The sequence below is a fragment of the Gossypium arboreum genome, chromosome 6 (genome assembly GCF_025698485.1).
Source record: "Gossypium arboreum isolate Shixiya-1 chromosome 6, ASM2569848v2, whole genome shotgun sequence".
In the NCBI taxonomy this organism is placed as follows: Eukaryota; Viridiplantae; Streptophyta; class Magnoliopsida; order Malvales; family Malvaceae; genus Gossypium; species Gossypium arboreum.
Genome location: NC_069075.1, coordinates 134,681,379 through 134,825,557, shown reverse-complemented (window position 1 = coordinate 134,825,557; position 144,179 = coordinate 134,681,379). Strand labels below are relative to the sequence as shown.

Here is a 144,179-nt window from a genome sequence, read left to right as displayed (position 1 = left end):
TCTAGAACTGAACCACATATAGTGAACCTTAAGAGCTATCCTAGGGTAGAGCCGCATCAAGCCTTAGTATTTTCCCATATGTGTGTTATAATTATCTTTGTTGTGCTTGTATTTTACCACTTATATTTGATACTAACTTTTGTTTTGTTTTGATTGTGTTTTGCATGACATTGCATACTAAAGGAGGTGTTGATTCGTATTCGATTACTAAGTTAGAAAGTTTGACATGGAGAATGAATTTCTTAATAAGGTTGAGGACAATGCAGCCGTCCGCGCATGGTCAAAGAAGTTACAATCAGAGAAATGGGATAGCTTGGCAGAAGGATATACATCAGAGTTGCAGGAATTCACTCGCCTCAATGTAGCACAGAATGAGTTGCAAGAGTTGAGAGATATATGGGCTCGTTGGGACGAAGGAACAAAACAGTTGTTCTATCAAAGCTATGGTGATATATCCTACTTGCTAGATATTAGGGTGGACAAGCATCTGTTCCAAGTTATGGTTCAATTTTGGAATTCTACTTACAAGTGTCTCAATTTTGAAGAAGTGGATTTAGTGCCTACCGTGGAAGAATATACTACCCTGCTCAGGTGTCCAAAAGTTCAAGTTAGAAAAGCTTATGCCAAGGTTTTCAATGGTCAGACTTTCGCGAAGAAATTGATGAATATTTTAGGGATAAGCAAGCATTGGGTCACTGCTCGGATTCAACAAAAGGGAGATAGTAAATATATACCTTGAAAGAGTTGGTTTTAATACATCCGGATGAAAGAAAGAGGGTCGATATATTCGCCTTAAGCATCTATGGATTGGTAATTTTTCCTAAGGCTTTAAGGCACGTGGATGAGGCGGTCACTAACTTATTCAATCATCTCGAGAAGGGAATCACACATGTACCTGCAATATTGGCTGAGACATTCAGATCCTTGAGCATGTGTCGGAAGATAGGCGAGGGACGGTTTATTGGGTGCGCACAGCTGTTGGTGGTGTGGTTCCATGGAAACTTTTGGAAGGTGAACAAGGTTTCTTACCAGGTTTTTTCTGAAGGTTATTCCCTGTTAAGCAAGGAGGCAGCCATACAAAGGAGTGAGGATATTTCAGAAGAGAAGTGGACAGAAATCCTTCAAAACCTCAATGAGGGGGATATAAAGTGGAGAGTTTATTGGATGGTTTCTGATGAGATCCTGTATCGATGTGGGAACTTTGATTGGGTACCGTTGCTAGGAATTTGGGGAGCTACTGGGTATACTCCGTTTCTTATATTAAGACAGTATAAATCAAGGCAGTTTGTACCCACGACTTACGGGCTGGCTCAGTGTGATTTCTCATATAAAGGTGATCACTATAAGAAGAAAGTTCGGGAACTATCGGATGCTTGGAAGCAAACTCGCTGGATGAAGAGGTTGGCTGTTGGTCCCATGGTGACGCCTGAATATAATGGATGATTTAGGAAGAGGGTCAATGATAATGTTCCTAGGCTAAGTTTAGAAGATACTCGACCTACGGTGGAACAATTACAAATCGCCCCGTCAGAATTGGAAATTATAAAGCAAGACTTCGAGAAGAAGAGTTCTGAGCTTGGGAAAAAGATCGAACAATTGGAGGAAGAAAAGATGCATTTGAGATTAGACGTTGATGTTCAGAGGTTAGAGGCTGAGAAGTGGAGAAAAGGGAAAAGTAAGGCTGAAGAAGATCTAGACAGTTTGAAGATAGATTATAAGAAGTTACGCCTGTCTATGAGGACTGTGGGGTTAGGTAAAACTTCAGAGCAATGGCGCCATGAAATTTGAGAGGAAAAGACCAAGACCGATGGGAAAGGAAATTCTAAAAAGCTCAGGCACGAAATAAGGATTTAAAGAAGAGTCTATCAGAAAGTGAAAACGAACGAGGTGAATTAAGGGCTAGAGTGGCAGAGCTCAAGAAGTCTTTTCATCAATACCGAAGCCGTAATACCGCAATGGAGTTGAGAGAAAGCTTGAGTAAGATTGAATAAATGAAAGGAAAAATAGAAGAATTAGAAGCGTCACTACAAAGCTGTGAGATGCGGATTCACTACAGAGCAAATGATGGAATCCCAAAGAGAGATGATGAGTCAGTTGTCCCAATTGCTGATGGGAAGAATGGATAAGGGAAAGGGTCCTATGGACAACATTGGGGAAAACAATGAAGACCCTCAATATCCTCCTGGCTTCGCTCTAACACATGTACTGACACAACCTGAGATTAATCTGCAAAGACCATCTGTTACGATCATGCCTCAACAGATTCAAACCGGAGCTGCCATACCAATGAATTTCCAAGCCGGCTCAGGCTCTAACCCTGTTAATAACTCAAATTATCCACTCGTTCCTGATTTGGATGAAATCGCAGAAGAGGAAAAGGCAATGATAGAATCACAAAAACAATTGGAAGAACGATGTAAATGGCTGAAGGAAAAATTCAATGCTATGGAAAACGCTAATAGTCATCACGGAATTGATGCTAAGGAACTGAGTTTGGTCCCAAACTTAGTCCTTCCCCCCAAGTTCAAAATGCCTGAATTTGAGAAGTACAATGGAATGAGCTACCCCGAAGCTCATATTATTATGTTTTGCAGGCGAATGACTGGATACGTCAACAATGACCAGCTATTGATTCACTACTTCCAGGATAGTCTGGTTGGTGCGGCATCCAAATGGTATAACCAATTGAGCCGTGCTAAGATTAACTCATGGAAAAACCTAGCTTAAGCCTTTATGAAATAGTATAGTCATGTGACGTATATGACTCCTGACAGGATTACTTTCCAGAATATTGAGAAGAAACCAAATGAAAGTTTCAGACAGTATGCGCAAAGATGGAGAGAAGTTGCCATACAAGTTCAGCCGCTGCTTCTACAAAAAGAAACCACGATGCTCTTTATCAACACTTTGAAGGCCCCTTTTATCACTCGTATGTTGGGGAGTGCCACCAAAAGCTTCTCAGACATAAAGATGACAGGTGAAATGATTGAAAATGCTATGAGGAGCGGCAAAATAGAAATAAGGGAAAGTACCAAAAGATCGGCCTCGATGAAAAGAGATAATGAAGTTAACAACACGAGCACACTTAGTAAGGGCCAGTCCAAGTCACTCACTGTAAACCAACCAAAGACGGTGACCATCAATCAACATAGCATTGTGAGACAAGAATTCAACACGAAGGTGAACACAAAAAGGCTACAGTTCACACCTATACCCATAACGTATAGGGAGCTGTACCAAAACCTATTCAACGCTCATGTAGTGTCCCCTTTCTACCTGAAGCCACTGCAACCCCCGTTTCCCAAATGGTATGACACAAACGCCCAATGCGAATACCATGCGAGAATCACCGGGCATTCGATCAAAAACTACACTGTGTTCAAGAAGCTAGTCGAAAGATTTATTAAAATGGGCATTGTAAGATTTGACGACCCAGGGTACCCAATGTAGTAAGAAATTCGCTCCCCAGTCATACCAACCAAGGAGTAAACGGGATAAGCGAAGGCAGAAGCAAGAAGATCAAATATGAGGTTGCAGAGGTCAGGACCCTATTGATACGGGTGTGGAAGGAGATGGTCCAGAGAGGATTAATCGTGTTGGATTCGAGAGAAGAATCTGAAGAAGAGAGGAACTACTGTGAGTTTCACAATGAGGTGGGGCATGACATTCAAGACTGCATGGAGTTTAGGGCCCTGGTACAGGACATGATAAACAATAGAGAAATGAAGTTTTATGAAGCAGCCGAAAACCCCAGAGAGAGAGACATATGCGCGTCAGAGGGAGAATCGACAGCATGGAACCAAACAGTTAACTACCCCGTGGTCATCATATCACGACCCAAAAATAATGAAGCTGGAGTACAAATGCCACCGAGAGTCATAATCTAAAGACCTGCAGTTTTCCCCTATAAAGACAGTAAGAGGGTCCCATGGAATTACGACTGTAACGTGACGATCCCAGGAAAAGAGAACCTGGTTGACACTTCAAAAGAGGACCAAGATAGGGGCTCCTATACACGTAGTGGGAGACGCTACGATTCAGCAAGCGAGAAAATAGGACCCGTAAAAGGAAAGCCATAGTGGTCGAACAGATGAAGGAGAAAGCGGCCAAATCTGAACTTTTTGTTAATGAGCCGGTCAACGAAGAGGAGGCTAAGGAGTTTTTAAAATTTCTAAAGCACAGCGAGTACAGTGTGGTAGAACAGCTACGTAAACAACCAGCTCGTATCTCGGTGCTGGCCTTACTCTTAAGTTTGGAAGTCCATCGCAGCGCACTGATGAAAGTTTTGAATGAAACGTATGTTGCTAATGATATCTCCATCAACAAGTTAGATGATAAACCGAAAATTATACATATTTTTACCCCATGTTTAATGTATTTTATGGATGATTTCTCTTTAGAATTGGTGAATTCGATGCTCCTAATACTTTAATTTCATGTTTTATACTTAGAAGAGTATAGGAGAGCGAAAAGAGCCAAAAACGAGGCAAAAAGGGACAAAACGGACCAAATCAAAAAGATGACACGGCCTAAGCCTTGCCATACGGGTTGTGCACATGCCCGTGTCTTTCGAGGGTGTCGACCAAGGCTTTCACGATTTACACAGCTTGGCCATTGACCCACACGGCCGTGTGCAATTTAACGGATCGAACACAGCCTGGCAATCACGTCACACGGCCGTGGCACACGGGCGTGTCCCTGCCGAGCCCAAGTTAAGTCCAATTCGAAAAAGGCCACTTTTGAGGGCTTCTAGGCATTCCAAAACCTATAAATACACTATAGAGGAGAAAGAAAAGGGACACGGAGAATAGGGGGTAAGGAATTACCCCAAGGAAGCTGATTGATCCATCTCAGAAGCCGGATTCATCATCAAGACTGATGATCTCTCCTCAATTTCCCTTCAGGAGTTTTGGGTTTTCTTTATATTTTGTATTCTTTATTCTTCTGAGATGTTTTCTTATTTAGTTATAAACTAAATCCCCTAAATACCTAAAGGGAATGAAACCTAAGACGAATCTTGTTATTATTTTCTGAATCGTATGATAAATATTTAACTTGTTCTTAATTATGTGTTCTTTATTCTTGTTTTGATATCTCAAGATACTGATTCAAGAAAAAGCTCTTATTCAGAGGAGGAATAGACCATGTCTAAGAGTACATTTGTCATAATTAAGCGGAGTTGATTGCGCGCCTAGACATAGGGTGACAAGATTTTGCCGGATTAGGGTGAAACCTAATAAGGGGATCCATAGATCGAGTTAATGCAACCCTAGAGTATTAATTAGAGAAACTCTCGGTTATTCAGTCTAGGGATTAGACGTTATTAGTCTTGAATAGGGATAATAACATAACTTAGGAATCTCTACGGAACAAGTTGAATGAATAAATCGTCAGGTTCGGAGCCAGAATAACAAGTAAAGTCTAGGTGGATTTTTCCTTAGGTATTGTCTCAAGTCAATCGATTTTCCCAAAAGCAATTCCCTAATTCTTTTCTCTGTGCGTTCTTAGTTTAAATAATTAGTTAATTAAAACAACAACCGCTTTTTATTCCTAGGTTAAATAATAAAAAGATAGTTATTACTAGTACTTTTGGTTCCTTGGATACGATATCCCGGTCTTCCCAATACTATACTATTGTTCGATAGGTGCACTTGCCTTTTTGTCGTGATAATAGTTAGTCTAGGTTTGATCTTCATTATAAATATTTATTACTTGTTACGAATCACGCGATCACCAGACTGCTTAGTTAGCAACATAAGTGCCGATAACTTTATCTTCTTTAAAAACGATAAGATACCACCTGGTGCCATGGGGTCAACTAAAGCTTTACACATCACCGCGCGTTGTAAGGAGTATATGCTACCAGGAGTACTGATCGACAATGGGTCAGCCTTGAATGTCCTACCATTGTCCACACTAAACAGATTACCTGTAGATATCTCTCACATGAAAGAATGCCAGAATATAGTGAGGGCATTCGATGGTACGGAGAGAAGGGTGATGGGCATAATTGAAATACCTCTTTTGATCGGGCCAAACACATATGAGGTGGATTTCCTTGTGATGGATATCAAGCCTTTATACAACTGCCTCTTGGGGAGGCCTTGGATACATTCAACTGGGGCAGTGCCTTCATCGTTGCATCAGAAGTTGAAGTTAGTATCAGAGGGGCGGTTGATAATGATAAATGCTGAAGAAATATCATTGCAGTTGTAAGCAGTGATGCACCCTATTTGGAGACAGATGACGAAGCAATCAAATGCTCATTTAGGTCTTTGGAATTTGTTAATGCAACATACTGAGGGGAGCAAGATTCTGACGTCGAAATTATCTAAAACTACAAGGATGAGTCTGCAGTTGATGGTCGAAAAAGGAGCTCTACCAGGAAGAGGGCTTGGGAGACATCTCTAAGGAAGGGTTGAAACGCTAGTATTAAAGGACAAGAGAGACCGCTTCGGCTTAGGATTTAATCCGGATGCGAGACAGAGGAAAAAAGAGCTGGAAAAGAAATAAGAAAGAAAGAAATCAAATGGGAGCCAATGATATTCCCCAATATATCGAAAACTTTTGTGTCCAGAGGTATCATTCATCCCGAGCGGGGCATGCCAAGAAACTAAGCCATAGAAGAAAAGTTGGAAAGCTTAGACATCAATGCCACATACGAAGAAGGGGCTGGAGGAGAAAATTTATCGGGCATTTGACCTTACATACCCAGAAGTGTTTTGGATAACTGGACTATGGAACAGATTCTTGTAGTTTTTAGAGCTGACTCAGAGTAATGTCCAAAACACACTTATTGCTCTAAGCCTAGGAGTAATAAGAATCTTTTGTGAAATAGGCTTATGTTCAAAAACGTTACTTCAATAAAGTGCATAGTTATTATCATTTTGAGCAGATATTCTTTCATTCTTTCCACTTTATTCATAATCATATTATACAAATAATTACTTTCGAATTCTGTTGTCCTTCGGACATTCTTCTAAATATTCTTTCATTCTTCATTCATAATCATACCATACAGATAAGTATTTTTAAATTCTTTTGGTTCTTTGTATCTTCCTTCATCCTCATAATAGATCCCCAGATATCAATGATATGAGTGACACTGCTAGTAGCTCAGAGTCTCCTTTTGAGTGAGATATGTGTATGGAGGATTCGCAGGATTTCAATGTTGACCAAGGCTGTAACCTATCTCCTAATCTATTAAGGATAGTAAAACAAGACGAGAAACAAATCCTACCTCACAAAGAATCAGTAGAAATTGTAAGCTTAGGAGAGGGACAATAGGTGAAGATCGGAACTTGTATCACCATGGAGATGAAGCGAGACCTTCTCGAATTACTTCAAGAATTCAAAGATGTTTTCGCATCGTCATACCAAGATATGCCCGAGTTGAACACTGATATCGTGGTGCACCGACTCCCCATAAAGGAAAAATATAAGCCAATTCAGCAAAAACTCTGAAAAATGAGCCCCGACGTCTTGCTAAAAATAAAAGAAGAGGTTAGAAAGCAGTTTGACGCTGGATTTTTAAAGGTGGTAAAGTACTCAGAATGGGTAGCCAACATCGTCCCTGTCCCTAAAAAGGATGGAAAAGTACGAATGTGTGTAGACTACAGAGATTTGATTAAAGCCAGCCCGAAAGATAATTTCCCACTGCCACATATCGACACCTTAGTGGATAACACGGTAGGACACTCACTGTTTTCCTTAATAGACAGTTTCTCCGGATATAACCAGATCAAGATGCATCCTGAAGACAGGGAGAAGACCACATTTGTAACCATATGGGGCACGTTCTGCTACAAGGTGATACCGTTCGGACTAAAAAATGCGGGGGCAACATATCAAAAGGCCATGGTAACCCTGTTTCGCGACATGATGCACAAAGAAATTGAAGTTTACGTCGATGATTGGATCGCAAAGTCCCGAACAGAGAAGGAGCACGTACAAGTCCTGAGGAAGTTGTTCTTAAGGTTGAGGAAGTTTCAGCTAAAACTCAATCCAGCCAAATGTACCTTCGGAGCTAAGTCTGGAAAGCTTCTCAAATTCGTGGTTAGTGAAAAAGGGATTGAGATCGATCCAGACAAAGTCAAAGCCATACAAGAGCTATCTCCGCCACGTACCCAGAAAGAGGTTTGAGGCTTTCTAGAAAGATTAAATTACATCACTCGATTTATTTCACAACTAATCGAGAAATGTGACCCTGTTTTCCACCTCCTCAAGAAACACAACCAAGGTGTATGGGATAAAGAATGCCAAAGGGCTTTCGACAAGGTCAAGCAGTACTTATCCAACGCTCCGGTGTTGATGCCACCTAACCCCGATAAGCCATTGATATTGTATTTGGCTGTATTTGAGAAATCCATGGGATGCGTACTGGATCAGCATGATGAGTCAGGAAGGAAAGAAAAAGCTATTTACTATCTTAGTAAAAAGTTCACTGAATGTGAGACAAGATATCCGCCGATAGAAAAGTTATGTTGTGCCCTAGTTTGGACAACCCGAAGGTTGAGGCAATATATGTTGTATCACACTATTTGGCTCATCTCAAAACTGGACCCTCTAAAGTACATGATAGAGTCAACAACTTTGAATGGAAGGATGGCCCGATGGTAAATTCTGCTCTCCGAATTCGACATAGTCTATGTGAATCAGAAAGCAGTAAAAGGGAGTGTAATAGAAGATTTTCTAGCCAGTAGAGCTTTAGAATATTACGAGCCCTTGAACTTCTATTTCCTGAATAAAGACCGAATGTGTGTTGCAACCATTGAAGAAGGTGCTTTGGAAAAAATTCCCTGGAAATTAAACTTTGATAGGGCGTCAAATGCTGTGGGTAATAGAATCGGGGCAGTCCTAGTATCCTCAAAGGGAGATCATTATCCATTTACTAGTAAATTGGATTTTGATTGAACGAATAATATCGCAGAATACGAAGCGTGCATCATTGGTATCCGTGCAGCCATAGAACGTAAGATTAAAGTGCTAGAGGTGTATGGAGATTCTGCGTTAGTGATTTATCAACTCAAGGGAGAATGGGAGACCAGAGATCCCAAGTTGATCAATTATCGAAAACTGGTCCTTGAATTGGTTAAAGAGTTCAATGACATTACCTTCTGCTACCTTCCACAGGAAGAAAATCAGATGGCCGATGCTTTGGCCACCTTAGCTTCCATGATCAAGGTAAACAAACAAGAAGATGTCAAACCCATCCGGATGAGCATTTATGAAACTCCAGCTCACTGTTACAATATTGAAGAAGATGAAGAAATAGATGATCACCCTTGGTATCACGATATATTGCAATACGTGATGAATCGTGAGTACCCGGACCAGGCAAGTTAGAATGTCAAAAGGACGCTAAGAAGATTGGCCATTGACTATGTCTTAGATGGGGAGATCCTATACAAAAGAAGAAAGGATCAAGTGCTATTAAGATGCGTAGATGCTGTAGAGGCTAAGAAAATCTTGGAAGAAGTCCATGAGGGTGTATGTGGGGCACACGCTAATGGCTTTACAATGGCCAGACAAATTATGAGATTCGGGTATTATTGGTCCACTATGGAAAGAGACTGTGTCAATTACGCCAAGAGATGTCATAAATGCCAAATCTATGGAGACAAAATTCATGTGCCTCATTCACCGCTGCATGTTATGACTTCCCCATGGCCTTTCTCTATGTGGGGTATGGATGTGATTGGACCAATATCGCCGAAAGCCTCCAATGGGCATCGGTTCATCTTTTTGGTTATCGACTACTTCACCAAATGGGTAGAAGCCACTTCATATGCCAATGTTACAAAGTCGGCAATGAGCAAATTCTTAAAAAAGGAGATCATATGTCAATATGGAATACCGGAGATGATCATATCTGACAATGTATTAAACTTGAACGATAGTATGATAACAGAAGTCTGCAGTCAATTCAAGATCAGATACCACAACTCGTCACCATATCGCCCGAAAATGAATGGGGCAGTGGAAGCGGCCAATAAAAACATTAAGAAGATTGTGAGGAAAATGACTGAGACCTACAAAGATTGGCATGAGAAGTTACCATTTGCCCTCTTTGCTTATCGAACATCAGTCAAAACCTCTACTGAAGCAACGCCTTTCTCTTTGGTCTACGGAATGGAAGCAGTTTTGCCAATCGAAGTCTAGATCCCATCCATTCGAGTGTTGTTGGAGCTAAAGTTAGATGAAGCAGAGTGGATCCAGTCTCGATACGATTAGTTGAACTTGATTGAAGAAAAGAAGCTAAGAGCTATCCATCGTGGTCAGATGTACCAAAAAAACGAATGATGCGGGCTTATGACAAAAAGATTCACCCAAGAGAGTTTCATCAGGGAGATCTAGTCCTGAAAAATATTCTTCCTATATAGAAGAATTTTAGAGGAAAATGGATGCCTAATTGGGAGGGGCCTTACGTGGTGAAGAAAGCTTTCTCTGGAGGAGCACTAATTCTAGCCGAAATGGATGGGAAAAACTTGCCCAATCCTGTGAATTCGGATTCCGTCAAGAAGTACTACACTTAAAAAGGGAAAGAGGCCAAAGTGAAAACCCACATAGGGCGCTTTGAGACCTTCCTAAGAAAAATGGAGAGGCTAAAGTGAAAACCCGCAAAGGGCACTTTAAGAGCAAAGGGGTTTATGAATTGAGAACCTGAAAACGGGTAGCTCAAATTTTGAATATGGGGCATGTGGTAGTCTTATCTTCCCAAATTAACGAGAGGGAAGAATACTACATCTTGGAGTATCAACAAAATATGAGGGATCTCCTGAACACATATTTAGCTCGAAATGGCCTTAGAGAAGTTGGAATAGTGAAGCTCGTGCTACGATATCCGGGGCACCGTTTTCTCATCTTATTTTGTACCTTAGCAGATTTGCTGTCCTGTTTAATTTATCCACTTTGAGTTTTGTTCTCAATAAAATTCCATCTCATCTATTATGATAATCTCTTTCGAGCATTTTTCGTTGAAATCACGATTTTTGGACTTATAATATTCACACAAAAGAAGTTATGCATATTACTCTGGAAGGTCTCTAAATAGTACAAGGACCTGAAACAGGGCCACTAGTCAGAACTAACCAGATTCAAAAGTTGGAAACATTAGAAAAAGAATAGTCCAAATTGTGACTATTTCTTCAAATTTTCTGTCAAAGATACCGGCTAAACAAGAAGACACGATGGCATCAATGATAGAACCTTGATGAACTATGAGCAATGACACCTTAAGCATTTAAAAGGGAATCATTCTCCTGACATTTCTGTATTCATAATCATTCATATGGTAAGAGCATTTGATTCATTTTGATCATGGCATTCTAATTATTTGGCATAAGCATAGGTGCATGAAACCTGTTCTATAGATCATGTCCCTAGAGGACAGTGTAGCAATATCGGTAAATTCACAGATCTTATCTCCCTAAGCAGTAGTGGAGCGGATCGCCTTAACCCCCTAAGCAGTAGGGTAACAGGTTGAAGATTGTAGATCTTGTCTCTCTAAGCAGTAGTGGAGCAAATCGAAGACAGTGAGTTTTAACCCCCTAAGCAGTAGGGTAACAGGCTAAAAATTACAAGTCTTATCTCCCTAAAGTTGCAGTGGAGCAGATTGAAGATAGCATATCTTATCTTCCTGAAGTTGCAGTGGAGCAGATCGGAGCCGCGATCCTTATCTCTCTAAAGGTGCAGTAGAGCAGGATAAAAGATACACAAACTTTATCTTCCTGAAGTTGCAGTGGAGCAGGATAAAAATACTCAGACCTTATTTCCCTGAAGTTGTAGTGGAGAAGTCATGGCGGAGCAGATTAAGAGCTACAAGGCTAGTCTCTCTAGAGTTACAGTGAAGTAGATTGGAGCAACAATTCCTATACCCCTGAAGATGCAGTGGGATGGAATAAGGCTATCTGAAGAAGAAAGGAACCAAAGAAATTGAGACTCGACGAGACCGGGCAAAATTGGTCTTCCTTAAAAGTCTTTGCCCTGTTCTCGTTACACGACAACGAGCAAAGAGGGGTAGCTATAGAAAGCCCGATTTACTCGGGGCCCAACAACCAAAATAAAGACCAAATAAATAAACAAAAATCCAATAGTCCATCATCAAAGTCCAAATTACAAACCCAAAATTAATACTAACCCTAGCCCAAGATTATACGGCCTAGCAGGCCCAAAAAAATTAAAACAACAGAAACCCTAGGGTTCTCTCCCTTGCGCCGCAGCCAAGCCCCAGCCTTCAGCACCGTACGACCACCACGCGCACCTCTGTACGCCTTACGCCAAGTGCCAACACACGCCCTGTACCCAATACTGGCAAACGAACAAGAGAACGACAGCAAAAAAGCAAGAAAAATATTGTATTTTTATTTTTTTCTTTTAGATTTCGGCTATAAAGCCACAAAAGAATGTATTGATCTTTTTTTTAAGCACAGAGAATAGAGAAAAAAAGCAATCAAAATAGCAGAGGTGATTTCTTTGTTCTCCGAATCACTTTAACTTTCTGTGAACTGTTTCGTTTTCTCCTTGAGTCATTCGTTATTGTTTTTGTTAAGAAATAAAAAGTGAAAAGGAGAGGGCTTAACTTCGTATGCGAGCCGTCGAAGTCTTCATCTCCTTCGTTGAAATCGAAGTTGGAGATAGGATTTTAGGGCTAAAATCGACGGAATAGGATTTTAGGGCTAAAATCGACAGCCTTGAGGCTTAATTCTAAACGGAAGACAATAGGATGCCATTGCGCACCATCATCCACCAATATAGTGGTGGAATGGTGGGTGAACGGCGGACCAAATGAGAGTAGGGGGGAGATCTTAAGTCTGTTTTGTTGTCTTTTCAAATGGCTAAGTATCAGCTTCGGGTTTTTTTAAATTTTGGTTTTTATAAAACGTAGGAAATGACGTCGTTTTAGGCCAATTCCTATGGCTTCAAAACGGGACTGTTTAAGAACCGTGACCCGGTGACCCGACCCTGATGCGTCCGGATCCGCGCGTCTTAAGCCTGTGAGGGTTATTTGCGCTATTAATCTTTCCTCTTCGCACGGGTGTTCAATTGCCCTCTGTTTGTTTTTTTTTTGTTTTTAAATTTGGTACTGTAATTTGCGCGTGTTTGCAATTTGGCCCTCGTTTTAAGACTGCGCTTTGGGAGCTGGTATATTTCCAGTCTAGGTCCCTCTGCATTCGCGCGCATTGCATGTTGGCCCCTTTTTCTCATTAACATTTTATTTTCAAATTATCCCTTTTGTTTTAATTTAATTCTAATTAAGTCTCTCTATTTTATAGTTTTTTTTTTACTCTTGTTAACTTATTTTTACATTTTCAATTACCTTGGTGAAATTTTTTATTATTATTGCAGATTTGTTTATGTCCTATCATTTTCACATTTTGTAAACTTTTGTTTTATATACATAAATGTTTTTTACATTGGTATATATATAATATTGGTACTAAAGTTAATTTTAGTCCATGTATATTATTAATGTTATGTTATTTCATACATGTAATGGTTTTGACTCTATCCTTATATTTTAACATATATTTTTGTTATTTTAATATGTTTTGTATACATGTTTAAAATATTTTTATACTTATATATATATTGGTACATATATTTGATCTATATACATTACTAAATCCATATATTTTAAACATAAGTATGTTCTTAAATCTACTATATATAATTTCTAATAAAATTAATTTAATTTTAAATGCATTATTAAGTGCATGTTCTTTTTACAAATAATTATTTCTAAATTTATTTATGCATATGTATGTTTTTGTAAACCTATTATATGTGTTTCTTAAGATTATATTTGATTATGTATTTTTGTTATCCTTCTATATCCTATACGTTATTTAAATTTTCCTTTATATATTTTAACAAATATCTTTTAGCCCTAGTATATTATTTGATTTAAAATATCATAATACTTATTTAAATGATTACCTATATATATTTAGTTTTTTAATCCATCAATTCATATATTATATATTACGTATTTATCATTATTTTAAACTCGTTCTATACCATATTGTTCTTTTAATTTTCATTTTGTTTTGTACATCTTGTATTGATTATATCATATTAGGCTTTGTATATTATTGTGGCATATTATTGTGTGTATGGTTTTGTTTTGTTTTGTTTTGTTGTGATGTATTGTTATATTATTATTTCCGTTTTGGTATTGTTACGTCAATTATGCTCCATACATGATTGAAATTGGGTTATATTTTTAGGTTAGTTATAGTTAATTGTTTATTTTGTTAGTTGATTAAATAAGGCTATATTATCTTCATTCACCTATCATTGTATTTTATGCATACATATTATCCCATGCTTTAATTTTTCTTTTGGTTTACGAAATGTTGTTTTATAAGGTCCAATTCTTTAAAACTAATTATTTCATTCTATTTCAAGTGCAATTAATGCGTTTTAAGCTAGTTTTACAATTATTCGTTTGAAAATTCTTTAAAACCAAGGTAATATTTGATGTTTGGAAATTCGGGGAATAGTGCCCTATCGTGCTGAGTTTCGATTTCCTGTTTGTTCAAAATAATTGAATATTCCTTTAGAATTTTACTCGTGTTTTCTAAACCCTAAAACAAGACAATGTTTGATATTTAGAAATTCAGGGAATCGTGCCCTATCTTGCTAGGTTTTGATTTCCCGTTTGTTCAAAATAATCGAATATTCCTTTAAAATTTTACTCGTGTTTTCTAAACCCTAAAATAAGGCAATGTTTGATATTTGGAAATTCGGGGAATCGTGCCCTACCGTGCTGGGTTTCGGTTTTTTGTTGGACTAAATAATTGGGCATCCTTTTGTAGTTTTCAAAGTATAAACTTTTGGAAGTCGAAATTTATCGTGTTTCCGAGGGTATAAAGGATCGTGTCCTATCGTGCTGGATGCGATGCTGAATTCCTCTGAAACAAGAGAATTTTGACGACCAACTTGGGCTATTCAAATGTTTATAAAAGGAACCACCACTACAGGAAAACAGACTTTTAGCAGCGCTTTTTTTAGCCTTTAGCAGCGCTTTTAGGCACCACTAAAACTTTTAGCGGCACTTCCTAAAACGCCGCAAAAAATGCTGCTATAGGTAACGCCACAAAAATTTGTGGCGTTTATTGGAAAAAAACGCCGCTAAAGGTCAAGTCTTTTAGCGGCGTTTGTTGGAAAAGCGCCGCTAAAGGTCAAGTCTTTTAGCGGCGTTTGTGGGAAAAGCGCCGCTAAAGGTCAAGCCTTTTAGTGCCTCTTTTTTTACAAACGCTGCTAATTTTGGCAGATTTGTAATATTTTTTTTCACCAATATCCAGCCCTTCCTGCATTAAAATCCAACCAAATACAACAAATATAATATAAAATGCAGCCAAAAACAGTAAATTTAACATAAAAAATACAACCAAAAACATTAATTCTAAATGATACTTCAAAATTAACTAAAGATATATGATATAATTAATAAATAAAGTATAATTTAAAATATTTTTACAATAATGTTAAACGTGACAAAACTTAAAAAATTCTTACAATGAGAAAACTAATGTCTAAGACGGCGGCTTTTGCGATTGTTGAAACATATGCATCATCTGCTAAAGTCAGAGTGGAGGTCATCGTACTTTTTGCTCGCTCGCTACCATCGCTCATGCCTCGCCTCTCTCATTGCAGCCGCCTCCTCTCTCTTGCCTCCGCCTAAGTTGTTCTGGAGTTCTTCATATTTTCGTTGAACCTCGGCAATTTGCTCAACTGTGTTCGCTTGCATCCGAGCTATCTTGTCTCTTAACCTCTGAACTTGACTTGAGCTTGACTTAGGAAGGCATGTATTCTTGGGAGCCGGATCCAAAATATTGGGTCGGGTAACACCAGATCCTTGAAATCGAACCCGATCGTACTTTCAGACCCAAAACTTCAAAGGATAATTACATTATCAATGTTCTCAAGATTAACAGAACTATCACTCGAAGCAATCGCTTCATATTCGCCTTCTTCTCCTTTAGTTTCTCCTAAAAATCAATTAAAGAGTTAGAAACGAAATATATAATAAAAAGAAATGCAACATAACTTAACATTCTTTAAAACTACTAATGATGAATTGAATTAAACAATTATAATTAAAGATTATAAATATTTAGAATAAATCAAATATTATTAAGTGAATATACCATAATTTCTCCAACTTGGATGTCATAGGAGATCCATCTTTCTTCCTATCGTAATCTCAAAAAGTCAAGGCGTCTAACTTTTGTCCGGATTTGACTTCCTACAATATAGTAGTAAGAATATTATTCAATAATAGAAAGTTATTAATATTTGAAAGAATTAATAAATTCATAATACCTCGGCCTCATTCTGAAGCAAAACTTCTCGACCTCGCTGTAATGCGTGAATTTTTGTTTTTGCTGCTTGCTTGTTCCAACTCGCTCACGGTCCTACATAATAAAATTATTATTACGTATATAGTAAACACTATATATAAGAGTTTGGAAATACGCAATACCTCTCCTTTCTTTGAATTCCAAAATCTAACCGCATCTTCCCATTGATACCTCGGCATTCTGGCGTAACATTTCTCGCTTTTTCCTCGAGGCTTATGTCTTTCTTAAAATATTGTTTCTTTAAAGTGCTTTTATTGTCTCTCCATCTTTTACCTAATGCCTTCTTGATATAATCATCGGAGACTTCTAAAGCAAATCTCTCCTAAAAAACATAAGTTTAGAATGTAAATATAAATGAAACTTAAACCAAAGTATTATAAATTGCATTCACATTTTGTTACCTTAATATTAGCGAGAGCCCGGTTTTTGTTGCTATCGGGCATGTGATGCCATGATTCGTAGTTGATGGGCAACATATTTGCATTTCGTGCTAAAATGCCCAAATAGCTCGCTAAAAGTCGAGCTTGAGATCCAACAAATGACCATGAGTATTTCTACTTACTTTAACACGCTCGACAGGATCTAAGTCGATAAATCTCTAAGTAGCGTCGTCCTCGAACTCTGCAAGGTCCCACCACTTTCAAATTGAAAAATGATATACTATTATTATATTAAAATTGACAAATAATTCAATAATAAAAGTAACACATGTAAAATGAACATAATATTACTTTGAAATTCTTGAGCTCATCAAGTGTCTCCGCACATTCAAAGATCCAACAACCTGCTGCTGTTCACTATTTCTTTCTTCCGAATTTGGAGTATTCGGACAATACTTAAATCTCATACTCTTCTTCTACACATTTTTCCTGCAATACACATAAAATAATTAAAGTTTTAGTAACAAATTACAACAATAGTAGTACATATAAAATAGTTAAATTATATAACATGACAAAGATTAAAATTATAATATTACATATAATTAAAAATTGTAAAATCTTACTACATCATTATTCAGTAAATATCTTCATCCACATCATGTCGAACCCATTGATGTTGTGTATTAGTACTAGGATATTTTCATCTAAGTTTTGTTCGGAAAAGGTAATGTTTCGATCTTTCGACGATGTCATCTCTACTTCCATTACCCATTTCAAACAAGTCTCTAGGAGTGTTCCGGAGTACAACATACCAACCCTCATCGCTTGGATCTTTCGAATAAAAACTTGTTTCACTTGAGAGGAAAATACATATGGCTCGTCCATCAATTGTTGTCCATGTGAATCAAGCGAGAGAAATTCAACATTGTAAAACCAAATTGATCTTCTTTAATTCCTCGAGCAAGATTAACATCACCCAATCACACCAAATAAGTCAACTTTCCATCCGCCATAGTAATCCAACTCAATAATGTCTTAATAAGTCCGTAATACTCCACATTACCCTCAACCGGATTCTTCGTCCCTAGCACTAGCATAACTTGTAATTGAAGAATTAACAACAACTCCACAATTTTGAGTTCTCCTCATTCTCTCACGATACTTTGTATGAAATCTGTATCCATTGATGAGGAAGGCACTATATCTTTTTATTATTCTGTTCGGACCTTGGGAAAGCCATTTAACTTCGTCATTGACATCCTTTCCACTCTAAACCTATTGAATCGAAAGTAAATTGAATAATTAACTAAATTTCGGGATTATATGTAACTTATTAACTTTAGTTACATACCGTTTGACTTAACCATTCATGAAAAGATTTTGTGAATAACTTATTAATCTCTCGATGTTGCAATCTTCGAGAGCGTGCACGAGATCTCAAAATTTGTTTGTACTCACTATGTTAAAAACAAGTGTATTTGGTTAGAAGATAAACAAATCAAAACGACAAATATGTGAGGAAATTTTAGAACTTACTTGCGTAACGGTTCAACTAAATCGTGGTGAAAAAGTACATATCGATGTGCTTGTATCCACGATATATCATCTAATTCTGCAATTTCAACTTTGCCGATTGGTTCTCTATAACTTTGGAATAAATAAGTTTCGGCCAAGTTATGATCATTGAGCCCAGCATTTCTATTTGGTCTATTCAATCGTGTTTCAACATCTTCTAAATATCTAGAACAGAATGTCATGCACTCCTCTGCCAAGTAGCCTTCAGCAATTGATCCTTCTGGATAACGCTTATTGCGACAATAAGATTTCAATTTGCTTAGGAACCTAAACACGATATACAATATTTATCAAAAGTTGTAACTAAATGTATAGACGCGAATAAATAATTACTTGACAAATAAATTAGCACCTTTCTATTGGATACATCCATCAATAAAAAACTGGTCCACCAAGTATTGCTTCGTGAGGGAGATGGATTACCAAGTGCACCATAATAGTGAAGAAGGAAGGTGGAAAGATCTTCTCCAAATTGCATAAAGTCAAAGCAGCTCGATCCTGTACTTTCTTAAGTTCTTCAACATCCAAAACTTTGCCACAAATAGCTTTCATTATATTGGATAGTTCAATTATACAGGACGCCACATTTTTTGACATGCAGCACCGTAAAACAACTGGGAGTAAATCTTGCATCAAGATGTGGTAATCATGTGATTTTAATGAATATAATCTTCGATCTTTAAGACTCACACATCGAGATATATTTGACGCATACGCATCTGGGACCTTTATATCCTTCAACACCATACAAAACACCTCTTTCTCTTCCTTTGACATTGAAAAAATAGAAGGCGGCAACCGATATTTCCCATTCGGAAGTACATGAGGATGAAGATCACGCCGAATTCTCATGTCAACTAAATCAAGTCGACTCTGAAGATTGTCTTATGATTTTCCATCGACATTCAAAATTGTCCCAATTATGTTCTCACAGACATTCTTCTCAATATGCATGACATCAAGATTGTGACGTAAAATATTATGCTCCCAATAAGGTAACTCAAAAAAAATATTTCTTTTTTTCCACAAGTCTGCCTCATTAGGATCATCCTCTTCGTCAGATTCATCATCAGATTCATCCCTCGATATTCTCTTTGATCTTGTGTTAGGTGGTTGATTCATCTTCCCATAACTAAAGTTGATATCTTTTAACATAAACAAGATTTCAGATCCAACGGCTCTTTGAGGAGCTCCTCTGTACTCTTGATGCAGATCAAATAGAGTCCTCTGAAATTTAAATTTATGATTTCCATCTAACCACCGACGATGGCCCATGTAAGAGAACTTCTTCCCATTGTACAACCACTTCGAACAAGTTTGCATAGCACAACAAGGACAAGCATAACGTCCTTTAGTACTCCAACCCGATAAATTAGCATAAGCCGGGAAATCATTAATTGTCCACAATAAAGCTGCACGTAAATAAAAGTTCTCTTTTCTTAATACATCATATGTCTCAACACCCAACCATAATTGTTTTAACTCTTCAATAAGTGGCTGCAAATAGATGTCAATATCATTTCCGGGACCTTTCTCTCCAGGAATAATCATTGATAAAATATACGAAGATTGCTTCATGCAAATCCATGGAGGCAAATTGTAAGGAACAAGCACCACAGGCCAAGTACTGTACGAAGTGCTCATGATTTTAAATGGATTAAAGCCGTCAGCTGCTAGCCCAAGCCTCACATTTCGAGGATCGCTTGCAAAGCTTGAAAATTTCAAGTCAAATAATTTCCAAGCTAAAGAATCTGCAGGATGTCTTAATAATCCATCATCGGTCCGTTGATCATTATGCCACCTCATAGATTCGGCCGTCTTTGACGACATGAAAAGCCTTTGAAGTCTTGGTATTAGGGGAAAGTATCGCAAAACCTTGACTGGCTTCTTTCTTAACTGTGCCCCATCTTCATCCACATTCACATCTTCTGTATTCCCATTTATCCAACGAGACTTGCCGCAAACATTACAACACCGTTGGTTCTTCTGATCACCCTAGTACAACATGCAGTCATTTGGGCAACTATGAATTTTATCGTACCCAAGGCCCAAATCTTTTATTAGTCTCTTCATATCTTGACAAGATTCGGGGATTTTTGCAAAAAGAAACATCTCTCTCGAAATCAGCAGACATTGTAAAAGAATTTCCAATCCACCCTCCCAAACATTTTAAGTGAAATAAACGAATGCAGAAGGACAATTTCGAAGATTTTGATCCCTCGTAAAGTTCTTCGTTCATTTCATTAAGTAAATTGTAGAACTTCGCCGCTTCTTCATTTGGCTCCTCATAAGGTGCACTTGTTCCCGTTTCACCAAAAACATTTCCACCAATATTATAATCATCGGATGCAATAAAGTCAGGTGGAAATGATTGCTCACCATGACTGTGCATATTAAATGCATCCCGCAACATACCTTCCATGTCATCTTGTCTAACATACTGATGGTAATCAGTATCAGGATAAGTCGGATTAATCGTTGAAGAAGTTCCACTAGATGTACACTCTCCATGGAAAATCCATTTTTTATACCTCCGAATAAAGCCATCAACAATTAGATGTTCGTAGACAACTTCACAAGTATGCCAATTGATGTTGCCACACTTCTTACACGGGCAAAGAATCATATTCTCTTGGCTTGCATTTTGAAATGCAAAATTCATAAAAGTTTGTACACCATTTCGATAGGCGTTGCTTACCCTTGACAATTTCATCCAACTCCTATCCATTTCGTAGTTCTTAAATTCTAAAGTTGACAATAAATTACACAAGTAAGCTGTTTATTATGTAAGTCTTGATATGATATATCTTTATGTTTTATGTAAGTTATGTAGATTATGTAAGTTATGAAATTTAAACTTTAAACTATATGCTTTTAAGGAAATTATTAGATTACACTACATGTATTAGTTAAGTTATGTAAGTTGTTATGTACGTTATGTAAGGTATGTAAATTATGTAAGTTATGTGAGTTATGTAAGTGGTTATGTAAATTATGTAAGTTATATGAGTTATGTAAGTTATGTAATTTATTTAAGTAATGATCAATATTAATACTATTTTGATAAAAATTAGTTATAACTTTTAAAGACATTTAAAATTATTAAATGTTAAAATCAAACATTATTAATATAAAAAATAGTAATTTGAATATAGTTATTTTTAATATTCATCATACGTGGCATTGTTACACCTAGGAGGATCCATTATATCTTATACTCGATATAAGGCAACCCGTCAGTTTCAAACCTATATACTTTGAATCTTTAAAATATTTAAAATAAGGTTGGAGAGAAAGTCACTATTGTTGTAATTTTAATGGACAAGCAAGCTACATGGTAATAAATACTCAATAGTAAATGAGCTCGATAGAACTTTTTTCAAGTCTTCTTGAATTTTTAAGATTCATCATACGTGGCGTTGTTACACCTAAGGAGGATCCATTATATCTTACTTTCGATATAAGGCAACCCGTCAGTTTCCACCTATATACTTTGAATCTTTAAAATATTTAAAATAAGGTTAGAGAGAAGGTCAGCTATCGTTGTAATTTTAATGGACAAGCAAGCTACATGGTAATAAATATTCAATAGTAAATGAGCTCGATAGAACTTTTTTCAAGTCTTCTTGAATTTTTTAAGATTCATCATACGTGGCGTTGTTACACCTAGGGAGGATCCATTATATCTTACACTCGATATAAGGCAACCCGTCGGTTTCCACCTATATACTTTGAATCTTTAAAATATTTAAAATAAGGTTGGAGAGAAGGTCAGCTATTGTTGTAATTTTAATGGACAATCAAGCTACATGGTAATAAATATTCAATAGTAAATGAGCTCGATAGAACTTTTTTCAAGTCTTCTTGAATTTTTTAAGATTCATCATACGTGGCGTTGTTACACCTAGGGAGGATCCATTATATCTTACAGCTCGATATAAGGCAACCCGTCAGGTTTCCAGCCTATATACTTTGAATCTTTAAAATATTTAAAATAAGGTTGGAGAGAAGGTCAGCTATTGTTGTAATTTTAATGGACAAGCAAGCTACATGGTAATAAATATTCAATAGTAAATGAGCTCGATAGAACTTTTTCAAGTCTTCTTGAAATTTTTAAGATTCATCATACGTGGCGTTGTTACACCTAGGGAGGATCCATTATATCTTACACTCGATATAAGGCAACCCGTCGGTTTTCCAACCTATATACTTTGAATCTTTAAAATATTTAAAATAAGGTTGGAGAGAAGGTCACTATTGTTGTAATTTTAATGGACAAGCAATCTACATGGTAATAAAATTAATTCATACTTATTCATACTTAAGTTAAATCAAATAATAATTAAGTTGAACCAAATATAAAAACTTATTCATACTTCAAATAATAATTAAGCTACAAGAATCAGGTCTGGTTCAAGTTTATTTAAAGGGCTGCAATTCATACATTTGATTAATGTTATGAAATAAAGGGTGTGCTTGTTTTTCTATCCCATAAAGGATATCCCACATGCGCATATTACTGTAAGTTGAACTATACCTCATGGTTAAGTAAGCAAAATTGTACAAACACATACAAGCATATCTAAATAACCAAATTTCACTTGTAACATAACCAATTCATACATTGCTTACTTGACTAACATTAATCATTTTTCATGTCATTTAGCCAAATTAAAACATGTCAATTTCATATGCTATAAATCATGCTGAAATTTCATATACACAAGTAAATCAATTTATATATATTCGGTCATTTAATATGACTTCAATATAACAGTTAAAACATATTCATTCTTGCCATCGTAAACCAAACATAAATAGTCAAATATCATAGCTGAACATACAATAACATATATATATATATATATATATATATATATATATATAACAATTTGACATTTACATCCCAAATCACCAAAATTCATGACATAAGTACATATGTATTTATTTATCTATCATCAACCAAATATAACATCTCATCACTGCCATTTCTGAAACTAATGAATAAACAAATTACAGTCAAAATGTAATTCAATAATAAACCATACCCAAAACACATCCAACAACCATACTTAATTCACTTGAGTCAGAAAAATAACAACCACAAATGCATATCATACCAATTAACAATCTCACCATGATGAGCTAATTATAAACCATACTTATCATTACTTCATACCAAATCATATATCTAAGTAAAATGATTTTTTTCAAAATCATCATGATGAAACTATTATTTATGCGAATTTTGAACTAAAACGTACCTTAATAATTTCAACAAGCTAGTCTACTTCACTCTCACCAGGAAACAGAGGCTGGAGTCAGAAAAAATAGTATTTGTTAAGTAATTTAAAGGAAAAATGCATAGAAATAAGTTAAGTAATTAAGCAACGAAACATGTACCTAGAACAGATGTCAATGGCTGTGGTGTATTTATTTGCAACAACTATTAATTTAGGTGCTGGACAGTACCTAGAACAGATGTAAGAAAAAAACAAAAATTGCTTTATGTATTTGGATATTTTCATAAGTTCTAAGAATTAAAGGCTCAAAAGAATCCATAGATTCACAATAATATAGCTAAACATCATGTACCGGACAACCTGAATGATGATGAAAGATGAAGCATATGATTGAGTTCCTAAACTTATTGATGCCCACTTGGAGTATCATTAGCTTATTGATTTTTTTAAGAAGATTTCTAGAAGATCTTGTGTTTTGAAGTAGTAAAACCACAAAGTGCAACTGACAGCTAGAAACCAGAGCATAAATAGTAAGGATGGCATAATAACCAAGAACAGAAACAACATACCTGCATATAAATACTAACAAACGGTTCAAACTTTCTAGTAATATAAATGCAGAAAAGCACACAGTAATGTTGAATGGACAATTAAGAAGCTATGCTATTTAGACTCAAGTGTAACTATCATATGCATACTATATTAGTTTATTTGAGATCCATTTTATGACGATTTTTATGGACAATAGGCAGTATTGTTTTACCATTGTTGTGATTTCTCTCACCAATACATTAATAGTATTACTTGGAATCTTCAGTTTAAGAGCCCAAGTCTTATCAGCTAATCTCTGGTTTAATCCTACTATTAGTATGAATCCTGTTATGATCAGCTCCCTAGAAGCTACCAATATAGTACACGGTTAAACTTTTAGAGTCAGATGGACTTCCTGTCCAATTTGGAAACAGGATTATGATGTGGGATTGACTTCAACTGCTATGCTCAATTGTTTCTTAGAAAGATGGCATGCCTTTTAATTGAAATAATGTTGTTTGTGACAGGTAGTTAATCGGTATATTGATGAAGGTGTTGCATAGCTTGTACCAGGAGTTCTATTCATTGATGAGGTCTTGTTCTTTTCTTTAGTTGAGTTGTTTTAGCATACGATATATGTCCTTTAGATGCATGGATGCAATGTATGTTTCTATGCTAATAAGCATGCAAACAAATGTATATCTAAGATACTTTTTAGGTCTTGACACATGCACAAGCTCAAAGCATTTTACACATCATGCATGTTTATGTTCTCTAAATCATGGTTAGCAGGTGCATATCTTTGGACATGGAGTGCTTTTCATACTTGAATCGTGCTTTAGAGAGCTCACTATCTCCAATAGTAACTTTCGCTACAAATAGAGGCATTTGTAATGTAAGGTAAGTGAAATCGATTTTGTCAGAATTTTTGAAATATCGGCAGCTTTTAGAGGGCTAGCTTAGTTTTACATGTTGACTTTCCATGCATGCGATGCAATTTGAGAATATGAATATATTAGACCTCTTCTGCAAGATGAATTGTAATTATTTTTGTTTTGGGCCTGAGTTATATTTTCTATCATCATAAAAACAAAGAACTCAATTCAAGAAACTAATGTTCCTACTATATTAGTTTATTAGTATAAACTTTTGGGTAAAACAAATAATTCATAAAATTCACAAACTTGAATTTATGTATTTAGAATTATGTATTTATATAAACACACAAACAATTCATATAAGTTCAATCACGAAGACGACATCTAAACCTGACTAAGTTATAGAACACACACACGGATAAATATTTATATATAACTCCTATTAAGCTTTCCAAGAACAAGATTCAAATTTCCAAATTCCAGTTTTCCAGCAGGAGCTATTAAAAGAAAATACAACTCCACTTAGTACAAAACTGAATCAAGCAACACAAACCCAGATAATAAACTTGAATGAACTTAGAATATAACATAGCAAATAACGAAAACAACCAGTCAAATTGAAATCTGAAGCAAAAAAGAAATATGCTTTTCCGTTGAACCCAAAAATTATCAAGGAGATGAGTAGAGAAGAACTTACAGGTGTAAACGAAAATGGCAAAAGGGATAGTTAGAAACCTAAATCCAACGCCTCTGGGACACGACACTTGAATACCGATCATTAATATAGAATAAACAAACTTTGAAAATCATTAATCGTTGAACTATTTTCTTACCTTGAATCTTTTTCTTCAACCCAAGCCAACTTCAAACCTTTCCTTTCTTAATCCAATTTTCTATAGATGGAAAATCAATGGCCATGGGAAGGGTGGATTTAGGATTTCAAACTGGGAAGAATGGGCTATTTTCGGATGTCGAATTGGGGAAAAATGTGATGATTCTTTAGGGATTTGGGAGTAAGGCGAGAGGGAGGGAAATGAACCGGGAGACTTAGACAAAATTTCTAAGTGTTATCGTCAGAAAAATGAAGACAACAAAACGACGATGTTTTGACAAACTTAATTTAACATTTGCGGCGTTTTTGCAATAGCGCCGCTAAAAGGTAGCTATTGCGGCGTTTCAAATAAACGCCACTAATAAACTAACAAAACGACGACACTTTGATCTGAACAAAATAATATTAGCGGCGTTTATACACTAGCGCCGCTAAATCCAAACCTATTGCGGCGCTTCACAAAAAACGCCACTAATAAATCCTACAAAACGGCGCCGTTTTGTTTAAAAGATGATGCTCTTTTGCGGCGTTTTTCAATAAGCGCCACTAATTCTATATTTTTTAGTGGCGTTTTTGTAAAAACGCCGCTAATGCCTCTGCACACAAATCATAAAACGACTTCGTTTTGCCTGATTTGAAATTTTTTTGCGGCGTTTTTTACAAAAACGCCACTAATGCATTTAAATTTTAATAGTTTAATTATTTCTTAAATTCCTTTTAAACTAATTTTGTTTACTTTCAAACAATATATCTAATTTGAAAAAAATTAAATTATATTGAATAATTATTATTTAAATATTTAATATTTAATATTTAAATTTTAGGTAAATAATTTCTAATAATTATTTAAAACATGAAATGAATTCAAATAAAAATATATATATATTCGTATAATACTAAATCCATGCGTAATTATCTGGAATATAAACATATACATCGTAAATACATGTATAAACATGAGATCAAGTATTTAATTAAACCACACTACGAGCACTCCAAAACCTAGATTCAACCAGAACATCATTTAATCAATTAACCCTTAAACCCTAACACTAACCCTTATAACCTTAAACATTAAGACCCTAAACCCTAAATTAATACTTTAAAATAGTACCAAACCCCAAACAACAAACTAATTTAAAACACTATACCCCAAATCCAAGATAACAAACTCGGCCCATACCATTAACTTAATATATATACTATACCATTGAACCGGCCTAAACCATAAACTTAAAATATATATATTAATTCTACCATTGAACCCTAAACCATAGGCTTTAAACCTTAAATCCTAAACCCTAAATCTAAAAATAAATTTAATCAATATTAAGTACTTCTTCCACAATTTATTATAAACATAAGCTTTTACATTAATATCTATATATATACACGTCAACATGATCCATATGATTTTTTTGGGGGGGGTTTAGGGTTTTGGAGTTTATGGATTAGTGTTTATGTTTTATGATTTAAAATTTAGGGTTTAGGGTTTAATGTTTAAGATTTAAGGGTTTACAGAAAGCCATTAAACGTCGATTTTAACAGCTTGGTAACTTAAATAAAAATTTGTAAATAGTTTAGTTATCAATTTGTAACTTTTCATAATTAAGTAACAAAAATGAATCTTTCTCATAGCTAAGTGATGAATAGTGTAGTTCCCATTTTTTTATAAAGTTAGCTTTAAATACAAAAATAATTAAATCAAATTCAAAATAAAAATAAGAAAATAATATGAAAATTAAATCAGATCAAATCAAAACGAGTGTCGGTTACCCTACTAAAACATGCCTGCTAAACTTTTTGCCGCGTTTGGACCAAAAAAGCCGCTATTAATCAGTTTTTAGTGGCGTTTTGGATAAAAACGCCACAATTGATCAGTTTTTTGTGGCGTTTTGGACAAAAACGCAGCAATTTAGTGGCGTTTGAGATTAAAACGCCGCTATTGATCAGCTTTTAGTGGCGTTTTGAGAAAAACGCCGCTATTGACCAGTTTTTAGTGGTGTTTTTGCCAAAAACGCCGCTATAGTTTAGCTTTTAATGGCGTTTCGGACAAACGCCGCTAATGTATATTATTTGCGGCGTTTTTTGTTAAAACGCCACTAAAAGCGCCACTAAAAGTCTATTTTCCTGTAGTGCACATTTCAAAAAAAATTTAAATCTTAGACACAAGGACAGTATTTAATCAATTTGGTACCAATTTTGGGCGTAGTGAGGGTGCTAATCCTTCCTCATACGTAACCGGCTCCCGAACCCGTTTTCTCAAATTTACGTGGACCAAAATTGTTTTAAATGAAACAAAATGTTTTATTAGGTGATCCAATCACACCTAAACAAAAAGATTGGTGGGGACTCCATTTTCGTTTTAAAGTCAACCTCCATTTTTGAAAATAAAAATGGTTTCGACACATGTAACATTGAATAGTCAAGAGTTGATTATAGCTAAATGTAGTAAGGGTAACTTTCCTCTTTGAAACTGTCTTTTCCTAAAAGACAACTTTACTCTTGAAGTTGATCGTGAATGCAATCCGATAGTCTTTAAATTAATAATGATGTCGTCTATCGAAACTCATTTTAGATCAAGCCCTGTGTAAATAACACACCTCACTGCTATCAAGGGGGCTAATGTTGAGAGGGAAATAAAATGACCATAATCAACTAGCCAAACATTGGACTTTGGCTACTCACATTCTCCTCATCAGAACAATCAACAAACATATATTTAATGTAATTTTAGTTTATTCTCTTTTCTTCTAATAATTGAGTTCAAATTGTTATTACTTTGAAAAAATATATTTGAATTACTTATGATAAGAGCTGTGTATTTAATCTATTCAATTTTTATGTATAAAAAACCAAATAAAATGATTAAACCATTTGAAATCAAATTAACCAACTTAAATTTACGCTTAAAATTGAATAAACTGAATTAAAAATTTTCTGTCCGGTTTAATCAATTTTTTATTTTTTAGATTTATATATTTATAAAAGAAGAAAAATACCATTGTAAACATTTAAGATTTTTTTTATCTCAAACAATTTATCGAAATGTTATACTTAGCTTAAATTTTATGTCGATTGAGCATTACCTCAGTTAGAACATTTTCTATTACAACATTGAGGAGGATGTGATTTTGAGCACGCTTAAGTGCGTTTTTCTTCTTATTTAAGGGTGTTGAGGAAAGGTTATGCGTATAAGTAGACATTGTATAAAAAAAATAATTTAGTTTTATATTTAAATATAATTAATTAATTGTGTCGAATTATTTTATATTTGGGTAATATTGAAAAGGGTAAACTACATTAGTAGTCACCTAACTATTAGTAAATTTTATTTTTTATAACCCGATTATGAAAAGTTACAAAAATAATCATTCAACTACTCTGACTTTTTCCTTTTTGGACAACAATCATTAAATTGTCAATGGAAATATAACTCGACAACTTTTAAAATTGGTATGATAACAACTTTAATTCTCAACATTTGTAAATTATATCAATTTATTTTTTATTTTAAAAATATTAACTCTCAACTATTACACATTATATGATTTTTTTTTTTTACAATTTTACTTTGTACCCTTCCATCTAAACGTTAAAAGAAAAATTGTATGAAGGAGCAATGAAAGCAGAGTGCCTCCAAGGAAGACATATATAACCGTCTCCATAATTTTGCATGGAAGAAGAGCTTTCTAAGGCATTCTAGAATTTAGAACAACCTACATGAACTTTGGTTTTGTCCTTTACAAAACAAGACAATGCGACCAAGCCACGCCCAAGAGTATTCTTTGTTCCTTGGAGAGGACCGCCTAGTAATTCCCATAAATTAACTATAAACAAAAAACCGTTGAGCTATGTTTCAGAATCTAATTTGGTTACAACCTCTAACGACTTGGAAAATTGATTTAAGACAAAAAAACCACATATATGAGAACTCCAAAGTGAACTCTAATTAACTCACTTAGTTCTTTCCCTACTTACTGGGAGATTCTTTTTTTTGTTTCTTTTACTCTCTCATTCTCTTTGGAAACATAATTAATATGAGAAACTTAAACACTGTCCTAGTGAAACACGTTTGTCATTTGTTGAACATGACTTTGAGCAACAAGATCAATGTTGGACAACTATGTTCCTTCTCTACTCTAGTATTCAACGTTTAATTCAAAGGGTTTGTAATTCTCTCTTTGATTCATCTACCATTAAACCCCCTTCTTCTCTCTATATATACTCACTTCACTTCAGAAATCATGTAATTCACAGCAAAAGCCTTGAAACTGTTATACTTCACATACAATCTTTTTACTTACATACATAGAAAATAGTTTGATTTAGAAGAAAGAGCAAAGGGAAATGGCAGCTGAGATGATATTCCGATGTGTCTTTGAAGGAAGCATATCCATGCAAGACTGTCTGATCTAACGGAGGCCCTACCATCGTAACTGCGAATGTGCATTGCACAACCTCAAAGGGATTTGCTCATCTACTTGCACTTCTCGGACAACTAATATATCATTCCCTACAAAACAACCATGGAATGATTGTTTCTTATCTTTCTCAGCTTCCAAGTTCTCTTCTCGATCTCCTCTTCTTCCCAATGCCTCCTTCACCAAAATAATAGAAATTATTGATTCAGCTTCGGTTTTGTACGAAAGAGAAGCTGAGCACAGCTAAGTTTAGAAATTAAAACAGGTTAGGAAGATCACAACTATGTTTCTTATCTATTTCAATTTAATTTCACATTTACATATACTCTTCAACATGTGATTCCTCGAGATCTAACCAAATTATCAAGAGGAAGAAAAGTTGTACACTTTTCCTGTAAATTGTCAAGTTTCAATGTAAAGAAAGTTTCCACTTTTTTTCCCTGTTTCTTTTAATAGTCTTAATTGGCATGTTCTATTGTTATAAACTTTATTATCGACAAGAAAATAGAATGCTGTTTTTGAATTTTCATTAAAAGATTTTTTAATAATTTGGTTAGCAAAAAAAAAAAACATCACAAAAAGCAACTCCAACCTATTACATGAGTTGTAACGCCTTGACCAATAGGCCAACAACTCTTTTAACAAAGGTTGTAATTTTATATAAATTCTATTGAAAGCAACTACTTAATTATCCCTAATTATCATTTTGGATTAATTATAAAACTATAGTCAAATTATTTTCGAAAATTAAAATAAAAAGCTTTTTTATATGCAATAAAATAATACTATATATATATACATATGTTTTAAATAATGGGGGATTAAATTCTTCATTGTTGTAAATTACTAACCTTCCAGCTTTTTTTGCATATTAATTGAATAATGTGCAGATAGCATTCTAAGATTAAGAAATAATATTTTCCTCTTGTTATTCTGTACAAACTATATAATAGGGATTCGAAAACATACAAAATAACAACGTTAGAGGTGTCTTTTTTCTGGACCAGTAAGTTTACAAGGTTAACATCAATCATTGTCATAACGATAGACACGAAGAAGATTAATGCTGGATTAGAGTAATAGAAAAACATAGCATTAGGTACTCTATTTTCCAACATCTTAGTAGCTGATGTTGGAGAGATTCTTTACCTATAAATAAAACTTACGCTCAGACCGAGACATTTCTCCATTATATTTATAGCATAAACAAAGTACTTCCAATCACAGACAGCTACACCGGGTAGCATCATCGGATCCTTTTATCCAAGCAAAAAAATAACTCAGGGTAAGAAAACACCTTCCCTAGCAAGAAATTTGCCACCGAATTAGAGTCCCTAAATATATGGATAAATTCCACTCGTTGGATGGTCAACACCATACCATCAATTTCCTTAAACGATCTCCAAAACTTTCTCAGAGTGGATGATTCCGATTCATTGATCAAATCCATCTTACCAAACCAAGGGATGATGGTTTAAACAAGTTTTTACCTTTTGCAGGTTTTTCATGTAAAAATTGTGTCTTGTTTTATTTTCTTGCTTGCAATTATTGTGGTTGATATATTGTGTTATTAGATTTATCATAATTGCGAATCATTTTTGGGAGTGAAAGAATACCGAATCTACTTTTGTTGTGTTTCATTAGGTCTAATTGTATCTCAATAAACGGACATCAACGCTTGAGTAGGGGGGAAGTCAGAAAAGTTTTTTAGGGGGTTCGGATGAAATTTTAATTTTTTATAGTTTATATTTTTATAATTTGTAAAGGATTAAATTAAATTTTTATAATGTTAAAGGGGCCAAAGTACAATTTTACGTTTACTAATTTAAAATTTTTAAACATTTTTAAGGACCTAAAATATAATTTTATATTTTAGGGGGGCCGGGGCCCATGCAAGCCCCCTGGCTTCGCCTGAGGTTAATAATCATGAAAATTAATATAAGTAATACGATTACGTTGAATGACATAAATTATCAACCTTGGTAAAAGAAAATGAAAAATTTTCTATTTGTGAAGGTTTTATATATTGCTATTTTTGCTACTCAAAAACCCAAATAAGGATTGAGAATTTGAGTATGAGGAGGTGTGAGGTTTTAATGGTGTGTAGTTTTAATTGTTTTAATGGTGGTTGAATTAATTAGACCATTAATTCTCAGTTCAGTCAATTCGATTGTTGGTCCAATATTAATTAATTAATTAATTAAAATTTTTAAAAAATATAAAACCAAATCCATCATATTTTTTGTCTTGATTTCTATATCCAAATTAATATACAGTGACATTTAACTCTCTAAGAATTTACAGGGAAGTAGTTTGGCTAGAAAAACCTATACACTTTTGTTTTCCTCTAAATCCCGAGACTAAATATAAATGTGAAATTAAATTTAGGGAAGAAAGAGGAAAATAGTTGTCATTTTCTAACCTGTTTTAATTTATATACTTAACTGCGCTGAGCTTCTGTTTCGTACAAAACCGGAGTTGAATCAATATTTTGTAGGGTATGGGAGGAGGAGGCATTAGGAAGAAGAGGAGATGGAGAAGAGAATTTGGGAGCCGATAAAGACAAGGAACAATCACCCCATGTCTGTTTCTTAGGGAATGATATATTGGTTGTCGGAGAAGTACAAGTAGATGAACAAACCCCTTTGAGGTTGCACAATGCACACTGGCAGTTACGATGGTACGGCCTCCGTTCGATCAGACAGTCTTGCATTGAAATGCATCCTTCGAAGACATTTCCGTTCCATCGGAACATCAACTCTGCAGCTCCAGTCACCATTTCCGTCGACCCTTTCTTTTGTATCAAACTATTGTCTTTGAATTTAAATGTGGAGACGTGTAATGTATAGTTTCAAGGCTTTGGTTGAGTTCCTTCCTTGCAGGGGTTCAGTGTGAGATGAATCAAAAGAGAAAAAGGCATTGCAATCCACGTTGAAAACTAGAGTTATGGAGCATTGGTTTTGTTGTTCAAAGTAATGTTTCCCCAACACTTCCAACGTGTTTCTCTACCTCCTTAATCTGAATCCTTAGATTTCCAAGAAATTTTTATTTTGGAACTTATTGCATGAAGTTGGGATTTGCCTTGTGTTTTTGTTTTTAATTTCTATTTTTTTGTCTTAATTGGATCAACTAACTCCTCCTAACCTAACTAAATTGATTCCTAAAATTAGCTTTAACGGTCTTTGTTCTAAGTTCATTAAAGTTGTTACAAAATCTAAATGTTGTCTTTCATGCAAAATGATTGGAATGGTAAATTAATTCTTCGAAGTTTATGATTCTTCAAGATGGTTATTCTTTTGTTTTATTTTGGATTTAATTTTTATTTATAAATATAAAATTATAAATTATAAATGAAAAAACTATCATGTTATATTCATTATTTTCGTTAAAAATTGAGTTTTTTTCTAATTTTTAATTAAATTAATTTTGATTAATTAATAAATTAACTAAATTAAAATTTTAAATATACCATTAAAGATTATATAAATACCAAGAAATAAAATAGTAAGGAGGCACAGAAAAAAACAAAATCACTCCGAGGTAAACATAGCAGTCGCATAGTAATTCAGCCAAAACAATTCGTTTTGTATTAAACAATTTTGAAGTTTCAATGGCAGTTAAATTTTATTGGAGAGGATGGCGTACTAACGTGTCCGTACTTAATATTTTTGGGTCTTAAATAAAAACAATAAAAATGAGATTTTAAGTTCTTTAAATATTAAAAAAAAATTTAAGTCTCTTAAAAGTTGTTAAAAAAGATTTTGACCCTTAAAAGTTATAAATAAAAAAATTTTGGGACCCCTTAAAAGTGGGTAATTTTATTTTTTTTACTTTTAAAAGTTAAAAAAAAAAAATTTGAGCTCTTAAAAATTGAAAAACAATATTTTAAACCCTTTTAGCATTAAATCCTGGACAGCCGCACCTCTAGATAACCCCCAGGACTGGGCCTACCTACTAATTTGCCATATATAACAATAACACCATTAAACTAACTTCAAGAATCAATTCTAGTTAGTTTATAACGTTAAGATAAAATACAAAGAGTAAAATGTACCAAAAAAACATGTCACATCTTTATTCGTTAAAATTATATTTTTTATGTAAATGAGACAAAATTAATAATTTAGGCATCACTTGTAATATAATAATAATAGTTAAGTGAAAAAATAATATAATTTAAGGGTCCGCCAATTTAAAATGACACAAACTTAAAATTCATCCATTGTAAATTCATAATCTCAAATTTGCTCAAAATTCAAAATCATCAATGTGCGTAGATGATAAATTGTATTATGTGTAGTTTCAATAACAACTAATATTGATAATAAAAAATTTAAGGGTTTCTCATTGAAAATGTTGTACAAAATATTGTTTTAAATTAAAATGCAGAGGAATGAGTTTTAATCTAAATTGATTAGGTACAAGATGATCCAAACCAAAAAAATTATCCAAATTACAGTTTGAAGTTGAACTTACTAAAATAGAAATGCAAAATTTTAAAAAAATTAAAAACTTAAAATTATATAAATTCAATATGATTTCAACTTGAAATTATTAAAATTACTTTTTTTTAAAGGTAAATTCATTAATTCATTCAATGAATTGAATTATACTAGTCGTAGATGGTGAAGGACAAGTTCCATCAACACAACAAATGCTTTAGCCTCAACATCAACAGAACATTATAACATGTTGACAATTGACTTTATCACAATTCAAACACGACATATCTAAAGCGATTGCAAGCACTTAATATGATAATGAAATCAACCTGAATGGTTTTTAAGCGGCGAACAAAAATCGACAAAAGAATCGAGCATTCACTAAACTAGTGAGGTCGACAATAAAATCATCCCTAAAATCACTTGTAAAACTAAAATTACATGCATAAGCAAGACTAAAAAATGTGCTATAAGAGCAGACAAAAACTTCTAAAACTGAAGACTTATTAAACAATGGAAAAACAAACAAAAAAAAAACATATAAAACTTAAGACAACACGGGTTCAAATCGACACGTGAAATTATTTATTATTCTGAAATACTCTCAAACCAAAAACAAATTAAGAAGTTGACGAAGAACCACCAACTTTCAAAGAAAAATTACTCGTGGCCGGTGGAGTTTGAGCGAACAACAGGCACCATCATCTCATTACAACTTGTGAAGGCAACAAAGATACCCAGAAAATAGATCTGCAAACTGAAAAGAGAGAAGACATGTGTAGTGAATGAGAAAAAGAAAGAAAGAAAATATTGATGGGAGAGGAAAAAGCCAGGCGATAGCCAACCCGGAAGCTGACACCACCGCTAAACAAAACCAACTGTAAGAGATACTAAATGTACGAGTAGTGCTGATGAACAAAATTCTAAAAGATATGAAATATTCAATTAACTCAAAAATATATGAAAATAATTTACATAATTTTATTGTTATGTGATGCCGTAATTACCCCTTATATTTTTTTCATCCAATATAAAAAAATAAAAACAATATGAGGTTTAAGCTTATTCCTAGTAGTTTATAACGAATTGGTGAGTTGAATTAAAGACAAAAAGGGCATAAAAAATTCCCAACTTCATCCATTCAATCCCAAAATTTCTTGCAATCAAATGAAGCCACTTATATCCCTAGATGACTTCATTTTTTTTCTCTCTTTCTTCACTTGTCTCTTTGGAAACATAATAGTTATAAGGAAAAAAGGTGAGAAACAGACAAATAAAAAATTATAAGCATAGCAATGTCATACACAAAGTCCTACCCCTATATGCTAGATACCAACTTCGTTCAACCAATCACACCAAACAGGGCTACAAGAACCTATCCATCCATCACACCGTAATGTGGTCGTATGCCACTTAATTAATATGCAGTTGTGCTGCCAGAAATATATTGTGAAAATACAGCCAGAATTATAGTAAAAATAAACTACTAGAATCAAACTTCCTCCTTCACATAATCATATTTCACCCCGATACATATGCAAAATCATACTAAGTGTCCATGCCATACATATCTTCGTACATAATAGATAACAGAACATAAGCACGATACTTTAGCTTACCCAAAGCTTTTCTGATCAAAGATATACTAAGACTGACATACGTACGCTCAGATTTATGGACTACATGATCTTGCATGCTTTATAGATTAATAGCAAATCAGATTTCAAAATTAAAAATATGCACGAACATGGCCCACAAACTAATTAAAATGGATCCACATGCTTGTGTAGCCACACACCCTACCTAATTGGACTGTGTGTCTCACATGCCTGTGTGTCTCACACAGCCTAACATAGCCAACCACACCCGTGTGACTTACACGGCCATATGGCGTCGTCTGCCTCCTTCAATTTTTCATGCAATTTTCCAGATTTCCGTGTTCTTTTCAGAATTTACGGGTTAAAACACACACTTTACTAGTTTTGGGTTGTCAACACTATAGCAGCAATCCACGTTCCTATACACAACATTCAAGGCTAAACTACATTAGCAACTAACATCGAAATCGAAACTTGAATTTGGTACATCATTCACTCAACCAAAACAACCCCTAAAATCAAGCATACAATCACTAATCTAAGATAAAACAACAACCTATCAACACTAAATCACTGGAAGTTTACCTGTTTCACGATTGTTACCTATCAAGAATACAAAAATAGTCAGAACAACACCAATTGACTAACTACAAGCCTCTTACCCTTCAACCGAAGAACATCAAAGCAAAAAGCAGCCGCACCTATCGAAAATGTAACGCCAGCAAGACGAAAGCACAAAACAGAAAAAATAGTAAGAAGGGGAACAAAAGGCCAACACTATGAGTTTATGAAAAATAGTAAAAAGAATGAAAATCAAAAAGAGGGGCGACAAGAGAGGAAGAAAAAAATTAGCAATAAGGGTGGAAAACAAAAGAAAATAATGGAAGAAGTGGGAGGACAGAGAAAACTCAAAGTAGTAAAATGAAAAAAAAAGGGGGGAGGGAAATGGAGAGAGTTGGGGAGAAAGGGAACAAAAACAGAACACCTATCCACTAGAACGGATTAATTTACTTGATACAAATACAAATCCTGAAATTAAAAATTTTTGGGACGTTACATACTTTGCTGGACATTTATGTTATTAGTATTAGTGTTTAGTCGAATTGTATGATCGATTCTTATATGACCTAGTGGTCATCAGATACATTGCTTCAAAGAATTAATACATAGTTTGTCCTTTTCCCGCAATCTTTAAAAAAATTATTTTATATAATATAATATTTTTAAAAAAAATTTAAAATAGGCTGGACCGGACTCGAGTTCGACATTTATAATCCGAGCCAAGCTTAGGCAAAAAGTTAGGCCATTTTTTAGGTCGGGCTGGGCCCAAGCCTATCAATCATGCCTAAAATTCTGTTACGGTCCGGCTCGGCCCATGATCACCTCTAAATGGGACGAAGGTGGATGTTGCTAAATCCACCCCTTCAATTTCCACCCTACTCCACTAAGGTTGTATAATATTTAAAGCCACTATCATGTCCATGGATGTTGGATGTTTTCATCCCTACTTCGCTTCAATTTAATTTTTATTACTTATATTTAAAATTTTTAATCTTTTTAAATTCAAGTAAATATTTAAACATATTTTTCAAAAAAAAGTAAACATTAAACATATAAAAAAATTTATAAAACATTATTACATTTTTACCCTTTCAATAATTATATATACAATGATAAAAAAATAATTCAATATAGTGGAGTGAGGTGAGGTGAGACAAACAATTACCATGACCATTAAAAATCCACTCTACCATGTTCCATATCTACTTTTCAAAAGGAAAAATCTACTCCATTCGAATTAGATTGTTTTGAAATCCAGAAGGTGTTTAGGTTTTGCTATATTTACATAGTCAACTTTGGTTTTGTCCCTTAGAAAAAAAGAAAATGCAACCAACCCACCCCCAAAGAGAAATCTTTGTTCCATGGAGAGGACTGCCTAGTAATTCCCATAAATTAATTAAAAACAATAAAAACCGTTAAGTTAATTCCAGAATCTAATCTGGTGAAAACCACATATATGAAAACTCCAAACTAACTCACTTAATTCTTTCTGTAATCACTAAGAGATTCTTTTTTTACTCTTTCTTCCCCTCTCTTTGGAAACATAACTAATGTGAGAGAAGCTGAAACTCTATCCTAGTGACGCACGTTTGTCTTTAGTTGGAGTGTAGGAGAACATTACTTTGAACAACAATATCAATGTTGGACAACTATGTTCATTATTTCTCTAGTATTCAACCTGAAATGCAAAGGGTTTGTAATTCTCTCTTTGATTCAACTTCAGTGACCATGGAAGTAACACATCAGAAGCCTTCTACACATAAACTTCAAACTAGTCTCCCGCTTACATTCATGTTGAAACCATTTTTTTTATTTAAAAATGGGGATTGACTTTTTGAAAACAAAACGTGGAGTCGCCACCAATCTTTTTGTTTAGGTGTGATTGGCTCACTTGATAAAACATTTTATCCCATTTGAATTAATTTTGGCCTACGTAAATTTGAGAAAACAGGTTCGGGAGCCGGTTACGTATGAGGAAGGATTAGCACCCTCACTACGCCCAAAATTGGTACCAAATTGATTAAGTACTGTCCTTATGTCTGAGATTTGAAACTATTTTTGAAATATGGTTCCTTTGAAAACATTTGAATAGCTCAAGTTGGTCGTCAAAATTCTCTTGTTTCAAAGGAATGCAGCTTCATATCCAACACGATAGGACACGATCCTTTATTCACTCGAGAACACGATAAATTTTTTACTTCCAAAAATTTATACATTGAAGATTACAAAAGGATGCCCAATTATTTAGTCCAACGAAAAACCGAAACCCAGCACGGTCGGGCACGATTCCTCAAACTTCCAAACATTGAACATTGCTTTGTTTTAGAATTTACAGAATACGAATAAAATTCTAAAGGAATATTCGACTATTTTGAACAAACGAGAAATCGAAACCCAGCACGATAGGGCACGATTCCCTGAATTTCCAAACATCAAACTTTGCCTTGTTTAGAATTTGGAAAAAACACGAGTGAAATTCTAAAGGAATATTTGATTATTTTGTACAAACGGGAAATCGAGACCCAGCACGGTAGGGCACGATTTTTCGAATTTCCAAACATCAAAACTTGCCTTCGTTTTAAGGAATTCTCAAACGAATAATTATAAAATCAACTTGAAATGCATTAATTTGGCTTGAAATAAGATGAAATAATTAGTTTTAAAGAGTTGGAAAGTATAAAGTGATATTTGTAAACCAAAAAGGAAAAACAAAATCATGGGATAATATGCATGTATGAAATACTATGATGGATGAATGGAGATAATATAGTTCATTTAATCAACTAACAAAATAAACAATTAAATTCAACCAATCTAAGAAAAATATTATCAACTTCCTAAGCATGAATGAAGAATAATCAATATAATAGTAATACAAAACGAGAATAATATACAACAATAATATACATAGCCTAATACAACACAGTCAAATGCAAAATATGCAAAACAAAATGAAATAAAAAAAATGTATAAGGCAAATTTAAAAGGATGAACACATAATATATTACAAATGAATTATTGAATTTGAAACTATTTGTAAAACAAACTAAAGATATATATGCATTCATTAAAATATGAGTTATAGAATGAAAACTTTTAAATCAAATAATATATAAATGTTAAAAATATTTATTAAAATACACTCAATAAAGAAAAATTTAATAATATATAGAATATGAAAGTATAGCAAGAATACATAATAAGATATAATTTTAAGAAATATACATAATAGATTCAAAAACATATATATATAAAAGATTTGGAAATAATTAGTTGTAAAAAGTGCATGAGATTAATAATGTATATAAGACTAAATTAATTTTTCCATAAGTCATACATGTAATGATTTTAGAAACATAATTATGTACATAATAAAAAACTATATATATAAACACACGAATTTAGCGATGTATATAGATCAAACATAAATACCAATATATATACATGTATAACAATAATTTAAAAATATAAGACATGTGAGATTTTCCTTTAAATAACATCAATACATACTATGTAAATAAATTTAAAAGAGATTATCCATGCAAAATAAAATGGGACTAATAATAAAAATAGAATAAGATTAACTCTATCATGAATCATATGTATATACTAATGTAAAAAATATTTATATAAAATATTATACAAAATATTAAAACGATATGATAAAAAAAATTACAATGATGACTTTTGAGAAAACCCAATATAATTATTAACATAGCTTGAAACATAAAAATAAGTAAACAAGAAATAAAAAATATGAAATAAACACTTTAAAATGCCAGAAAATTTTAATTAAACTAAAATTAAAATGAAAGGTGAAATTTCTAACTAATATAAACTTTTGAAATTAAAATGAGGATCAATGCGCAATGCTTGCAAATGCACAGGGACTAGAACTGGAAATAATCCAGTTCCAAAACGCTGAGCTTTGACATGGATCGAATTGCATTTATGCGCAAACTTCAGGGCTAAATTTAAAAAAATAGAGAAAATGCGAACAAGGCCTGATTGAATGTTAGCGCGAAAGGGGAGGATCTAGCGTGTAATTATCCCTCTAAGGCCAAACACGCGGATCTCATCTGAACACGGGCCAGGTCATCGGGTCATTGCTCCTAAACGGTGCCGTTTTGAAGCCATTGAAGTTGAATTAAAACGACGTCGTTTCTTACACTTAAGAAAACAAAAACAAAACCCTAAAATAAAACCCATAACCATTCCTTCTCCCTTTTTAGAATCAGGGTAAAAAAAACAAACCAAGCCTATCCTCTTACTATTCGGCCGAACCAGAGGACACCCCTCAACTTCTCTCGTTGGCCGATCATGGGTTTCATCGGCATCTACACCTCCACCTCCGCCGTGGTTCATGGCTCAAGTCACGGAAAGATGAGATGACGCCCATTCATCTCTTTTGGTCCGATACCCAAGCCGGAGAACGGCCTCCGACAATCGAAACCGCAGGTAAGGGCCTCCAAAATCTTTTCTTTTTTCTTATAGTAGTGAAAAGAGAAAAATGAGAGTTTGAAAGCGAAATCAGTAGCCAAATATTGAAACGAAAAATCACCTCTTTTGATTTCTTTGCCCTTTTTTTGTGTTATGTGCGCGTAAAAAAAATACAATCTAGTCTTGGGGCTTTATAGCGGAATACATGTGATTTGATTTTTGCTTGTTATTTGGTTTATCTCTGCTTTTGCTGTTTCTTGCCTCGTTTCTGCTTTGTCCTCATTTTGCTTGTTTGCAGGTTTGCGAGGAGTCAACGAATAAGGGGGTCCATTTCAATGCAAAGGGACAAAAGGGAGCCGAGCCTGGGCGTTGGATGTACCGACGAAGCACGTGGGATGTGCAGCGCTAGAGGAAACTAGGGTTTCCTGCTAACTGAGGCTGGTTTGAGCATTGGGCCTATCGGGCCAATTAGGTTAGGAGTTTTGGGGTTGTGTTTGGGCCGTTTGTAAAATGGGCTTGCTGGGTTTTAATTTTTTTTGGATTAGGTTTAGTAAGGCTTTGGATTGTAAATGGACTGGAATATTTGGACTATTTTTGTTTTTATTATTTTTTATTGTTTGGGCCGGTCAATGGTTTGGGTTTAGTTGGGTTTAGGTTGGGTAATTTAGTCCTGCTAATTGTTTGTAATTTGGACATTAAATTTTGGGTTTTATTATCATTATTGGGTTTTCTAAAGGGCAGGTAAATTTGGGCCCGTACAATTCAAAGATAATAGTTTGATTTAGAAGAAAGGGAATGTAACACCCCAAACCCGGCCCAGACGTTATGGTCGGATCCGACATGCCACATCGAAGCATTCAAAACATTTTATATTGTTGATCCAGAAAAACTTACTTAGTGTTTTAAAAGATGATTATAGGTTAAAGTGGATGGAAGTCATGCACCGTAGGAAACCGGAAAGAGGAGGTGAGTCCATCGGATCGCTTAAGTACCAAGCTCCTTCGATCCAATCCTAGACATGCACACCGCCATTGCCACACCTTAACGTCATGTATATTTCTAGGAAACCGATTTGATTAAGTCTTTTTTAGGAAAAGTGATTAATTTTGGAAAATACTTTCATTGCGGAAGCTTTGCTTGTCATCGTGGTATTTTGAAATCAATTGTTGTTTTTGAAAATGCGCCCTAAAGCTTTCCAACTTCAACAGTTAAAATAAGTAATACTTATCTTAGTAACACATATTAACACCATCAAAAATAATTAAGCGGCCTTATTACATTTAAAAACCCAAAACTTCAAACGTAAAAAAAAGGATGTCCAGTTCACCAGAAGAAAATCAAACTTTCAGAACGGTGGCCACTCCGAATTCCCTCACAGCTCCAAGCCCACTATGGTTGGGGATTTCCTGCGTGGATGAAAATAAAAGGGGTGAGTTTGGAGAAACTCAAGTGTAAGGAAAACCCATTCAAAGCCCAAGTTAGCTCAAGCCTATTGGGCCTAAGCCCATTCGGTAATAGTGGTACTAGACCGAGCCCTTTTCAGATTACAATAAACCGGGCCTTAGCCCTTATTCAGATAATGATGGCCCATAGGCCCATTTCAAAATACATGCAACATCAATAACATATGCAAGCCCATTTGGGGAGACTAATCAACCCACCAACCACTACACTCCACCGTACCAGCCCTACACTCCATGTGGGAATAGCTCAACCCACTCAAATTTAACACTCCACAGTTCTGCGACCTCATTTGCTCGCTTATCAATAAAATTGAGGCAAAGCCTCCAAGACGTGGACAAGCCACTTTCAGTACTTCCTCGTCAATATCCCAATCCCATGCATCAGATAATAACAACATGGCATGCAGTAAATAACAACAATCAAACATGCATTTAGGTCAATTTAACCCTAGGGTATTTCGATAATTTATCTACTAGGGTAAAGCGTAAATTTTCACTTTTAAAGGTATTTCAGAATTTATCTATTTTAGGTTTTTCATGCATATTCCTACCTTTCACGTACTACGAATCACGCATCGAGGGTTCTTACGAATTGGGCCCGTTGGCCCATCATTCCAATTTTGGCCCATTAAGCCCAAAAATATCGAGGGCACGTAAATCATGCACTTTGCGTCCAAACATTGCAGCTTACCAAAAACATTAATCGATTTACCTCACGAGCATTCGCACATCAAAATCTACAAAATACCGGTTTTCGGTATTTCGGATTTTGACTTTTGCCGATCTAGACTAAGAAAGAGGTGTTAGTTACACACATTTTGCGACAATATCTTGTGAGATCCACACACGAACCTCCTACAATTGGATTACTAACACGTTAATCTAACTATTCAAATACAAACTACGTATTAACCCCTTACAATATTCGGCCAACCACACCTACAAATCATAGTAAGCTTATAAGAAATCAATAAGCAACTCATTAACAAATTTTTGTCAATGTTTACCACATAATCATAATTTCACTGCAAGCTGTCTTCCTGAGCAATAGTCACTAAATCATTTATAACTGGAGCTACGAAACTCCAAATCAAGTGCCGTTAATTTTCCCTGAAAATAGACTCATATATATTATATCCATAAAATTTTAAGAATTTTTGGTTTGGCCAATCAATACCAGATTTTTCTCAAAGTTTCTCATGTTTCACTGTTTGACTAATCTGACCACTCTTCATTACGAATCAAATTTCTCATTGTACAGAATTCAAAATATTTTCTTGTTTATTCCATCTGAAACTAGACTCATTAAGCTTTAATTACATAATTTATGCAGCTTCTAACTCATCTCCCACAATTTATGGTGATTTTCCAAAGTCACGTTACTGCTGCTATCCCAAGCAGATTTATTACAAATCACTCTTTCACACATAACTTGCATGCATGTTTTTTTTTTTAAATATGTATATCACCAATCAATCATCACATATCTATGATTTTACTTAAGTATAATCTCCATTTCATCATTTTAAAGCACAACATATTAGCCAATTTTTCCCCTTAGCATCTAAGCACATGCATGCTCATTTGTTTGGCTCAACTTCACATATCTTCCATTTTTCATCAAAAGAACATGAAATAACAACCATTTCCTTCATTTTAATTCATGACCAAATGCTCACAACACAACCAAAAACCAAAATATGCTTCAAGAGTTAAGGTAGAATCAAGAAGAACTCATGAACATCAAGATAGAAGCAAACTACCATGAACTTACCTTCAATTTTCTTCCCCAAGTGACCGAACATTCAAGAGCTTTCTCCTCTCCTTTCTCTTCTCTAACTTTAGGCTATGATGAACAAAGATGGACAAAACTTTGTTCTTTTCACCCCTTTTTCTTTTAATAAAATTTCATATTTTATCCATTTAATTCTTTAATACAAAAGTCATGAAATTCCAATCATGGAACATTTACCTAACCCATTATCATAGAACATTTACCTAACTCATTATCATGAAACATTTACCTAACCCATTATCATGGAACATTTACCTAACCCATTATCAATTTGTATCAATTTGTACCATAAATTATGGATATCAAGTGCACATTTTGTCTACAACAACATGATGGCTGGCCACTTCATGTAAAATGGGAGGTTTGTCATGCAAATCCTCCTATTTTGCACTCCTATTTATTTGGCCACTTCAATTTAGCCTATAGCATTTTCAAACATTTTCACATAGGTCCTATTTCATAATTTCACTCACAAGTGACAAAATTAAAGCATGAAATTTTGCCAACATTTACAGAATTCTCGAAAATTGGGGCGTTACAGGGAAAATGGGAAGTGGAGCCGCTAAGATGATGTTCCGGTGCGTCAACATATCAATGCAAGTTTGTCTGATCGAACGGAGACCATACCATCGCAATTGCAAATGTGCACCTCAAAGGTGTTTTGTATGAAACAGAGAAGCTTTTCTTTTTCCTTTTTTTCAATTTAGTTTCACATTATATACATTTAGCCTCAAACGTACAGCCACGGGGGTTCTTCTACCAAGCTGATCACTGTAAATTCCTCATCATTATTCAATGTAAAAAAAAAAAAGTTTGTCTACTGTCTCCTTCCTTTTTTGAATTCTTACATTGGCATACACTTAACGTTATTCTTGCTTAATGACAATATCTTGGCCTGCTTCCGTATCAAATTAGGGCAAAAAATAAGTAATTTAGATAATAACAACTTTGCATGAATCATTTTATTATATAAATTCTATGGTAGTGTTTGGTATTTTTCTATATTATGATTATGACGAAATATCTATTAAATCAATCGATATTAAATCAGTGTGATTAAATTGATTTATACCATATAAATTAATAATTTAATTATTATATTGGATGATAGATTAAATCGATTAAATTTAAAAAATTCAATCAACTAAATTAACCGTTTGCTACCGTCAATTAATAAAGTCATCCGAAGATGTAGCTATTTATCCAACCAGTTTCGTGTACCTCCACGGCATCTTTCCCCTCTTCTAAATCCACTCAACTGCTGATTGGCAATCCGATTCAGTGATGAGAGGATGCGAATTTATCCACCAAGAAGTTTACAACATTAGCATATACAGAGGCAGGTTGGCTAATTTTAATTAATGAGTTTGAATTTAGAAAGTAATATATCGGTTTAACATGTAAATATTCCATTTACTACGGTTTCTAAATAAATGTTGTTGCTAAGGACTGGTTTTAAATTTCTTTTCGTAAATATATTATCCGCAATAACAGTTAATAATTTTATGTACCATTTTTAACATGGAAATATTATTATATAATAACTCATGGTAAATAATGTAAATCCAGCCTACAAAATTGAAGAACCCAATATTCTTCGCTCTAAGAAATAGATGGGAGATAATAAGACAACTTAAGCTTTGGAAGGCTTTGATTTTGTATTTATGAATTTTAATTTTGTGGTTTACATAAAAATAAAAAATAATCAACTCAAACATAACCAAATTAATTCTATTTGGAGAGAACGTCCCTATTAATTCCCATAAATGATAATAAAAGCATAACAATAAGAGAAACTGAAGCAGTGTCCTAGTTAAACACGTTTGTCTTTAATTAGTTGGAGCATAGTTGTAGAGCTAGCAATACTTTGATTTGAACAAAGATCAATTCTCCATAATAATGTTAATACTTTGATTTGAAGTGAGATTATACGTGAATGCATATATTTCTATCTTTTGAATCATCTTAACCCTAAACCCCTTCCTCTATATAATCTCACTTCATTCGGACAGCATGGAAGGAACACAACGAAAGCCTTGAATCTATAACACTTCAAAACTCCACGCATATACATTGACAGAAAATAGTTTGAGTTAGCAGAAAGGGAAATGGGCATTGGAGCAGCTGAGATGATGTTCCGGTGTGTTCTCCAAGGAAGCATATCAATGCAAGACTGTTTGATGGAACGGAGGCCTTACCATCGCAACTGCCAATGTGCACTGCACAACCTCAAAGTGATTTGTTTATCTACTTGTACTTCTCGGACAACCAATATATCATTCCCTAAGAAACAGCCACGAGGTTATTGTTCCTTGTCTTTGTCAGCTTCCGGATTCTCTTCTCATGTTCCTAATCCTCGTTCCAGTAACAAACCCAAGAAGACTTTAATGCAGCTTTGTATGTAGAGATTTTCCACACTTATCAAAATATCTTTACTCCAATTAAGGTTTCAGCACACCGAAATAAAGACTTTAACAAGAATTGCAACTAGGAGATGTAAATAATTAAGAATGATATGTTATATAGCAAGAACTCATTGGCAATTCATATGATATAAATATGAACAATGGATCAGGATTACTATATATATTAACCCCAAAAGTATTCAGCTCTGGTTTTTCTTCATCTGTGAAACAGAGGCAGGAATATGGAGGACATCACATTTTAGTTTATTGTTTTCTGGAAATGGCCAACTCCTTAATTAATATCGTCGATGAAATATAGATACAAATATAAATTTATTGCCAGATTCAATGAAACGTGACAATAGCGCGCGGTACTCGAATTACAAACAGAAAAGACATGACAAACTTGCAATCTGATTATCTAAATCCTTGTTTCTTTTGTAATTGACAAATATATGTGTTAAGACGAGAAGAAGGGGATGATCATATTCCAAGGACTATTTCTCTTACCTATGTAAAGTAGAAATGTCTCCTATCATCCGAGATGCAAAAGCTATAGCTTCGTGCTTCTAGAAGATTGTTTTCTCTCATGTGTGCAGAATTGGGAACTTGGCAGTCCCATGAATTAGTAAAATTTGAACTGAAGAATAAGGGATTTGCAATCTCCCACCTTATCACTCGAACATGTCGCCAAAAGGCTAACAAAAGCATGAGAGTATCCCTTTTTTATTTTTCTTATTTGTAGTTTGAATCCATACCTTAATTGGTTTTATTATCTTAAGACGCTCTCCCTTTCTTTTCTATTGAAAAAGAAAATATGGATTCTCAAAGTATAAGTAATTCGAAGTTAGTTTTATACATATGACCAGCAAGGAGAAAAAAATGCAATAGCTAAATGATGGTATACAATATTAGTCAACCATAAACTTTGTGTTTGTGGATGGAATCCCCCAAAAAGGGTTAGCATGGTAGTTCTTGATACTAAGTAGGTACCAAATAAATGACTAGTGAATTGGGGTTTACCAGAAAAAAAAAATGGGCCTAATATTTAGGGATGCAGTAAGACATCTAAGAAATTATTTCATTGAACATATTCCCACTAATATCAACACAGATTAAGTGCCCCATCTAAGCCAAGGAACTTACTTTGAATGATGTTGATAAATGACGATTGAGATGAGATTTGGTGTTTTTGACCCACGAAACACTTGTTTTCCATTTCAGTTGTTGGTGTAATTGTTGAGGCAAAATGAGCCGATAGTTGTTGACTGGCACTCGGCAGTATCAACTGTAGACTGCCACTGAGGTAGTTTTAATATTTACCTTATTGGGTTTGACAATTTAATGAAGAAATCTTTGGACCTGGTTATCTGATGTATTATTGAAGATACTTTGGTCTATCTATGGAAACCGATCCTTGGTAATCTGAAAATTGGATTAGATACAAGTGAATCAAATAATCCTTTGAAATATGGAGGATCGATGAAAACTATGTAGTTGTTTTGGAATTTAGATCTTCGATTGATTGATTGTACTTTGATTATTGTGATTGTGATTGTAATAGTTATTTTCAAGGTGCTACTTTGTATTCACTTAGATTCTATGTTAGCAAGATGAATTGAATATGTTGTACGGGTTGTCTAGGTTTTGTAAGAAAACTTCTTCAGAACACTTGAATCTGTTCATTTAGGAACTGTTTTAGTGAGAGAATGCAAAGGTTATATTGTAAGCATTGTTAAGAGTGTTTACTGCCCAAGTTCTCAAGGAGAGGATAGTGGAATTTCTCACTAATCTAGGCTTTTGCAGACGTAAGGAAACAGAACTGCGTAAAAAACCTTGGTGTAATTTTTGTTTTGTTGGCACAGTTTGCAATGCTAAGCCGTAATGGCCACTACAATCTAGCACTTCCATTACACTTCTTGTGTTAAACAAATAAGCAACTTAAGGTAACAACAATAACCAACTCGATATTAAGGATAAAGTAGAAAGAAATAATAGAAAAAAGGGCTCTAGTATAATGATTTTCATTAGTACGTAACCCAAATGTATACCACCATTGATAAAACACCTGTAACACTCTTTACCCGTATCTGATGCCGGGACAGGGCTCGAGGCGTTACCAGACTTAAACATAAACATTCGTACAAAACTAGACGATAAAATTTAGACCAAATCAAATTTATCCAATCACATGCATATCGTCCCTTATACGGGCCCACGAGACCCAAAACATATGTTGGGAATGGGTTGGGACTAAACCGAAAACTTTTGGAACTTTTACTACACTTAGAAAATTTTCATACTTTGGAGAGTCACACGCCCGTGTGGGTAGGCCGTGTGGTCATACATACGCTCGTGTGGCTTGGACACGCCCGTGTCCTTAGCCCGTGTAACTCTCTGTTTATGACGTCATGCACAATTTGGGGTCACACGGCCAAGTCACACGTCCGTGTCTCGGGGTCGTGTCCTTCACACAGCTGAGTCACACGGCAATGTCTCTACCCATGTGGCCAAAGAAATGGCTATTTACCAAGCCATTTGCCACCCTCATTTGCACAATCACATACACACTTTCAATGGAACTTAACATGGCACAATTAAGCTACCAACACAGCCATAATCAAGGCTTAAACATATCCAAACAATTATTTACTGTTCATAACAAAACTGTCAACTTGAGTTATAATCACTAAATTATTTAGATCTTGAGCTACAGAACTCTAAATTAAGATCCGTGTAATACCTCGAAAATTTTTACAGTGAGATATTATCCTTGATATAATAAAATAAGGAAATAAAGTGACAAAAAAGGGAAATTTTGAGTTATGTCAATATTGGGAAGTATATTATGATATATTAATTTAAGAAAGGACTAAATTGTAAAAGTGAGAAAAGTTTTGTTGCACAAGAGTAAATATTCAAAATTTGAGGGGTTAAATTGTAAATATGAAAAAGTTGAAAGACCAATAGTGTAAATATTTTAAGGGTGGAATGATCTAGAAACTAAGGAAAATGGATGAATTAGGACCAAATTGAATAGGTGAAGAACTATGAGGGACTAACTTGTAATTTTACCAAATTAAATGATGACTCAATGATGGAATTTTAAAAGATAATAAAGGGCAAAATGGTCAATTGGAAGAGAAAGAAATCTAGAAAGTAATGATGATGTTGATGATATTTTATAATTATTTAATTAGATAAATATTATTTTAATGAGATATTTTATTATTTTATTATTATTTATTTAGTATAAAAGGAAGAAAAGATAAAAAATTTCATCATCTTTCCCACGCACTAACGTGAGAGGAAGAGAGAAAGAAAGAAAGAAAATTCTTTCTTTACAATTTGGTCCTTCTACCAAAAATTTACCAGTTTCACCCAAAATCAAAAGAATTTCCATAGCTACTAAGAGAGAAAAATGTTAAGGAGACTATGGGAAGTTAGAATATCAAGTTGGATACAAGAAAAGGAAACTGAAGGAGAGAGAAAATCAATATGAAGATTGAAATCAATAGAACAAGGTAAGAACATCATGATTTCAATATATTTTTAAGTTTGATATTATTGAAAAAGTATGGGATTGATGTTAATGTAGAGTTTCCTTACATATGGTCTTATGTTCTTGATATGTTAGTGAAGAGAAAATAAGAGAAAGTGATGAGAAATAGTGTAGAAAAAGAAAATAAGGGTGTTATAAACATGGTAATTAATATCTTGCACTAAAACAGTTTTGGATAGCAGCAGTGGTCTAACTTTGAAAAGTCACCAAAAATTGTGAAAATCGAATTAGAAGTTGAATAAAATATGAAATTAAATTTTATTGAGTCTAATTTTTCATAGAAGAAACGGTGTAAGCAATTAAATTGTAAATTGTGAGATATAACAAATTTAGTTAGACAAGGTCAGAATGATTTCGGGTTCCCCTGTTCTGACTTTGGAAAATCATCAAAAATTGGAGAAAAAATTAGGGGCTTAAATTTATATGCTTAGAATTATGAATGAGTATGTTTTAAAGATAAATAAATGGTAACATAATTTGAATTCTGTATGAGGAGATAATTAATTTTTACTGAAGAAGGGTCAGAACTGTCAGATAGCAGAACAGGGGTGACTTTAAAGAATAAACTGTACTTATTGGCTCAATCAAAAATTCTAAAAAATTTTATTGTAAGAAGATATGTGAGTTTAGTTTCAGGGAAAATTAGAGGATCCAAATTTTGAGTTCTGTAGCTCAAGATAAAAATAATTTAGTGACTATGATATGGATGGACAGTTTTGAATAAATTTATAAGTAAATAGTAAAATCATAGATAATGTTACTTATAAGAATGATATATACATTAAGGATGTGGAATGGAGAGGAGGAGGAGGTAAAAAATAAATATATGAATTTTTCAGCTAGCAAGGGTTTACATTTAAAATGGATAATTTGTATGTTTTAGACTCGGGGACTAAATTGAATAAAAGAAAAACTGTAAGGGTAATTTTGTAAAAATGTCAAAAATAACCAAAATGAAGGAAATAAATTGTTTTATTGGTTAAATTAATAAATTTAATAAAATTATTAATTTGGATCAAGATTGGGAGAAAATCGGGGAAAATGAAAAATTTACCAAAATGTCCCTGAATCTTGATATTTCTGCAATTTCGCCAGGTAGGTTCGTGTAACTTGAATTATATTCTTAAATACTTGAAATGCATGTTATTGATGTGAATATGATTTAAATATCCCTTGTATGAAAATTGATGAAACATTGATATATTCGATAAAAAGGGGAAGAAATCTCGGTTGAACGAAAAGGAATTGATGGTAAAAAGGATCTAGCCCGAACGAGTGATCCTATCCTGATATAGCCCTCCCGAAGAATACGTGTAAAATGGATTTAGCCCGAACGGGTAATCCGAATTAGGGTCTGAATTTAGCCTGGACTGGTAATTCAGATCCAAGCTCATTAAAGTAATTGTCGTTGCAGGGGATTTAGCCTAAACTGATAATCTCGACAATACTCTATGAGTTTATATTACAGGGGATTTAGCCTGGACTAGTAATCCCGCTGTAAGGATGAGGTTCGAAGGAGTGTGCTTTCTGAAATGAAATGTGTAAGACCATGGTTGAAAGATACCATGGCAACATGATATGAAATTGTAAGACCATGGTTGAAAGATACCATGGCAACATGATATGAAACGTGTAAGACCATGATTGAAAGATACCATGGCAACATGACATGAAATGTGTAAGACCATGGTTGAAAGATACCATGGCAACGTGACATGAAATGAACAAGACCATGGTTGAAAAATACCATGGCAACGTGACGGGAAATGAATAAGACCATGGTTGAAAGATACTATGGCAACATGACATGAAATGAACAAGACCATAGTTGAAAGATACCATGGCAACATGACAGGAAATGAGTAAGACCATAGTTGAAAGACACTATGGCATCATGTCAAAGATAAATAAGACCGTGGATGGGAGACGCTATGACATCTGTTGAACAATTGATATTCAGGTAATATGTATCAGATGACGAATGGTTATACGAAATGGTTGTGTGAAATGTTTACAAGAACTGGTCATATGGAAATATATGTACAAAATAGTTGCATGAAATAATTATGAAGACAGATAAACGAAATAAGTATAGGTACATGAAATATAATTTATGTTAAGTTTGATATAAACTATTACCAGAATAAATATACATAAAATATATGGAAATGATGGAGCATGAAATATTGATATAATGAAATGAATGATATATAATTATGAAGAAACAGAAGAGAATGATATATTTCATGACATGTACATATATTATTATCTTTGATATGTTGATACAAGGAAATTATGTAAATTAAGACAATTATTAAATTCAAGTGTGACATGTTGAGAAAATAAGTATATCAATGTTGAGTTTATATGAAGTACGTACTAGTACACTAACAATGTTGTTATTTGATGCTTAGACAAGTGCCAAGCTATTAATTGAATGGTAATATATTTATTTATATAATGCATTGAATCGGTAAGTATTTAATTGAAATTTTTTTAAGTGAACTGCAAATTCTAGTAATGCTCTAAAACCCTATTTTGGCGGCGGATTGGGTTAGGGGTGTTACAATCTGCTTGATTTTTCCAAAACTAGACTCAAATATCTTCTTACTATAAAATTTTCAGAATTTATGGTTTAGCCAATAAGTACAGTTAATTCTTCAAATTCGTCCCTGTTCTGCTGTTTGATAATTTCGACCTTTCTTCACTAAAGATTAATTATCTCTTAGTACGGGATTCAGATGATGTTCTCATTTGTTTCTCTCGAAATTAGTCTCATCAAGAAATAAAAAATATAAATTTAAACCCCAATTTATTTTTATACAATTTTTAATGATTTTCCAAATTCAGAACAGGGGAACCAGAAATCATTCTGACCTTGTCTCAAAAAAATTCAAATATCTAATAAAATGAAATTCTTTTGCTTACACTGTTTCTTCTATGTAAAACTAGACTCAATAAGCTTTAATTTCATATTTTATTCAACATCTAATTAGGTTTCCAAAATTTTTGGTGATTTTTCAAAATTGTACTACTGCTGCTGTCCAAAACTGTTTTAATGCTAATTTTACTCTTTCATGATTCCCTTGTACTAACTTTCATTAACATACCATTATAAACCACATCACACAATGACATTGGCATAGGCATATGAGTAGTTAATATGCTTGCAACCCATTAGCCAATATAAGCCAATTTATATGGCTACATACCAAAATCAAATCCTTATTCATTACAAGCCAATACATTTGGCCGTATCATAATGACACATACACAAAATGACTAAGTCCCTATACATGCCATAGACTCAAAGGTTTGCGTTCATTTGCCCAACATGATAGCTTGATAGTGTGATAGACTCTCCGATGATCTCCAACCCGAGCTAGCTGAATAAACCTATGAGAGGTGGGAAAGAAAAGGGGATAAGCTATATAGCTTAGTAAGTCCGTATGAAAATAATAAGCGAATCATTTACATGCATTTACCAATTTCATCAATATCTTCTCATGGTTACACATTAATCAATTGTAATGCTCACCTTTTAATCTATAAACATAAATTTTTCCTGTCTTGACATTAGTCAAGCAAACATAAACTCTCGTAATAAAACACTTCAACACTTGACAAATCATTTCAGCATTCATAATAAAAGTGCATATTAATTATGTATATTCATATTTCCCAATTCATATAGCTTAACATCCTTCAATGGTCCAAATCTCTTAGCTATCCATACTTTCATATCCATTTTTATTAGGCTTTTATGCTGGTCATTCTCTCTTTTCATTATTCATTGAATCACAATACTAAAAGAATAAGCACATCGTGTCTCAATTCAATTTGGCCTAAAAGCCTTACACATGATTCTCAATCAAATTCACCATATATTTTTACGTCATAAATATAAACCTATAATCACAAGGTCATCATAGAAAATCATTCTCATAGACATAATTCATTCATTTGCATTCTTACCACATACCAAGCTTAATGCTCATGAGTTTTAAGCACGTACCTGTACTATCTCATAACATAACCATATACTTACTCTTCTCATTTACTTACCCCTCAGGTTTTTCGTCAAGTTACTCGATAATTTACCAGTTGAACACTTGGAATACCATCAGATACATCAGAATCTCGCACCTAAGTGCCCCATATGTAGCCAATGCTACCTCATATCACATATCACATGTTGCTCACTTTCGAGCTACTCACGGGTCTGCTCACACAAGCTGTCGGTCAGGATGTAACTATATAGGCTGCTCACACAAGCTGTCAGGTATCCATAACACATGCTGGACTATCCAGCCACTGGTAGAACATACAAGACAAGTACCTGGAATGCCAAAACATGTGTCACATATATCATGAACTCAGACCACAACTCATGAGCTTAGATCACATAGTTTCTAGTGACATGTCACTCATATCCTAAAATATTCCTAAGATTCAAACGGGATTTCCATACTTATCGCATCACTGTTATACTTGTTCGTAATCTTGATCTCTATGTACATAGTATCCATCATTTTCTCACGAAATGATCAAGGCATACTCATAATAGTAATAAAACATTAAAATTCACTTGTTATCAAAACAATAGAAATGTGACATAACATCACATATGAACTTACCACACATGAAATATTTAAGCAATTAAAATAGAGTACATATTGCATTACTCGCATACGAACTTACCTCGATATCAAAACTGGTGAAAAAGACATAACCGTCAAATACGCATTTTTCCCCTTTCTAGGTCCAAACCTCGTTTTTCTTGATCTAAAATATCACATTTAGCTTATTTATTAGTCAAATTATTCATTGTGACCCAAAAATCATATTATGGAAAAAATAAGTTTTTGCCCCTAAATTTTGTCATATTTACACTTTTGCCCCTAGGCTCGTAAAATGAAATTTATTCAATTTCTTTGTACTTTAAGCCTAGCTGAACTATTTTCATAACTATAACAGCCCACAATTTCCACTAGAACACACATTTATTACATATTTTATAACTTTTATAATTTAGTCCTTTTAAGCATTTTCACCGAAAATCACTTAGCAAAAGTTATTTCTCCAACCATAAACATGCATAATCTACCATTAAACATCAAAATGCACAAATTTATAACATGTTTCAAATGCTATACCTTCATCATAACTCAAATAAATGGTAGAAATAGGTAGATCTTGGTACGAGGATTTTAAAAACATAAAAATCATTAAAAACGAGGCAAGAATGAACTTACAATCGAGCTTGGAAGCTTGGAAAACCCTAGCCATAGTTTCTTCATGTAAAATTCGGCCAAGGAAGAAGATGGACAAGAAATTTTGGCTTTTATTTTGTTTTTAATTCATTTTAATTACTAAATGACCAAAATGCCCCTAACTTAAAAATATTCTATTTCACCTATTTCATGTCCATTTTTGTCCAAAAAATTAACCAGTGGTCTAATTACCATTTAAGGACCTACAATTTAAAATTTCATAACAATTGGACACCTCTAACATGTAGAACTCAACTTTTTCAATTTTTACAATTTAGTTCTTTTGACTAAATTGAGTGCCCAAACGTCAAAATTTCCGAACAATTTCATGAAATCATTTTGTGAAATGGTAGACCATAAAAATATAATAAAAATAAAACTTTCCTCGTCGGATTTGTGGTCCCGAAACCACTATTCCGACTAGACCCAAAATTGGGCTGTTACAATACCAAAGTAAGTGATATCCATTGGGCTAGGAATAGCCTCTCTAGTAAAAGCTTCCACAGTTGATTAACCAAAATGAAGATCTTAAATTGAATAAGCAATCGGTCTTACATGTAAAGGATATTGTATCCATGCCTCAAAATTTCCTTGCTTAGTTGCATGAAATAGATTTTCAGAAGTTCACACAACATTATATTAATTACCTGAAGTGAGAAGCAAAAATATTCTAATAAAGACACTCTTTCATAACATCATCACACTCTCAAAGTCATGCATAATAGCAATTCCAAACTAAATACAACAAATATTAGGGTCTCAAGCTTATCCTTAGAAATCTTAAGGCCATAATACATTTCAAATCCTCCTAACTAATACCTTACTATGATAATTCTTTCAAGGAAGTATGCTCATGTTGTTATAATTTCACCCAAGAGGTAATGGGTTACCCCTACGTCCTTGTACAATGCTCAAGGTTTTAGGTTGAATAGCAAAAAAACTTTTAATTTATTATGAACCTAAATGATGGATTCAATAAGTTCTTGCCAATAATCACATTTACTAAATAGAAATATTAAACTAAAAGCTCATACAAAATTACAACCTAAGAAAAGAAGGCCATGTATAAATAATAAAAAACCATAAGATTGAATTACATGGGATGTATGTGCCTATAAGAAATTGTAAAGCCACCCATCAATAGCAATAGAAATCTTCACAAAATTCCCTCATATGATATAAGTTACCATCTCTCAATCACTTATATTACCCCAAACATCTTCTTGCATATTCCAAATGAAATGAAATATTACTACTAAAATTGAATCATACATCCAGAATAGTCTTAAAAGACTTTATCTTAAATGGATACTTGAAATATCCCCCCTCTTCAAGGCTCACCACAAGGGAAACAAAAACCAATATTTTCTTTAGTTAATATAAACGTAAATTACAAGAAAATAAAATACCTTTCAGAAGTATCGATACTGTCGTATGAATTGTAAATGCCTGAATTTTATAAACCAAAAAAATCTACAATTCTTAATGAAATAGACAACAAAGCAACTTTGCCATCTACTGCCACTAAATCACTACCTCCCTAGGTAAAACTAGTGTTTTCTATTACATAAGGAGTCGTTGCATTAGGTGCTTACATGCGGGTGTTTTGTATCCATTAGGCAAACTATGTGATAATTTCATTGAAAAAAATATCAAAATCGTGGTATTTATTTTAGTCAAGATTGGATTTCTATGCCAAATGTTATGCCCATAACTTTGAGAGGTATTCACATTTGACATATGCTTACTTTGTTAGAGATCTTTGGATAAGATTTTGTATTACAATCCAGTGTAGGAGCTTTAGGACACCCTTGGGGAAATGCATAGTACTAAAATTCAAGGTTCCTTTCAGCTTTTTATAAAGTTGTGATTTTAGCTCTACACAGGACTTCATCATGCCAGACTTCACCTCATAAAGAAAGTCTTTGGTGCCCTCCACTTGAGTCAGGACATCATAAACGATAGACTCAACATTGGCCATCTAAACCTCCATGGTCACCAACAAGTCTTTTAAGCTTCTTCGGTAACACCTCTTACTTGCACCAATGTTCGATACGGGAGAGAGATGCCATTGAACCACATACATAACTAAAATCTCAAAATTTTGTAATAGATCAAACTTTGAAACAATTTAATAAGATCATATAATTTAGATAAAAATCATTTTGAAGATTGTAAAATTATTTTAAAATCATTTAAAAACACTTCATAAGTGGTTGCAAATATCAATAAACAAATACGAGTTTTAGAAGGCTCAAAATAGTCAAAAACAAACCAATTGGCACTAGACATGGGCTATGTATTGATACATATTGCTTGTCTACGTATAACAACATGTCATGCAATAGAAAATTCCTCAAATTCCTGAAATATAACGTAGGGGGTTTTATTATTGGCTTGGGCAAAGAAATGGAAGATTAGGTAACCTTGTATTGACGACCCTTAAACTAGACATAACCCCAATTTGTTTAAGGGCTTTTGGAGCTAAAAGTCACGTGATGTTCCAACATTATCACAAAAAATAGCAAATTCTTCGTTTTCAAACTCATGTCAATGGTCACCCCAAATTCGCATGATTTTCTTACCATTTGTGAAGCCATAGTGAGAGAGCTTGAACTATAGTTCTATGAAAATTTGCAGCTTTCGATCACTAATTCAAGGAGCAAATTGTACTAGAAGGTATATGTAGACAATCAAAAGTAGATGAGTTACTACATGAGTTAAAACTATATAAAATGGTAGAAAAGAACTTTTTGGACAAAAAATTAAGAAATAAATATTAAGAATAATAAGGAAAAACAATTTAAAAGATAGAACATGTAAAACAAATTGAATTAATTAGTGAAACATTAAATTACAATACACAACAAAAGATCTATTTCATCCTTATTTAACTAAAAACTAAACCAACATTACATAATTATTTATAATATATAAATTTAAATTTTTTCAAAAATACCTAAATTCCCTCTATTAATTTTAGTGACTTCCATAAGAGCTGATTTTATATTATATAGATAAGTTTAAATAGTTTAATTAACATAATACTGTGTAAAATTCACAATAATCAATATAAAATATCAAAGTTTTAAACTGATGCAATTTCACCCCAATTTTTGTCAAAACTATGTTCTTATATTCTTAAAAGAATTTAAAATGAATCCAAAAGATTATTAACTTAATTAAAAATAAATAAACCCTATTTACTATTGTAAAAGGCTCATGAGAGCTGAAAATATAATATATATATATATATATATATACTAATAAGATTTAAAAAATTTAATTCTAAAAGACAATTTTAACCTTATTTAATCTAAAATGTTTAAAAATAAAATTAATATTGGATATAAATAAAAATTAAGCTCACAATTAAAATAAAATTCATAAAATAATATTTAAAAGAAAATTTATTTAATTGAATACATAATAATGGAATTTATATAAAAGTGAAAATACTTCATTATTTTAAGGAAAAGTAAAAGATAGATCCTAACAACTCTAGTTTGGAATTGGTTAAAAAACAAGAAATAGATAGATAAATGAAAAAAAAAAAAACATCATCATATGATTTTTTGTTTTTTTTTGGTACAAAGATGGATTTAACCAAAATTAAACTATACAATGCCAACCCATTTCAGAAGAATCATGGTGCAGTAGTTGAAGAGTTCAGGGTGCAGTAGTTGAAGAGTTTTATCTGATGGCTGTCTTTTCAAAGGTCTTAAGAACGTTAATGTCACCAAACCATCAGCTAGTTTGTTGCCTTCTTTGAAGATATGTGTAATCCGAACCATTTAAAAATATTGAAGTAGATCTTTAATGGCTCGCATATTATTTAAATTTAATATACCTATTATTTATACAGTAAATATATTATATAGATGGATAAACTATTAAAATAATTATTTTTATTTGAAATATTACGTTTTAGTCACTTACGTTATCATGTTGTAACATTTTGTCACTATCTCGTTAATTGCCGTTAACGGCGTAATGGAAAACTCACGTGACACGTTAAATAATCATTTCAAATGAAAATTTTAGGTTAAATTGTACAATTAGTCCCTATATTTTTTCATTTGAGCAATCTAATATTTTCCTTTTATGTTCTTTTAACTTTCCTTTTTTTTTTTATTTCATTCTCTTCTGCTTCTCTCACTATTTTCCTCTCTTCTTTATTTCTTTTAACGTAATTTTTCTATGTTTTCCATTTGTTGAAACTAGTTCACAAGCTCACCTCACTCGAAAAAAATTAAATTGTTCAAAAAAATAAAAGTATAGGGACTAGTTTTAACAAATAAAAAAAAAGAAAAAAAAAGAAAGTTAAGAGAACATAAAAGAAAAAATTTTAAATTGCTCAAAATGAAAAAATATGGAAATCGATTGTATAAATTAACCTAAAATTTTTGTTTAAAATGATGATTTGATATGTCACGTCAGTTTATAGATATACTGTTAACAGTAATTAACGACTCAGTGACTAAAATATTGCAACGCGAAAACGTAAATGATTAAAACGTAACATTTCAAACATAAATGACTAAAATATAACTTGAGGTAAATAAAAATAACTATTTTGGTAGTTTATACACTTTCCATATTTTTTTTGTTATTGAAACTAAAAAGAATAGTTGTGTAGGCCCCGCTCTCCCCCTAGCTTCCAAGTTCCAACCACTCCAATCTCCTTCTGCTCCTTCCACTACTCTCATGGCCTCCCCTCTATCACCAATCCATCATCTACCCTTTCTCTCTTCTTCGTCCACCGCTACCACCCTCACTCGCCGCTCTCTTCTCCTCTCCTCCACCCTCACCACTACCCTCCCCACCACCCTCTCTCATTACCACCTCAACTAGACACCAACATAACCGACCGGGTCTACCTTGACTTCTCCCTCTGCCCGACCTACTTCCGCAATGCTACTGCCGCCGACAGCACCCCTCTATGCTCCGACCCTTCTCCGTTAGGCCGCCTAGTCCTCGGCCTCTACGGAAACCTCCTTCCTCTAACTGTCTTCACTTTCAAGCGCATGTGCACCTCTTCCTCCTACAAAAACACCCTCGTCCACAAAATATTCCCTGGGCAGTTCTTCCAAGCTGGACGCCAAGGCCGCAGTAGAGAATACGGCGAAGTCCGTTTGCCCCCTGCCTTGGACTTGCCTCGGAACACTGAGACTGTCGACTCTAAGGCCTTCTTGCTTAAACATTCAAGGCCCGGTGTCGTTTCCCTTTGTTTGTCAGAGAACGACGACGATGATGAAGTCAAGCTTGATTCTGAGTATAGGAATGTTGAGTTCTTGATTACTACAGGGCCTGGCCCCTGTCCTCAACTCGATAACAACAACATTGTTTTTGGGACCGTGCTTGAAGGTAAGGTTTTGGTCTCTATTTTATGTCTGAAATTGTTGAAATTAGTTCCATTTTATGTGGTTTTTGGGTGTCTAGTCTTGTCGAATTCCATAACAGATCATGATTATATATAATCTTGGAATAAATTAAGGAATAATTGAAGAAATATATCCGAAATTTGGATTTGTTGAGATTAAATGTCACAGTTTTTATTTATCAGAGGACTGGTTTCTACATATCATGACAGTTGTCTAAATTGTGGTCTCTTTGTGTTAAGGTTTGCATGTCATCGTCTTTGAATGCCCTTGTCTTTAATAAAATATGACCTCCTCATTGCGATCTCATTGCAGTAGTTTATAGTATTAAAGTACTAGTATTCGACACTCATGTTCGATGCATATTCGGACAAAAGTATGTCCCTCCTCCAAATACATGAAAAAACCTTAGAAAAAGATGAACATACCCTAGTCTGAGTAACATAGGATCTTAAGCTAGATGACATAGTAAAATGGATTGAGTAATCTTAAGATGCATGTTCGTGAACTTTCAGTGGAGAACTACAAGATCTCAATCAGTTATTGAACATAAGTCTGGATCCTTATACAAACCTTGCTGCTTTGATGCATTTTAATTTCTAATGGTTTGCTTCTATTCTGATTAGCATGTGCTTCTGCATTTATCTTGATGCAACAACTCTGATCAAAGCTTCAAACTCTTGTCAAAACTGGGGACATGGTTTTTCCGGAATTAGGATTTAGAATTTAGGAATGTATATCTTGGAAAACACTTATTTGGAACTGTACCAAGTTTAATTCTTAATTTTGGAGTGTATAGTTCCCACACAGTTATAAGCTTTAGGTGAACAGCATAAGAAAATAGAAATGCATTTGGATGGCATCTCCATCAATGCTCAAGGGTTTATGTTACTCCAAGTCTTTATGTTCTTTAAAGTATCTATATCCAACACTCGTGTTTGACATATATAGTCAGACAGGGGTACAGGTGTATGATTCTTTAAATATACAGAGAAAATAAAACTTTAAAAAATTGAGCATCTTTGTATTGAATGCATGCTTATATCCAACATTCACATCTAAGCCTAAGTAATATAGGCTAGAGTGCATTGCTTTCAGTGCTTTGCTGTGGCTTTTGGTGCCTAATTTTGATTCATTAAGCTCAAATGCTCATAATTTTAGTAGGGCATCTCTCTATGTTTCATGGCAGTCAAGATCGTTTATAGAAAACCTACTTGTAATCTTAAAACATCCTAACACTGTAAGTAGAATTACAAGATTTCTCTCTATTATTAGATATAAACAAGTTTAGATTTCTTATACTGTTGTGATGATGCATATTCGCGTGTCTGTTTCCATTTGCCTTTCTAGCAAAATGCATACCGTTCTTAACATGCTTGTACTTCTGAAACTCTGATATTTCTGTGAAACCTCATATGTACCTATAGTTCATTCTGAACTTCTTGAAGTATATGTCCTCCTTCAAAATCGAAGAATTCTTGGAAGTATACTCTTTTGAATTGTCTAGGTTTCAAAGAAATAATGTCACCTTTGATTGTTGTTATTTCATTTCAGGGTTGGACGTTGTGACAGCGATCGCTTCCATCCCAACGTACAAACCATCAGAAAGAATTCGGCAACTAAATGACTTGGCTGAATTCTTCGGAGATGAAAGAGCACAAAAAGGGCGCACGTTATGGAACAGGCCTCTTAAAACTGTTTATATCAGTGACTGTGGCGAGCTTCAAGTTACCAAGCCTTCAATGTCACCTACTCTGCCTTAAAACATCTATATATCAATTTATTTATATATATATATATATATTCATTCTTTAGTCTCCACTCATTTGCATGTACAAACTCCTTGTTTGTAATCTTGCATTTTTAGAAAGAGAAGAACACAAACATATAACATTTATGCATTAAACAATTAAGAGGAACCCCATTCCAGCAATTCAAGGTTTTTCTTCTCCTATACAGAGAAAGCTTCAGTCTGAACTGGGGGAATAGGGCTGCTGATGTTAAATTCGACTTACACTATATAATTGTATTTGTATGAATCAACTTAGTTAAATACCAAGTCTAGCAATTCAAAGTTTTTAATTTGTTCGTCTACCTGTTTATAAATATGATCGAATTGATAGTAGTTTATAAATCTGCTGTGATTTGTGTAGAGCTCATCAAACGGTTGCATTTTTTTGGTTTAATGAAATGCGATTAACGAAGAAAACAATCTGGGCAGGCTAGGCTTAGCTTTAATAATGATAGTTGGATTTGGGTAAAATTTTGAGTTTATATTCTAGGTCAAAACTAACTTTAAGCAAATTCATAGAATATAATGTAAAGGTTCTATTATTGGCTTGGGCCTATAAACGAAAGATCAGATAACTTATGAATTCAACGAGTTGGTTTATAATTCATGAAGGAAATTATCATATTTCCGCAAGATTCATTAAACGGTTGCAATTTTTGTTGTTTAATGAAATGCAATCAACAAAGAAAATAATCTGGACAGGTTTGGACAGGCTAGGTTAAGCTCGAATAATGATAGTTGGATTTAGACAAAATTTTGAGTTCATATTTTGGGTTAAAGCTAAGTTTATGCATATAAAATTTTTTAAAAATATTTGTCTAAACTTAATCTGGCATGACCTATGAATAGGTCTAATATCGGCCACAGCTTAGTGTGGAAGATTTGCCAATAATTACAAAGTCATCAAAATTAATTTAGTTAGAGGTGGATTAAAAGTTTTTTAAAATTTCAATTATCAATTAATTTAATTTGAAATCAGGCAGTTAATTGAATTATTATAGATTAATTGATAACCAAAATTAATAATATTTTATATACTATATCTATAAGCACAAACTCAATATATAATATATATAAACCCAATATATATAATATTTAAAGCTTGATATCTCTAAACCTTTGTATGTTCCCCCTTTCCTGTAGGCCTAAGTGCCAAAGCCCAAATGAAATTATAATAATGAAAACGCCAACCAAATTAACAACCAGTAGACCAAGAAATTTTAACTCAAACATCATTGGCTGTTCCTCCTGCGTCATAGTAGGTCTCCCTGTCTCTTTTATTTCACAATTCTCCAACAACCCTGCTTTGGTGTTTTTTCTCTCTTCATAGCTACATCTCTCTCTCCTTTGATCTTCTTCTTTACCAAAACTTAAACCTCTTCAAACATGGCTTTTGATGGTTTTGTCTCCCACCATAGTGAACACATGCAAACCCTTGCTTTTAACCAACCCTCTTCACCTCCCAACTTCGACCCAGCTAAATGCAAGGCCGAGATAATAGGGCATCCCATGTACCCCCAGTTATTGGAAGGCCACGTGGCTTGTCTACGTGTTGCCACGCCTGTTGACCAGCTCCCTAAGATCGATGCTCAGTTGGCTAGGTCCCAATATGTCTCGGCTAAGTACTCATCATCACCTACTGCTGGGGCTGCTCACCATGAACTCGATCACTTCATGGTAACCCCTTTTTCTCTTCTTCTTTCCAGATTTGGGTACTCACTCTTGACCCTTGGATTCGTAGTTTTTTTCCCCTTATTCTTTGTTCCTTTGTTTATGATCTACCGACTTGTTCTGTTTTGATTTTCTTTTTGTTGTATTCAAGTTTTGATGGCTAATTATTTGCATTTAAGTAGATTTTATTTTACAGCAGTAGGCGACTGTTTAAAGGTAAAATTTTAATTTAACCCTGTTCAAGAAAATTATGGAACTCAACTGAGGGTAATTTTCTTATAAAACATGTGTATTTGATCACTAATGTCATCTTTTTCATTTGAGTATTCTCTCTTTCTTTTTCCCTTTAATGTAGGCAAATTATGTGCTATTGCTTGGTTTCTTTAAAGACCAATTGCAACAACATGTTCGTGTTCATGCAATGGAAGCGGTTATGTCTTGTTGGGATCTTGAGCAATCACTTCAAAGTTTAACTGGTAAATGATTCTCTGCACTGTAAATACTGTTTTGGAGTTGATAGAAAAAAGTAAAAGTAACATGTCAATGCATCTTTATATTGTGATGTAGCTATGTCATCCATAGGAGTTGGACTTAAGTCTTTGAATTCTACAGATAGCTTTCCTTGTTACTCTCATTCATAATAATGAATTTGTCCTGTTTGGTATTACTGCATTAACTGTAGATTGAAGTGAAAAAACTTAGAGCTAAACTATGAAGCATGAACAGGTGTATCTCCAGGTGAAGGCACAGGTGCAACAATGTCTGATGATGAAGATGAAGTTGTAGATAATGATCACGGTTTGTTTGATGGAAGCTTCGATGGGATCGACAGCATGGGATTTGGCCCTCTTGTCCCATCAGAAACTGAGAGATCCTTAATGGAACATGTTAGGCAAGAACTTAAGCACGAATTGAAACAGGTAGGATTTCTTAAGAAGTTAAATAGTAAACTGGCTTGATCTGTATTCTGCAACTAAAAATTCGTGTCTTTTAAGGGTTACAAAGAGAAAATTGTGGACGTTAGAGAGGAAATTCTGCGCAAGAGAAGAGCTGGAAAGCTACCTGGTGACACCACCTCGATTTTAAAAGCATGGTGGCAGTCACATTCCAAATGGCCTTACCCAACAGTGAGTGTGATGTATTTCTCAGGTAGTTCTGATCCTCAAAATGTTTTCTTTTCAACAGTTTTCTGATCAAGTGTTGCTTCAGGAAGAAGACAAAGCAAGATTAGCACAGGAAACAGGATTACAGTTGAAGCAGATTAATAATTGGTTTATAAACCAAAGAAAAAGGAATTGGCATAATACCCCCTCCACTTCTCTGAAGAGCAAACGTGAGAAGTAGGCTGCTAATGGATGTATGTATATGTGTCTTGATGAAAATGAGCTTTTCACTAGAACATTTGTCGATTTTAATTTGGAAAAGAAGTATGCAGGTTAAACCAGTGATGAAGCCTTAATGTAAGCAAAAGAAAAGCCCTCTGCATAGCATTAATATAGCTTTGCTAGATGGTTCTGTAATCCTTTGGCTCATGCTTTCCTATGTATGTACAAGAATGACTTCAGTAAGTCGTGGGTTTATAATGTAATTATCTACTTGGTCATATATAACATGTTTTTACCAATTAATTGACATTATTATATACCCATTTCCTTGAAATCAAATATGCATCAAACAGGTTCCTAGGATTGCAAGAAACAAAAGAATATTACTGTACTTAAACATGGATTCTACAAGAACATAGAATAAACGTAAAACAATGTGCAGACATGTTGAATCCGTATAATTATTTTACAATCCTGAGGGGACTCGTTGCCTATCATGTTCAAATGGAGCAGTAAACCTGGACGAGAAACCACGAAGCAAATCATCTGCTTCTTTATCATCGCCTTCATCGAAGTTGAGAGCATAGCTACAAGGATCATATTGAAACCTGTTCTTTTGATCTTTCCGCTTATCGCAATATCCACCCATCTTTCTTATAAAGTTCTTCCACTTTGGCCCTGCTACTTTCTCCGAGAATTGTTTCAGTTTATTCAGTTTGCATTTCCACCATTCCTCCGTGTGTTGTTCACCTCTCTGGTGCAGTAAGGTGTTGGATTCATTGATGTGGTTGTATGATCGGCGCCGTTTGAGGCAGAAGAGATTAAAACAACCACACCCTTTACCCCAAACTCCTTCATCTTCAACTTCTGCTTGCATGAAGATTGGATTCTCTTGAGAATTTTTCATGGGAAAGGAAACCAAAACAGGAAAGAAAAGAAAGGATTTTGGATTTTGGAATTTGGATTGGGATAGGGATAAAAAAAGGATGATGCTTTTTCTTATATGGAGAATTTCTGGAAGATGAAGAGAAGGAAAAGAGAAGTGGGAAGGAAATGGTGGAAATTAAATAAAATAAATAAACAAATATTAAATAGTAGGTAAGGCAAGCCTTGAGTATGGATGGCGGCCCAGTGCTACGCGGTATCTTTTTTCTTAATGTCATCGGAAAGTGGAAAAATCGCCTAAATGAAAAAGTATGGAGGAAGAAAATGGCGGAGTCAAAAATCGCGTGAGTATAGAGGAACAAAATTTAGAATTTATTTTATTTATTTTTCAAATTTTCAAATTCAAGTTTAATTTATTGATAATTTTTAAAATAAAAATTCTTACCGGATAATTATGTAATTAATAAAATAACTATGTAATTAATCAAATTTAATTAAAAATTTTAATAATAATTAGATCTGATTTTTAAAATCTAAAGAATATTGAAAACCTAGAAAAGTTATTTGCATTGATAAGGTTATTTTATTATTTTAAAGTCGCAAAAGAAAATTTTGAATATCTTTATAATTGTATAATTTTATTTTAAAATTTGATTTATTTTAGTTTTATTAAAGAAATTGGTGATGATAAACTCATTTAAGTTTAAATTAGTATACAATATATTAAAAATCTTCATGCGTTGAGTCGAGTCGAGTTTGAGTTAAACTTAAGTATAATATTAATACATTTTATACTTATTTAAACTTTAAAAATTTTGTTCAAGACTCATATTTATAAAAAAAACAAATCCAAACCTCATTTTAAACCATTCATGTTATTTTTAAATTTTTTATATTATTTAAATTTTTATATAATTATCTTAATATATTATAATTTTATAAATAAAATAATATATAAAACCGAAAACCGAAAATACAAGCAAGTAAATTCAGCATTGTTTGATTGAAGAATGATGTAAGATTTTACAAATAAAAAAAAAAAAGGAAAACAATCTCCACTTATATGGAACTGTATTCACAGCGCAATCAAGCTTTGTATGAAACCATCTATATAAGAAACCAGTGGGGATAAAGTCAGTTCCCTCGCAAACACATATATGACCTATGAGCAGATTGTTCAATTTCATTTTCAGACTGAGGATTATGGGCTTTGTCCTTTAGGTGGTGGAATTTTAGCAGCCATTGACCGTAACTCGTTCACGATCTCGGTGAAATTTGGTCTCTCTGATGGCTCTGATGACCAGCATCTCTCCATCAATGATCTCCAGTCGGGATCACATGATTCTGGAACCGCCGGCCGCAGTGTATTACTCACAATACCACCTGAAACAATGATGGTTGGATATAAACTGTGATCCGCCATAGCACAAAGAAAGGAACTCATGATTTACATCTATAAATAAAGGCAATTTACCAATGATAGCCCCATAGTGCAAGTCTGCATATGGTTCTTCTCTAGTGAGAAGCTCCCACATCACAATACCGAACGAGAACACATCAACCTAAATTCGAGGAAATATCAACTCTATTAACTAACTATATGTAGGGGGAAAAGAGCATTTACATGATAGAGGAGGGTACTAGACTATGTGGTAATCACAAACCTTTTCCGACACGAGACTGTTGCTGCCATTCAGAAGTTCTGGCGCCATCCATGGAAGTGTTCCGCGCACACCACCTGATATTAGAGTTTGACATTTCACCTTTGATAGCCCCAAATCCCCAACCTGGTAACGGAAACTAGGCATATGAGAACCGAACAATTGAATGAGTTCAGAATGAAATTTAGAAAACATTAAAACTAATGTAGGACTAAAGATATGGAATTGCAAATGAAACTCGGGCCTAAGTACGAACCTTGCATATTGGGCGGTGAGGATCTCGAAGATTGACAAGTAAATTATCACTCTTCAAATCAAAGTGCACTATATTCTTTCCATGCAAATACTCCATTCCAAAGGCCACATCCATGGCAATCAAAAGCCGCTTGCACTTGTCAAGGTTCCTGGCAACAGCAAGTCATCCAATTATTATTTATAGCCAAATAAATGTACAACTGAATCACAATTGTCTAGCATAGCAAATAAAACTTTTAGTACCTCTCGCTCTTCTGTAAAGCATCTCTTAAAGAACCACTAACCATATATTCCGTCACTGTTGCTACAGAACCACCAGGACCATCAAGTACAACACCATAGAAAGCCACAACATTGGGATGATGCAAGTCAGCAAGCTTAATTGCCTCATTCCAGAAATCATCAATCTAATCATACGCGTTAACCACGGTACAAGTTGTTAGCCTGTGAAATTACAAAGATGGAACTAATTTGAAAAATTAGGAGCTTGCAAAGAGAAAAGGATAGAACCAAACCATGCGTTCTTGTTCAGAGGGTTTTCCGGCAAAACATCTATCATTTATTCGTTTAATTGCAACATCAGTACCCCGCCACTTCCCATGATAAACGGTACCAAATGTGCCAGAACCAAGCTCCCACAGCTCTTCAAGGTCACTGTCTTTTATAACCTGCCAAATAAATACATAGCTAATTTAATGGGCAATAGAAGTTAACAGTAGAAGCACAAACATCACATAAAGGCAGTACTTAAAGTTCAACCTGCAAGCCACCAATGCCATCCGAAACTCGAAGACCAAAATTTGTTCTATCTGGCTGTTTAGTCTTTAATTCCTAAGTTAAGAAAAATAGTATGAAGGACAGCTCAATAAATGGATCTGGAGAAGACAGTCACATATAAAAGAAGGCAAGGGGGAGGTGGGGTGAGGAAATGAGCATACAAATGGAAATCGAAAGGATCTTATATTCCGCACCTCAAATTTAGCTTTGTGTTGCAGTTTAATGTCACTAGGTAAAACATCTGTGTCTTGATAGCCTTCATTACCAGATGCATTGGTCTCTGCTGGAACGTCAGGATTTGAATGAGTAGAGGACCGGAAAACAGAAGCAGCTACTTCTTCAGCAACAGCTTGTAGTTCTTCCTTGATGAGTTCCTCACCTGAGCCTTTGGCAATGAAGGAAACAACAATGAACATTTACTCCAAACATGAAGTGATAAATGCCAAATTATATACAAACTAAAAAATCAAATATTTCACCTTTCATAGATTGTGTGTGGTCTGAACTCAAATTCTCATTTAAATGGCTTAATGGCTGGTAAACTTCATCTTCCAATTCGATACTAGATTCCCCACCAATTACTGCCTGGTTCTCTTCAAAAGGGTCTCGGTCCTCTCGCAGAGCCAATAATTCTTTCTTTGTTTGAATTTTGTTAGGTTTAGGAGGAGGAAAGTAAGCATGTTGTTGTAGATTCCAAGGATCTTGATTGCTAAAAAGTGAGTTGGAGGAATCCAAAACATCTCCACCTCTATTGGATGGTGAAAAGTAAGCTTGGCTGTTAGCATTAGAAGGAACAGCTTCAGTGTTGCATTGTACAATCTTCTGCTGCATCAAAGAAACTTCATCGAATCCCAATGTATGTGCTGACTCAACACCAGAAAATGGAGGGTTCCCATATTGAACTTCAACACCAACTTTTGGACGTCCACGTGTTACTAGATTATCCAATAGCAACTCTTCCCCAGCTATATGTGGAGATTTTTCATCCAAGATATCTTCTTTTCTAGTTTTATCAATAGGTAAACTACTCTGCTCATTGCTCATTTGAAGAGGCTCCATCATCCTATCAATTTGGATCAGATGGTTAGGGTCTACGCTATCTTTTTTAGGTAAAGCAGGAACCCTTGACGTTTCGTGCACTGGCTGTTCTAAAGCATGAATGCCAATTGCCTCAACATGTGGAACCTCCTTTTGGAACTGGTATTGAGTTGGCAAAACATATGTTGATTGAAACTCACTTGCCAAACCCATCAAACTTAGGCTTGCTGGAATCCTAGGGTGATCAGAATTATCTGTTATTGGGGAAATATTCCCTTCATGTCCATATGGTGCATCAGGATTTTGAGAGGATCCAACTGCCTCTGACTTCAATCCACCAACTTGATGATCAACATGGCCAAGTTGTCGCACCCCAGCTTGCTGGTGAGCAATGCCATCCCCTATCGGTGCGGTCACCACAACTTTATTCACTGATGAAATTCTCATTGAGTCTTCTTGATGCAGACCATGATAACTAGAATCTGCATTCACCATAGGTGTTGCGCCACCATCTCTTTGGTCCTGCACCAAAGGATCAGAATGCACATGAGGCAATGCCTTTTGACACATAAAGCAGTCCTCGATACTGGGGATCTTCGCTGGAGTAGTTACTTTGATCTGCTGCAATGATCCATCTGAGAAGACGACATGCTCAGTTTGTGGAGTATGATGGAAAGTATAACCTCCTGCAACCATTGCTGATGGAATCTCGGCCTGATAAATATTGTGGCTCTGATAAACAGGATGCTGAATTATCCTTGTTCCTAATGCATTTTGATCAGGATAATGCTCCAATGGAGTTTGTTGGTGTTGCAACAGCGGCTGAAACGGTGCTGGTCTAACAACAACATGAGAGATGGAGGGAGTCATAGTCATGTTAAAAGCAGGAATGTACTGATGAGGGGCATTTTCTTGAGGCTGCTGTTGATTGAACACAGAACCAGTATTTGCCACGAACTTAGGATTTGAGAACTCCATTTGAGGTGCAAACTGCATATATTCGGTATGGCTTGTAACTTCATGGCGAGGATCAACATGTGTAGATGCATAGTGTTGCTGCAGATCATATCCCAATTGCTGCTGTGTTGAAGCAAGCCGCACCGTCCTCCCAGCCTCAAACTCAAGTTGAGACGAAAGTGTTTGAGGACTGATATTAACTACCGGGCTTCCTAAATGAACACCGGAAATAGGTGAATTCCCTCTAGGTGACAACAAGTTTGTTGATGGAGGTCCACCAACATCCCCTTGAACAGCACCTGAGCTATCAACAGCTTCACTCCCACTAATATCAGAGTTTGGTGTTGAAGTCGCACTTGCTATGCTCTCCTTACGTGCGATGCCACCAGCAGCTCCATTCACAATTCCATTTACTGCCTCAACATATTTCTGCCCATTGTCATGCAAATCCCCAAATTCAACCGTACCAGAAGGATCAAGTTCCGAAGCCGAAAACAAAAATACCCTTAGTTTAGCAGATCCATCTGAAGACCTTTCAATCACTTTCTCATACTCATCCATCATATTAACAAGATCATCGGAGCATGAAACGGAAACTAATGCATCAAGGTCCTCATCAGGAAGCTGGTACTTGATAACCACAGGTTGCCCATAAGTATCCATCATTTTTTGCACAAACTCAGTAAAGCTCACATCTCTTCTAACACTAATAATCCTTGTCTGCCCCCAACATATCTCAACACCCCATCACTTGGTCTAGGCAATATCTTCCCCCAAAACTATACAAAAACTTAACCTTTTTCCCAGACACAGAATCATCCCCACCCTCATCATTAACCTGATCAGCACCATTGCCATTACTTCCAACTCCTGAATTTGATTTATAACCAACCCCACCTATTAATTCATTCCCATTACCACTAACCCTGTTTCCCATATTACAACTATGAGCTAAGCCTACAGTCACCCTATCGTGACTCAATTGATCACTCCTATTCCCACTACTATTGCCCAGACTAGGACTATAACCATGCCCAGCTACCACATCATTACTAACCTGATACACGGCATTAGCAGCCACCATATTGCCCAAATTCGGACTATAACCGAACCCGCCAACCAGGTTCATACTTGAATTCCCAACCGGCACAGGCATAGGCATGTGAGGTCTCCATGCAGGGACACCCGGTGTCAAGGGCACTACATTCCCATATCCTAAACTTGCAAAACCGGCATCAGTCACCGTTGCTGGATAAAGAACACGCATGGCACCACCATAAGTCTCAAGCTCCCGAGGCGAGTTGGGAAGAAACCCGTCAATGCTTGCACCGCGGGTATTATTAGTGGCAGCCACCGCATCCGCAATTTGGGGCTCTTCAGTTACAATTCTAGCTACATTCAATGGTCTAAGATCTTCTTGTATTGAATTTTGATCAAATGCCATAATCTATAATATAGGGTTCAGCTGAAATATAGTCTAAATCAAGTTTAGAGAAAAAAAAAAGGGGGGGGTATTTTCCAAAGGCAAGAAACAGAGCTAAAAACGATTCCTAAAACCAAGAAAATTTAATAAGAAGAGATGTGAGCAGAGAGGGAGAAACAGTGAGTCGGTGGTGGAGCTGGGCCACCTTTGATCCATGGCTTTCTTTTGAGATTCGATGAATCTCGTCTTTCAAACACACTTTTTGTCAGTTTGTCTCCCTGTTATTTCTATCCCCCTATCTCCGGAACTTTGCTCTTTTGGTTTTCTTTTTTCCATTTATGGGTGGTGGGTGATAATTTTGTTGAGTGGATAGAAAATGACAGTGACTTCCATATGTAATTTTCTTTTCTTAAGTTGCAAGGAATTAATGGGGGACAAGTAAATGAGAAAAGATGAAGGGTGGCGGCACGTGGATGGTTTCATGCAAAGTTTCAGTCAAAATCTAATGAGTATGTTGTTTTTTTCTTTTCGATTTATAAGGAACTAATATTAATATTGTGTTCAGCATTATAAAATATAAAAAACGTTATTTATATTCTAAAATTGAAAAATATGTCCAACTTCAACTTGAGATAAAATAATAAATATATAAAAATTAATTAATAAACTGCAGTCAGCAGAATTTTCAACCGTTAATTATGGTATGGGCAGTTATATATATGTGGAGGGTTGTTAGTGGAACATCTTTTAGGCATTATTATTTTATGAAGTTAGGTATTATTTGAAAGATTTGTTATCTACTGAACTTTCTCAACAATTGACACAGCAAAGTAAAACCATTAAAGTAAGAAGAGAACAATCTCGGAATTTGCACCCAAAAGTTGCAAGGGAAATTTTCAATCCTCCAAACCTCGTTTTCCGTGGTGAAATCCCGTTTGTTGTATCTTCTCAAACAATAACAACAAAGGCTAAGTCATAAATAAATACAATGATGACAATCTGCATGCAACTTGCACTCCCAATAGGATAAGCTTGCTTGACTTTTTTGGTAAAATAAAAAATCTAATCCAATCCTCTTTATCTTGGAAGTAAATTTAGTGATCTTCGTATGTACCGATAGCACTGGAGAAATATTGCTCTTGTCATCTCTTAGAAGGTTTTTTTTTTTTTTAATACTTGTTAATGTCTACTTGGAAGGAAGATGGGTTAATGTCTACTTTACACCTATAAGATAAAAGAAATACTAAGATTATAGGATGTAACACTTTTGCTTTAGGATATTTTTTAATACTTAAAGTCAATAAATAGAAGGTGATCCAAGAGTAAAGTAATGTAGTAATAGTAGTAATCACACCTCTGGAGATTAATATATATGAGTATTTATAGCGAGATCCCTTGGTGACCTAAGGTTGATGGGAATATGAGAGCGCGTGAAGGGTAAATCGTTTTGTGCTTGTAATTAGCTAGGGTTAGTGTCCTTGATCTAGCAAGGTTGTATCTCTAAGCCCTTTATTGATCTTGCCCTTTAACCTATGACAGATACTACTATTAGGTTGATATTTACTTTGATGCATGCATGTTATGCATTAGTTGGTTGTTTTACTAAGGTTTGGTCTTTTGGGGCTTACTAATTTCGTTGAGTTTGGAACATATTCTCTTGGGTACAAATCTTATTTCCTTGGGATGGTATGACTCAATCTATTTGACAAGTCGCACTATACGTCAACCAAGTTATAAAGTGACTTGGTGAGGATTTGCTATAAGTGGATAGAAGACTCCTTTCAATAGTGTCATATTGTTGGTGTCCCTTGAAAAGGTTTAAATTCCCTAGTTGCTTGTATTCTTTGAAAAGTTAAGCTTTTATTGATTTAGTGAGAAAAGAGTCTAGACAGCTAATTTGTTTGAAAATTAAGTGAGATAACTTGTGGAGTTATATCTCGCATTTTTTCAGCTTTTCTTCTCCTAGTTAAATCTGTTTTTAGTTTCCCACTTAAACTCTAATTAGTGTAGGTTATTTTAATATTAGTTTCTCACTTAAACTCTGATTAGAGGTATTTTTTCCACCTTACACATTTAGGTATTAACTTGTTATGTTTATGTTTAAAGGGTTGTTATTTCGAATTTGGGGTTTAGTTTTATCTCCATCTTTATACTCTTCGTTTTTGTTGTTTTAATAAAATTATTTTTGCCTGTGGTTTTTTATCGTTTTCGGAGGGGTTTTTTCATGTAAAATATTTGTATTCGATATTTTCAATTTCTTTGTTATTTTACTTATTTGTTGCTTAATCGAGTTTATCCAACAAAGTAGTACCAGAGCTAGTTCAATTTTCACAATCAACCTGTTCAGAGATGGCAACAACAAGGTTTGATATTGATAAGTTCGATGGTATCACAAATTTTAATATGTGACAAGTTCGAATGACAAAAATTTGGTTCAGAGAGATCTTGAGAAGGTCCTTACAGAGAAGAAACCTACAAACATGAATAAATCATGTCTAACAAATAAATGTATTGCAAGAGGTTTTAATAGACAAAACGGCATTCTACTTATGGAAAATGTTAGAAACTCTCTACGTGACAAAGTGTTTGGCTAACCAATTGGTGTTGAAACAACGTTTATACACGTTTTGTATGGACGAAAGTGAGCACCTTAAAGGTCACATCAGTCAATTTATTACTCTTTTGAATGATTTGAAAAAATGTTGAGGTTCAGATTGACGATGAAGATCGGGCTATGCTATTATTATGCTCTTACCCTCTTCATACAAGTCTTTCAAGGAAACCCTGATTTATGGCAAAATAATCTATCATTCGAGGATTTGAAGGGTCATCTATTGAGTAAAAACAAACTCAACAATAAGTTTTGTTCGGATAGCAAGTCAGATAGCCAAACCTCGATTTTGTAAAAAGTTAAATCACGTCAAGGCAGATTGTTACATACTGCAAAATAAAAGGGCTGCGATATTTATGGGATATAAAAAGGGGGAGAAATACCTAAACTCAAGGGGAGTGTGGATAAAAAGAGAAGAAATCGCCAAAGTCTTCAAGCATCGAGGATTGATGGAAATCATTGGGAAGACTTAATTTCTCCATCTATTTTTTTTTTCTTGTTTCTTTTTCTATGATTAGTTTATTGTTTTTATTTTAAGATTGTTTTTCAATTTTTTGATGAACTAAGTTTTCATTTCTAGAATTGCAATGGATTCAATGTTTAGTTAATTGAATTTTTTTTCTATTTCTATCCTTTTTTAAATAGAGAATTGATTATTTACTCATTTTTGTTCTTCATTGATAATAGTTTGATCAGTTATTAATTTGATAAAACTTAAAGAAATTGGAAAAGGACTTTTCATTTTAGGTCTAGAATAAATAACTCTTTTCTATATTAGATGGTCAATTTTTTATTCCTAATAGCCATAACTGAGATTTGTTCTTAATCAATTTAGTCTAAATTATTGGCATATGAATATATCTCGATAATTAGATTTAATTAGTTCTTTAATTGCTTGGAAGAGAATTAAGAGAATTTTAGTACTTTAGGTCAGTAATCAACTTTATTGTGATAAATTGGGTGGATATTGAAAAATTAGCTAATGCATTGATCAAATTATAATTCTAGGCTCTTATTATTGATTGATTGTTTCGTTTTAATTTATCTTGCTCATTTTTATTTGTTTGATTTAAATTAAAAATCTGTATTATCGATTTATTTGGATAGAGTATAGAGTAAAACTCACAATACGTATACTAGTGTGTGCGCTTTTTAAGAAATGGTAGAAGTGCACATATGTAAAATGATGCGTGAGTACCTAAGGTTGGGTCATTGAAAGATTGGCTTCTTCAGCCAATTGATTGGCTAAAGGATTGAAGTTACTGATATGGTTGATGGATATGGAGATTGTAGGTGGGACTCATTTACACATTGGTTGGACCATTCAATAGTGATGCACATTGCAATAATGCCTTCCCCGAGAGAACATTTAGGACTTGATATGTGCATATAGAATCGTTCAAACTCGAGTAAATTTATAGTTTTTTTTATGCATATAAACGGATGACTACAGATATGTTGGCACCAAAAGACTCCTTTTGTCTTAATGCTTGAAAGCTTAAGGCTCATCAATGAGAGACAGTTCCTATATGCTCAAACAATGAGAGATGTCCGGGCAAGTTAACAGATGATGCCTCTTGAAAGACTTGTAGCGCATGTGCTAGGGACAACACGCTTTGTGGGCAGTTTAGGTGAGGATAATTCCCAATGCTATTCAACAAAGCTTCTTCACCTCTAATTTAAACAGCTGGCTACTTGATAACTTTGATAATAATCTTGCTTTACAGTTTGATGGTGTTGAATGGGAAAAGATGTTCGGAATTACATCATGGTGGATTTGGAAGCAATGTAGTGCGGATATTTTTAAGGGAGAAAGTTGTAGTGCTAACAAGGTGGCGGTTTTGGGCGATGAATGTAGAGTATGTCGCTCGTTTGGCCAAGGGACATCACATAGATAATACAAGCCGTAGCAATTGCAGTCTCCCTCATGCTGGGTGTGTTAAATTAAATGTTGATGGGGCAGTAGAATCGAATTTTGCAGGGGCATCTACAGGTGGAGTCATAGACATGTATTGGAATTGACTAGTTGGGTACAATAGAAGTATTTGCTTAGAATCAATATTTAAGGTTGAATTATGGGCAGCTCTAGATGGTTTAAATGTGGTATAGCAGTGGGGTTTTATGAAAGTCATGGTGGAAAGTGATAATGATATGGTTGTACAATTGCGAAATGAGGATATGGTTGACTCATACTTGCGCTCTTTAGTTCAAAACATCAAGGAGTTGTGTCGAAGACAACAGTAGATCATCGTATCGCGTACCCCATAAAAAGCTAATTAAGTGGTTGATTATGCTGCCAAGTTCCCTACAAGAATAAAACTTACTAGGCAGTGCTTTGAGAATCATATACCTAAAGCATGGAAATTGCTTAGCAATCACGTAACGAGTGCTCAATAGATGTAATAAATCTACATATTATGAAAATATTACTTTTTTTTTTTTTTCATAAGCAGTGCTGAGAAATTGATATGTCTTTTTCTTTTTAATATTTTACTATAATCTTATAGAAAGTTTATCAACCTGGGTTTAAAAATTTTATTATCAGTGTAGAAAATATTTTCAGACACTTAAATAATATGTGGTGAGTGAGGTGGGAGATCCTTGTACGCAATTGGCGGAGCTTCCGATGAGCGGCTGGTGGAAGTTACCATGAAACTTCCTCCCCTCTTTCCTCGTCCCTTCTCAATTTCCAATTAATAATTTCAGCAAATATTTCCTCTACGTTTCTTCAGTAAGAATGGCATGAATCCGATTTTGTCTCCCCCTATCCACAACCTTTATTAGCGTTTTCCTTCTTTTTTACAGATTCAATCCAACTCCCTTTCTTTTTCTTTTAAGATCATCTTCTCTTTCATCACCTCCTAGCTAGGTTCAAACAGGTAAGAATGGCATGAATCCGGTTTTGTCTCCCCCTATCCACAACCTTTATTAGCGTTTTCCTTCTTTTTTACAGATTCAATCCAACTCCCTTTCTTTTTCTTTTAAGATCATTTTCTCTTTCATCACCTCCTAGCTATGTTCAAACAGGTAGGCATTCGATCAAACAATGGCTGGTATGCTTCCTGGTGTTGAATGTGCTAGAAGAAGACGGATCCACCCCACGGGAGCCTTATCTGATTCACCAAGCCCTCCTCCTTATCGCTTCACAAGGAAATCCTCTTTTTGTTTGTATACCACCAACCAGGATACTCATTCTTGTTTACAGGTACTTCCTCTTTTCCTATATAGTTCCATCTCTTTACAGCGTTTATATTGTCTTGTTATAGATTGCAGTTACTGTAATTGTGAAAATTTATTAACAGCAATTGGTCTGTAATCATATTTTCATCATGGCAGCAATATAAGAGGAGATTATAACTGATATTGACTTGAGTTTTAATTTGGGATGTGAATATATTGAAGCAAAGGAGCATATTAGATGAGGCCTGTGAAGATGAGGAGCTGGGAGGGATAGCAAGAGAAGCTAAGAAAAGATTAGATGAGAGGTTGAGATCACAACCTAAGAGGTACTAGAATGGCAAATTATTTATTTATTTATTTATTTATTATTTCAAGTCTCATTTCCCCTTACTTTGGGCATTGAAAATCAATCCATCAGGCAAAATAGCAATGAAAGTGGGATGAAAGGGGAGTTGCAGTCAAAGAGGAAGAGTGTGAGTTGGCCCAAACTGAGTTGGAAGAAGTGTTAAACTTGACTTGTTGAATCAAATTCCAAAGGTATTCCAACAGGTTGTACAACTTTTCTTTAGTGTACCCAAGATTACTCTACTGCTTCTACACCAGTTACAGTCTCTCATTTTGATTGTTTTTGGAGATAGATTCTATTATAGAGTTTGGAAATCCATGAATGGATGTTGTATTTCTTTTTTGGCTAAATTGTGTAAATATGATATGAAATTATCAAATATATTAATATTTAAATATTAGTATGATATGTGTAAATTATCCTTAAATTTTATGTTCATCATGGTATGATTTTATATTATTTTATGTTATTCATCGTTATCTAATTGATGTGATATATGTATATCCAAAATAGAAAATCATGAAAGATATGTGAGTATCTATTATTTAAGAAATATGCTAATCAATTATAGATATTATAAAAATAATATTGTTTAAAATAAAAATATTTTTAATAAAAATAAAATAAAATTTAAATAATGAAATTTACAGTTATGTCTCAACTTGTAAAATATTCAAATCTAGAAACAGGACATATGTGTCACAAATAAGGATTAAAAATAGGATTAAATTAAATTTACTAATAAGAGTTGAGTGCAATTATAAGGTGCATTATACTTCTAAGAAGAAATTCAAGTTATGGCATTGTTGAAATGAGAAACCGTAAATTTTAAAAAAATAATTTTTATAAATCATAAAACAAACATAAAAAATATTTTAAAATTAAAATGTCTCGTAATTTTGGATCATAAAATGATTATGTATATTTTTAAATCAATTTATTCTTCGTAACTAATTTTTTTATAGATCATTAAAGAAGATCTTCATAACTAACTTTTTAAGGGTGATAATTAACCTTAAAAATAGTATACATGTAACTTTCATTAATTAAAAATTAAAAGTAAATACTATTTAATAAATTTTAATTTATTAACTATTAAATAAATAAAAGAAATCATGCAGAAAATTTCAAGCCTCATTATAGTGGGAGGTTTTAATATTAGTATTATATAAAAATATGTATATGATAATCTCCATGAATGTAATGTGAATGTCATGTTAGTAACGTTAAAAACATTAAATTTTTCATTTATTTAGAATGGTTTGTTAAACTATACAAATTTAAGAGTTAAAAAGAGACAAAATAAATTAAATGAATGGCTAAAACATTTTTTATAAAATCGAAGGGTTAAATAAATCATTATATCTTATATAAAAGTATAATCAACGCATAATTTTCTAAATTCATTAAAATAATATATTAAATGCAAATGGAATTTAAAAAATTAAAACTTTTTAAACTGGTAACTATTAATGTTTAATTGGTGCTTGTTGAATCCTCAAGCTCGTTATAAATTGATTTCAATATATTTGAAACCTCGTTTTATCATAGGGATTGGATCAGATTGAAATGGATCAATTTAGTTTTATATTTTAAAAATATCAAGTAAGGTCAAATTTCAATGGAGTTAACATTTAATATTTAACGAGGTTATATTTTGAAAGCTTTTTATGATTTTGTAGATAAAATATTTTGTTTAGAGTTGAACTATAAATAAATAAAAAACTAATTTTCGTGTCATTTTTTAATCAATAAATATTAACGCTGTCCCAGTTTGGCTTTATTTGATTCTTTTTAAAAGTATTTAAAAATAGAGGGACTAATTTGATTCAGTCCCTAGAATACGGGACTTCAGAGGTATGTTTACCATTATAAATTAGAAAAAGATGAAAAGAAGAGAAAACGACAGCGTTGAATGACAAATAATTGGGCATTGCGTTTCTTGCTTCTCTCTTTCATCTCTCAACGGCTAGTTTCAAGTTACCGTTTTAAGTTCTCCCCCAAGATTCAAAAATCCAATTAACAACCCCACCTTCTTCAGATTTCTACAACGTTCCTCAAAAAGAAATTGTTTCTTTCAAAAATCAAAGCACTGGCAACTAAAATCATCAATCTAAAATCCAGATTCAACCCATTTTCAGGCTCTCATCAACAAATCAAAAGGTCAAAAATGGTGTACAGTTATACCCCAACATACTACTCCACCATCCATGATTCCATCACTTCACTTTGCAAGACAATTCTCCCTTTCTCCTTCAAAAAAAAGAGATTGCCTGCTGCTGAACTCAGGCTTTCCAAGCTTCAATCTGATAATCTGAAATGGCAGCAGGATTCCTTTCACCAGATACTCAATCTCATGGGTCTGCATAAAGAAGGGATTTTGGGTGAAGCTGAGGTTACTGCTTTTAGGACTCATTTGCTTGACACCCTCATTGCTTCTCCACCTGAACTTGAACAGCCTGTTATCTTGAGAGATAAACTGCTCTTCTTGCAGGTAACTATAATCTCTCTCTCCTTTTTTTGTGCGTGTGTGTTAGTTGAGTGAGTGAAATTATTCTTCAAATTTGATTTCCTTTTGTTGTAGGAACTGCTTTATGCAAAATGTATATCTGAGGAGGAGTACCATTCTTCAAAAAGGCCTTTGTTGCAGCGGTTAGCAGTACAAGGAGCTGAAATCGAGACCAGAGATTTAGTCGCTGCGAATCCGAAAGATTCGAAAGAGAATCAAGAAGAAGAATGGTCTGTGATTGACTTGAAGGATGATAGAGACAATGTGTTGCATTCCAATAATAAATCGAAGAACAACTCTGCCATGAATCAGATCAAAGGAGCAGCCTCGGTTTTCGGGTTCGGATCATCCCAGAAGCCAAGTAAAAACAGATCAGAAAAGAGCATTTTCGATGTGGATTCAAAACCATCATCATCAGCCTTTATGGGGGGTAAGGAAAGTGAAACAAAATCAATTCTAATGCAAGAAGAAGCATTCCCAACCGAGTCTGTGAAGGAGAATGGTGGCGCAAAGAGAAAACCATTTAAAACCCTGTTTCATAGAGAGCAAAGAGAGGGGCATAATAATGGCCCTGGTTCAGAGGAGAAAGCATCAAAATCAGCAAAGAAACAATGGGGCTTTGATGGTTTCAAGAAATGGAGGAGAAATGATTCAGAGGATGAGACAGCTCCTTTGCCTCTCAACGAAAGATCAGATAGTGAAGCATTCATGGGGTCATGCCAACTTGTTGCAACTCCCATCGGAGAGGGACCAGACACGAAACAGATTAAGAGGAAGCTGCTTGCAAATGGAGCTCCATCGGATTTCTTCATCGATAAGGTCCATCTAATGTTGAAGAAAAGAAAAAAAAAATGTTGTTCTACTTGTTGTATACTAGTGTTAGCTTATATCAAATATCCACTTGCAGGTAGTAGGTGACAAAATAAAGAAGGAGCTATCACGAATTCAATCAGAGCTCTCCACCACAAACCCCAATCTTAAATTTTCGTAAGCAAATTCTTTCCGTTAATCCTTAAATCCTATGTTGCTTTGCATATTTGCCTAAGTTTTGTTGTGCTTCTTGTAATTCCACTAGGGATGATCAAATTGAAGCAATTTCCACAACCCTTCCTGTGGACAAGGCTGACCTCAAAAAATTCTTTCCCAAGTAAGGATGCTAAAAAAATCATGATTTTCTTACACGGCCAAATGATGAACATTTCTGTTTCTTATTGTCTGTATTTTTTTTGCAATGTTGAAGGTCGTGGTGTGATAGATATGGAGAGGTAGTTCTAGATGTGGTGAAGAAAGAATTCAGGGAGCATGTAGGAGAGATGGAAAACATAAGAAATGTTACCAGACAGAAGCTTAAAAACAACTCAAGGCGATGGACTACTTTTGATGATGATAATGAGAATTGTCACCCAAATCTCTTTGATCATAAAAACCCAAATCCTGAATCAGCTGTCTTCCAAGATCATAACCCCTTTTGGAACCAAAGGCGTGGCTCTTCTTCTTTCCTGGGTTAAATGTGAAAAACCAACAATGCAACTGCTATTATTTGTGTTGTTAATTTCTCAAGTTATATATTATGTATTTAAGATTGAACCAGTGCATGAACTGTTAAAGAAGAACTCTGTTCTTCTAAGTAATCATACTGCCGTTTCATCTTCATTTTAATGCCAAGGTTGATGCCATCCTTTCAAACTCATTTTTATTCCTGCTTGATAATAACCCAGCAATGGTTTTTGATTGATTACATTAAAGATGTAGCCATCAATGAGTAAAATGCAAGGCCAAAAAGATCCTATTTCCTCAATTTGCTAAACTTAATAATTCCACATAGGCCACATCTACGAGGAAAAAAAGATGCTACAACATGGTAAACAGGAAATAAATATAGATATAACATTTATACAAGAATCCATTACTGTATTTACATGCATATGTACAGTTACATCAAAGAGATGGAATCTCAGAGTTTGAGACAGAAGACTCCCCACCACCATGACGAACATCGCCTCTGCAAAGTGGGCACACTCTGCAAACCAAGGGTAAAAAAGAGGGAAAAAAAAAAAAGAAGTTACCGAAAGAGAGGGAAAAAGAAAAACAACGCATGGTGCAGGGGAAGTGTAGCAATACCCGTGTATCTCTTTGAGCCATTTATCCACACAAGACATGTGAAACTCATGCTGGCAAGGCAGAATTCTTATTTGGTCCCCTTCCTCATATTCACCCAAACATATATGACACCTATATATAACAGGGTCAATAGATGCAATGTGAACATAATTATTAAAAAGAAAGGCTAAACTGAGTATCATGCACCTTCAATCTACAAGTAGTAAGAAAGAAAGAACTTACTGTTCAACAGCATCCCCGTCCTCAGCTACATTTGCTTTTTTGTGACTTCTGAGGGGGAAAGAATCAACTACAGATTCGGGAGCCGGCGGTGATACCATGGATAGAGAAAGTGATACTGGTTGACGATGTAAAACCTACAAATTATTATATGGTAAGTTATGAAATAATAGATCAACTTTTCACGGACTACAGGGACAGTAGACAAAATTATAGAAACAAGATGATTTGACATTAGACAAGTAGAAAGAACATGCCAGTTGCTAAAGAAAAACTACCTCAAATAGAGCCTCAGCAAGCATAACTATTCGAGATATGCTTACACGAGCACCAGGCTCATCAGTTATCAGGGAAGAATCACATGAGCAAGTGCCATCAGGGTGGATTCCAGATGGACAAAATGTAGTTCGCCGATGATTTTCATCATGTCCACCATGCAGCCTTAACCAATTCTGAAAAGAACCAAATGAGATAATTAATAAAGGTTACCTAAGGGAACTAGGCAGGGCAATGAGGTGGAGGGACAGATATTGCTTTATCTCTCCCACCCCACCTTTAGAGTACCCTGTCACATGATACCATCCCTGCCTCCATGGAAGTTGGTTACATCCATACCCACTCTGCTCCACGCTTACCTCAATTCTTTAAAATATAATTTAATTATGAATACCATATCTTAAATTAAACTATTAATATTACTCACTTTAAGCAAGACCGATTACTACAAGTTTCCACTTTTACATAAAATATGTATATGAACATTTAAGGATGTATATGAGAAAGTGTAAAATATATAAAAGGATAAAACAGTAATTCTATATGCAGGGCAGCATGGAACAAACTGGCCCGCTTTCAAACAAACTATAACCCACCCACCCACCCCCCCCTCCCCCTGGGTGCACTTTCAAATAAAAATTCATCCATTAAGGGCAGACCAGTGCAGAACCGATAATTTTGCCATCCAAAAGGGATCAGACTGACAAAATATTCTGACATGATTACAATTAAGATTAGAATTAAAGCCTTCAAGGATGCATAACTGGATACAAAAGATGTCCTAATTTCTAACCAAAAAATTGAACGAGGCTCAAAGAACAAAGGACCATAAGCACCACCATCCAGGAATACTAGAGCCAAGATAATTTTCAAAAGAAAACTAGTTAGTTAAAGCAAGATCTACTAAAAGTAAGTTGGATAACATATAAATCAAAGTGCTTTGCAATTAAATACCTCTAGTCTTGAGTGTCGTCTTCGTTCATTTAATCTATGAATTCTACTGCTGAGGTAACCAGAATCACCTGCAGCCCCATCATAAAAGAAATCACGATCGAAATCAAGGAGCCATCTGTTATCAAATCCTGGATCATTATTATCATCTGTTGAAAGAAAAATGGACTGGGAATTATTAACTCTTCTGGAACTGCGTCTCGAAAAAGCATCCGAAAACATTCTTCTGCTATTCCTCCTGGATTCACGATTACTTGTATCAGCAGTGCCACCTGATAAAATATTGGAAGAGAGACTCACGAGATCAACATGAAGAACACTTCCATCTCCCTGGCTCCTCTCCCTATTAGATAGGAGAAATCCTAAACCTGAAGGCATCACTTCTATAATGGATTCACCTCCGATGGAGTGAGAAGTCTCTGGTTCTGAGGCATGAGGAGCAGAAGCAAAACCAGAGTTACGTACTGTTGTTACTTCACCCGACTCATTCTCAACAGGTATTCTGTGTGAATTTGAATCTTCAAGCCCTCGAGGAGACAAAATACTTGGCTCAGGACAGACCTCAGACACACCCTTGTTTGCATTTTCAAATCTGACTGCACACTCATTAGTCGATAGATTTTCTGAGACAGGATCTGAAGACTGTTGTTCTATAAAGGGAGTGCTAGCTGAAGTACTACTATCCTTATGAGATTCACCGTGATCATAACCAGCATCTACCTGAGAAGCAACTAACTCTGTATTTTCAGTCAAGCATTTCCTACAATGACTAGTTTCTACATCTCTAGAACCACCTGCAACAGAGGAATTCTGACTGGCTGCAGAACTGCTTTCAGCTGGAATTCCAGTTTCACTATCTATGCTGCTAAATCTTGTTCCCATACTGCATATCAAAGCAGATTCCTCCAAGGGACTTTGGACAATGTTGCTAACTGGGTCAGAGTGATCTGCCGACTTCACCAGAATTTCAGCTGGATAATCTTCAATCTACAACAAAAGAATGTATTGTATCATTCCCTGCAGCATATTCTAGAGCTTCCATGTGAAATGATTAGATTACAACCTAAATACAAAGAAGAAAAGATAACTTCCAACGCATAAACTTGTTAAGGAACATGCAATGCACAAGACATTTGCTGGTGCTAACACAATTATAATTCACTCGACTCTTGTATCCTCAATGACTTCATGGAGCTCTCTTGGTGACCCAGGTTTGGAGCAACAATTATGAAATGCTCAACCACTGCCACAAAAAAGCTTCTCTTTCCGCCTCCTGTCTACATCTTGGAACCGAGAGGAAAGCTAAAAAGTTAAGCTTCTTCATGGAATTTTAACTAAAAATGAACTTATTCAAGTGCAAAGTCGAATTATTCATTTTAAATAAATAAAGGAAAAAAAAAAAAGAAAGAAAGGTAAAAACACCAACTAAAAACAATCTAACCAAGTAAACTTGCTAAATTAATACCAGCCTCCAAGAGTTTGTGTAGCACATTTAAGCTAGAGTGGTCTTAATCCACAGACAAACTATTCGACATATCACACTGCAAAAAGAACATTGCAGTTCTATTTCAGTTCTTCCCTCCAAATAAATGACACACTGACAACTAACCCTAAAATAAAATGAAAATTTGCTTTTAAAAGAGTGAAATTCAGAGAAAAAGACACTTCAGAAATTTAAGCAATGCACTGATAGCTTATTCATGCAAGCGCAGCGGGCAATTTTTTTTTTCTTTGGGTCAAAAGGTTAAGGGGATAGTTGAATGTGCATATTTAATGCAACACCAAGCCAACAACCAGACAAGTTTATTCTTTGTGGCAAGGGGGTTGCAAGAACCAGTCAATATTCTCCAATCAACACTAAAGGCCGACACAGCACAAGAACCAAATCCTGCAAGGAACCAGATTCCTCATGTTCCCTTAAGAGCATTTTCCATTATGAAGCTATTGGTGAATACATAATTGAACCTACTACTGGGGGAAGAGCAGGTCCAAAATATCATATAAGAAAGGCTGGCACTCAGCATTTGCATCATTCAAACGTCCATGTATAAAACCTTCTCCCAGAACAATAAAACATCAAGTAAAGCACTAATTAAAATGAGCAACCATTAATTTTGGAATTTTTAAAGAGAAGGCGAGCAATTTCAGACAATAAAACAATAAAAATGATCAAAGGAAAAAAAAAATCAATGGAGGAACCCTTGACATAGTTAATTGAGCAACATAAAAATTCAACAATTTACAAATTGTATATATCTAAGCAGAAACCTTAATAGCTCTTATCTATCCCTTTTCGGACCAGAGGACTTAGGAAAAAATAAATCAATTACCATGCAACTTCAAGCCTGAATTAAAGCCAACAAAAAAGGATAGGTTTCTATATGAATTACTAGAAAGAAGTGATATTTCATGAATTGAGCCAAACCCAGATCACAAAAATTTTTATTGGACACTAAAAAGAATATAAAAATAAAAAGAACAGGACCATTTACTTTATGATTAATAACTCCAAAATTAATAAAATTCCAATATAATTCAGCAGCCAAATAACCAATCTCAAATAAGCCATTAAAAAAAATCAAACTTGTGATAGATAATTACCTCAAGAGGAGCATGAGATGAAGAGGCACCGCAGATGAAAAAAGAAGAGAGTCTGGAACGCCGTTTGGGGCGGCGGTTGAGTCTCCCCCATGATGGGTTCGAGCCTAGTCGGCTGCTACACGACCCCATCCCAGCCCCCTTCTTTCTAAACCTCCTCCTCCTCCTCCTTCAAAGGCTTTCAAGAAAAATAAAATCTTTTCTATGACTGATAGCTTTATTTTCTTCTTTTTGAAAGTGAAAGTCAATAAATGAAGATAGAAGGAGAAGACCCAATTCAATGTTTGAAAAATGACGGAGAGAGAGAGAGAGAGAGAGAGATGAATTATTTCTATGGGCTTACGTGTGAATGGGGAAAGAAGAAAAGGGGGTGCAGAGGAGCGTTTGTGCTTCGGATTTTTTCATGGTTCATAAGCTTTGGGTTTTGTTTTATCATACCCCTTTGGATTTACAATCCTCACAATTAGCCATCACCTGTCATCTTAATTCATTATCTCACATGAATTGGATCTATTTTTAAAACTTTTAATTACTTTTAAATTTTTAAATTTATTTTTTTTATGCTAGTCGAGTTTTAGTTTAATTGGCATAAATATTATTACTAATACAAGAAAACTCGGTGTTCGAGTGCATTAAAGTACAATATCTCCTATAAATAAATTGAATAACTGAATTGTTAAAAATTTATTTTATCCCAAAAAACTCTATTTCTAGAATTTTCTAGAATTTTTATTTTAGATTGACAGTATGCTTAATAATTGTTTTATTTTTATATAATATATATATGCTTAACAAAAAAAAATTATGTTATTCTTTTCACAAACAAAAACTACTAGGAAATTGAGTGGTTAATTCAAAAATAGTTAAGCATTGTAAGAGGATGGCTGGATGATTAGAATAATAACTTTCACTTTTATAGCCAAAATAACCAATTTCTATAATTACAGGAATTTGTTTGATTTATTCCGACCGTCTACAGTTAATAGGGGAAATTACATCATTAGTCATTCAATTGTTATGTATTTTTTGTTTTGATCACTAAATTATAAAATTAAAAAAAAAGCCTTTAATTTTATCACCAACGTTTTTTATTGATTTTGTTTTGGTTACTCTCAATTAAATCACTAATAGAAATAATGACGTGATCTTTTTAATTGTTATAATAGCACATTTAGTCTTTAGTATTTACATATTCTATCCATTTGATTTTAATCTTAAATAATTTAATAAATTTAATTCTTCATTTTATAAATTCTATCAATTTAATCTTAAATGCATCTTTTATCATAAACATATAAAATTTTCATGTCTATCTTTCTAGATTTTAAAAGAAAATTTTCCTATTTCAAAATAATTGACAATAAATTTTAGAAAGAAATTTAAAATGGAATCTTAAATTTGGCACCATTTGGCATGATCGATGTTAGAAAATAATTGCGTTGATTTTTTTATAGCAATAAGTATTTTCATTTATTTTACAGTTTGAGCTTAGTCTTATTCGGACTGGGGTGGTATTCCGATAAAACCATCTCAACAATATTGACTCTAAGATATAAACTTGGCTGAAAACTTCAAATACTTGGAAAAAAAATCATTTCCACTTCTTTCAACTACTTGTTGATAACTGCTTTGATTTTTAATTAAACTAGAAATATTTTATTTGGTCTCATCTCACGTGATGCTAGGGATAAATAAATATTGTATGGAGAAAAAAAAATAAAACTCGTAATCAATGATATTTGGCATAATGAGTTTTAGCCCTCAAACTTAAAAAAGAAAAATCATTTTATTCATCCATTTAATTTTTTGTCTCTTTTAGCCTTTGAACTCGTATTTTTTGTCAAATCACCTAAAATAGACGAAAAAGTTAACGTTTGTTAACTTTGTTGACCTAATATACATGTGGAATGACATGTAGATGACATGTAAATATTTAATTAATTTTTGAAATTTTAAAAAATATTAAAAAATATTTTACAAAAAAATGAGGTCCGTTTAAAAAATGGGTCGGGCCTCTGATAATGTATTTTTGACCCAGGCCCTGCCCGAATTCACTAAATGACAAAAAAATTCTGCTATTTTTTTTTAATGTTATTTTCTTATTGTTTTCCCTATTTTGCTACCATATTACTATTAGTTGCTCCTATTTTGTTGTTATTATTTGGATATTGTATAAAATTTATTTTATTATTAATTTTGTTTTTATTTTAAAGGCATTTGTTAATTTTATTATTATTTTAGAGGTATTTGCTTGTTAAGTTATATCTATTTTAATGCTATTTAAGTCTACATATTTTTAAAACTTATTTTCAATTTGTTGGAAAATATTTATTTTGATTTTTTAGTATTTTTATGTATTATATATATTTAAAATTATATAAAATAATATAAAAATAAATACGGACGGGCCCAGGTTTTAGTATTTTTATTTGGGTGAGGCTTGGGCAAAATTTTAGGCACATTTTTTGGGCCCGGCCTAGCCCGAGCCCAATGAATGAGCCTAAATTTTTAGTTGAGTCCGGCCGATGAGCACCTCTATGTCATCCACGTTGCAATCTACGCAACATCAACAATGTTAAAAAACTTTAATGTTTCCATTCATTTTGGATAATTTGACAAAAAGTACAAGTTGAAGGGCTAAAAATGCAACAAATTAAATGGAGGGCTAAAATGACTTTTTTTTGTAAAGTTGGAGGGTCAAAAAATCATTACGTCATTATATTTTGAATTTTATTTTTACTCTCATAAAATTATATACAAGTTAATAAATAATATATAGATTTTTTAGAGAAGTGTTAAATAAAAATTTGAGTTTTTAGATATTATTATAATAAATCAAAATTTAATGACATCTTTAATATTACCAAAAACTAGTTTTTATATAAATTTTTTAAAGACCCTAAATTTAATGGTGTCAAAATTATAATTTTGAAATCTCGTTTACAGTAAATTGAATTAGTAAATATTAAATAGGTATATTCACGGAGTTAGTATATAGATAATTGAAATTTGATTAAGTAATTTAGCCAAAATTATGGTTAATTAAGGCTCAAGGACTAAATTATAAAATTTTAATCGCTATAGATTTTAATTAAGATAAGGCTTGGGGACTTAAATATCAATTATTCAAAAGACTAAAATGGTTAATAAACCAAATATTAACATGTTTTAGTGGATGATAATGATAATAGGCATTAGTTAAATTAATAGTAAATTAATTAAATTTGTTAGTTAAAATTAATTAAAAGTTAAATAATGAATAAATAACAAATGAAGTGGGAGGAGAGATGAAGTATTATCTTCTTCTCCCCTAAGCCATAGAAACCAAAGAAAAGAAAACAAAAAATGAAAGCTTTAAGTTATTAAGCGTTTAGCCATTCAATTTTAACTAAAGACAACGTCATGTCATCAAAAATGAAAGGAAAGACGAGAATTGACGACGAGTGATGTGAGTTGTCGGTTTGTATTTCTATGATTCATGATTAATATAATTATTTTATATTCATGTTAAATTGCATAACTTGGTAAAAAGGTGAGTATATAATGGTTGTACGAATTAATTTATGGTGATTGATATGGTATAGCGAGATAGAGGACTAAATTGAATAAAATAGAAAGTAGCAAGATTTAATTGATATGTGATAATTGGTATGAAATTGCATTGAAACATGTTATATGATGTGTTGGAATGGTGAACTGATGATGATTTGAAACATGTTATATGAATTGAACTATGTGATGAAATCGAAAAATTGGTTACTCTATTAATTGTTCGGGTAGAATCGGATATAGTTAGCATGCTATAAGATTAGATTGTGTGTGGGTTTATATTTCGGTTTAGCCAATGATACACTTATGTACCGATATATTTACTTCAGTTTATCCCATGATACACTATATGTGTCTATATGATTGCTTCGATTTATCTGATGATGCACTATGTGTGCCAGTATATTTTTTTCGGTTTCTTCGATGATGCATTAAGGCGCCAGATTGGTGTGTTGGTTGATTAATCTGAGTATCCATCTTTAGTCCAATTTCGGTTAATAGGGAATGTAAAATATGAATTGGATGAATGATATTAATTAATTGAATTGATAATACAATTTGGTATTATAAAAGAAAATTTGATTGGCTATATGGTAATTGATATGAAATGTGATTGGATTTGGTATATTGAATACATATGAGTTGTGATATACGATAGCATATGAATAATCACACGAATCAGTTTATATAACCCTTAAGGGCCGAATTGAAATTGAATGAGTCAATAGACTCGAGAAAAAGAATTGAATTAACGAATGACTAAATAACATGGGATGAAAAGTGAGATTGAATGTCATATTAATGCTATATGAGTATATGTAAATGAAAATGGATTGGTTGCATCTTATTTTAGAATGCACGATATCACATGTTTAGTTTGATTATTCATTAGAATGGTGTATAAGAATGACATTTGAGTATTCAATTTGCAAATTGATTTAGTTGAATTGTAGCATATTTGAGTTAAATTCTTATATTGAATAGTTTCATTTTATGACTTGAATCATGGAAATACCACTGGTCTTTATTACTCAGCGTACAATTTGTTTTCTTCTTGAGCAGGTTTAGGTTAATCCCGAGGTCTTGAGAAATGAATCCAACATCCAGCCAAAGTTCCTTGGCTTAATAAAGTTTGCAAAATCTTGTTTTTGTTTAAAGTATGGCATGTATCTAGGTTGAGTTTGTTTTTGGTTTAATAAGTGATCATGTTTATATTAAGCTTGAAATGGTAACTTGGAAATAGTCAAATGGTGGATCTGTATATGTGAATATGGTATTTGTTTTGGATTGTACAAAAGGTTGCAATATTAAAACTTATATATATGAATGTATATGTTAACATGAAAATCAATGGTAATTGTCATAAGTGTTTAAGCTAATATGTATGATTAGGTAATATAATGGTATATATGATGTATTAATATGTATGATTAGGTAATATAATGGTATATATGATGTAATATACTATGAATAAACATTTGAGAATGGTAAATTTGGTTGAAATGGTGATTAATTGTGATGAAATTGTTATCTAAGTGAAGCTTGTGGGTACCATTTTGTACCATTTAGAAATAGGCAGCTACATTCGAGACCAAATTAGTATGTTGCATCGCGGTGAGGAACCCTCGAAGTTGCAAAGTCAACTTGAGATTTTGAAAACATTACAATTTGGTCCTACTTCAATCTCAGGTTAGTAGTAGAGCTTTCGTAAGCTCGTATAAGATCCGGAAATGATTGTATATCATATTATATGCATGTATTGCTTGTAATTAAATGTATTATGATATAAATTGAATGTATTTGACCGTAGTTGCTTCAACAACGAATGTGACATCCTATAGCTCTGATCTAACGATTAGGTCGGGTACGGAGTGTTTCATTTTTAGGGCATGTTTGAATGAAAAATTTAGAGAAGAGATTTCATTTCCATTCATTTAAAAAATGAATTTGCTAATTTAGGTAAAATTAATAGAAAATTGTAAAATTTATATTTAAGCAAATACTAGTTAGGTGTTAAGGTACCCTATTTTGTATGAGATTCCTAATGATCCAAATTGTTTGATTGAGGTTATTAAATTGACATTGCAATGAACTCGATACATGTTATCAAGTTCAATACACTTGCAACATATTTAAAACTCAACAACTATGGGTGATGATTTTAGTTTTGTGGAAGTATGACTCATGGTTGTCAAGTGTGTGGTTTTAAAGTCTATAAATACAACCCAAAATCATTCCTCCTCCCTTTTTCCAACAACCATATTTGAACTCAAAACCTTAAAATCATTTCCCTGATTCTTGAGTTCTTAATTTAAGTGTTACTTGTTAGCATTCAATGTCACACTTACCACCACAGATGTCCCACAAAAATATCATAATCATTTAGGGTTCGCTAGACTAAACCCTACTCGAAATTATTTAATAGTTAAAGGAAAATTATTCAAATTTTATAAGGTTTAGGGAAATGGTTTATTTCCTGGTGTTACAATTTTTATATAGTGAATTTGACATCTACCGATTTGATAGATTCTTTCATTTGGTATGTCAAATTTAATAACATCATAACAACCTATACCCGACCCGAATCACCAGATCCAGACATCGGATGATACAACATATAAACACTTAGGCAAAAAAATTTAATTTTACAAACGACGTAAAAGTATTCTAAAACATACTTCTTATTTCATCTTGTACTGTTCTAAAAATAAAAGAGGATGTTTAATAATACATTAGATCTTCAAAATCAGTATATAACATTACAATTTAAAACTTTGTTAAAGATGGACTTCTTATGGCATAGTGTATTAAGCGTCATATTCCTAAGGTGCCCTCTGTATGCATAACATCACAACTCGAACTGCTATATAGTTGCAATTATGGATTGGTCCCTCCTAGCATACGCTATCTTAAAGCGAAACCTGCAACATAAACAAACACTTGTAAGTTTAAATGAACTTAACGAGTTTCAACCCAGATTACATTGAAACATTTTTTGTTGAATTCCTCATCTAAAAGATTATGGATTTCCTTTCTGCCTTTGGCGAAAACTTTTTCTAATATCATCCCATACATATACGCCAATATTCATACTTGACCATCTACATAAAGATCTCATATTAGGCAAAATTTAAATTTCATCACTCAACACAGATATCATATTATTCTTGGAGAACGATTACATTCCTCATAAAGATATTTATACAAATCTACATTCAACAGGCTTTCACACAAATAGATGTTGAATACTTTCCTTAGACAATACGCACAGATGTTACTCTTGGCAGATTCTTATAATAACTGATCTTTGAAGGTGAACTTCTTGCAAATCCTATCTTGGCAGACTCTCATGCTGAATTTGGTAACTATCAGAATACTAGTCAGATCTTGATTCAACCTAGAATACAACTTATTTGGATGAATAATACATTCTAAGTCATCTCAGACAATCTTATTTCATATCATGAGAACGCTTTGATTTGACGGACAACTTATACTTTAGATAACCTTTTTATATACAACGTGAAACACTAAGATTTGGTGAATACCATGGAACGTAAATAACTTCCTTACATGGCGTAGGCAAACTCAAATCCGATGAACACTTATACTACTCATACTTACGAATAAGCCAAATTTCCTGTACCGACGGAACATATGATGGATTCACCCTTCAGAAATATTGCTAAGAACTCTTTAAGAAATGCCCTTAGGTCATATTCACATTTCACCATAAGACTATCCAAATAAAGATGTTTTTAAACTTATCTAGATCTCTACCACAAAGTCATCTAGTGAAGAAGTCTCCAAACTTACACTATTTCACCACAAAGGCGATTATCCAGATCTCACATCAAGGGCGTTACAGAATACGCCACATAGGCATCACAAAATATGCCACAAAGGCTTTACAAAACATTACGTGTTTACTGCCTCGACGGACTATCTCAAATGGTGCCTTGGGTTTCTCTCACATGTCGTGCTCTATCAGTCTGGTTTACATTTTACTAGAGGTAACATTATGAGTATTCTTATTGTCGTATAATGCCATGGGTCTCTACCACATAGTCTTACACATATTTTCATATCATGATTTGTCAATCTAGTTAGCAATGTATTTGCCCTACCGAAGGCATTGCAAATGGTTGTGTTACTCATTTAACACAGAACACACTTACATAGATTTATTTACACACTCATAACAACTCATACCACACATCATCTTATTTTTGCAATAACTCATACACCTCATTTGTCATCATGTAATAACCTTACCATACTTCATGCATTCATCAACTATTAGAGTGGACATCAACATATGAATAACCAAGTATAAATTAATATCCACGATTCAGGTTAGAGACTCACCTGAAACTCACATTTACTATAGCTCGGAGTTCCAAATTCGTCTTTCCCGAACCAGCAGCAATAACTGCTTAAAAGAACATGAGATAACCATTAAAATCTCAGTTACAGACAATTTACCAGTATAACAATTTCATACAACCCCATGCAGGGCCTTCTATTCACTCTCTATTATATTTATGCTTCTTAACATCCTTACTCTTTCAGAATCATAACATACAGAACTGTCAAACTTACTAGGAGGTTGAAATATCTACCGATTAACCCCAAAACCCCAGCTTCCAGTTTAATAAAGAAAAAAATAATATTTTAAGTTTAAAAGAAAGAACTAGAGTGTGGAACAGAAGAAAGAAAACCCTTTGGATGTTCCATTCATACCATATATATATATATATATATATACTCAATTCCTCTTAGTGGATATTGACAAGTGTCAATTGTTTACATAAATTATCTTTTAAATACCTTACAAAATCTGGAAAAAAATATGAAAAAGAATATAATGTAGATGTTGTTTGACCAGTCAATCCATTCAATTGACTCCTAGCCAATCACGTTATAGAACCCACCTTGCACAACATTTGAGCAAACTAGGAGTACCATTCCTTTGGCGATAACTCTCATAAGACATGTTCTTAAAGAAGATTTAATCTCCCAAAATTTTCTCATACACTTAGTAGGCGTTTCATACTCAGTCAAAAATCTGAGGTGTACTCTTCGTTTTCCGTACTCTTCCTTTAATTAAAGAATACCTAAAGATGAAATCCTTAGATACTTCTACGGAGGGTACTTTATGCTCTAAAATTTAATTTGTCGGGAGCCTGTAAAATGCCGAACTATGTTACTATAGTGCGCAAAAACAGGTAACCTTCATATATATTCGCCTTCTTTACGGATCCGCCAAATTTGGGGTGTGACAAACATGCTTCAACATCGAGACACCGTTGTTATCAACATTGAGAGAATATTTTGTAATAAATGGTATATGAAATGTGCACCATCTATTTTGATTCAACTCAGAGTCCACATCAAGATGTTCTTGATGTTGAAGTTAACGATATTTTCGTATCGAATCTTTATTGAGTGGAAAATTCCCAACCACCGTCAAACCCTGTTGCTTTGACATGAAACTGACATTCAACTCATCTAACACTAAGGGAATATGTCATGAGAGGATGATGTACCGACCATTGAAACCTATTTTTTTTAAAAGATAAAGTGTGATGTTATAAGAAATATAAATGTGATGTTGTAAGAAACCATGAGATTTATTACCTCTTTAGACATAATTTTTTCATGTCAAAATATTTTCATACATAAAATATAGCTTTGTAATTAACATATTTTAAAAAATACCATCACATAGTTCAAATTTACATAAAGTTTTTCCAAATAATTAACAAAAAATATCATTATTAGTTGTTTCTATACAACGAATGAGTTTTACATCCAATTTTAACTCAAATTTTGTCATGATGGAGGCGGAGCTTAAATTGAAGCTTGCTTGTCACCATTATAATATGTTTCACATGTTGATAGAAATAAATTAAATTATAAACCTAGGTGGCCTTTTAAGAATAATGATGCAGTAAATGGAGAACTGACGTGTGCATGGGTTTTCAGATCAAATAGTTGTGTAAACTTCAAATTTGTTAGTGTCACTTATATCCTTGATGTTATAAATGATGAAGGATGCGCATTGTCATAACTAACTCCTTTACCAATGTTAAACGAGGAAAAAGAGAGGTTGGGTCAGTATGACCTAGTTGGGAGCTTCGACGTGTGGCTCCAACTTTGGCTATGGTGGAGAGTTTGCTTAACCATGACCTTACCAATAAGCTTATTAATGGTCAAGTGGTACAAGTTCCCTAACTATTGAATATTCCCCTTCCACATAGAATCGTGCTTGGTCTATCTACAAAAGCCATTGCATATATGCCTCAGAGACTTGGATATTATCATCCTGGATAATTTCCTCATAGATGGAATAATAAGCTCATTAGTCCTAAAGAAGAGCCTATTATGCATGCTCAATTAGCCTATATTTATCCTACCCTCTTAAATTTATCCTTCGAAGCCTATAGATCACTCAAAATATCTTGCATCAACTCAAACTATCGTTTCTCCCGTTTAAGGTGTTCCCAATTTATAATGTGAAAACAAATGATGAAAACAAATGATGGGCACATAGGCCTTAAATAACATATAGTACTCTTAGGCTTATCCAAGTAGAACGACAAAAACTGCATTGTCTAAATATAATATCCAAAAAAACTGCAAATATATAAACAATCATTACGATTATATTCATTAGTACATATAACCACTTACATTGGATGATAATACAAAATCAACATACCTCTTAATTGGCTCATCCATTGGTTTCTCATCATATCCAAGTAAGTTTTTTATTTTTTTATTTTTTATTTTACAATAGGTATGATCCAAGTGACATCTAAATCTATTCAAATATTCAATGCAGTAATAATTATAAATATTAGTCATTCAATACATTCTCAGATATTAAATATGACTATATTTTTACCTCAGGCTAAGAAGGGATGGACACTAACCATGACATCCATATATATTATCATGTTTGCAGAAGTAGACAACATTTATTCATTTCATCATTTGGTTCTTGAGTCACCCTACAAAGCTTCCTATACAAATATGCCAATGTTGTTAAACTCTAGCTGAATGTATCAACCACATGAAAAGGCTCTAATAAAGGAAGATACATACAATGTATCTTGTTGCCAAACAACATTCCTCTTACTATCTTTGCCATATCAATCCATCTCCTCCACAATTGCACGTGTTGGAGGGACAAGGACAAAAAGTCTTTCCAACTATATACATTTCACCATTTCTCATCCAATTCCTTCTCCTTCATAGACAACAAATAACCCAACAACCAATAACACTCTAATCATGCGTTGATGCTACTAGTTCCAATTACTATTTACCTATCAGTTTGAAGGTTGGTTATTAAAGTGACATCTTTTAACATTATAGTCGCTTCCCCATATAGAAAATGGAATGTAATAATTTCTTGCCTCCATCTTTCTAACAAGGCGGAAAGTAAATTTGGTATTGTTAAATATGACTCCTATTTTCAGTCAAATTTGAAAAATAGTCTTTCAGTTAAACTCTGTTTACTTGTTTCAATCAAACACTGATTAGTTTAGATTATTTTATTATTTGATCTATGAATTTAGCCTATAAATAGGCTCTTTTACTACCTTAGAAAACACACCCATTAGAGATTAGAACTCATAACACATTTAGAGAATTTTGTGTTTACGTTTTGTGGGTTCTTTGTTTTTGGGTTTTCGGGGTTTAGTTTTTATCTCCATCTTTTGTACTCTTCGTTCTTTTGCCATTATAGTAAAATTATCTTTGCCCGTGATTTTTTATCCTCTTTGGAGGGATTTTTCCACGTTAAATTTGTGTGTTCAATTTCTCAATTTATTCTGCTATTTAATTTCTCAATTTATTCTGCTATTTTCTTGTTTGTTACTTAATCGGGTTAAAATCCTAACAAGTGGTATCAGAGTTAGTTCAATTTTCATATATCAGCCCGTTCAGAGATGGCAATAACAAGGTTTGAAATTGAGAAGTTCGATGGTGAGACAAATTTCAATTTGTGGCAAGTTCGGATGATGGCAATTCTAGTTCAATCAGGCTTGAAAAAGGTTGTTATCAGGAAAAAGCCTGAGAATCTAAATAAAACAGAATGGGAAGAGCTTGATGAAAAGGCTTTATCTGCAATCTAGTTGTGCCTCACGAATACGGTATTGCAGGAGGTATTAATGGAAAAGACCTCATCTGCCTTGTGAAAAAGGTTAGAAACTCTTTATGCAACTAAGTCTCTGGCTAACCGTTTAGTGTTGAAACAACGTCTATTTACGTTTCGCATGAACGAATGTGAGCTTCTTAGAAATCACATCAGTCAATTCATTACTCTTTTAAATAATTTAAAGAATGTTGAGGTTCATATTGATGATGAAGATCAGGATATGCTATTATTGTGCTCTTTACCCCCTTCATACAAGTCTTTCAGGGAGACCCTGATTTATGGCAGAGACAAACTCTCGTTTGAAGATGTGAAGGGTCATTTGTTGAGTAGAGACAAACTCGACAATGAGCTTCATTTAGATAGCAAGACAGATAGACAAGCTTCCGTTTTGGTAGCATCAAAGAAACGAGATAAAATGTGTCGCTATTGTAAAAAGTTAGGTCACGTCAAAGCAGATTGTTATAAACTGCGAAATAAAAAAGCTGCTGAGAGTAACGAGGAAGATGTAGCTGGTGCTAATTTGGCCGATGAAAATGGGGATGATTTCTTGTTAGTGTCAACAAGTGATAACACCAAGCTCACGTCCAAGTGGATCCTAGATTCAGGATGTTCTTTCCACATGTGTCTCAATAGAGAATGGTTCTCCACATATAGTTCGATTGAAGGTGGAGTTGTGCGCATAGGAAACGATTCATCTAGTAAGGTAATTGGTATTGGTACTGTTAAAATTAAGATGCACGATGGGACGATTAGGACACTTTCAGATGTCAGGTATGTACCTGATTTACGAAAGAATCTCATCTCCTTAAGTATTTTAGACTTGAAAGGATGCAAAATCAACATCGAGTCGAAGCGGTATTAAAGTGTCTCGTGGAGCTCTCGTTTTGTTAAAGGTAAAAGAACCGCAGCCTTTATATTCGGAAGGTTATCGATGACGGTGAAATCGGACGTCCTCGTCTGCTTCTGAGTTGAAGTCAACTTGTTTGGAGCGGAGGCAACTTGGTCATAGGAGGGAAAAAGGTATGACTGTTTCGTTGAAGAGAGGTTCTCTTTGGATGAAGGTTTTGAAAAGTTAGGGCACTATGTTCGTGAAAATCGGACCGGGTTAGTTTTGATTTGGCGATTATGTGTCGAAGGCTAGAAGTCTTCCAGTTTCTAAGCACAAATTGACTCGATTAATTCCTGCATAGTTCGAGATAGGCTCGTGGGGGACTTTGGCAAAGATGGCGTTGTGGAAATATGAGTCAAGGTGGAGATTTGTTAAATATGACTCCTATTTTCAGTCAAATTTGAAAAATAGTCTTTCAGTTAAACTCTGTTTACTTGTTTCAATCAAACACTGATTAGTTTAGATTATTTTATTATTATTTGATCTATGAATTTAGCCTATAAATAGGCTCTTTTAGAACCTTAGAAAACACACCCATTAGAGATTAGAACTCATAACACATTTAGAGAATTTTGTGTTTATGTTTTGTGGGTTCTTTGTTTTTGGGTTTTCGGGTTTTCGGGGTTTAGTTTTTATCTCCATCTTTTGTACTCTTCGTTCTTTTGCCATTATAGTAAAATTATCTTTGCCCGTGGTTTTTTATCCTCTTTGGTGGGATTTTTCCACGTTAAATTTGTATGTTCAATTTCTCAATTTATTCTGCTATTTTCTTGTTCGTTACTTAATCGAGTTAAAATCCTAACAGGTATCATTTCAAACATTATTATTGTAGATATTGCATATAAACAACACTATTCAAGCAATATTGGATACATCATCCAGCTATGGGAAGTTTAAACTATGCCGAGTACAAATAACTCGATTTCTTTGTTATTCAATAAATCACCAAAAAAATAATTTTACTAAATCTTAAAAATATTTTTGCAAATATAACAAATTTTTTAAAATTGAGTTGAATTTTTTTTCATATTAATGACATGATTTGCTAGGTATTCTTCTTGAAAACTTAAAAGGACAACCCTTTTCTAGAAAAGAATAAAAAATGTCAAGTTTTTGACAAAGTGGGAGATTTAGAGTTTGATTTTCAATGGGAATAAAAAAGGATAAAAGGAGTGAGATATTTATAAGTGAAGACCTCGACATCCATGGATGTCAAAGTCTTAGTATTAAATGAGTTAATTGATCCAATAAATAAATACCATAGTGAAAATTCACTAACTTGAACTTAATATTCATGAATGTCGAAATTCTACACACTATATTTTGCAATACTTTTAGAAAATAATATTTGAGGATATGTTTTGATAAATAATCAAAATTTTTACTATGGGTGAAAAGGTAAAAAAATTAATTTTACAATTATATACCAAATAATATAAATTTAGTCACATCTATTAAGTTGATGAAAAGGAAAAAGCATAAAAACTTAGTTTGGATTTAAAATTATGTGAATGGGTGAATTAGGGTTACTTTTGAAGTTTAATCTTAAAAACTGTTTTAGAAAATAATTTAAAATTTTAAAGGATTAAATAATTTCTTCGAAATTTAACTGTAAATTAATTTCAGCTGCTGCATTGTCCCATTGTTTTTTAACTATTGCTTGCTGTAATTTATCAAAAGTTAAATTGTGTTGTAAATTTTATACATTGAGGAATTTTAGATTAAGCCTTTATATTTATATATTTAAAATTTTAGAAATTAATTTTTTCTATTTTTTTAAATTTCAGTCTAGTCATTAAAATTATAAGTATTTTCTATTAAATTTCTTGACTTAGATTTTGATTAAGATGCCCTCATATGATATGTCATATGAATGACATGATATAAACATGATAAGTTGATAAATTTCAACAGAAACTATTAACGAAGTTAATAACTGAGCTAAGATTTTAAATTAAAAAATTAGGAAGATTGAATTTTAACTTTTAAATTATATGGATTAAATCTTAAATTTTATATAAAAGAGGGACTAACAACAAATTTTAACCAAAAGAAAAAGAAAAAATTGCTATCTTTAAACAACAGGTGGAAGCACTGAGGAGATGACGTGTAAAATTGAGCAAGCGCAGATATTGGAGGGACGGTGGGTGGTTGATGACTATCCTTAAACCACAAATTACACTTTTTGGCATATTATTGACGCTGATGCCTGTTGCCTTAACCTTTTTCAATTTTCATTCACAATCTTACACATTTCTTTCACTTTCGCCTTAAATTTCATATTTTATGTATAATGTTATATACCATATAAAAACGAAAGCTATGTCTTCATTAAATAATTAAAATGTTTTTACGACTTTGATAAAGAAATGCATGGGTTTCAACTTTCAACTTCACAATTATTTTAGTATTCAACGTTGAATTTTTTTTTTGTTTTTATATTGTATTTTGAACTTTTTTTTTATTAGTCCCTAAACTTCATAATTATTTTTACATTAAAGCTAGAACTTTTTTGTTCAAGTTAGTCCTTCATGTTTCCTTAAAAGAAAGTTTAACCCAAAAAAAGTTTAGACCAATTTGGAAACAATTGCAAGTTTAGGAACTAACTTAGATCCCCCAAAATGTTCAAACTTTAATGTGAGAGCAATTACCTAATTCAGGTCCCAAAAAATGCATTAACCCATTTTAATTTTAATAGACATCAATGTCCTAATAATAAAATACACTAAATTTTTTTCTCTTAATGTTGTTTTGTGATTCATAAAATAATCTTTTTGTGTTCACGACTACCCCTCCCGATAATGTCAATTTTAGAATTCCAACCTAAATTTTGTTCTTGAGAATGCAATGTAATGTACCCTAAAAATGTATCTAAAAACAAGATAATAAAATATTTATGGGTAAGCTACACCCAAGGTTACTAAACTATTAGTATGTTTACGTTTTGGTCACTTAACTTTAAAAAAAGTTATAAAATAGTCATTAAATTATTCGAAAGTTTTCATTTAAGTCACTGAATCGTTAAAATTGTTGTTATATGACATTCTTTATTTGCACTGCTCCACCAATCAAAAGCTTTTCCAAAGTTCAATTTGTTTTCATGAAACAATTTTAAACATTACAAATCTGCAAACCAAAATCCAAACAACTTTTTTCTCCGACCTCTAACATTGACTGTTAAATTGACTTGAATTTAAAGTATGTTCTTCTACTCATTGATTGGTACTGATCTACTATACTATACCGATCGTCAAATCGTTGCTTAGAGCTCACTAGCTGGATCATTTTTTTAAAAAACTTAATATCTTAGTGACTTAAATAATAAAAAATAACATTTGAATAGTTCAGTGTCCATTTTGTAACTTTCTAAAGTTGAGTGGCTAAAACGGAAACTTGCTAATAATTCAGTGACCTTGGATGGAATTTACCCAATATTTATAACAATATATAATCGTTTATTTCACTTGAAGTTGGAGGCACATCAAAACAAAAGACGACAGAGGAGAAAGAGGTAATTGATTAGGTGATAGCAGGAAGATGCAGGGCCATAGTCATGATCAACCAATCCACCAAGCCCATCACTCACACGTAGCGCCACCTCATGTACCACACCCAGCGCCACCGCATGTATCAAATCACCCGCCTCCAGGGCCGCCACCTCCACAGCCTTCATATGTACCAGCGGGTCCTGATCCACCTTCAGTGCCTGCATATGCACCACCAGGTCCTCCTCCTCCACATCACCACCATGGTCCACCACCACCTTCTGTGCCCGCATATGCACCACCTGGTCCTCTTCCATCACGCCCCCAAGTCCCCCCTCGGCCACCTCAGGAGCAAGGCTGCTGTGTGATAATATAAGTAAGATTTGCAAATGTAGTTGATGTTGACATTAATTAAATAAAGTAGTGTTAATTTTACTAAGTTGGGATTCAAATATTATTTAGATAGAATCGGCTTTGTTGTTCATATTTGTATGTATGGTAATGGTAATGGTAGCTTCATCAAGCCCTTCTCCTGTGGCATTTTTATGGTATCTTGGTCTTAATAAAATGAATTATAATTAGTATGGTATTGCTTCCATTTTGATATTGCTTTATATCGATTCATCCGATTGTATTGTATTGATAACATTTTGATTTTGTTTTCATTTTTGCGTTTTGATTTTCAAGCCAATTTCATATATATACATATATATATATATATTTATCATTTTAATGTTGTTTTATATAAACTTGAAATATTCCTTCTTTTTGGTATAATAGCAAAAACGAGAAGACAAAAACAAAAATAGAATTATTGAGAACCTAAACTATTGTAGGGCCAACTATAGGATGATGCGTATGTTTGTGATGCCATTTTGGCCACTTGTTCCACTCAATATATACGTTAACGAGTGTGGAGCGGATGTTTTTGTAGTTTATGAAAGTTTTAATTTTGAGTTTTTATGTTTTCTAAATTTTAAAAGTTTAGATAACATTAAATTTATTAAATTAAATTATGTTATTTCTAAAATTTAATGGGACAAACATATTATTATATGTATAATATTATGTGAGGTTGTTATTTTTATATATTATTTATTAGAAAATTAGTTAATAGATTAATGATTGTTATTTATATCAATACTAAAATTTCAAAAGTCGAAAAGTATAAGGATTTAAAATAATTTAATTAAAGAATATGAGCAAACCCATAATTGCATGTACAGTACAAAATTAGTAATTGAATTTCACCAAATGAACTTAACTAATACTATTTGAGTTATGACTAAAATTCCAAACTTTAAAAAGTACAAAATTAAAATTGATTAAATTAAAATATAAAGACTGAATTTGAAAACCTCACAAAATATAAGGATTAATAGCCGAATTTATTCTATATCCTCGTTTAGAGGTTGAAGCTCCACGGCACTATGATTGAATAAGTTGCGCAGGTGTAGGAAAATATGACATTATTTCTACATGGAATTCCATATAGTCCAAAGAACACAACTGTAGAATGGTTATCCTTGAGAGCATTCTTAATAACCTCCCTTCTCAACCATTGTGGTGTCTATTGCACATTGTGGCTGTGTTGCTAGCTGTCGTAGAAGTCTAAATGGTGAGTGCACTCAAAATTTAGCATCATAATTAAGCTAACTTGCAAACAATTTTATTAGAAAAGCCCTTGGATAATATTAACTCATTAGTCATTATACCCCATACTTCACCTTCTTATTGACTTATTCCAAGAGCCAAGTGTACAAGTGACGATTCTCGTAATGTAGAACCTGTAAATCTTCAACTCCAAATATGTACAATCAAAGTTCAAATCAAAAACCATACAAATTTATATAAAACAATTTGATATAAAAATTGAATATGGTTTTGGTTCAAATAGTAAAATTGAGTTATTAAAAAATGTGATTTGATGGGTTTGAATTTTATAATTTTGATCATATGTATGTATTTTTTTAGATTCGTCGGCATATATAAATACTATCAAAATAATATTTTCTTTTGTAAAAGACTGGGGTTTTGGTCATTTTACACATTAGCGTGTGGTTTTTTTTTTATTTCTCAAGGTATCTACCAGAGCGAACTTAGTAACTAATCATCCGCATTCTGTCTGGCCACGAGTTTTAATCTCACAAGTGGAATTAAAATATTTTGGTTAAATTCTAAGGTTAATCATTGTATTCTGTAAAAATTGTGCATTTAATTCCTATACTTTAATTTGATAAACATTAATCCTTATACTTTTTAAAATTTAAAATTATGAAACAATTATGACTTTCTTTTTAAATAGAGGAAAATTACACAAATAGTCACCCAACTATAAAAATTTTCATTTTAGGCACTCAAAATAAAAAGTTTACAATTTAAACATCCACATTATATAGTTCGGTCATTTTGGTCACTTTTGTTAAAATCACAAATGGCAAACTGACGTGACAGTTAAAAACCTAGTATAATAACAAATTTAGCCTTTAACTTTTACATACTAGATCAATTTAGTCATAATTTTAACAAATTAACTCTCAAAATTTTTAAATATTCTCAATTTGATCCTAATTTTAAAAAATTCAAAGAAATATATAAAAATACACGAATAATTTAAGTATATATAATAAATTAAATATATATTAAAAATAAAAAATGCCTCTTCCTCTCCCGTCTTTTTAACTGCCACATCAGCTTGTGGTTTGTGATTTTAACGGAAGTGATCAAATGACTTAACTATGTAACGTAGGTGCTTATATTGCAAGCTTTTTTATTTTGTCTGCCTAAAATGAAAATATTTAATAGTTGGGTGACTATCTGTACAATTTAACCAATAATTTATCCAAATAATGTAAATGTGGAGGCCCATTTTGATAAGCTGACCCAAACTCATCCATTACGAAAGCGGATCTATTAGTTAGCTTAGGGTTTTCCCACAGCAAGCGAATCTCTTTCATTTGCCCGCACTAGCAGCAGCAGCGCCACACTCTTCACAGTGCTGATCAACCATGGCGGAGCAGGTGCACCCGCCTAGTGCACCCGCCTATCTACTCGCTCTCCCTTTTTCACTCTTTTATCTTCTTTGCTTCTCATTTTTTTTCTTCTTTTGATTGCAGACCGAGAAGGCATTTCTAAAGCAACCCAAAGTGTTTTTAAGGTAATCTTAATAATAAACCATGAAAAATCTCTCACTTTTGTAATTTTTTCGGATTTGGGTTTTTTGGAGTTTGGGTGGGTTTTAATGATATTGTTTCTATTTCAGCTCCAAGAAATCTGGGAAAGGGAAGAGACCAGGAAAGGGAGGAAACCGCTTCTGGAAGAGCATTGGTTTGGGCTTCAAAACCCCTCGTGAAGCTACTGAAGGTAGGTTTGTATTTGTTCTTTTTAAATGTGTTTAGGGTGGTATGGATGGTCAATTTATGCAAAATCTATTTAAGCTTTGAATGTTCTACCTAGAAACTAGTATCATGTTTATTTATAATTGCTGTATTTATATTATGCACAATCAAATTATATATATGTTTCAGTGTTCTTTATGGGAAATAAAAATGATTTAATTGATTAACACCTAAGGGAGGACTATGTAGAATGTATTTCTATTCATTGAGGGTTCAGTCAAATAATGTTTTTGCATATTTGATTTCTAAAGGAACCTACATCGACAAGAAATGCCCATTCACCGGCATTGTTTCCATCAGGGGTCGCATTTTAGCCGGTACTTGCCATAGTGCCAAGATGATAAGGACAATCATTGTTCGACGGAATTACCTACATTATATCAAGAAATACCAAAGGCATGATCCAGCTTCATTCCGCTGTACTTTTCCATAAAGTTTCTTATGATTTTTATTGTTGGAAGAAACTTATTTTTCCTTTTTCAGGTACGAGAAGAGACATTCAAATATCCCTGCACATATTTCTCCATGCTTCCGTGTGAAGGAAGGAGATCATGTCATTATCGGGCAATGCAGGTTAAACCCCTAAACCGAATGACTTTATATGTTAGTGTCTATGAATCTAATTGTTTTTACAGCTAGTTTGTTGGTGATTTAGGTTGTTTGTAATTTGCGTGTATTTTCTAATTTCAGGCCGTTGTCAAAGACTGTGAGGTTCAATGTTTTGAAAGTGATTCCTGCTGGATCTTCTGGTGGAGGGAAGAAAGCTTTTACTGGAATGTAAGGTGTAACTGTTTTCAATCATAGTTCGGGTTGTAGGAACATAAGGAGAAGACATTAAAATCCCTGAACTGCCTCTAGATATGAAGAACCTGGGACTATTAGATGTTTTTATGTTTTTGTTTTTCCTTTCCTATTACTTGTTATGTTTGGATTTGTCTTGTTATGACAACTGGAATTTTGAAGGTATCCCCTATTCTAGTATGATCCTGTTCTCTGAAGAATCACTCTGATCACTTACTTAGATTATGTATGAAATTTCTGGAGACATTCTGTAAATTGGCGAGGGGCATCCATTGTGCAAATGTATGGTGAAAGTATCACAAACCCCCTGTACTATACTTTAGATTGCATTTTAGCCTGTCTACTAAAAAATTGGCGAATTAGCCTTGTTGATGAGTGAGCAAAACTGCTCTTCCATTAAATTTAGTGTTTATACATAAGGAACAATAACAAATTTAGCTCTCAATCTTTACATATTTTTTATTGAAAGTAGCTTAGAAATTTTTGAAACTAATAAGGTTAAAGGGTAAAAAGACTATTTTTTTAAAACTGGACTGGTGGTCAAACCGTTCAGGTCATATGTTTTCATGTCCAACTTTTTCGTTTAAAAAATATTAAAAATTTAAAATTTAAAAAGATGAAAAAACAAAAACGATTCAACCGGTTCAATTGTCTATTCAATTGGTTTTTAGCTAGTTTAGTTGATTTTTTAGTCAATTTAATTGGTTTGTATTGGTTCCTTGTTTAATCGGTTCAAAGCTTTTTTGCAGATTGGTTCTTTGACTTGTTCTTTGTCTATTCAGTTTAATTGGCTCGTTGGATATGATTTAAACAATAATACAAAAAAGTTTTAGTAATAAATTAAAAAATCAAATAGATCATTTTAAAATTTTTAAAAAATTATAAAATGAAGTTAAATAACAATACTAACATTGGCAATAAAATGGTAGGGGTTAATTTTTTAAAAAAAATCTTTTACTTACTAAATTTTAATAAATTTGAAATTGTTATTTTGAATTGGTAGATATGATAGAGTGAGGGAATATGTTGAGGCCATTGTGTAAATTTTATTATTTTTAGGAAAGTTAATATGTAATTTTATTTTTATTAATTTAAAATTTTAAAGATTTAAATTAAAAATTTACAATTTAGAGTACTTGATATCTTGCCAACTTTTAACTAGGCCCTTGACTTTAGGTATTAATAAAAAAAATGTTAGCGTGCAAATATAAAATACAAACCTACATTTAAAAGTTTAAGCACCATGAAATTCACATTTCTTTTATAAATTAACCACCGTGGAGTCTCCCTTTTTAAGTACCTAACCTTCGCTTATTGAAAATCTTATAAAAGAAAAAAAAAATAGGTAGCTAACCTTTAGGGATTGGAAAATTACAGATTATGTCCACTCTCTTCCCCTTTAGACTTTTACTGTTTTACTTTTAAGATAATATTAAAAATGAGGGAAAATTAAAGGTTTTTTATACTATACTATTTGCCTATCATCCCTTTTCAATTCTTAAATTAGAGAAGAAATACGTTTAAAAGTACTCGAATTCATGTCCTCTCGATTGCTATAATAATAACTGTAGAAAACATCTTTTTTTTTTTAAATTATTTTAAATTTAATAAAAAAACGGGGAAATCGACTTTTGAAAAAAAAATATGGAGTCGCCACTGATCTTTCTATTTTGGTGTGATTGGATCACCTAAGGATTTGGTTATTTTAATAAAACATTTTGGTTTACTAAAACAACGATTTTGGTCTACGAACTTTTGAAAAAAACGGGTTCGGGAGTCGGTTATGCATGAGGAAGGATTAGCACCCTTACTACGCCCAAAATTGGTACCAAATCGATTAAATACTGTCCTTATGTCTAAGATTTAAAAATGTTTTTGAAATGTCGTTCCCTTTTTTATAATATTTGAATAACCCGAGTTGGTCATCAAAATTCTCTTGCTTAAGAGGAATATAGCACCACATCCAGCACGATAGAACATGATCCTTTATGCCCTTGAAAACATGACAAATTTTGACTTCCAAAAATTTATACGTTGAAAACCGCAAAAGGATGCCCAATTATTTAGTCCAACGAGAAAATCGAAACCCAGCACAGTAGGGCACGACTCCTCGAATTTTTAGATGTCAAACATTGCCTTATTTTAGAATTTAGAGAGTATGAGTAAAATTCTAAAGGAATCTTCGATCATTTTGGACAAACAGGAAATCGCTACCCAGCACGATAGGGCACGATTCCCCGAATTGCCAAACATCGAATATTACCTTCGTTTTGAAGAGTTTTTAGAAAATATAAGTGAAATTCAAAAGGGACCTTCGATTATTTTGAGCAAACGAGAAATTGCAACCCAGCACGTTAGGGCACGATTCCGCGAATTGCCAAATATCGAACATCGCCTTCGTTTTGAAAGGTTTTTAAATGAATAATTATAAAACTAACTTAAAAACGTGTTAACTTTACTTAAAATAAAACGAAACTAATTTTAAAGATTTGGACCTTATAAAACCACATTTCGCAAACCAAGTGGAAAACGATGATATGGGATAATGGACACGTATGAGATACGATCAACTAACAAACTAATAATTAAGCAAGGCTAATCTAAAAAATATAACCCGATTACAATAATGCATGGAGAATAATTGATGTGGTAACATATAAAAATGAGCAACCATGATGTAGCAAATATACAAGAAATATCGTGAACATAATTAACACATGAGATAGCAATCGATATAGGATCAACACGACACAAAAATAATGGACTAAAAATGATGGACTAACAGTCAAATAATATATGCTAGAGTTTGAAATAATTTATAAAAGAAAAATTAAGAATATATACATAAAAAATCTAATAGATGTTACAAAAACATTTGGATCAAATAAAACACTAAATATTTAACCATAAAACATTTATTTAAAGTTGGTAATATCCCTACAATAAGAATAATCTATATAATACATAAGATGTGAAAGGATAATGGGTATAAAGCATGTACCTATATGTATATATACACGTGTGAGTGAATTTTGAAGCAATTATATACAAAAATAACATGGAATTAAAATATGAATTATATAAAAAATTGGATTGATTTTATCATAAATTTTATATATATATATATATATATATATATGTATATAAATAAACTAGAAATAATTGCTTGTAAAAATACCATAGAAACGTACTCAAGATTGAATTATTTTTATTATAAATTATGATGGACTTAAAAGCATGCTTATGTACAAAGAAGACTATGTATATAAAATGTAGGTTTGATAATGTATGCAAATCAAAAACATGAACTAATGTAAATGAATATAAAATAACTTAAATTTTATGTAAAACATATATACAAAGCATATTTGAATAGAAAAATATATATTAAAATATATGGATTTAATAATATATAGATTAAACATAGGCATCGATAAATATATATACACTTGCATAACGATAATTTAAAAGATATGTTATAAGAACTATGTAATATAATATAAGAATAAGTTTAAAGGAAATTACGTGTATATAAAATAATATAATATTAATAATATGCATGAAATAAAAATAACTTTGCTGTAAAATATGTATATTCATACCTATATAATTGTGTATATATATAAAAAATATGATTACCGAAATTACAATAGACAAGTAAGTAAACGATGCAAATGATACCATTCATACAAATAAATAAACACGAATAAAAACATGAAATGAATTTAAAAAGAATCCCAATTGAAATCAAATTAAAACAAAGAGGATAGTTTAAATGAAGTAACTTGTTAAAATAAAAAGGACCAGCGCGCAACACATGCGAATGCGCAGGGACCAAGTCTGGAAATAACCCAGACCCCCAAAACGCAACGCTGGAGTTCGGATCAAAGTGCAAATGCACGCAAGATTACAGGGCAATTTTTGAAAAAAAAAAGAAATGCGAATATAGGCCGATTTGAATTCCGCGCGAAAGAAGAAGGACCTATATTGGAAATATCCCCTCATCGTAAAAACGCGCAGATCCCAGGGGTGAAGAGCCGGATCGGGTCGGGTATGCTGAAACGGTGTCGTTTCAAGGCTCAATGCATGCCTTAAACTACGCCGTTTCATGTTGTCAATTAATAAAGAGAAAAAAAAAACCTAAGACCTAAATATTTCAACAAACTAAAAAGGGGAAAATGAAAGGGAGAAGAGGGAGAGAGGGAAACGATGCCCACAACGCCTCGGTCTTAGCCGATTTCGATGTTCATTGGCGCTTAACGCTTCCGCCTCCACCGTGGCACCAGTCCGAAACCTCTCAAAACGCAGGTAAGTTTTCTCCTCCTTTATTTTGCTAAAATTTTTATCTACCAAAGCAAAGAGAAAAATGAAAATAAAACCCAAAAAGGAGAGTATGAATCGAAGAACCACCTTTGATCTTTTTGACTATTGTTTCAAACGTTTGCGTTCGTATTGATTTCTTTTTGCGTAATCTCTGTGAACGTAACCTTACAAAGGATGAAATCCTTTGGCTTTATAGCCGAAAGGAAAGAAAGGAAAATCAATAAAATAAAAAAAATACAATATTTTCATTTGTTTGTATTTGCTGCTATTGCTTGTTTGTTTTTTGCAGGTACGGGTGTGCTGGCGCTCGGATACGGAGGCTTGGGCGTGGCGTGGCTGTTGAGGCGCTGGCATCGTACGAAGGCATTGTCCGGTTGCGGCACAAGCATTAGCTAGGGTTTTTTGCCTGCTTTAAATTTTGGGCCACTTGGGCCTATTGTATTTGGGCTCGGGTTTGTTTGTAAATGGGCTGATGGACTGTTAAAGGCTGGACTATTATAATGTTTTTTATTGCAATAATTTTGATTTTATGCTTGTACGGGCCTGGGCTAAATTGGCCCATTACAATAACGATACCAATTAAGTTAAGACTCAATCATTTGAAAAATTAAAAATTATACCAACAGAAAAAGGAAAAAGAAATTCTATACACAAATTTGAAGGAGAATGAATTCCAAGTGTTTGAATTTTTTATTGGAAATTGATAGTATGGGTTAATTGAACACTCATTTAGTTATGAAATTACTAAAATACCTTTCTATATACAAATTAAGTTATACTTTTACGAGGATATTTTTATTATTTTGTATAAAAATCAATAAAAATTTAATCATAATGAGATTTAAACTTAAAATAACATGTATAATAAACAATTAGCTTAACCATTGTAACTAAGCATCAATTAATTTTATTTCAATTTTAATAAATATATTTGTTCATCCACATCATTGGTTTGCCGTAAATCTAGTATATATGTATGAGTTTGTTTAATAAATAATATACAATTAAGGGATAAATTTCGAATTTGCACATAAATCTTGATCCATCATAATGTGATGCACAAACTTTTGTTTGGCACAATTAAGCCCATTTAATTAAAAATTTTAAAATTTAATTATACACGTTTTGGAAGAAAAATCTAAAAATTTTCTATTAGTAAGCTTAATCTTTTGTATAATGCAATAAGAAATTATAAAACAGTACATTATTAAAAATAATAATAACTTATAAAAATTAAATCAAAATTAAAATTACACGTAGATGTTGGATTGAAATTGTTTTATTATTATAAAATTGAGTTTGTTTAAATATTTAAATACTAATATAAAATTTCTTTTCACAATTAACACATGTTTTTATTATATTAATTAATTTTATTAGATTCATTGATTATATCCTTGTTCATATAAAGTTTAATAAATATTTCAAAATAGAAGAAAAGAAAACCTAACCCCATACCAACCAAACACAAGTAATTTTCAGCCACACTTTGGTACGAAATTATGGAATTGTTACTTTGTCAACATTATAATAACTGATTGATTATTATGTTACGTAATAAAAATTATAATGTTGAATGCAGTAATAAAATATTTTATATATTTTTAAAAATTTAAATTTAAATTTTAAAGAAAACGTTATTAAAAGCACAGTGGATATTGGAACTTAAACAATAAAATATACATTTAAATAAAAGAAGAATAAACGCTGCGGTGTCATCAACATCAATGGTGGGAACTGAATTCGCACCTGTAAAATAATTATCGGCAATATAATAAGGAATATATTATTTATTTATTTTTTTGGTTTTTTTTTTTTTGGGGGGGGGGGGGGGGTGGCTCCTGGAACCAAATGCAATATATTGTAAAGAAATTCTGTCCAGTCCATTATTTTTCAGCGGATTCTTTCTCTCTCTTAGTTTTCTTGGTTAACCTGGATACGCCTAACAACTTGCTCAGAAGCTGAAACAGGAAAAATACAAAACCAAAAAAGCTCTCACTCAGAAATTACCCTTTCTTTTGCTTATCAACCATCATGCGTGTTAAAGATAAAGAGCAGGTCACCCCAGAAATAGACGACCTTGATGACAACTACTACACTAAAACGTCTTGCTCTTTGCTTTCTTGGGGTGATTTCTTGTGTACACAGATGGAGAATTGGTCTCTTAAACACTCTCCTCTACATGTAGACGTCGTCAGTGGCAGCAATAGAGTTAGTATCCTAACTTCCATTTCTTGTAATCATTTGAAAAAGGAATAGTTGCTTTTGATGACAATTTCTTTTTTATATTTCTGGTTTTGGTGCTTTTTTTTTTCCTTTCTGAAGTTGAGAAATTTGTTGATTGAATTGTATATGTGTTCTTGGTTTCTCAAAAGACTGTTGCTTTGATGACAGTTTCTTATTATTCTATTCTGGCCTCTGGGTTCTGGTTCTTTCTGCTTTTAAGTTGAGAATTTTGTTGCTATTATTGTAATTTTGTTATAGCCAATTTCAATTCTTTGTGATATGGACCTTGGAGAATTACACCCCAAAAGCAAGCTATTGGACCGGAAGAAGCTAGGTGCATATAAACCCCACAAAGGAATCCCATACTCTCTATATGGAAATCAAGTCTCATACCTTGCAGTTAGGCACATAATAATCCATCATGCACCACAAGCCCTGTATGGCTTATTTTGCATTGACTTATCCGAGCCTTGGGCGAAAACTGCAATGCCAACACCACCAGCTGTGCTACATGATTTACCCCAAAAAGTAGTTATTAGGGTGGAAGAGATAAACCCGACAAAGAAATTCCATACTTGACTTATTGCAAGTAGGCATATAACATTTTCTTCCGTGTATATATGTACTTCGATCATCACTCATTAGTCATAATTTCATTTTTGATGGATTATCAAAGTTCCATCAGCTACTTATATTCAGTTTTGTGTCAGATTCATAATCATGTATTCGTAGTTGCAAATTTTGTTATATTCAATTTTGATCAGAAGTGGATCTGATAATGTTAGGACAAAGAGGAAGTGACTTCTTTTGACACTCTAACCTATAAAATCATATAAGGTATGTTGTTTGTGTTTGGTTATGGTACCAATTCAACACATGTAAATTAGATTTCTTGTTCTTCCTTTTATTAAAGGACTATTAATATTGATTTTATATGGCCAAAGATCTCTTTAGCGTAAAAAAAGTTCTTATTGGTTGTAGATACAAGGATGTAGCTAGATGTTGCATGAAGGGTACGCCCTTGCCAGCTTATGATCTGCCTTTGTTCCTAAAATTTTCGAATATTGAATATATACGCACTGATATTTACTAGGAAGAGAGTTGAAGTATGTTCAGAATTCAGCTTTATATTCTTTGGTCAATGGAATTGGTGAGCATGCTATTACACTATTATTATATGTTTACGGCTTCCTTATCTTTTAACCTCATCCGTGGTGCCTCCTGCTGGTGCAATCATTTTCAGAATTGTGTGCAAAGCAGTTATAATTTCTATAGTGCTATCAAATTTTGTAGAATCAACACCTTCATATCTTATGCAGTTGTATCCAGACAGGACTAAGTTCATTTATACATTATAGCTCCCTTGACAATGCTTCTTCATGTTTCTTTTATGGCATTTTTTTGATAGTCTCCTTATTTGTATTTCGTTCAGCTGGAAAGTATTTCTGAGGATTCAGTTACCACAGAAAGACAAACTGACCTGTTAACAAATTTTATCCCCACTCTTCGGTCAGGTGAGTGGTCTGACATTGGGGGTCGTCCCTATATGGAGGATGCTCATATATGCATTGCAGACTTAGCTAAGAATTTTGGTTGTGATTTAGTGAGTGAAGAAGCTATTTCCTTCTACGGTGTAAGTTCATAAGCTATCCCTTTTTCTTCTATATATTGGCATGTTGAACTTTCCAATATCCCTGCCTCTAATACTATTTTCTTCTTATGTATTTGTGGTTATTTTAGAATACGGAGATAAATTAAACATTCTTGTTCAACTCTTTGATCTAGGAATAAACATGAGTTACTTTCACGACACTGATGTAATTGGAAAGACAAACATGCTTTGTCATCTCTAACAAATGACTCGAACTTGAAAGTTACTGCAGCTTCTGTTCTTAACATTAGCTGTCTTAAAAGTTGCATTTGAATGAATCTGAAAATGATATAATCCTAAATTTAGTGTTCCTGAACACAATTATAACATCTTTTCTTAGCATATAAACTTAGCATGAATCAAGTCAATGGTCAGTTTAATCTTTTCAGCTTTGGAGCCATCAAACGCTGGTGGTATTAGACTTGAAAGTTACTGCAGCTTCTGTTCTTAACATTAGCTGTCTTAAAAGTTGCATTTGAATGAATCTGAAAATGATATAATCCTAAATTTAGTGTTCCTGAACACAATTATAACATCTTTTCTTAGCATATAAACTTAGCATGAATCAAGTCAATGGTCAGTTTAATCTTTTCAGCTTTGGAGCCATCAAACGCTAGTGGTATTGTCTTCTTTATGGGTTATGTTCTTAGATTAGCTGTATAGTCTACACAAAGCAAGGATATACAGAAGTGATGCATGTTGAATTTGATGCAGAATTGTTAAAAGGGAAAAAAGAAGAAGATACAAGGCAGTATTTAACACTCTTGTTGGAGACCTTCTTTACTTATTTTCTATTTAAAAATGGCCTCTAACTGAATAGCTATCTGTTAGATTAGAACTCATTCTTGCAGCCAAAACTAGTGCACGGGAATCACATTAAATATACCATAAGAGAGAAATAGGCTCCCAGGAATTACATAAATATTCTCTTTATTGACATAAAAGGAGCAGGTTTTTGATGGGCACGGAGGAAAGGATGCATCTCATTTTGTCCGTGATCATTTGCCTAGAGTTATTGTTGAGGATGTTGATTTTCCCTTGGAACTTGAGAAAGCGGTCACCAGGTCATTCATGGAGACTGATGCTGCATTTGCGAAGTCATGCTCTCTCGAATCTTCACTGGCTTCTGGCACTACTGTTCTCACTGCAATGATATTTGGGAGGTAAGCACTTCCAAAGCTTTTTTGGCTGGAAAAAACAACTATAAAATGAAGATAGACATTGAGAGAGGTTACATTAGAGAATTTGATGCATTTGAATTTGGCGAAGTGAATGAAGTTGAGATTTCTAGTGTGTAAAATCTGGACACTTTCTAATTTGTTTCTACTATATGTTAGAATCAACTTTTATGGTTTTTTCTTTGCTTGAAAGGAATATCTTATCTTTTACAGGTCTTTACTTGTGGCAAATGCTGGGGATTCTAGGGCGGTACTGTCATGGCATGGAAGAGCTATAGAGATGTCAAAGGATCATAGGCCCTGTTGCATGAAAGAGAGAAGGCGAATCGAGGCTCTGGGTGGATTCGTTGATGATGGTTATCTGAATGGTCAACTAGGGGTCACCCGAGCATTAGGTGATTGGCACATTGAAGGTATGAAGGAAACCGGTGAGAGAATTGGCCCCTAAGTGCTGAACCAGAACTCAAAATGATAACACTGACTAAGGAAGATGAGTTTTTGATCATCGGTAGTGATGGAATATGGGACGTTTTTACCAGCCAAAATGCCATAGACTTCACAAGGCGGCGGCTCCAGGAGCACAATGATGTCAAATTATGTTGCAAAGAAATAGTTGAAGAAGCAATAAAAAGAGGAGCAACAGACAATTTGACCGTTGTTGTGGTGTGTTTTCACTTGGAGCCACCTCAACCTTCTGTCAGACAAAGGGGAACAGTCAGGAGAAGCATTTCTGCTGAGGGGCTTCAGAGTCTTAAATGCCTCTTAGAAGGATAGAACTCTATTACATTTGTTTACACTCAATACATGGTAGGTACACAAAGGAGACAACTAGTTAATGATGAACATTCACCAATAGAACAAAAGAAAACTTGAAAGAATCAAATTATGGAACTAGGGTTCAGAATTTGGTAGATTTTATTTCCTGATCATTCTTATTGGCCTCAAATGAAGCTTTGGATAATTTGATGAACAGAATCGATTTGTCTGCTAGGCAGAGTTGACTATAAACAGAAATAAATCTGTTATTGTACTATTTTCTAAAGAAGATATATTCTTTGCAAACATTTGTCATCTTCTTGATTGTCCTAGCATTGAACTTTTGACAGTTTAATTGCCATCCTTTTGGGTATCCTCTGTTTCTTACCAAAGAAGATAGTCTTACCTGTTTGAGCTAAAGATGGCTCCTGAATGGATCTTCCTGTAGCTTGTTGAGTATATCTGGGATGCAAGTAATAATTTTGGACCTATTTGTGTTGTTCTGCATACAATACTAATACGGAATATATAGACACACATATATATATAACAATACAACGCAATTAATGAATTAACATAAAATCCGTCAAAATGTTATATAATATTTTAAATATGTTAACAACTTGAAAAAATAACTCAAACCTGATAAGAATACATAAATTACAAGTGGTCAGTGTAACTTGTAATCCAACACCATACTACCCCAACTGATTTGATAGACATGACAGTTTATACGCACGTTTGCATTAACACACACAGCAACATATCACAAGACTGCAAATAGAATTCTCTTTGTGCAAAAACGTAGAGATGAATGGTTCCATTGTTAATCTTCTTTACCAGGACAGAAGAAGCCAAAATCTCATTGAAGATTTAAGAACACGGCTTACAAACATTTCAAAGAGAACAAACTTTGATCTAATATAGGAAAAATGAGGAATGAACTGATACAAAAATTATTGTACATGTATATATGAACTGAAGATTTTCAGTGTATAAAAGAATGAAATACAATTGAGATTGAGGTACAATGAAAAAGAACTTCAACAACATATTCTGTATGCCTATATCCTAATAAGATGCTTTTCTAAACAGTCAGGCCTAGAGAAACTGCATCAACTTGCAGTCACACTACTACCAAGCTCTTTCTCCTCACTTACCATCCTTCCAATCTCGGTTTTTGCAACACGAACCAAGAATATACTAGCAAAGAATATAGCAAAAATTAGCATAAGAAATACACTATTCCAACCCCTAGTGGATACATACCCAGCCAAAAGGGGCCCAAGAGCTGCTCCCACAGAGCCAGTGCCATCTATGATTGCTGTCACTGTAGCTAATGCACGTGAGTTTCCTTTAATCAAGTCCTGGGTACCAAGATCAGCAGCAACAGCTGTTGTAATTAGTGAATAAGGCCCATTCACTAGCAACCCAGAGATAAACATCAATCCTATATTGGTAACCATAGAGACACTTCCATAAATCCGGTACAAAATGAGTGCAGGTATTGATAGTAATAAGAAAGTAACCGAAGTAACTGCACGAGCATCAATGACATCTGAAATGAAGCCTGCTAGCACCCCACCTAAGACTCCTCCAATATCGAATATTGTAGAGAGGATCCCAGCAGTTTTATGTGACAAATGCACTCCTGCAATGGCTACAATGCCAACACAAATTTGCAAGAATAAATGAACATCCACCGTTTTAGCTAATCAAAGAGCAGTAACAGATTCAAAACATCTAAAACATGCTCAGGCCCGGCAGCATATAACTTCATAGATAACCATCTGTGATCGGGCTAATGTCGCCACACTTAAAATATATGAAATGCTTAACTTAAAATTAGCACCAACAATTATTGCCATGGCCATATTATTGAAACGCATTTCTGGAGAAATTTCCTTTGGATACACTAAAACAACTCAAGTTAACTCTTGAAATAATAATCGCACCAAGTGATAACAAGTACCTGTGTGTCTTATGTAGAAGGGCAACCAATACAAAAATGTATAAGCCACCAACTTGGAGAAGAAGAGGCAGAAAGAAAATGGTGCCACACCTGGCAACCTCCATGCCTCCAAGAATCCAATGGCAGCCAGGGAATCAGAATCCTTGTTCTCGAGCAACCCTGCTTCCTCTGATTCCGCTTTTTCTAAATTCGCCACATTTTCTTCCCCCAAACTCATCTCAATCTCTTTTCCAGACACCATTTCAAACCCCAAATCATCAGGGCTCACCACTAAGAAACAAAAAACCAAAATCCCAACTACAATAATCAAAATCCCGGGCACCAAAAATGACCAACCCCAACCAAACTCCAAAACCCCAGAAGCCACAACAGACCCAATAATGTTCCCAACTGATGTATGTGAAGTCCAAACCCCCATAATCAACCCTCTCTTCTCCTTCCCAAACCAATTCCCTACAACAGAAACCACACAAGGCCACCCTATAGATTGAAAAACCCCACAAATAACTTGAACTCCAATAAAATAACCCAACAAATGAACATCAAACCAATAGCCAAACCCAAAAATTATCGTCAAAATGCCACTACCCATCATTCCAAACACAAGAAAAAGCCTTAAATCAATCCTATCACCTACATGTCCTGCAAAATACATCCCTATAGCATATGATGTTAAAAATGCAAGATCAAGCTCACCCAGCCGATGGGTTCCTTCGGGGCCATTGAACGGGGCCCATCCGGTGTCGTTAGAGGTAGAATTTGTTTGAACAGTGGGTCCTAAGACGCTTTTCACAATGCTGGGGGGTTTCCGGGAAGCATGGAAAGAGGCGTAGGCTAAGAAAGTGAGAATCAAGACGAAGATTTGGTGGAAGAAAAGGGTTGTGTGGAGAGGTTTTAGGGAAGGGAAAAGGGTGAATCCAGGAGCTAGGCTTGCAGTGTTAGATCGCATTATGAAAGGAAAAAGATTTCGAATTTTCGATCTTCGAAATCTGAAATTCTTTTAACAATAAAATCTTTCATGCGATGTGGGAATGGAATTAGAGGATAGAGCTAAAGAGAAAAAGGAGAAGAGAGTTTGGTCAGAGGTGAAGAAACCTGGGATTTTAGGACAACAAATTAGATACCCAATGGAGTCTTTGAACTACCTCAAGGCTGAAACTGCCAAAGCTGTTAGCCATCTCAACATTTCATTTCCATTGTATTGAATTTTAGGTTGACTTTTGGATTGACCCTCAATTTTTGCAATTGGTACCTGAATTTTTTTAAATCACTTAGTTTAGTAGTTTATATTAACTTGGCATTAATAACTAATTTGTCCGCATGACATATAAATTTTAAAAATTAAAAATAAAAACTTTAAAAACAGATAAATTAATTAAAAAATATTTTTTTCACATCAAGCATAAATCTCAACAAAAATTATTCTTTTTTTATTAATTTATTTATTTTAAATATTTATAAAAACTTTTTAATTTTATGCTCGTCACATTACATATTGAGAAATTACCATGTTGCACACCTGATTGGCTATCAATGCCATATTAATACAAACTAACAATGTTAAAATAGATGTACCAACTTAAAGAACAGAATCTAAGTATTTTTAAACAAATTCAAGTAACAAACTACATATAATACAACAAACAATAAATCATAGGTCTTGGTTTTCAATATTAGGCACTTCAATTATAAATAAACACTTAACAAAAAAATAAAAATTCAACCCAACTCCCCAACTCTTTAATGCTTGAGAATTTGTTTCTTGTGTAGCAAGAACATATTTATACCTTATTATTAATCTGAGTTTATCGGAAGGAGTTCCTAGCTATTAGAAGCATTAAATTCGCACATTTAAAATAATTTGCAAGCAATGATATTGATGCCCATAAGGTGGTATTGATACCTCAAGCAAAAGTTATCTTAAGAGTCAAGAACAAGTAGTGATACATGCCTTTCTAGATTGTGTTGTGGCTATTAATTTACCAATGTATCGATATCTTATTAAAGGTATTGATACTTAGGTCAGGTATTAATATTTGAGTACCCACACTTAACCCACCTAAAAAACATTGTTTAAAACAGTTTGAAAAAGTTAATCAATACTTAACGTTAAAATGATTTAGAAAACAAACCATATTGGGATTAGTTAAAAGCACTTGTAATAAACAAAGACAGTTTTTTAAAACTTTTTTTAAGTACTTGTAACACTTGAAATTATTTTAAAGATTATCAAATTAATTTTTAATTATTTAATCAAGGAATTAAAATCTAATTTAATTAAGAATAATTACTATATCAAAATACTTTGGAAATTAATAGATGAAGAAATCAGCAATACTAGATGTAGGCTACCGATTTTAACAAGATTCCCATTAATCGAAGACTCTTTTAAGCACTCGGTACAACTAGCCACAACGATATTTTAAGACATCTTCTTGTTGCAACAACAGAACACAATCAAATTAACCAACTTGTCCTAAAAATCAAGAAAAAATGAAACTAAACCTAAAAATAAGATTCTTAAAAGTCCCTATGCTTTTTTAAAAATTTAAAATTTAACCCCTGTACTTTATTTCTAGAAATTTAATCTCTGCACTTTTTTTTTGTACAATTTATGCTCTCTTTTTTTTTTTTGCAAAAATTGGTATTATAATGAAATTGAATTTATCAAGAAAATTTAACCGTGTTAATGGTGTTTGAAATTTGAAAAGACTAAATTCTTAAAATAAATGTATAAAAGTTAAATTCTAAATATTCAAAAAGTACAAGAACTGATAACATATTTTAACCAAAGAGAACAGCATAGAATTAATTCATTCTTCAAGATTTCAAAAGGAATGAGAATCTTCCAACCTCAACAAACACAATTTTAGAATTAAGATTTGAGTTATTGATATTCCAAGTTTTATTTAAATTAAACTGACCAACACATGCTACTTGTATGCAAACTGGATGTACCAAAATATACAAGGAATGGAGAAGAAGGCGAAAGCCATTAATGCTCAAGTGAAGGTAGATGATAGATGGGACTAGACACAAGGTAAAGTGGCAGTTCAATAAAACAACATTACTACTATGTTATTAAAGTCAAAAACCAAAAAAATTTGTGACTACAAATTTCCCCTATAATATAAATTATAGAATGTCATCTCATTTTTGCAATAAAAAGGACCATGATATTACCACATTTTAACATATAAGTCATGCCGCTGTTCATATACCAAGAAAGTTCTCAAATCAGCAATTACGACTTTTCATAACCACGGGAAGCTTCGGTAAATCGCCCTCTTGATAAGTTACTCCATCTGCGAACAAAAAGAGTGATTTCCTTGGTATATGATTGACAAATTCTAAACATCTGGTATCAGACTAAAATGTGTCTCAAGACCTGTGACTACATCACAAATGCAACCAATGCACCCTTTTCCATAATGGAATAAAGTTTTCAAACAGTATTTGCTTAGGAACCATAAATTTAGACCAAGCTCAGATTCTAAGCACACAAGTTCGTACATCCTTTGACTCCTTGAAAGAAATAACTGAAATTCATCTAAAGACTAAACTAGTTCGCAGCAAATTTAGTATTAACCTTGAAAATTGTATGAATTCTTGAAGGCTAAGGCAGGTCTAGTCAAGCTAATCTTTCTTGCACAACTAGACCTGCCTTAACTAGCTTCTTATGTGCCGATATGCAATACTATACACGTAATTTCATGGACCACAACCTCCATATATTATTACTAGGGTTTAGGGTTTTGTCAATAATTTTAAGTGAGACATGGAAAAAGTTTATCAGTAGCAGGGAATATGATAAAAGGAAAAAGATGGAATAGACATCAGAAGTAATTAAACCAGTACCTTCTGACGTTTCGAGTTCGGTGGATTTTGTTCAGTGTCATTTGGTCTGCGTGAATTCCCGGTACTAGAGAGGTCAGCCTGCAAATGCAGCAGCATTTGGCATCATGATTGTTCACTTTAACATTATGTTTTATCCCAATGGCTATACTTTCATTAACTTTTCATCCATATTTGAGCAAGGAAAGAATTAGCAAGACCTCAATCAAACAAGCAATCCATGGTTTAAACCAGACCCATATCAACCACTACGAAAATAACTGAGGACAAGAAGCATGCTTACCGGGGCAGAAGTAGTTGCTTCTTCAGGAGTACTTCGTTGTGAACCCGCATGCTGAGATATGTATGGCATGATCTGATGAAGCAAATTAGATAAAAACACCCCTTGATTAGTAATACTTGTCTCAGCTGCTGGAGCATCATTGGATGCTTCTGCTTGCCCTCGGACAGAATCTCTAGCTGTTCCTTGTGAACTCGCTTCCTCTACCTGAATTTCACCACCAGGGAAAATTGACCTTAGAAACTGAAGAACATTACTAGGACTTTGTCTCTCTGAGTCTTGGTTGTTTTGAGTTCTGCCAGCAGCTAGAATGCTGATATTGACACTGCGTGTATTAGGACGCTCCTGTTGTCTTGAATTAGCATTCGGTAATGAACCTGCAGCAGGAAGCAGCTTGATGGTCAATTCTTGAAAGGTAAGCCTCCTGGTACACTTCACCTTTCCTTTTCCGTTGTCATTTTTCCCCTTTTGGCTTTTAACTTTTTTGGTCAATTCACATGGAAATTTCCAAACTGCAGAAACTAACAAAAGATGAAGAGCAGCATAGAATGTACATGCTAATATTAATGAAGTGTGTCCCAAAACGTGAGAAAGGAAAAGCAGAAAGAGTTTCCCAAGTTAAAAGGCTGCTAGAAGGTATATATTCTCAAAACAGCACTTTTGCATACCTTAAAGGGAAATTTGGGAGGCAAATGAACACTTTTCCAAAGTAAGTGCTAGCTTTGATGTCTCAAGCTTTTTATATAACAATATTTAAGATAAAATTTATTACTAAGTTATTTAGTGAAAATATTATTGAAAATATCTTTAAACATTTTCAAAGCCTTAAAATATTAAAAAAGGTGATCTAAATCTAAAGGTGTTTTATCTTATACCAAATGTTTTTGAGTTAATAACAAGTTGTTGTTTTAAAGTGTTTTTAAAGCAACTTAGTGGCTAAGTATTGATACTAGGAGTGTGGGTATCAATACATGGCAAATCAGTAGCCATGGAACAAAATAGAAAGGTCAATACTTGTTCATGAGGTATAGATATATGCTCTAGAGGTACCAATACATGCCTAAAAATATAGATACCTAGGGTGTTACAGCGGAAACTAACTGCTACTTTTTGAAGGAAATATCGATATCCTCTTAGTAGGTATAGACACTAAGTTGCAGTGGCACTTTTTCAACTCAAACTATTACATTGCAACAGCTAGAAAAGAGTTCTTTGATATAAATACTCTTCATCACTTCAAGACACAAGAGAACATCCAAGCATCCACATCAAGAGAATAGTATTTAATTCTTTATTTCTTCTTATTCTCTTGCACATAGTTCTAGCGAGCCAAATCTGTGAACACCTACCTTCTTAGAGGTTTATATGTGAAGGTTCTATCTTACCTAAAAAAACAAATAGGGATTGTAAAGGGTTTATACCTTTTCCTTGAAAGGTACAATTCAAAGTAATAAATTAGAAAATCTTCAGTTGGGGTATACTAATGAAGTGGAGATAAGCAATTGGTGCCGAACCACTATAAATTGGATTGTCAAAGCTTTTCTTCCCTTCTCTTTTATTTTAAAAAAGGTTCTTAAAATCCTAATTCACCCCCTCTTGGACCTAATAGTAAGAAATTTAAAAACTATAAATGCGAGAAAAAGGGCAAAAAAAGGAATAACAAACAACTTGCTGACAGCACCAAGGAAACAGTAACACTATGAAAAAAAGGAAAAACCCAATTTCCACATGGGAATGGCAATTGGGTACAAGGGAGTGGCATTGAACAACAAATTCCAACAGCATCAATACCAATGAAAAATTCTACCATGTTTTGCAAAAAGTTCATAACATAGTTTTTATCCATACGAGAACATACAATGTCACTAGTATCGCAAAGTATTGGATTTATCATATTACCATCTCTTGCAGACTCTTCTGAACTTTGATGTTGCACTGCAGATTCAGGAATACGAACCTGCTCAGGTTGAGCACCAGAAGATGGATGCTCACCAGATGCTTGAGGTCCCCGTTCACCACTTACGTGTCCAGGAGCTATGTTCTGTAATCTTCCAAGCAATGGGTAGTATACTCCCACAGAATTACCAGAAGACTCTGAAGGTAGGCGACCCAATGGAGCAGGTACAGCAGCAACCATGGTCCTAATAGGAACCACCCGCACTCCTGATTCTCCAGCAAAAGATGGCGTATCTGAGACCCTTGAAGTTGTTTGACTGCTACGATTCTCACTGTGAGAACCCACTGATTGGTTGCTTTGACCTGATTGGCTTGGGGGATGTTCCTCTCGAGTATTCGGAGTTGTCATTGATGAACCTTATGGTATACACCATCAGTCTCTGGTCCAATACATAATACACATCAAAACACAGAATATAGCTAGGTATTCCATACCTCTTCGTATTTGTATGTCAATACGCCTAGGAACAAACCCTGTCCCAAGTCCATTAACCAAACCAGATCCAGGCTGGACAGTTCCCACAGGGATGGCACCAAAGCTAGGTCCCGGTTGAAAAGGAAGAGCCTAAAAACATACTGATCAATCAGCATAAACCAAAAAGCATTGACATCAAATAAGAGGGTTCGGTTAAGCTGTTAGAACATTGCCTGAACCATGAGAGGGTTTGGACCAGAAGGGGATATGAAAACTGCAGGGCCAGCATTAACAACAGCTTCAGACTGAAAAAAGAAGAGAAAAAAGAAAGAAACACGTGAGCAGTTATAACTACAAAGAACACAAATTATGTCAAAAGGAGTGAAAATGTTGTAGATGCAGAATGAAACTATCTTACTGGTGTTTGACCTAAGCGTAGTGTCATGGTTGTACGACCAAGCTCAAGTAAAAGTGAGCCTAGGTTGTGCAGTAAAGCTCCGGTTCTCAATGCATTGGTCTGTGCAATCAGCCGTGCTGAGGGGTCAGTCACATTTACTTGATCCTCCAGTTGCCTTGCAAGTTGCTGTCCGTCAGCATAATAAAACAAAAAATTGAGAACTCATAAGAAAAAAAAATCAAGCCATGACAACTCCGCCTCCCCCCCCCCCCCTTTTTCTATCTTTCTTTTCCACCAGAAGATGTATTCACATCTCCATCAACAAGACAAGTTGTTACATTAACATGCAGCTTTTAGAAAGAAACTAAAAAGGTAGTTAGGGACACACTTGTACACTTTCTCCAGCTTGTTCAATGAGCATTTGCCTGGTAGAGAGTAACACTTCCGCCAAAGATGCAGGTGTAGGAAGACCTTCACGTCCAGTTCCTGAATTTGACGCAGAATTAGAATCTCTAGATCCAGTCCTACTCATGGGAGTTGTCTGAGAATCATTTCCGCCAACTCTACCTGGCATTCAGATGAGTTGCAAATCATCAATGAACCATTATTCTTTATTGTAGCTGACAGAGATAATATAACTACTTCTTTATCAAAGAAAAACTAACCAAGGGCATCAAATTCGTTCCGTATATGACTAAGATATTGGGACAATGTAGCCAAAGAATCAGGAATTACCTACAAACGTGAAGAAAATTAAGCATATAACTTAAAGCCCAAAAATAGGTATTCCATAAGATTTATTTCACGAACAAATCCACTTGGGACATACAAGGAGACAGACAAATTAGCAAGAAAGTTAACGAATTCCAAACTCACAGGAGGGTGCATAGGCCCCAAGGAAACCGCCGCTGGAAGTCCAAAAGCACTATGGGCTCTATCTGATTGACTTGTCATGCTGGCTTGCTCAGTTTGAGCCTGCGATGAATCTGGCATGCCACTACCACCAGACGTTCTTTCCTGTCTTTGTGAACCATGATCCTTAGGTATCCATCAATTCCCAAGAAAATCATATGAATTTAGGAACAAATAAACAACGATACAGATATTAAAGCACATTAAAACCTTTGGATTATAGAAAAACAAAACTCAATATTTCCCATGATCTCTAGGAGATTGTCAACATTCCATCTTGTTAAGACATGACCTACAAATGGACCCTGAAAATTAAGAATTTTGAATAGTTGACTGTTTCGGATCCCATTTTTAAGTTACTTGTTGTGTGCCAAAGCATAGAAAGCTTACACAAATACCCTCGTCATATTTCAGACAAGCATTAGCTCAAACGTCAAAATAACTGTCGTTACTTAATACTGAAAAATTAACTCACCCTGGCATCACTCCCAGTATTTCCACTTGCCATATTTGCGAATCCAAAAGAGCCAAGAACAGCAGAAACAATCTGCTGAGAAGGAAAGAAACAAATTAAAATTTAAAAAATTGTCATAATATATATTTCCCTGTAGAAATATTCTCCATTTTACATCCAATTCCAAAATTACCCGACTGATTTCAGGAGGAACCCCATCCCCTTGATCAGGCACATTAAAAGTCTCTATTACAAAACTTGGGGCATGATTACTATGACCACGACTTGTATCTGATGAGGGATCATTTGCTGCAAAAAGTAATGCTAAGTATTAATAACAATCTTAACCAACTTTTCTCCCTTTTCAGAAACATAAGCAATTCATATTAAACTAATATTACAAAACCAAATTATCATCTAATATCTATTACAAGTAGATCGAGGGTTTACACTGAACATAAAAGAAATAATGCTTGTGCAAGAATTGTTCTTTGGTTACTCAAATGATAAGAATGACATTGGCCACCATCTGGTATCATTCAACATCAGCTACCACAATTTTATCTCTGAACAGCATAACAGTTGGAAATGCATTCTTTATTCACTAACACTCTCAAGCCTCAAAACCTCAAAAAGATACACAAAAAAATGGCTTCATCTTATTTCATGGAACTTTATTGCTTCACGGCAGAACTGTCGGAAATTGGATCAAAATTATCTTCCAACCAGGTTATATGATTACATCTACCACAAAGGCAACATTTTCGGTTTAGATTCTACTTGTTTGACATTATCTCTTAAGGAAGCAAGATGGTGGGTAGGCGTCGTATACACATTTTCTTTTAATATCTGTCGAAGCACATCTCAAAATGCTTTTGCATGAGGTCATGCACTTGTCAAATCAAGGTGTTATGCGCCTTGACGTAGGATCTAGTCACAGGTCTAGACGAGAAAGAATTCTTGCTTCGACATATGGTTACTCAAAAGGCAGACTCGTCCTTGACTGAACCCCCTCTCAAAATAAAGTTTCTTTTGATAGAATAATTGCTTACCTCTTTATTTCATATTGACAGCCTTTTATAGACTGTTAATGACAAAAGAAAGAGTCCTAATTGACATAAAATAGAATTCCTAACTTAGAGTTTATGAAGGAAATAAAAACCTAATATAATAGATAAGTAAAACTAAAACTCTTAGTAAAACCTGATATATAATAAATAAATAAAACTAAAAACTCCTATTGCAATTAAAGTGTCCATATCATTACTCCCCTTCTCGGAATTGAGCTTGTCCTCAAGCTCAAATTCAAAATAAACTTCAGAACGTATCCAAAATCATCTATCTCATCATCATCTTGCTTGCCTTCAACATCTGGTACTTCTATCCAAAATAACCTTTTACATTTGTGTCCCATGAAATAAGACTCGTCACAATTATAACACAGCCCTTTAGCCCTTCTTTCCGCCATTTCTATCCGTGTCAATCTCTTAATAAATGGTGCAGAAGAACCTATTTTGCCATTGTTCCCTGTTGGTTCTATTGTTTGTCCCCCTCCCTTTGCAATGTTCTGAGTTGTTGGAATGATTGAATTGTTGTCAGTGTTTTGGGAAGTTGACCAGTTTAGATTGGTTTGAGGTAACATCTTGGAAGAGACTTTTTGCTTACGTTCCAAAGCTCGAGCCATATTCATTGCAACTCCAAGGTTTCCCGGTTGTTGCATCTCAATATCAATTCTAAGTTCCTCTACCAATCCAACAGTAAAAAGGTTTACTTGTTGTCGAGGTTTAAGATCAGTAGTCCTAGCGAGTAGTGATTGAAATTGGCGATGATATTCTTCTACCGTCCCAGTTTGTCTCAAGCTTGCAAGTTCCCCAAAGGGTTATTACTCATAGGTGGCTCAAACCCGATATGACAACACTCTCAAGCGTTCCCAATCCAGTTTGCCTCCTCATCTTCGATTTGATCAAACCATAATTGTGCCTCTCCTAAAAGATGGAATGAAGCTAGGCCGACTTTGTCTTCTTCGTTGGTCATTGATTGCCAAAAATTTTTCGCATCTTTTAACCATCCTAAAGGATCTCCAACCCCATCATAAGTGGGAAATTCCATCTTAGAGTATCGTGGCACCATGCCCCACCGTGTTGCGAATCAATTTCTTTTCTTGCCTCCACTCGCGCTTTTTCTTCATTATTTTTTTCTCAATCCCTTTCGTTGTCTTTTGGACCGAAAGAGATAACATCACCACTGTTCCTCTAACGCTTGTTGCCTTGTAGCCATTTGTTCCATGAATGCCTCCAACTTGGTCATCAAAGTTTTTCTTCACCCATGACAATTGGCTCGATACCAAGTTGTTATGCGCCTTGGCGTAGGATCTAGTCACGAGTTTAGACGAGAAAGAATTCTTGCTTCGACCTATGGTTACTCAAAAGGCGATTCGTCCTTGATTGAACCCCTCTCAAAATAACGTTTCTTTTGATAGAATAATTGCTTACCTCTTTATTTCATATTGATGACCTTTTATAGATCGTTAATGACAAAAGAAAGAGTCCTAATTGACATAAAATAGAATTCCTAACTTAGAGTTTATAAAGGAAATAAAAACCTAATATAATAGATAAGTAAAACTAAAACTCTTAGTAAAACCTGATATATAATAAATAAATAAAACTAAAAACTCCTATTGCAATTAAAGTGTCCATATCACAAGGTCAAAATGATCTAATTTTAGTTTTTGCAGCTACTAGTGTTAAAAGTCTTCATAAGAAAGGAAAACATGTTGGGGGTATGCATGAAAGGAGGCATGCTTATTTGCAAAACCATATTTATACCAACAGACAATTATAATGAACATATAACCGTTTATTGGCCAATACTTCGTTTCAAACATGTGGCAAACAATGAACCAAAACTAAATTTTCTAAGGCATTCAGGCACTTCACACCTATCAAGCATTAACTAGGGCCAATACCAGCAAATCATCAAATTTAAAGCTACTAGCAAATGACAAAAGGCTTTTCCTTATAAACTGGAGCCTAAAGCCCACACAAATTTTAATCATCCTCTCCCCCCCCAATGAAAAACATGAGCTTATGCCATGTTTGTACAAAAAAAAAAAGGTGATAATGGATCGTAAAGTGCAGCAAAACCTGAATGATATGGTGAGCCATCAGATGATGGTGGAACTGGCTGCCTGACCACCAGGTGCAAGGTGTGGCCATCCTCGACATCTATCTCAAGTTAAGAATCTTGACTCATATTCCAACTTTGAAACAGATAAAGATGAAAGAAAATTCCATAATGCAATCCAGTTTCTATTCAGCAACCAATAAATAGCAGGCATAAGAAAGTCATCCATATAAAACCAATTAATATTTAGTTACATTGTAAGTATTAAGTACTGCAATTGAAGAAAATTTCCACCGTTAGATGACCCATTCCACCCTTCCCTTCCCTAACATTAAAAGACACATCGCAACATTTGCACGAGATAATGGTTCAAAAGGAAGTGCTTTAGTTTGGGACCCTGTTGATCCATTGAAATCATTAAAAGACACGTCACTGCATCTTCACTAAATTAAGGTTCAAGAGGAAGTGCTTCAGTTTGGTTTGGTTTTGGACTCCATTGATCCTTTGAAAACATTAAAAGATACATCACATCTTCACTAGATAAAGGTTCATAAGGAAGCGCTTCAGTTTGGTTTTGTTTTGGACTCTGCTGATCCCTTGAAAGCATAAAAGGCGCATCGCAGTATCTTCACTAAATAGATCACGAGGAAGTACTTCAACTTGGTTTTGTTTTGGACTCAACTGATCCTTTGAAAGTACTAAAAAAACACATTTCAACATTTTCACTAGATAAAGATTCATGAGAAAGAGCAGAAAGGAGAACTGAACTTACAAAGTCATATGGTTAGCCCACCATGTTCATACGAAGACATTCAGATCTTCCCCATTTAGGTTCTTGGGAGACTCAGCCTCGCTAAACAGTTCATGTTTGAAAGGTTCATGTTTGGAAGGACAACTAAGTGAAGAAAAGGCTGGTTTGAAGATCTAAGGTGGATTTGAAGATCTAAATGAAGAAAGGTTCATGTGACGAAAACTAGGAGAAGATGATCTCAATTAAGTTCACCATTCCTCTTAAACTCAGCTTACCATCTTCTTCTTCAAACCTACCTCTTTCTTCACTTAGTTGTCCTTCATAAACTTTCTAATGAGGCTTTGTCCCACAAGAACACAACTAGGAGAAGATCTAAACGTCTTCATAAGTTCTTGTTGGACATGATGAGCTCACCATATGACTCTATAACTTCACTTCTCTTTGCACTCCCTCTTCAACATTTATTTATATCTAGTGAAGATGCTGCAATCTGTCTTTTAATGCTTTCAAGGGATCAGTGGAGTCCAAAACAAAACTAAACTGAAGCCCTTCCTAATGAACCTTTATCTAGTGATGATGCTGCAATTTGTCATGCTTAAAAGAGATCAATGGAGTCCAAAACAAAACCGAATTGAAGGACTATCTCAAAAACCTTAATCTAGTTAAGATGTTACAATGTGTCTTTAATACTTTCAGAGGATAGCGGAGATGTTACAATGCGTCTTTAATACTTTCAGGAGATCAGCAGACTCCAAAACCAAACCAAATTCCTCTTTGGCAGAATTCTTCCACCCCCTATAGAATATTAATCAGTACTTCTTCCACCCTTTATCTGTGTAAGGCTGAACTGAACTAGCATTTGGAAAATTTCTTTTAGGTCCCAACGAGAGGGACTTGCTGCACAAGAAAAAATAGCAGCAATAAATACAATGGAACAACTTTACACCTGAGAAAATCAATAAAATCTGGTAGCTACTTTACAAATCAGTATGAATATTGAAAAGAAAATGGATACGGTATGCGGAAAGGAGCTGATCATCTTTTAGAACTTTTCCACGACAGATTAGCCGTTGTTGCTCTGACAACACACCAGTTACAGAAGCAATTTGTTCTTTTAGTGCAGGAACTGGCATCTGTAAAGTATACAAAGACAATGAACAAAAACGCAAAGCACAACGGTTAAAGAATTCCCCCTATAAAATTTAGAACAAATATGCTAGTATAAGTGGCAAGTCAGTCAGAAGGAAGTTAAAAGGTTAAAGATTAGAAAACCTCAACTACCCATGAAAAGTCATGGTAACCATAGGAAGCTATCATATCAAAGTTTTTGTGAACTGCTACTAGCAAAATTAGACAACATTTTTACATTAACAATTCCAATTCTTCAAGAAATGAAGAAAAGATTCTATGCAAAGTCCAAGATTTGTCACAAAATTAAAAAAAAAAACAGAAAAAGGTGCTGGTCAGAAAAACTTATAAGTAAATATGCATTAACCAATTGTAATTGGTGAACTGAACAACATCTTACAACAGCACAATATCAGACCTTGGGTTAATTCATGACAAAACAAACTGAGAGTAACTTACCTGTTTATCCACTCTCAAAGTATAAGTCTGAGAGTCCAATGTTTTTATTTTTATTTCTATTGTGGCCTCAGAACCTTCCATTTCTGTATCACTGGGAACTTTATCGGCACTGGTGCTTCCCATTTTCCTCTGACCACACAAAAACCTGTAATCGAGGAAAACAATGAACCTTCAAAGGAGGCAAAAAATAATGTTTTATTTTTAATTGAACAAAAGAAAATTTCATAAGTACTGATTAAGCATTCATTAGAAATAAAGAAACAAATTAGCACGTCAAAAGTCAATCGCGCTACTAAATTTTCGCATTATTTTCCCCATTAATAACAAGCATATGACCTTCGTTACCGCGACTCGGCAATTTGGGGTGCAGTACCCGTGTCGATACGATCCGACACGGGATACAGGTCAGATCCGGCAGAAACCAACGGACACGGCGGTGGGTGAGAACTGAGATGAGAAGAGAAGGAAAAAAAACTGATTTGCAGAGACGACAGAGAGAGAGAAGAGGGACGATGGTAGGAGGAAGACGATGATAGACGAAAAATAAATGAACAAAAAAATAAGGTGTAATAAAAGCTGAACCCTATATTTATATTTATATTTATATTTATATTATCTTAAATATTTAATTAAATAATCAAAATTTTGAATTTTATATAAATTAAAAATTAATTATATAATTTACCAATTTGATTTATCTTAAATATCTATTTATATAGGGTAAATTACAAAAAGAAGAACTTATGGTTAATTTTTTTCGATTGAACTATAAAATTTTATACACGAATGTTATCGAATTATAACATTTTGGTTATTTATCTCTTAATAGTTATTATAATCTTAAAAGGACATGACAAGTTAACTCAAGAGTTAATATATTTAATTTAACCCTTGAACTATAGTTAAATATTTAATTTGATACTTTTCCAAATTTTTAAGCTACAATTATGAAAAAATAAAAATAAAAGATCTAAACATATAAAAAATTTAAAATTCATAAAGTATTGGTAACGTAAAATAATATTTTTGACTGCAGAAAATTCTCTGACTGTTACAAAAAATATTTTCAGTTGAGGAAAATCTTCTGCTATTTTTGAAAATTAACATTTTTATTTTACCATTTTGCTCTTCAAAAAATTGTATAAACAGGATGTTATTCTCTTCATTTTTCAAAGAACACAACAAAAGAAAAATAGCTTCTTTCTGTTTTCTAAATTTTGATGTTATGCGAAATTACACTAGAGGAAAGTTTTGTCTAGGAGATTGGATTTTAAGCGGGACAGTTTGTAACCCCTCCAATCTTTCCTAGGAATTGAACTTAGTGTGATTTCGTCAGTTTTCTTCTAGTTTATTTTCCAATCAGATTTCTAACCAACTGCTTTTGTTTTTCGGTTTTGATATCTTTGAAGAAGAGTAATGCACACCTTCTTTATTTGGGTGTACGAATATTGAAGTACTATGTTAACCTTAGGGGCCGATGTCCACTACACTAACCTTGGAGGGATGGCCAATGTGACTAACTTTCCCATGTTGAGAACTTTTATGTTGGTGCCACAAAGGATGGTTGGCATAAACCACATCCAAAAAGACATATCCAACGGGATGCCGCAAGAGTACGGTTGGGGCTTGTAACACCTCTAACCCATCTATGTCTCTAGATTAGGGTTATGGAGTATTATGACACATATAAACTCAAATAACATCATTAAACCATTCAAATATTAATTTAAATATCAATATTCAATCCACATATTAAACATAGCATAAATACACTTATAGGCCTTAAATTGAGCTTACGAGATCTTAAAAATAGTTTGAAAACAATCAGGGACTAATTTGAAATAAAGTAGAAAAATATGAAAAAATTTAAAAATTTTAGAAATAGGGGTCACATGACCATGTGATAGAGCCCAGACCATGTGGCTCAGAAACATGGTCGTGTGGCCAAGCCATGTACAATTTAAAATTTGGGTCACACAGTTGTGTCACAACTTGTGTACAAATCGAAATAATGTCACACGGTCGTGTTGCAAGCCGTATGAGTATTCAAAATAAGGCCATACGACCGTTTCTCCAGGCTGTGTAACAGCTTGATGTCGTGTGGAAAATCTTGTACTTAAAATCAAGATGACACACGGTCGTGTGGTGTGACCATGTGTAGCACACGGTCGTGTGACAGCCCATGTCCCAGGCCGTGTACACCTTAAGTGACTTCCTAAACAAGGCAAAAATTTTCACTTAAACCTTAGGTGCTAAACCAAACCAAAAAGAATCATTTTCATACCTTTAAAACACATTCAAACATGCTTAAAACATACCAAAACATTCAACCTATGTGCCTAACCAATATACCCTCATTGGCACCACAATTCAATTATCAAACTAAATCCACATTACAAACCAAATAACTTGCATTCAAATATCACAATTCCATACATTAAACATATGATAAACCTACCAATCCATTCATATCCTAATTTACCATATTTCAAACACTCCCACGAGGCATGTACCAAATAACCAAAGACATATTTAAAAAAGCATGTACAAACCAAAACTAAAGGCATATACACAAGTAAGCTAAAATCCAACTTAAACAACATCACACAAGTACAATATGTACCACTTGTAATAAGTATCTCAATCATACCTATTAGATTCCATATAACCCAAATATGAACATGTCAAAAACTATCGGTAAATATTTGGATAGTGTGATCTTCAGCTTGATCTGATCGCTTGACTCCACAAAATGTTATCTAAAAAGAAAAAGGAAAAAAGTGACACGAGTAAGCTTCCATAGAGCTTAGTAAGTTCAATGGTTAAAATGATAAAACTTACCATATAAACAAATCAGTTACATTAACAAGATTAACAAACAATAAATACTGTCAACCACAATCATTCAACAGATGCTTTTTACATTTATATATACGAGTTGCATAATATATTCAATCACATAAAATCATTCAATATCAAGTCACAATAATATCAGAAAATCATGCAATTCAGTAATAAGTTATCTATCGCTAGAAATTTGCCTGATGAACAATATGACAGATACGAGTACGCGATTATCCACTCGAAACACGCTAGAAAGCTCAAACAAGCCAATCTAACCGAGAACATGCCTTGGCACCAAGTGCCTAACCCATAGGCTATAATCCTTTCGAAAACACGCATGGGCACCAAATGCCAAGCTCGAAGGCTTTACATCTGCCCCCGGTAACACGCCAGAATCACTGTAAATATAACACGATAGTTCACAACAAATGTTGAACGTCAATATATTAAGTGAATAATAACAAATCAAGAATCATCATCTCATCACAAGTAAATCATGTACAACACGCCATATAACCTATTGGCATGCCAATTGTACTCTATCCTACGTTCATCTGGCTCAAAACATATCATCATTTAACAACGTTCAAATCAATTACTTTCTTAATTCACAACAGTTTATAACAATTAAAATATACCAAAAATATTCAACAACTACAATTCACAATTAATATAAAATTTTGAATTATACTAATCTAAACCGAACGAACTTACCAAGGCTAAATTGTAGAGATAGTAAAAGTTCAGGGACTAGTTAACAACTTTTGTTTTTCCCTGGTTATCTACTTATTCTTGATTTATAATATAATTTATTTCAACTTATTAGCCTCAATTTCATATAATATTCAATTTAATGCATATGACTTCCTATTTACAATTTTTCACATTTGCCCCAAACTTTTACATTTTATTCAATTTGGTTCCTAGACTAAAACAAGTTTATTTTCACAATTACACTTTAAACCCCTTGTTCCAAATTTACTAACGCTCCAAATCAGTCCTTACATGCTGGAATTTTATAAGAAAAACATGTTATGTTTACTTTATTTTCAATTTAATCCCTAAACTTGAAAACAATACAAAATCACTTAGCAAAATATTTCTATTTAACATCCAAGCATGATATTTGTAACACCCTATACACATAACCCACACCGGGGCGAAGTACAGGGCATTACCTATCTTGATCTCATGCATACCACCAATCTCAAATTACCGAGACTCAGTCCACATTTAAGCTTTTTCAATTTCTACTTTAATCTTCTTATTATAGGCCTACGAGTCCAAATCGATCGTTGATAACTATTCGGAACCATTCCGGGTCTTTAAACCAACCTTAAGAAATTGCCTTTAAAACAGGGCACAAGCTTGTGTGGAAGGGTAACACACCCGTGTAACCATTTTAACATGGTCGTGCTGATGGCCCGTGTGGCTCACATGGCCTAAGCACTCTGGGACACGTCCGTGTCCCACACCCGTGTAGAATTAATTCCAATTCACACCTACAGAGGTTTTCACACCGCCAGACACACGTCCGTGTCAATGACCTGTGTCCCTCACACGGCCACGACACGCCCGTATCTTAGCCCGTGTCTAAAAACATGGATATTCTATTTCTGACGTCAGTATGCTCAAGATGTCACACGGCCAAGGCACACACTCGTGTGGTAGGCCGTTTCCTTCACACGGCTGAGACACATGACCGTGTCTCTGCCCGTGTATTTATTACCATGCATACTGACTTGAAATTTTTACGTGTAGGGGACACACGGCCGGACTACATGCCCATGGGGCAGACCGTGTGTCACACATGGCCTAGACACAAGCCCGTATGTCTACCCATATGGACAATATAAGGCTATTTACCAAGCCTCATTGCCACCTTAGATACCTAGTTTCATACACATATCAACCAGTACCAACACCAGCACAATTCATATAACCAATTCAACCATAATAGACATTCATTTAACCATAGTAATGTATCTTTCATAAATTAAAAATGAAACTATCATTCAAAACTTAATACAAATTGAAGGGTCTTCAACCCAAGCCAACACATTTGGCCAATTCTCAGAGACACAAAATAATAAAGTCTAAATCTTAAACATGCCATATTTAAAAATATAAATCCAACCATACCGAATACTTTGGTTGATAGTGTGATCGATATCTCTGACTTTTGTGATCCTTGAGCTAGCTAGGGGGAACTGAAAAAAATGGAAAGGAAAGAGAGTAAGCATAAAAGCTTAGTAAGTTGCATATAAATAGATATACGACAACAATTTATCAATAATCAACATGCTCATAACACAAAGGTGGGCATAAGCACAACTTAATCATTACCATCCATACAAGTCATACATTATAATGAGCTCATATCTCATACGTACCAAATAGGTACCTGTACCACTCAACACAAAGTTATACTTTTCTTCATTAACTTAAAATCATGACTCTTACCGTTGAACCATTTGGAACGTTAATAGACATTCCATAAGCCCCCAACATGGGTTAAGTTGCCGATGCCATGTCCCAAATATGGTATTACACTGGTTATCATCACCGAGACCGGTGTCATATCCCAGACATGGTCTTACACTAGCTCTCGCATATCCGTGCTGATGCCATATTCCAGACATGGTCTTACACTGACATATCTCGTAGCCGATGCATGTCCTAGACATGTCTTACACTGGTTTACGTCTTAAGGCCGATGCATGTCCCTGACATGTCTTACACTAGCACTTGTCTTAATGCTGTTGCCATGTCTCAGACATGGTCTTACACTGGCTCTCATAATGTGGCCGATGCATGTTCCAGACATGTCTTACACTAGCTCACGCAAGTGACCTAACTGTCATGGCATGAATATCCGATTTACTTCCTAAGGTTTCAACGGGAGTCTTATTATCGTAATTTCAATATACAATCTCGGTTCCACAATCAAGCAATTTATGCTATATCAATTTAATAATAATTTAAACACATATGGTAACAATATAGTTGTATTATTTACATACAACTTACCTAGAATTACAAAACGTACACGACTAGTCGGTTTAGTCGATTTGCTTAGCTTTCCCCCAGTCTAGGTTCAGATTTGGCAATTTTTTATCTAAAATAGAAAAACACACTCATTTAATCACAATAGAATTAAGAAATTAAAAAGAATTCACATCTTTAGTAAAATGACCATTTTGCCCCTAGACTTTGACAAAATGACCATTTTACTTATATGCTTGAAAATTAATTTTTATCGAATTTCTTCGCATCTTGAGCCTAGCTGAACTCTTTTTATTCTTATACCAACCCCAAATTCTCTCTATTTCACACATTTATCATTCATTTTACAACTTGTGCAAAATAGTCCCTTTAGGTGTTTTCATGATAACACCTTTCACAAAAGTTGTTTATTACACAAGTAAGACTCATATTCTTCCATAAAATTTCAGAAAACACCCTAAATGCTCTCATGGAAAAACCCTAGACCTTCAACAATTTTGCAAGATATACCCCTCATTTGAAAGCTCATGCTTCGAGGGTCTCAAAAATATAAAAATCATCAACAAAGGACATGGAAATCACTTACTTCTAGGGATGATAAGTTGCTGCAAATTTTAAAATTCAAAACCCTTAAAATGGCTGAAAATCAATTGAGAAAGAAGATGGAAAAGGGATGATATCATCTTTTTTTATTTATTTCCTTTTTAGTCAAATAAGCCACCCAATTCTACTTAACCTTGAAAATTGTCTCACCTTTTCCTCATGGCCGGCTATGCTATCATAATAAGATCTAATTTCCCTTTAAAGACCTCCAATTTTTATTCTCTAGCTATTTGACACATCTAGCTATCAATTTAGGACTTTTGCATTTTATGCGATTTAGTCATTTTTCGTAATTGGGTTTACAAACATTAAAATTAGCTCACTGAATTTTTCATGCACTATTATGAACATGCTATGACTCTATTTTAATAATGAAATAATCTCTCTGAATTCATATTTGTGGTCCTGAGACCACTATTCCGATTAAGCCCTAAATCAGGCTGTTACATTTCTCCCCCTTTAGGGATTTTCGTCCTCGAAAATCTTACCAGTGAATAAGTTCTGGTACTGATCCCTCATAGTCTCCTCGGGTTCCCATGTGGCTTCCTCGACTCCATTTTTACACCATAAAAATTTTACAAGTGTAATACTCTTATTTCTCAATTGTTTGACTTCCCAGGCTAAAATCTTGACCGGCTCTTCACCATATGTCATGTTTGAATGAATCTGAACCTCTGACGGCGTAATCACATGTTAAGGGTCTGATCTATAATGACGTAGCATGGACACATAAAACACGTCATGAATCTTTTCCAACTCTGGTGGTAAAGCCAATCAATAGACAACCGGTCCTACTTTCTCAACAACCTCAAAAGGCCCTATGAAACGAGGACTTAACTTGCCTCTTCTACCAAATTTAAGGACTTTCCTCCACGGAGACACTTTTAAAAATACCTTATCACCGACTTGAAATTCAATTTCCTTTAGTTTCAAGTCCGTGTAGGATTTTTGTCTATCGAGGCGACTTTCAAGTAGTCACAAATTACTTTAACTTTCTCTTTAGTCTCTTTGACTAAATTGACCCCGTGAATCTGACTCTCTCTTAGCACAGTCCAATATAAGGGCATTCGACACTTTCGCCCATACAAAGCCTCATAAGACGCCATTTTCAAACTTGTCTGATAACTGTTATTATAGGCGAATTCAACCAACAGTAGATACTTTTCCCAACTACCTCGGAACTCAAGGACGCAACACCGTGACATGTCCTCTAGTATATGAATTACTCTCTCTAACTGACCGTCGGTTTCTGGATGGAAAGCTGTGCTAAAACTCAACTTTGCTCTTAATACCTCTTGTAACTTTTTTCAAAACCTCGAGATAAATCTCAGGTCTCTGCCTGAAATAATCGATATGGGTACCCCATGTAATCTCACAATCTTGGAAACGTACAAGTTGGCTAATCTCTCAAGGAAGTAATCGGTACGCATAAGTATGAAGTGTGCCGACTTTGTTAGCCTATCCACAATAACCCAAATAGCATCCTTTTTTTGGGGTCACCGACAAACTCGTTACAAAATCCATAGTGATCCGATCCCACTTCTACTCGGGAACCATGATAGGCTGAAGTAGACCTGAAGGTAATTGGTGTTCAACCTTCACTTGCTGACACACTAGGCACTTAGACACAAACTTTGAAATGTCTCTTTTCATACCCGACCATCAATACATTTTCTAAAGGTCGGTGTACATTTTTACACTACCTGGGTGGACAGACAAATAACCACTATATGCCTCTCTCAGAATCTTCTGAATAAGCTCATTGTCCTTGGGTATACAAACTCTGTTTTTGAACATTATACATCCATTGGTACTAATACGAAAATCTGATTCAACTCTTGATTCACACTGAGTTTTCTTCGTTTGTAGTTTTTCATCACTTTTTTTACCTTCACAGATCTCTTGAAGAAACATTGATCTAGCTTCCAACTCTGCTAGAACCAACCATCTTCAGACAAATCCATACAGACATTCATTGCTCTCAATGCAAATAATAATTTTTTACTCAATGCATTGACAACCACGTTCGCTTTTCCCGGGTGGTAATCGATAATCAAATCGTAATCCTTTATTACCTCTAACCATCATCATTGCCTTAGATTCAACTCCTTTTGAGTCATCAAGTACTTAGGGCTCTTGTGATCAGTAAACACTCGACACTTCTCACCATACAGATGGTGTCTCCAAATTTTCAACGCGAATACGATGGCAGCCAACTCTAATCATGCATCGGGTAATTTTTCTCATGCGGCTTCAGTTGCCTTGAAGCGTAAGCTATAACCTTACCTTCTTGCATAAGCACACACCCCAAACCATTCAAGGAGGCGTCGCTATTTACCACAAACTCCTTCACCGACTCCGGTTGTACTAACATTGGGGCTTCGGTCAACAAAGCCTTTAATTTCTCGAAACTCTGTTGGCACTTTTCTATCCATTCAAACTTGACATCCTTTTGCAGTAGCCTTATTATCGGTGTAGCTATCATAGATAATCCGTTTACAAACCGTCTGTAGTATCCAGCCAAACCCAAAAAACTTCTGACTTCTGTCACATTCCTCGGTGGTTTCCACTCCACAATAGCCGAGATCTTGCTTGGGTCAACTCAGATCCTTTCTCCCGACATAATGTGTCCTAAGAATCTGACCTCCTTAAGCCAAAATTCACTTTTACTGAACTTGGCATATAATTGGCTATTTCTCAAGGTTTGCAACACAACTCTCAGATGCTCCGCATGCTCGCTCTCATCACGCGAATAAACCAATATGTCATCTATAAAGACGACGACAAACTTATTTAGATACGGTCAAAAAATGTGATTTATCAAATCCATAAACACCGCCGGAGCATTAGTCAAACCAAAAGGCATGACGAGGAATGCATAATGCCCGTATCTTGTCTGAAATGTAGTCTTCGGCACATCCAGCTCCTTTACTCTTAACTGGTAGTATCTGAATCTCAAGTCAATCTTGGATAATACAGTGGCTCTCTTTAACTAATCAAACAGGTCGTCAATCCTTGGCAAAGGATATTTGTTCTTCACAGTTACCTTATTGAGTTGTCTATAGTCGATACATAACCTCATCGACCCATTTTTCTTTTTCACGAAAAGTACCAAAGCACCCCGCAGGGAAAAACTTGGTCTCGCAAAGCCTTTGTCTGTTAGCTCTTGCAACTGTGCCCTTAACTCTTTTAACTCCGTTGAAGCTATCCTATACGGAGCGATTGAGATGGGTGTTGTACCGGAGACCAACTCAATTCTAAACTCTACTTCTCTCACCGGAGGCAATCCGGGTAAATTTTTCGGAAACACGTCTATAAAAACACAAACCACTGGTACCAATTCAATTTTCAACTCAGACACTTGAGTATTCAACACAAAAGCAAGATAAGTCTCATATCCCTTCCTCAAATATTTATCGGTAGTCAAGGACGATATTACTACTGTAACACCCCTAACTCGTATACGTTGCCAGAACAGGGTTTCGGAGCATTACTACCATTTGCAGATCACTTAAAAAAAATTTAAATACTTACCGATTCAATGCATCATATAAATAAATATATTACCATTCAATCAACAGTTTGGTATTTGTATAAGCATCAAACAGCAACATTATTAGTGTACTTGCACATATCTCATATAAATTCAACATTGATATAACTATTTTTTCGACATATCGTACTTGAGTTCAATAATAGTCTCAACTTACATAATTTTCTTGTATTAACATATCAAAGATAATCATATATGTACATGTCATGAAACATATCATGCTCTTACCGCTTTCTTCATAAGCATATATCATTCATTTCATTATATTAATATTTCATGCTCCATCATTTCCATATA

General features: G+C 34.0%; 11 protein-coding genes across 23 annotated transcripts; 6 read left to right on the top strand and 5 right to left on the bottom strand.

Moving 5' to 3' along the window:
* The first annotated feature begins 60,392 nt into the window (after positions 1 to 60,392).
* Positions 60,393 to 63,235, top strand: LOC108475946 (peptidyl-prolyl cis-trans isomerase CYP28, chloroplastic). The gene is given in 3 exon segments (XM_017777956.2): positions 60,393 to 60,599; positions 60,602 to 61,139; positions 62,708 to 63,235. Coding segments are annotated over 3 exon segments (867 nt in total). The 5' UTR covers positions 60,393 to 60,479; the 3' UTR covers positions 62,917 to 63,235.
* An 893-nt stretch (positions 63,236 to 64,128) lies between these two features.
* On the top strand, positions 64,129 to 66,226 carry LOC108474606 (homeobox protein knotted-1-like 3). Its single transcript, XM_017776584.2, has 5 exons — positions 64,129 to 64,622; positions 64,972 to 65,092; positions 65,343 to 65,536; positions 65,612 to 65,743; positions 65,826 to 66,226. Exons 1-5 carry the CDS (start codon positions 64,332 to 64,334, stop codon positions 65,958 to 65,960), a joined length of 873 nt encoding a protein of 290 aa, XP_017632073.1. The 5' UTR covers positions 64,129 to 64,331; the 3' UTR covers positions 65,961 to 66,226.
* Positions 66,227 to 66,230: 4 nt separating this feature from the next.
* LOC108474607 (uncharacterized) lies at positions 66,231 to 67,167 on the bottom strand. Its single transcript, XM_017776585.2, has one exon. It carries the CDS (start codon positions 66,846 to 66,848, stop codon positions 66,408 to 66,410), a length of 441 nt encoding a protein of 146 aa, XP_017632074.1. The 5' UTR covers positions 66,849 to 67,167; the 3' UTR covers positions 66,231 to 66,407.
* A 633-nt stretch (positions 67,168 to 67,800) lies between these two features.
* Positions 67,801 to 73,342, bottom strand: LOC108475943 (uncharacterized). Its single transcript, XM_017777947.2, is given in 11 exon segments — positions 67,801 to 68,209; positions 68,301 to 68,388; positions 68,491 to 68,613; positions 68,744 to 68,891; positions 68,986 to 69,149; positions 69,258 to 69,410; positions 69,502 to 69,573; positions 69,714 to 69,904; positions 69,999 to 72,233; positions 72,236 to 72,280; positions 72,283 to 73,342. Coding segments are annotated over 11 exon segments (4,077 nt in total). The 5' UTR covers positions 72,959 to 73,342; the 3' UTR covers positions 67,801 to 68,027.
* Positions 73,343 to 78,071: 4,729 nt separating this feature from the next.
* LOC108475501 (uncharacterized) lies at positions 78,072 to 79,501 on the top strand. Of its 2 annotated transcripts, XM_053029500.1 has the most exons (5): positions 78,072 to 78,279; positions 78,354 to 78,427; positions 78,576 to 78,753; positions 78,951 to 79,054; positions 79,147 to 79,501. In XM_053029500.1, the coding sequence occupies exons 3-5, from the start codon at positions 78,595 to 78,597 to the stop codon at positions 79,235 to 79,237; spliced, it is 354 nt and encodes a 117-aa protein (XP_052885460.1). In that variant the 5' UTR covers positions 78,072 to 78,279; positions 78,354 to 78,427; positions 78,576 to 78,594; the 3' UTR covers positions 79,238 to 79,501. The 2 variants fall into 2 exon arrangements, with proteins under 2 accessions (XP_052885460.1, XP_052885459.1); XM_053029499.1 differs by having other exon boundaries at positions 78,074 to 78,279; positions 78,354 to 78,753.
* Positions 79,502 to 81,007: 1,506 nt separating this feature from the next.
* LOC108476124 (uncharacterized) lies at positions 81,008 to 83,273 on the top strand. The gene is made up of 5 exons (XM_017778226.2): positions 81,008 to 81,568; positions 81,659 to 82,402; positions 82,491 to 82,570; positions 82,659 to 82,730; positions 82,824 to 83,273. Exons 1-5 carry the CDS (start codon positions 81,245 to 81,247, stop codon positions 83,089 to 83,091), a joined length of 1,488 nt encoding a protein of 495 aa, XP_017633715.1. The 5' UTR covers positions 81,008 to 81,244; the 3' UTR covers positions 83,092 to 83,273.
* Positions 83,263 to 88,195, bottom strand: LOC108476122 (uncharacterized). 4 transcript variants are annotated; one of them, XM_053029707.1, is made up of 8 exons: positions 87,752 to 87,795; positions 86,616 to 86,691; positions 86,214 to 86,433; positions 85,154 to 86,137; positions 84,202 to 84,375; positions 83,927 to 84,060; positions 83,705 to 83,815; positions 83,263 to 83,603 (listed from the first exon to the last, which is right to left on the bottom strand). In XM_053029707.1, exons 4-8 carry the CDS (start codon positions 86,030 to 86,032, stop codon positions 83,522 to 83,524), a joined length of 1,380 nt encoding a protein of 459 aa, XP_052885667.1. In that variant the 5' UTR covers positions 86,033 to 86,137; positions 86,214 to 86,433; positions 86,616 to 86,691; positions 87,752 to 87,795; the 3' UTR covers positions 83,263 to 83,521. The 4 variants fall into 4 exon arrangements, with proteins under 4 accessions (XP_052885667.1, XP_017633711.1, XP_017633712.1 ...); XM_017778222.2 differs by lacking the exon at positions 86,214 to 86,433 and having other exon boundaries at positions 87,752 to 87,890; XM_017778223.2 differs by lacking the exon at positions 86,616 to 86,691 and having other exon boundaries at positions 87,752 to 87,883.
* Positions 88,196 to 106,698: 18,503 nt separating this feature from the next.
* LOC108474636 (40S ribosomal protein S11-like) lies at positions 106,699 to 108,237 on the top strand. Its single transcript, XM_017776629.2, has 6 exons — positions 106,699 to 106,858; positions 106,955 to 106,995; positions 107,101 to 107,201; positions 107,488 to 107,632; positions 107,720 to 107,809; positions 107,927 to 108,237. Exons 1-6 carry the CDS (start codon positions 106,847 to 106,849, stop codon positions 108,015 to 108,017), a joined length of 480 nt encoding a protein of 159 aa, XP_017632118.2. The 5' UTR covers positions 106,699 to 106,846; the 3' UTR covers positions 108,018 to 108,237.
* A 5,906-nt stretch (positions 108,238 to 114,143) lies between these two features.
* Positions 114,144 to 118,479, top strand: LOC108475892 (probable protein phosphatase 2C 27). Its single transcript, XM_017777869.2, is given in 5 exon segments — positions 114,144 to 114,571; positions 116,019 to 116,219; positions 117,183 to 117,400; positions 117,629 to 117,854; positions 117,857 to 118,479. Coding segments are annotated over 5 exon segments (1,155 nt in total). The 5' UTR covers positions 114,144 to 114,394; the 3' UTR covers positions 118,190 to 118,479.
* A 587-nt stretch (positions 118,480 to 119,066) lies between these two features.
* On the bottom strand, positions 119,067 to 121,392 carry LOC108475891 (putative glycerol-3-phosphate transporter 5). The gene is made up of 2 exons (XM_017777868.2): positions 120,144 to 121,392; positions 119,067 to 119,831 (listed from the first exon to the last, which is right to left on the bottom strand). The coding sequence occupies exons 1-2, from the start codon at positions 121,090 to 121,092 to the stop codon at positions 119,287 to 119,289; spliced, it is 1,494 nt and encodes a 497-aa protein (XP_017633357.1). The 5' UTR covers positions 121,093 to 121,392; the 3' UTR covers positions 119,067 to 119,286.
* A 1,803-nt stretch (positions 121,393 to 123,195) lies between these two features.
* Positions 123,196 to 134,457, bottom strand: LOC108475889 (ubiquitin-like domain-containing protein CIP73). Of its 9 annotated transcripts, none has more exons than XM_017777859.2 (16): positions 134,213 to 134,457; positions 133,877 to 134,021; positions 133,305 to 133,422; positions 131,559 to 131,639; positions 128,606 to 128,721; positions 128,434 to 128,508; positions 127,923 to 128,084; positions 127,712 to 127,781; positions 127,435 to 127,613; positions 127,068 to 127,232; positions 126,883 to 126,954; positions 126,670 to 126,799; positions 126,178 to 126,591; positions 124,282 to 124,799; positions 124,002 to 124,079; positions 123,196 to 123,448 (listed from the first exon to the last, which is right to left on the bottom strand). In XM_017777859.2, the coding sequence occupies exons 2-16, from the start codon at positions 133,997 to 133,999 to the stop codon at positions 123,440 to 123,442; spliced, it is 2,310 nt and encodes a 769-aa protein (XP_017633348.1). In that variant the 5' UTR covers positions 134,000 to 134,021; positions 134,213 to 134,457; the 3' UTR covers positions 123,196 to 123,439. The 9 variants fall into 9 exon arrangements, with proteins under 9 accessions (XP_017633348.1, XP_017633351.1, XP_017633354.1 ...); XM_017777862.2 differs by having other exon boundaries at positions 124,282 to 124,790; XM_017777865.2 differs by having other exon boundaries at positions 124,282 to 124,655.
* Between the last annotated feature and the right edge of the window lie 9,722 nt (positions 134,458 to 144,179).

Coding starts and splice junctions, on each gene's coding strand:
- LOC108474606 (XM_017776584.2), top strand. CDS start 64,332: ATGGCTTTTGATGGTTTTGTCTCCCACCATAGTGAACACATGCAAACC. Junction 64,623..64,971: donor ATGAACTCGATCACTTCATG/GTAACCCCTTTT, acceptor CCTTTAATGTAG/GCAAATTATGTGCTATTGCT. Junction 65,744..65,825: donor CCAAATGGCCTTACCCAACA/GTGAGTGTGATG, acceptor GTGTTGCTTCAG/GAAGAAGACAAAGCAAGATT.
- LOC108474607 (XM_017776585.2), bottom strand. CDS start 66,848: ATGAAAAATTCTCAAGAGAATCCAATCTTCATGCAAGCAGAAGTTGAA.
- LOC108475501 (XM_053029500.1), top strand. CDS start 78,595: ATGGCTGGTATGCTTCCTGGTGTTGAATGTGCTAGAAGAAGACGGATC. Junction 78,754..78,950: donor ATACTCATTCTTGTTTACAG/GTACTTCCTCTT, acceptor AATATATTGAAG/CAAAGGAGCATATTAGATGA. Junction 79,055..79,146: donor TTGAGATCACAACCTAAGAG/GTACTAGAATGG, acceptor TCAATCCATCAG/GCAAAATAGCAATGAAAGTG.
- LOC108476124 (XM_017778226.2), top strand. CDS start 81,245: ATGGTGTACAGTTATACCCCAACATACTACTCCACCATCCATGATTCC. Junction 82,571..82,658: donor AACCCCAATCTTAAATTTTC/GTAAGCAAATTC, acceptor TAATTCCACTAG/GGATGATCAAATTGAAGCAA. Junction 82,731..82,823: donor CTCAAAAAATTCTTTCCCAA/GTAAGGATGCTA, acceptor GCAATGTTGAAG/GTCGTGGTGTGATAGATATG.
- LOC108476122 (XM_017778221.2), bottom strand. CDS start 87,880: ATGGGGTCGTGTAGCAGCCGACTAGGCTCGAACCCATCATGGGGGAGA. Junction 86,138..87,751: donor CATCTCATGCTCCTCTTGAG/GTAATTATCTAT, acceptor CTTTTGTTGTAG/ATTGAAGATTATCCAGCTGA. Junction 84,376..85,153: donor GACGACACTCAAGACTAGAG/GTATTTAATTGC, acceptor GGTTCTTTTCAG/AATTGGTTAAGGCTGCATGG.
- LOC108474636 (XM_017776629.2), top strand. Junction 106,996..107,100: donor CAACCCAAAGTGTTTTTAAG/GTAATCTTAATA, acceptor TTTCTATTTCAG/CTCCAAGAAATCTGGGAAAG. Junction 107,810..107,926: donor GTCATTATCGGGCAATGCAG/GTTAAACCCCTA, acceptor TTCTAATTTCAG/GCCGTTGTCAAAGACTGTGA.
- LOC108475891 (XM_017777868.2), bottom strand. CDS start 121,092: ATGCGATCTAACACTGCAAGCCTAGCTCCTGGATTCACCCTTTTCCCT. Junction 119,832..120,143: donor CTTCTACATAAGACACACAG/GTACTTGTTATC, acceptor TTGGCATTGTAG/CCATTGCAGGAGTGCATTTG.
- LOC108475889 (XM_017777859.2), bottom strand. CDS start 133,999: ATGGGAAGCACCAGTGCCGATAAAGTTCCCAGTGATACAGAAATGGAA. Junction 128,509..128,605: donor TTCCTCCTGAAATCAGTCGG/GTAATTTTGGAA, acceptor TTTCCTTCTCAG/CAGATTGTTTCTGCTGTTCT. Junction 127,782..127,922: donor TGGGGCCTATGCACCCTCCT/GTGAGTTTGGAA, acceptor TCACGTTTGTAG/GTAATTCCTGATTCTTTGGC.